We start from the raw sequence: 136693 nt of genomic DNA on the forward strand, positions 1-136693 counted from the left end.
TTAAAATCCTCAATGATTAGCATCCTCAATGCTTAGAAACCTCAATGCTTAGAATCCACAATGCCTAGCTTAGAATCCTCAATGCTGAGAATCCTCAATGCACAGAGTCCTTAATGCTTAGAAACCTCAATACTTAGCAACCTCAGTGCTTAGCGTAGAATCCTCACTGCTTAGAAACCTGAATGCTTAGAATCCTCAATGCTTAGATTCCTCGATGCTTAGAATCCTCAATGCTTAGCTTAGAAACCTCAATGCTTAGAATCCTCAATGCTTAACATCCTCAATGCTTAGAATCCTCACTGCTTAGAATCCTCAGTGCTTAGAATCCTCAATGCTTAGCATCCTCAATGCATAGCTTAGAATCTCCAAAGCTCAGGATCCTCAATGCTTAGAAACCTCAATGCACAGAGTCCTTAATGCTTAGAAACCTCAATACTTAGCATTCTCAGTGCTTAGCATAGAATCCTCACTGCTTAGAAACCTCAATGCTTATAATCCTCAGTGCTTAGCATCCTCAATGCGTAGAATCCCCAATGCTTAGAAACCTCAATGCTTAGCATCCTCAATCCTTAGTAAGCTCTATGCTTATCTTAGAATCCTCAGTGCTTAGAATCCTCAATGCTTAGCATCCTCAATGCTTTGTATCCCCATTACATAGCTTAGAATCCTCAATGCTTAGCATCCTCAATGCTTAGCATCCTCATTGCTTAGCTTCGAATCCTCAAAGCTCAGAATCCTCACTGCTTAGGAACCTCAATGCATAGCATCCTCCATGCATTGCTTAGAAAACTCAATGCGTAGAATCCTCATTGCTTAGAAATTTTATTGCTCTGAAACCTCAATGCTTAGCATCCCTAATGCTTACAAACCTCAGTGCATAGAGGCCTTAATGTTTAGAAACAGCAAAGATTAGAAAACTCAGTGCTTGGCTTAGAATCCTCAATGTTTAGAATCCTCAATGCATAGAATCCTCAATGCTTAGCACCCTCAATGCTTAGCATCCTCATTACATAGCTGAGAATCCTCAATGCTTAGAATCCTCAATGCTTAGCATCCTCAATGCTTGGAATCCTCAATGCTTAGAATCCTCAATGCTTAGTATCCTCAATGCTTAGAAACCTCAATTCTTAGCATCCTCAATGCTTAGAAACCTCAATGCACAGAGTCCTTAATTCTTAGAAACCTCAATACTTAGCATGCTCAGTGCTTAGCTTAGAATCCTCAATGCTTAACATCCTCAATGTTTAGAATCCTCAATGCATAGCTTAGAATCCTCAATGCTTAGAATCCTCAATGCTTAGCATTCTCAATGCTTAGCATCCTCAATGCTTAGCATCCTCAATGCTTAGCATCCTCAATGCATATCTTAGAATCCTCAAAGCTCAGTATCCTCAATGCTTAGAAACCTCAATGCACAGAGTTCTTAATGCTTAGAAACCTCAATACTTAGCATCCTCATTGCTTAGCTTAGAATCCTCACTGCTTAGAAACCTCAATGCTTAGAATCCTCAGTGCTTAGCATCCTCAACGCGTAGAATCCTCAATGCTTAGCATCCTCCATGCATAGCTTAGAATCCTCAATGCTTAGAGTCCTCAATGCTTAGCATCTTCATTGCTTAGCATCCTCATAGCTGAGCTTCGAATCCTCAAAGCTCAGAATCCTCACTGCTTAGGAACCTCAATGCTCAGCATCCTCCATGCATTGTTTAGAAACCTCAATGCGTAGAATCCTCATTGCTTAGAAATTTTATTGCTCTGAAACCTCAATTCTTAGCATCCCTAATGCGTACAAACCTCAGTGCATAGAGGCCTTAATGTTTAGAAACCTCAAAGATTAGAAAACTCAATGCTTGGCATAGAATCCTCAATGCTTAGAATCCTCAATGCTTAGAATCCTCAATGCTTAGCATCCTCAATGCTTAGCATCCTCAATGCTTAGAATCCTCAATGCTTAGAATCCTCAATGCTTAGAATCCTCAATGCCTAGCTTAGAATCCTCAATGCCTAGCTTAGAATCCTCAATGCTTAGAATCCTCAATGCTTAGAATCCTCAATGCTTAGAAACCTCAATGCACAGAGTCCTTAATGCTTAGAAATCTCAATACTTAGCATCCTCAGTGCTTAGCGTAGAATCCTCACTGCTTAGAAACCTGAATGCTTAGAATCCTCAATGCTTAGATTCCTCGATGCTTAGAATCCTCAATGCTTAGAATCCTCAATGCTTAACATCCTCAATGCTTAACATCCTCAATGCTTAGAATCCTCAATGCTTAGCATCCTCAATGCTTAGCATCCTCAATGCATAGCTTAGAATCCTCAAAGCTCAGGATCCTCAATGCTTAGAAACCTCAATGCACAGAGTCCTTAATGCTTAGAAACCTCAATACTTCGCATCCTCAGTGCTTAGCTTAGAATCCTCACTGCTTAGAAACCTCAATACTTAGAATCCTCAGTGCTTAGCATCCTCAATGCGTAGAATACCCAATCCTTAGAAACCTCAATGCTTAGCATCCTCAATCCTTAGTATGCTCTATGCTTAGCTTAGAATCCTCAATGCTTAGAATCCTCAATGCTTACAAACCTCAGTGCTGAGAAATTTTATTGTTTGAAACCTCATTGCTTAGCATCCAAATGCTTAGCATCCTCAATGCTTGGAATCCACAATGCCTAGCTTAGAATCCTGAATGCTGAGAATCCTCAATGCTTAGAATCCTCAATGCTTAGCATCCTCAATGCTTAGGATCCTCAATGCTTAGAATCCTCAATGCTTAGAAACCTCAATGCAGAGAGTCCTTAATGCTTAGAAACCTCAATACTTAGCATCCTCAGTGCTTAGCGTCGAATCCTCACTGCTTAGAAACCTGAATGCTTAGAATCCTCAATGCTTAGATTACTCGATGCTTAGAATCCTCAATGCTTAGCTTAGATACCTCAATGCTTAGAATCCTCAATGCTTAACATCCTCAATGCATAGAATCCTCAATGCTTAGAATCCTCAATGCTTAGAATCCTCAATACTTAGAATCCTCAATGCACAGAGTCCTTAATGCTTAGAAACCTCAATACTTAGCATACTCAGTGCTTAGCTTAGAATCCTCACTGCTTAGAAACCTGAATGCTTAGAATCCTCAATGCTTAGAATCCTCGATGCTTAGAATACTCAATGCTTAGCTTAGAAACCTCAGTGCTTAGAATCCTCAATGCTTAACATCCTCAATGCTTAGAAACCTCAATGCACAGAGTCCTTAATGCTTAGGAACCTCAATACTTAGCATCCTCAGTGCTTAGCTTAGAATCCTCACTGCTTAGAAAAGTGAGTGCTTAGAATACTCAATTCTTAGAATCCTCAATGCTTAGAATCTTCAATGCTTAGCATCCTTAATGCTTAGCATCCTCAATGCTTAGCATCCTCAATGCACAGAGTCCTTAATGCTTAGAAACCTCAATACTTAGCATCCTCAGTGCTTAGCTTAGAATCCTCACTGCTTAGAAACCTGAATGCTTAGAATCCTCAATGCTTAGAATCCTCAATGCACAGAGTCCTTAATGCTTAGAAAACTCAATACTTAGCATCCTCAGTGCTTAGCTTAGAATCCTCACTGCTTAGAAACCTCAATGCTTAGAATCCTCAGTGCTTAGCATCCTCAATGCGTAGAATCCCCAATACTTAGAAACCTCAATCCTTAGTATGCTCTATGCTTAGATTAAAATCCTCAATGCTTAGAATCCTCAATGCTTACCATCCTTAATGCTTAGCATCCTCAATGCTTAGCATCCTCAATGCTTAGCATCCTCAATGCTTAGCATCCACAATGCCTAGGTTAGAATCCTCAATGCTTAGAATCCTCAATGCTTAGAATCCTCAATGCTTAGAATCCTCAATGCTTAGGAACCTCAATGCACAGAGTACTTAATGCTTAGAAACCTCAATACTTAGCATCCTCAGTGCTGAGCTTAGAATCCTCACTGCTTAGAAACTTCAATGCTTAGAATCCTCACTGCTTAGAAACCTCAATGCTTATAATCCTCAGTGCTTAGCATCCTCAATGCGTAGAATCCCCAATGCTTAGAAACCTCAATGCTTAGCATCCTCAATCCTTAGTATGCTCTATGCTTAGCTTAGAATCCTCAATGCTTAGAATCCTCAATGCTTAGGATCCTCAATGCTTAGCATCCCCATTACATAGCTTAGAATCCTCAGTGCTTAGCATCCTCATTGCTTAGAATCCTCATTGCTTAGCTTCGAATCCTCAAAGCTGAGAATCCTCACTGCTTTGGAACCTCAATGCTTAGCATACTCAATGCATTGCTTAGAAACCTCAATGCGTAGAATCCTCATTGCTTCGAAATTTTATTGCTCTGTAACCTAAATGCTTAGCATCCCTAATGCTTACAAACCTCAGAGCATAGAGGCCTTAATGTTTAGAAACCTCAAAAATAAGAAAACTCTATGCTTGGCTTAGAATCCTCAATGCTTAGAAACCTGAATGCTTAGAATCCTCAATGCTAAGCTTAGAAACCTCAATGCTTAGCATCCTCAATGCTTAGCATCCTCAATCCTTAGCATCCTCAATGCATATCTTAGAATCCTCAAAGCTCAGGATCCTCAATGCTTAGAAACCTCAATGCACAGAGTCCGTAATGCTTACAAACCTCAATACTTAGAATCCTCAGTGCTTAGCATCCTCAACGCGTAGAATCCCCAATGCTTAGAAACCTCAATGCTTAGCATCCTCAATCCTTAGTATGCTCTATGCTTATGTCAGAATCCTCAGTGCTTAGAATCCTCAATGCTTACAAACCTCGATGCTGAGAAATTTTATTGTTTGAAACCTCATTGCTTAGCATCCCAAATGCTTACAAACCTCAATGCATAGAGGCCTTAATGCTTAGAAACCTCAAAGATTAGAAAACTCAATGCTTGGCTTAGAATCCTCAATGCTTAGAATCCTCAATGCTTAGAATCTTCAATGCTTAGAATCCTCAATGCACAGAGTCCTTAATGCTTAGAAACCTCAATGCTTAGCATCCTCAGTGCTTAGCTTAGAATCCTCACTGCTTAGAAACCTGAATGCTTAGAATCCTCAATGATTAGAATCCTCAATGCTAAGCTTAGAAACCTCAATGCTTAGAATCCTCAATGCTTAGAATCCTCAATGCTTAGCGTTCTCAATGCTTAGCATCCTCAATGCTTGGCATCCTCAATGCTTGGCATCCTCAATGCTTTGAACCCTGAATGTTTAGAAACCTCAATACTTAGAATCCTCAATGCTTAGAATCCTCAATGCTTAGAATCCTCAATGCTTAGAATCCTCAATGCTTAGCTTAGAATCCTCAAAGCTACAGATCCCCAATGCTTAGAAACCTCAATGCACAGAGTCCTTAATGCTTAGAAACCTCAATACTTAGCATCCTCAGTGCTTAGCTTAGAATCCTCACTGCTTAGAAACCTCAATGCTTAGAATCCTCAGTGCTTAGCATCCTCAACGCATAGAATCCCCAATGCTTAGAAACCTCAATGCTTAGCATCCTCAATCCTTAGTATGCTCTATGCTTAGCTTAGAATCCTCAATGCTTAGAATCCTCAATGCTTACAAACCTCAATGCTGAAAATTTTATTGTTTGAAACCTCATTGCTTAGCATCCCAAATGCTTACAAACCTCAATGCATAGAGGCCTTAATGCTTAGAAACCTCAAAGATTAGAAAACTCATTGCTTGGCTTAAAATCCTCAATGCTTATAATCCTCAATGCTTAGAATCCTCCATGCATAGCTTAGAATCCTCAATGCTTAGAATCCTCAATGCTTAGAATCCTTAATGCTTAGCAATCTCCATGCATTGCTTAGAATCCTCAATATTTAGAATCCTCAATGCTTCGCATCCTCAATGCTTAGCTTAGAAAACTCAATGCTTAGAATCCTCAATGCTTAGCATCCTCAATGCTTAGCATCCTCATTGCTTAGCATCCTCATTGCTTAGCATCCTCTTTGATTAGCTTAGAATCCTCAAAGCTTAGAATCCTCACTGCTTAGGAACCTCAATGCTTAGCATCCTCCATGCATTGCTTAGAAACCTCAATGCGCAGAATCCTCATTGCTTAGAAATTTTATTGCTCGGAAACCTCAATGCTTAGCAACCCTAGAAACCTCAATGCACAGAGTCCGTAATGCTTAGAAACCTCAATACATAGAATCCTCAGTGCTTAGCATCCTCAACGCGTAGAATGCCCAATGCTTAGAAACCTCAATGCTTAGCATCCTCAATCCTTAGTATGCTCTATGCTTAGCTTAGAATCATCAATGCATAGAATCCTCAATGCTGAGAAATTTTATTGTTTGAAACCTCATTGCTTAGCATCCCAAATGTTTACAAACCTCAATGCATAGAGGCCTTAATGCTTAGAAACCTCAAAGATTAGAAAACTCAATGCTTGGCTTAGAATCCTCAATGCTTAGAATCCTCAGTGCTTAGAATCTTCAATGCTTAGCATCCTCATTACATAGCTTAGAATCCTCAATGCTTAGAATCCTCAATGCTTAGCATCCTCAATGCTTAGCATCCTCAATGCTTAGCATCCTCAAAGCATAGAATCCTCAATGCTTACCATCATCAATGCTTAGCATCCTCAAAGCATAGAATCCTCAATGCTTACCATCCTCAATGCTTAGCATCCTCAATGCTTAGCATCCTCAATGCTTAGAATCCTCAATGCTTAGCATCCTCAATGCTTAGCATCCTCAATGCTTAGCATCCTCAATGCTTAGAAACCTCAATGCTTTGCTTAGAAACCTCAATGCTTAGAATCCTCAATGCTTAGAATCCTCAATGCCTAGCTTAGAATCCTCAATGCTTAGAATCCTCAATGCTTAGAATCCTCAATGCTTATCATCCTCAATGCTTAGCATCCTCAATACTTAGCATCCTCAATGCTTAGAATCCTCCATGCTTAGCTTAGAAACCTCAATGCTTAGAATCCTCAATGCTTAGAATCCTCAATGCTTAGAATCCTCAATGCCTAGATTAGAATCCCCAATGCTTAGAATCCTCAATGCTTAGAATCCTCAATGCTTAGAAACCTCAATGCATAGCTTAGAATCCTCAATGCTTAGAATCCTCAATGCTTAGAATCCTCAATGCTTAGAATCCTCAATGCTTAGCTTAGAAAACTCAATGCTTAGAATCCTCAATGCTTAACATCCTCAATGTTTAGAATCCTCAATGCATAGCTTAGAATCCTCAATGCTTAGAATCCCCAATGCTTAGCATCCTCAATCCTTAGTATGCTCTATGCTTAGCTTAGAATCCTCAATGCTTAGAATCCTCAATGCTTACAAACCTCAATGCTGAGATATTTTATTCTTTGAAACCTCATTGCTTAGCATCCCAAATGCTTTCAAACCTCAATGCATAGAGGCCTTAATGCTTAGAAACCTCAAAGATTAGAAAACTCAATGCTTGGCTTAGAATCCTCAATGCTTAGAATCCTCAATGCTTAGCATCCTCCATGCATTGCTTAGAATCCTCAATAGTTAGAATCCTCAATGCTTCGCATCCTCAATGCTTAGCTTAGAAACCTCAATGCTTAGAATCCTCAATGATTAGAATCCTCAATGCTAAGCTTAGAAACCTCAATGCTTAGAATCCTCAATGCTTAGAATCCTCAATGCTTAGAATCCTCAATGCTTAGAATCCTCAATGCTTATCTTAGAATCCTCAAAGCTACAGATCCCCAATGCATAGAAACCTCAATGAACAGAGTCCTTAATGCTTAGAAACCTCAATACTTAGCATCCTCAGTGCTTAGCTTAGAATTCTCACTGCTTAGAAACCTCAATGCTTAGAATCCTCAGTGCTTAGCATCCTCAACGCGTAGAATCCCCAATGCTTAGAAACCTCAATGCTTAGCATCCTCAATCCTTAGTATGCTCTATGCTTAGCTTAGAATCCTCAATGATTAGAATCCTCAATGCTTACAAACCTCAATGCTGAGAAATTTTATTGTCTGAAACCTCATTGCTTAGCATCCCAAATGCTTACAAACCTCAATGCATAGAGGCCTTAATGCTTAGAAACCTCAAAGATTAGAAAACTCAATGCTTGGCTTAGAATCCTCAATGCTTAGAATCCTCAATGCTTAGCATCCTCCATGCATTGCTTAGAATCCTCAATAGTTAGAATCCTCAATGCTTCGCATCCTCAATGCTTAGCTTAGAAACCTCAATGCTTAGAATCCTCAATGATTAGAATCCTCAATGCTAAGCTTAGAAACCTCAATGCTTAGAATCCTCAATGCTTAGAATCCTCAATGCTTAGAATCCTCAATGCTTAGAATCCTCAATGCTTATCTTAGAATCCTCAAAGCTACAGATCCCCAATGCATAGAAACCTCAATGAACAGAGTCCTTAATGCTTAGAAACCTCAATACTTAGCATCCTCAGTGCTTAGCTTAGAATTCTCACTGCTTAGAAACCTCAATGCTTAGAATCCTCAGTGCTTAGCATCCTCAACGCGTAGAATCCCCAATGCTTAGAAACCTCAATGCTTAGCATCCTCAATCCTTAGTATGCTCTATGCTTAGCTTAGAATCCTCAATGATTAGAATCCTCAATGCTTACAAACCTCAATGCTGAGAAATTTTATTGTCTGAAACCTCATTGCTTAGCATCCCAAATGCTTACAAACCTCAATGCATAGAGGCCTTAATGCTTAGAAACCTCAAAGATTAGAAAACTCAATGCTTGGCTTAGAATACTCAATGCATAGAATCCTCAATGCTTAGAATCCTCCATGCATAGCTTAGAATCCTCAATGCTTAGAATCCTCAATGCTTAGAATCCTCAATGCTTAGCAATCTCCATGCATTGCTTAGAATCCTCAATAGTTAGAATCCTCAATGCTTCGCATCCTCAATGCTTAGCATCCTCAATGCTTAGCATCCTCAATGCCTAGAATCCTCAATGCTTAGAATCCTCAATGCTTTGCATCCTCAATGCTTAGCATCCTCAATGCTTAGCATCCTCAATGCTTAGAAACCTCAATGCTTTGCTTAGAAACCTCAATTCTTAGAATCCTGAATGCTTAGAATCCTCAATGCCTAGCTTAGAATCCTCAATGCTTAGAATCCTCAATGCTTAGAATCCCCAATGCTTAGCATCCTCAATGCTTAGCATCCTCAATGCTCAGCATCCTCAATGCTTAGCATCCTCAATACTTAGCATCCTCAATGCTGAGAATCCTCCATGCTTAGCTTAGAAACCTCAATGCTTAGAATCCTCAATGCTTAGAATCCTCAATGCGTAGAATCCTCAATGCCTAGATTAGAATCCTCAGTGCTTAGAATCCTCAATGCTTAGAATCCTCAGTGCTTAGAATCCTCAATGCTTAGAATCCTCAATGCTTAGAATCCTCAATGCTTAGCTTAGAAAACTCAATGCTTAGAATCCTCAATGCTTAGCATCCTCAATCCTTAGTATGCTCTATGCTTAGCTTAGAATCCTCAATGCTTAGAATCCTCAATGCTTACAGACCTCAATGCTGAGAAATTTTATTGTTTGAAACCTCATTGCTTAGCATCCCAAATGCTTACAAACCTCAATGCATAGAGGCCTTAATGCTTAGAAACCTCAAAGATTAGTAAACTCAATGCTTGGCTTAGAATCCTCAATGCTTAGAATCCTCAATGCTTAGAATCCACCATGCATAGCTTAGAATCCTCAATGCTTAGAATCCTCAATGCTTAGAATCCTCAATGCTTAGAATCCTCCTTGCATTGCTTAGAATCCTCAATACTTAGAATCCTCAATGCTTCGCATCCTCAATGCTTAGCATAGAAACCTCAATACTTACAATCCTCAATGCTTAGCATCCTCAAATCTTAGAATCCTCAATGCTTAGCATCCTCAAATCTTAGAATCCTCAATGCTTAGCATCCTCAATGCTTAGCATCCTCAATGCTTAGCAACCTCAATGCTTAGTATGCTCTATGCTTAGAATCCTCAATGCTTACCATCCTCAATGCTTAGCATCCTCAATGCTTAGCATCCTCAATGCTTAGAATCCTCAATGCTTAGAATCCTCAATGCTTAGAATCCTCAATGCTTAGAATCCTCCATGCATTGCTTAGAATCCTCAATAGTTAGAATCCTCAATGCTTCGCATCCTCAATGCTTAGCATAGAAACCTCAATACTTAGAATCCTCAATGTTTAGCATCCTCATTACATAGCTTAGAATCCTCAATGCTTAGCATCCTCAATGCTTAGCATCCTCAATGCTTAGCATCCTCAAAGCTTAGAATACTCAATGCTTACCATCCTCAATGCTTAGCATCCTCAATGATTAGCATCATCAATGCTTAGAATCCTCAATGCTTAGCATCCTCAATGCTTAGCATCCTCAATGCTTAGCATCCTCAATGCTTAGAAACCTCAATGCTTTGCTTAGAAACCTGCATGCTTAGAATCCTGAATGCTTAGAATCCTCAATGCCTAGCTTAGAATCCTCAATGCTTAGAATCCTCAATGCTTAGAATCCCCAATGCTTAGCATCCTCAATGCTTAGCATCCTCAATGCTCAGCATCCTCAATGCTTAGCATCCTCAATACTTAGCATCCTCAATGCTGAGAATCCTCCATGCTTAGCTTAGAAACCTCAATGCTTAGAATCCTCAATGCTTAGAATCCTCAATGCGTAGAATCCTCAATGCCTAGATTAGAATCCTCAATGCTTAGAATCCTCAATGCTTAGAATCCTCAGTGCTTAGAATCCTCAATGCTTAGAATCCTCAATGCTTAGAATCCTCAATGCTTAGCTTAGAAAACTCAATGCTTAGAATCCTCAATGCTTAGCATCCTCAATCCTTAGTATGCTCTATGCTTAGCTTAGAATCCTCAATGCTTAGAATCCTCAATGCTTACAGACCTCAATGCTGAGAAATTTTATTGTTTGAAACCTCATTGCTTAGCATCCCAAATGCTTACAAACCTCAATGCATAGAGGCCTTAATGCTTAGAAACCTCAAAGATTAGTAAACTCAATGCTTGGCTTAGATTCCTCAATGCTTAGAATCCTCAATGCTTAGAATCCACCATGCATAGCTTAGAATCCTCAATGCTTAGAATCCTCAATGCTTAGAATCCTCAATGCTTAGAATCCTCCTTGCATTGCTTAGAATCCTCAATACTTAGAATCCTCAATGCTTCGCATCCTCAATGCTTAGCATAGAAACCTCAATACTTACAATCCTCAATGCTTAGCATCCTCAAATCTTAGAATCCTCAATGCTTAGCATCCTCAAATCTTAGAATCCTCAATGCTTAGCATCCTCAATGCTTAGCATCCTCAATGCTTAGCAACCTCAATGCTTAGTATGCTCTATGCTTAGAATCCTCAATGCTTACCATCCTCAATGCTTAGCATCCTCAATGCTTAGAATCCTCAATGCTTAGAATCCTCAATGCTTTGCTTAGAAACCTCAATGCTTAGAATCCTCAATGCTTAGAATCCTCAATGCCTAGCTTAGAATCCTCAATGCTTAGAATCCTCAATGCTTAGAATCCTCAATGCTTATCATCCTCAATGCTTAGCATCCTCAATACTTAGCATCCTCAATGCTTAGAATCCTCCATGCTTAGCTTAGAAACCTCAATGCTTAGAATCCTCAATGCTTAGAATCCTCAATGCTTAGAATCCTCAATGCCTAGATTAGAATCCTCAATGCTTAGAATCCTCAATGCTTAGAATCCTCAATGCTTAGAAACCTCAATGCATAGCTTAGAATCCTCAATGCTTAGAATCCTCAATGCTTAGAATCCTCAATGCTTAGAATCCTCAATGCTTAGCTTAGAAAACTCAATGCTTAGAATCCTCAATGCTTAACATCCTCAATGTTTAGAATCCTCAATGCATAGCTTAGAATCCTCAATGCTTAGAATCCCCAATGCTTAGCATCCTCAATCCTTAGTATGCTCTATGCTTAGCTTAGAATCCTCAATGCTTAGAATCCTCAATGCTTACAAACCTCAATGCTGAGATATTTTATTGTTTGAAACCTCATTGCTTAGCATCCCAAATGCTTTCAAACCTCAATGCATAGAGGCCTTAATGCTTAGAAACCTCAAAGATTAGAAAACTCAATGCTTGGCTTAGAATCCTCAATGCTTAGAATCCTCAATGCTTAGCATCCTCCATGCATTGCTTAGAATCCTCAATAGTTAGAATCCTCAATGCTTCGCATCCTCAATGCTTAGCTTAGAAACCTCAATGCTTAGAATCCTCAATGATTAGAATCCTCAATGCTAAGCTTAGAAACCTCAATGCTTAGAATCCTCAATGCTTAGAATCCTCAATGCTTAGAATCCTCAATGCTTAGAATCCTCAATGCTTATCTTAGAATCCTCAAAGCTACAGATCCCCAATGCATAGAAACCTCAATGAACAGAGTCCTTAATGCTTAGAAACCTCAATACTTAGCATCCTCAGTGCTTAGCTTAGAATTCTCACTGCTTAGAAACCTCAATGCTTAGAATCCTCAGTGCTTAGCATCCTCAACGCGTAGAATCCCCAATGCTTAGAAACCTCAATGCTTAGCATCCTCAATCCTTAGTATGCTCTATGCTTAGCTTAGAATCCTCAATGATTAGAATCCTCAATGCTTACAAACCTCAATGCTGAGAAATTTTATTGTCTGAAACCTCATTGCTTAGCATCCCAAATGCTTACAAACCTCAATGCATAGAGGCCTTAATGCTTAGAAACCTCAAAGTTTAGAAAACTCAATGCTTGTCTTAGAATACTCAATGCATAGAATCCTCAATGCTTAGAATCCTCCATGCATAGCTTAGAATCCTCAATGCTTAGAATCCTCAATGCTTAGAATCCTCAATGCTTAGCAATCTCCATGCATTGCTTAGAATCCTCAATAGTTAGAATCCTCAATGCTTCGCATCCTCAATGCTTAGCATCCTCAATGCTTAGCATCCTCAATGCCTAGAATCCTCAATGCTTAGAATCCTCAATGCTTTGCATCCTCAATGCTTAGCATCCTCAATGCTTAGCATCCTCAATGCTTAGAAACCTCAATGCTTTGCTTAGAAACCTCAATTCTTAGAATCCTGAATGCTTAGAATCCTCAATGCCTAGCTTAGAATCCTCAATGCTTAGAATCCTCAATGCTTAGAATCCCCAATGCTTAGCATCCTCAATGCTTAGCATCCTCAATGCTCAGCATCCTCAATGCTTAGCATCCTCAATACTTAGCATCCTCAATGCTGAGAATCCTCCATGCTTAGCTTAGAAACCTCAATGCTTAGAATCCTCAATGCTTAGAATCCTCAATGCGTAGAATCCTCAATGCCTAGATTAGAATCCTCAATGCTTAGAATCCTCAATGCTTAGAATCCTCAGTGCTTAGAATCCTCAATGCTTAGAATCCTCAATGCTTAGAATCCTCAATGCTTAGCTTAGAAAACTCAATGCTTAGAATCCTCAATGCTTAGCATCCTCAATCCTTAGTATGCTCTATGCTTAGCTTAGAATCCTCAATGCTTAGAATCCTCAATGCTTACAGACCTCAATGCTGAGAAATTTTATTGTTTGAAACCTCATTGCTTAGCATCCCAAATGCTTACAAACCTCAATGCATAGAGGCCTTAATGCTTAGAAACCTCAAAGATTAGTAAACTCAATGCTTGGCTTAGAATCCTCAATGCTTAGAATCCTCAATGCTTAGAATCCACCATGCATAGCTTAGAATCCTCAATGCTTAGAATCCTCAATGCTTAGAATCCTCAATGCTTAGAATCCTCCTTGCATTGCTTAGAATCCTCAATACTTAGAATCCTCAATGCTTCGCATCCTCAATGCTTAGCATAGAAACCTCAATACTTACAATCCTCAATGCTTAGCATCCTCAAATCTTAGAATCCTCAATGCTTAGCATCCTCAAATCTTAGAATCCTCAATGCTTAGCATCCTCAATGCTTAGCATCCTCAATGCTTAGCAACCTCAATGCTTAGTATGCTCTATGCTTAGAATCCTCAATGCTTATCATCCTCAATGCTTAGCATCCTCAATGCTTAGCATCCTCAATGCTTAGAATCCTCAATGCTTACCATCCTCAATGCTTAGAATCCTCAATGCTTAGAATCCTCCATGCATTGCTTAGAATCCTCAATAGTTAGAATCCTCAATGCTTCGCATCCTCAATGCTTAGCATAGAAACCTCAATACTTAGAATCCTCAATGTTTAGCATCCTCATTACATAGCTTAGAATCCTCAATGCTTAGCATCCTCAATGCTTAGCATCCTCAATGCTTAGCATCCTCAATGCTTAGCATCCTCAAAGCTTAGAATACTCAATGCTTACCATCCTCAATGCTTAGCATCCTCAATGATTAGCATCATCAATGCTTAGAATCCTCAATGCTTAGCATCCTCAATGCTTAGCATCCTCAATGCTTAGCATCCTCAATGCTTAGAAACCTCAATGCTTTGCTTAGAAACCTGCATGCTTAGAATCCTGAATGCTTAGAATCCTCAATGCCTAGCTTAGAATCCTCAATGCTTAGAATCCTCAATGCTTAGAATCCCCAATGCTTAGCATCCTCAATGCTTAGCATCCTCAATGCTCAGCATCCTCAATGCTTAGCATCCTCAATACTTAGCATCCTCAATGCTGAGAATCCTCCATGCTTAGCTTAGAAACCTCAATGCTTAGAATCCTCAATGCTTAGAATCCTCAATGCGTAGAATCCTCAATGCCTAGATTAGAATCCTCAATGCTTAGAATCCTCAATGCTTAGAATCCTCAGTGCTTAGAATCCTCAATGCTTAGAATCCTCAATGCTTAGAATCCTCAATGCTTAGCTTAGAAAACTCAATGCTTAGAATCCTCAATGCTTAGCATCCTCAATCCTTAGTATGCTCTATGCTTAGCTTAGAATCCTCAATGCTTAGAATCCTCAATGCTTACAGACCTCAATGCTGAGAAATTTTATTGTTTGAAACCTCATTGCTTAGCATCCCAAATGCTTACAAACCTCAATGCATAGAGGCCTTAATGCTTAGAAACCTCAAAGATTAGTAAACTCAATGCTTGGCTTAGATTCCTCAATGCTTAGAATCCTCAATGCTTAGAATCCACCATGCATAGCTTAGAATCCTCAATGCTTAGAATCCTCAATGCTTAGAATCCTCAATGCTTAGAATCCTCCTTGCATTGCTTAGAATCCTCAATACTTAGAATCCTCAATGCTTCGCATCCTCAATGCTTAGCATAGAAACCTCAATACTTACAATCCTCAATGCTTAGCATCCTCAAATCTTAGAATCCTCAATGCTTAGCATCCTCAAATCTTAGAATCCTCAATGCTTAGCATCCTCAATGCTTAGCATCCTCAATGCTTAGCAACCTCAATGCTTAGTATGCTCTATGCTTAGAATCCTCAATGCTTACCATCCTCAATGCTTAGCATCCTCAATGCTTAGAATCCTCAATGCTTAGAATCCTCAATGCTTAGAATCCTCAATGCTTAGAATCCTCCATGCATTGCTTAGAATCCTCAATAGTTAGAATCCTCAATGCTTCGCATCCTCAATGCTTAGCATAGAAACCTCAATACTTAGAATCCTCAATGCTTAGCATCCTCATTACATAGCTTAGAATTTTCAATGCTTAGCATCCTCAATGCTTAGCATCCTCAATGCTTAGCATCCTCAAAGCTTAGAATACTCAATGCTTACCATCCTCAATGCTTAGCATCCTCAATGATTAGCATCATCAATGCTTAGAATCCTCAATGCTTAGCATCCTCAATGCTTAGCATCCTCAATGCTTAGAAACCTCAATGCTTTGCTTAGAAACCTGCATGCTTAGAATCCTCAATTCTTAGAATCCTCAATGCCTAGCTTAGAATCCTCAATGCTTAGAATCCTCAATGCTTAGAATCCTCAATGCTTAGCATCCTCAATGCTTAGCATCCTCAATGCTTAGCATCCTCAATGATTAGCATCCTCAATGCTTAGCATCCTCAATACTTAGCATCCTCAATGCTTAGAATCCTCCATGCTTAGCTTAGAAACCTCAATGCTTAGAATCCTCAATGCTTAGCATCCTCATTGCTTAGCATCCTCATTGCTTAGCATCCTCATTGCTTAGCTTAGAATCCTCAAAGCTCAGAATCCTCACTGCTTAGGAACCTCAATGCTTAGCATCCTCCATGCATTGCTTAGAAACCTCAATGCGCAGAATCCTCATTGCTTTGAAATTTTATTGCTCTGAAACCTCAATGCTTAGCAACCCTAATGCTTACAAACCTCATTGCATAGAGGCCTTAATGTTTAGAAACAACAAATATTAGAAAACTCAATGCTTGTCTTAGAATCCTCAATGCTTAGCATCCTCAATGCTTAGCATCCTCAACGCTTAGCATCCTCAATGCTTAGCATCTTCAATGCCTAGAATCCTCAATGCTTAGAATCCTCAATGCTTAGCATCCTCAATGCTTAGCATCCTCAATGCTTAGTATCCTCAATGCTTAGAATCCTCAATGCTTTGCTTAGAAACCTCAATGCTTAGAATCCTCAATGCTTAGCATCCTCAATGCTTAGAATCCTCAATGCTTAGCATCCTCAAATCATAGAATCCTCAATGCTTAGCATCCTCAATGCTTAGCATCCTCAATGCTTAGCATCCTCAATGCTTAGTATGCTCTATGCTTAGAATCCTCAATGCTTAGCATCCTCAATGCTTACCATCCTCAATGCTTAGCATCCTCAATGCTTAGAATCCTCAATGCTTAGAATCCTCAATGCTTAGAATCCTCCATGCATTGCTTAGAATCCTCAATAGTTAGAATCCTCAATGCTTCGCATCCTCAATGCTTAGCATAGACACCTCAATACTTAGAATCCTCAATGCTTAGCATCCTCATTACATAGCTTAGAATCCTCAATGCTTAGAATCCTCAATGCTTAGAATCCTCAATGCTTAGCATCCTCAATGCTTACCATCCTCAATGCTTAGCATCCTCAATGCTTAGAATCCTCAATGCTTAGAATCCTCAATGCTTAGAATCCTCCATGCATTGCTTAGAATCCTCAATAGTTAGAATCCTCAATGCTTCGCATCCTCAATGCTTAGCATAGACACCTCAATACTTAGAATCCTCAATGCTTAGCATCCTCATTACATAGCTTAGAATCCTCAATGCTTAGAATCCTCAATGCTTAGCATCCTCAATGCTTAGCATCCTCAAAGCTTAGAATACTCAATGCTTACCATCCTCAATGCTTAGCATCCTCAATGATTAGCATCATCAATGCTTAGAATCCTCAATGCTTAGCATCCTCAATGCTTAGCATCCTCAATGCTTAGCATCCTCAATGCTTAGAAACCTCAATGCTTTGCTTAGAAACCTGCATGCTTAGAATCCTGAATGCTTAGAATCCTCAATGCCTAGCTTAGAATCCTCAATGCTTAGAATCCTCAATGCTTAGAATCCCCAATGCTTAGCATCCTCAATGCTTAGCATCCTCAATGCTCAGCATCCTCAATGCTTAGCATCCTCAATACTTAGCATCCTCAATGCTGAGAATCCTCCATGCTTAGCTTAGAAACCTCAATGCTTAGAATCCTCAATGCTTAGAATCCTCAATGCGTAGAATCCTCAATGCCTAGATTAGAATCCTCAATGCTTAGAATCCTCAATGCTTAGAATCCTCAGTGCTTAGAATCCTCAATGCTTAGAATCCTCAATGCTTAGAATCCTCAATGCTTAGCTTAGAAAACTCAATGCTTAGAATCCTCAATGCTTAGCATCCTCAATCCTTAGTATGCTCTATGCTTAGCTTAGAATCCTCAATGCTTAGAATCCTCAATGCTTACAGACCTCAATGCTGAGAAATTTTATTGTTTGAAACCTCATTGCTTAGCATCCCAAATGCTTACAAACCTCAATGCATAGAGGCCTTAATGCTTAGAAACCTCAAAGATTAGTAAACTCAATGCTTGGCTTAGATTCCTCAATGCTTAGAATCCTCAATGCTTAGAATCCACCATGCATAGCTTAGAATCCTCAATGCTTAGAATCCTCAATGCTTAGAATCCTCAATGCTTAGAATCCTCCTTGCATTGCTTAGAATCCTCAATACTTAGAATCCTCAATGCTTCGCATCCTCAATGCTTAGCATAGAAACCTCAATACTTACAATCCTCAATGCTTAGCATCCTCAAATCTTAGAATCCTCAATGCTTAGCATCCTCAAATCTTAGAATCCTCAATGCTTAGCATCCTCAATGCTTAGCATCCTCAATGCTTAGCAACCTCAATGCTTAGTATGCTCTATGCTTAGAATCCTCAATGCTTACCATCCTCAATGCTTAGCATCCTCAATGCTTAGAATCCTCAATGCTTAGAATCCTCAATGCTTAGAATCCTCAATGCTTAGAATCCTCCATGCATTGCTTAGAATCCTCAATAGTTAGAATCCTCAATGCTTCGCATCCTCAATGCTTAGCATAGAAACCTCAATACTTAGAATCCTCAATGCTTAGCATCCTCATTACATAGCTTAGAATTTTCAATGCTTAGCATCCTCAATGCTTAGCATCCTCAATGCTTAGCATCCTCAAAGCTTAGAATACTCAATGCTTACCATCCTCAATGCTTAGCATCCTCAATGATTAGCATCATCAATGCTTAGAATCCTCAATGCTTAGCATCCTCAATGCTTAGCATCCTCAATGCTTAGCATCCTCAATGATTAGCATCCTCAATGCTTAGCATCCTCAATACTTAGCATCCTCAATGCTTAGAATCCTCCATGCTTAGCTTAGAAACCTCAATGCTTAGAATCCTCAATGCTTAGCATCCTCATTGCTTAGCATCCTCATTGCTTAGCATCCTCATTGCTTAGCTTAGAATCCTCAAAGCTCAGAATCCTCACTGCTTAGGAACCTCAATGCTTAGCATCCTCCATGCATTGCTTAGAAACCTCAATGCGCAGAATCCTCATTGCTTTGAAATTTTATTGCTCTGAAACCTCAATGCTTAGCAACCCTAATGCTTACAAACCTCATTGCATAGAGGCCTTAATGTTTAGAAACAACAAATATTAGAAAACTCAATGCTTGTCTTAGAATCCTCAATGCTTAGCATCCTCAATGCTTAGCATCCTCAACGCTTAGCATCCTCAATGCTTAGCATCTTCAATGCCTAGAATCCTCAATGCTTAGAATCCTCAATGCTTAGCATCCTCAATGCTTAGCATCCTCAATGCTTAGTATCCTCAATGCTTAGAATCCTCAATGCTTTGCTTAGAAACCTCAATGCTTAGAATCCTCAATGCTTAGCATCCTCAATGCTTAGAATCCTCAATGCTTAGCATCCTCAAATCATAGAATCCTCAATGCTTAGCATCCTCAATGCTTAGCATCCTCAATGCTTAGCATCCTCAATGCTTAGTATGCTCTATGCTTAGAATCCTCAATGCTTAGCATCCTCAATGCTTACCATCCTCAATGCTTAGCATCCTCAATGCTTAGAATCCTCAATGCTTAGAATCCTCAATGCTTAGAATCCTCCATGCATTGCTTAGAATCCTCAATAGTTAGAATCCTCAATGCTTCGCATCCTCAATGCTTAGCATAGACACCTCAATACTTAGAATCCTCAATGCTTAGCATCCTCATTACATAGCTTAGAATCCTCAATGCTTAGAATCCTCAATGCTTAGCATCCTCAATGCTTAGCATCCTCAATGATTAGCATCCTGAATGATTAGCATCCTCAAATCTTAGAATCCTCAATGCTTACCATCCTCAATGCTTAGCATCCTCAATTCTTAGAATCCTCAATGGTTAGCATCCTCAATGCTTAGCATCCTCAATGCTTAGCATCCTCAATGCTTTGCTTAGAAACCTCAATGCTTAGAATCCGCAATGCTTAGAATCCTCAATGCCTAGCTTAGAATCCTCAATGCTTAGAATCCTCAATGCTTAGAATCCTCAATGCTTAGAACCCTCAATGCTTAGAATCCTCAATGCTTAGCATCCTCAATGCTTAGCATCCTCAATGCTTAGAATCCTCCATGCTTAGCTTAGAAACAACAATGCTTAGAATCCTCAATGCTTAGCATCCTCAATGCTTAGAATCCTCAATGCTTAGAATCCTCAATGCTTAGAATCCTCCATGCATTGCTTAGAATCCTCAATAGTTAGAATCCTCAATGCTTCGCATCCTCAATGCTTAGCATAGAAACCTCAATACTTAGAATCCTCAATGCTTAGCATCCTCATTACATAGCTTAGAATCCTCAATGCTTAGAATCCTCAATGCTTAGCATCCTCAATGCTTAGCATCCTCAATGCTTAGCATCCTGAATGCTTAGCATCCTCAAAGCATAGAATCCTCAATGCTTACCATCCTCAATGCTTAGCATCCTCAATGCTTAGCATCCTCAATGCTTAGAATCCTCAATGCTTAGCATCCTCAATGTTTAGCATCCTCAATGCTTAGCATCCTCAATGCTTAGCATCCTCAATGCTTTGCTTAGAAACCTCAATGCTTAGAATCCACAATGCTTAGAATCCTCAATGCCTAGCTTAGAATCCTCAATGCTTAGAATCCTCAATGCTTAGAATCCTCAATGCTTAGAATCCTCAATGCTTAGCATCCTCAATGCTTAGCATCCTCAATGCTTAGCATCCTCAATACTTAGCATCCTCAATGCTTAGAATCCTCCATGCTTAGCTTAGAAACCACAATGCTTAGAATCCTCAATGCTTAGAATCCTCAATGCTTAGAATCCTCAATGCTTAGAATCCTCCTTGCATTGCTTAGAATCCTCAATAGTTAGAATCCTCAATGCTTCGCATCCTCAATGCTTAGCATAGAAACCTCAATACTTACAATCCTCAATGCTTAGCATTCTCAAATCTTAGAATCCTCAATGCTTAGCATCCTCAAATCTTAGAATCCTCAATGCTTAGCATCCTCAATGCTTAGCATCCTCAATGCTTAGCATCCTCAATGCTTAGTATGCTCTATGCTTAGAATCCTCAATGCTTACCATCCTCAATACTTAGCATCCTCAATGCTTAGCATCCTCAATGCTTAGAATCCTCAATGCTTAGCATCCTCAATGCTTAGCATCCTCAATGCTTAGCATCCTCAATACTTAGCATCCTCAATGCTTAGAATCCTCCATGCTTAGCTTAGAAACAACAATGCTTAGAATCCTCAATGCTTAGAATCCTCAATGCTTAGAATCCTCAATGCTTAGAATCCTCCATGCTTAGCTTAGAAACAACAATGCTTAGAATCCTCAATGCTTAGCATCCTCAATGCTTAGAATCCTCAATGCTTAGAATCCTCAATGCTTAGAATCCTCAATGCTTAGAATCCTCCATGCATTGCTTAGAATCCTCAATAGTTAGAATCCTCAATGCTTCGCATCCTCAATGCTTAGCATAGAAACCTCAATACTTAGAATCCTCAATGCTTAGCATCCTCATTACATAGCTTAGAATCCTCAATGCTTAGAATCCTCAATGCTTAGCATCCTCAATGCTTAGCATCCTCAATGCTTAGCATCCTGAATGCTTAGCATCCTCAAAGCATAGAATCCTCAATGCTTACCATCCTCAATGCTTAGCATCCTCAATGCTTAGCATCCTCAATGCTTAGAATCCTCAATGCTTAGCATCCTCAATGTTTAGCATCCTCAATGCTTACCATCCTCAATGCTTAGCATCCTCAATGCTTTGCTTAGAAACCTCAATGCTTAGAATCCACAATGCTTAGAATCCTCAATGCCTAGCTTAGAATCCTCAATGCTTAGAATCCTCAATGCTTAGAATCCTCAATGCTTAGAATCCTCAATGCTTAGCATCCTCAATGCTTAGCATCCTCAATGCTTAGCATCCTCAATACTTAGCATCCTCAATGCTTAGAATCCTCCATGCTTAGCTTAGAAACCACAATGCTTAGAATCCTCAATGCTTAGAATCCTCAATGCTTAGAATCCTCAATGCTTAGAATCCTCCTTGCATTGCTTAGAATCCTCAATAGTTAGAATCCTCAATGCTTCGCATCCTCAATGCTTAGCATAGAAACCTCAATACTTACAATCCTCAATGCTTAGCATTCTCAAATCTTAGAATCCTCAATGCTTAGCATCCTCAAATCTTAGAATCCTCAATGCTTAGCATCCTCAATGCTTAGCATCCTCAATGCTTAGCATCCTCAATGCTTAGTATGCTCTATGCTTAGAATCCTCAATGCTTACCATCCTCAATACTTAGCATCCTCAATGCTTAGCATCCTCAATGCTTAGAATCCTCAATGCTTAGAATCCTCAATGCTTAGAATCCTCCATGCATTGCTTAGAATCCTCAATAGTTAGAATCCTCAATGCTTCGCATCCTCAATGCTTAGCATAGAAACCTCAATACTTAGAATCCTCAATGCTTAGCATCCTCAATGCTTAGCATCCTCAATGCTTAGCATCCTCAATGCTTAGAATCCTCAATGCTTAGCATCCTCAATGTTTAGCATCCTCAATGCTTAGCATCCTCAATGCTTAGCATCCTCAATGCTTTGCTTAGAAACCTCAATGCTTAGAATCCACAATGCTTAGAATCCTCAATGCCTAGCTTAGAATCCTCAATGCTTAGAATCCTCAATGCTTAGAATCCTCAATGCTTAGAATCCTCAATGCTTAGCATCCTCAATGCTTAGCATCCTCAATGCTTAGCATCCTCAATACTTAGCATCCTCAATGCTTCGAATCCTCCATGCTTAGCTTAGAAACCACAATGCTTAGAATCCTCAATGCTTAGAATCCTCAATGCTTAGAATCCTCAATGCCTAGATTAGAATCCTCAGTGCTTAGAATCCTCAATGCTTAGAATCCTCAATGCTTAGAATCCTCAATGCTTAGCATCCTCAATGCTTAGCTTAGAAAACTCAATGCTTAGAATCCTCACTGCTTAACATCCTCAATGTTTAGAATCCTCAATGATAGCTTAGAATCCTCAATGCTTAGAATCCTCAATGCTTAGCATCCTCAATCCTTAGTATGCTCTATGCTTAGCTTAGAATCCTCAATGCTTACAAACCTCAATGCTGAGAAATTTTATTGTTGTAAACGTCATTGCTTAGCATCCCAAATGCTTACAAACCTCAATACATAGAGGCCTTAATGCTTAGAAACCTCAAAGATTAGAAAACTCAATGCTTGGCTTAGAATCCTCAATGCTTAGAATCCTCAATGCTTAGAATCCTCAATGCTTAGCATCCTCCATGCATTGCTTAGAATCCTCAATAGTTAGAATCCTCAATGCCTCGCATCGTCAATGCTTAGCTTAGAAACCTCAATGCTTAGAATCCTCAATGCTTAGCATCCTCAATGCTTAGCATCCTGAATGCTTAGCATCCTCAAAGCTTAGAATCCTCAATGCTTACCATCCTCAATGCTTAGCATCCTCAATGCTTAGCATCCTCAATGCTTAGAATCCTCAATGCTTAGCATCCTCAATGCTTAGCATCCTCAATGCTTAGCATCCTCAATGCTTTGCTTAGAAACCTCAATGCTTAGAATCCACAATGCTTAGAATCCTCAATGCCTAGCTTAGAATCCTCAATGCTTAGAATCCTCAATGCTTAGAATCCTCAATGCTTAGAATCCTCAATGCTTAGCATCCTCAATGCTTAGCATCCTCAATGCTTAGCATCCTCAATACTTAGCATCCTCAATGCTTAGAATCCTCCATGCTTAGCTTAGAAACCACAATGCTTAGAATCCTCAATGCTTAGAATCCTCAATGCTAAGAATCCTCAATGCCTAGATTACAATCCTCAATGCTTAGAATCCTCAATGCTTAGAATCCTCAATGCTTAGCATCCTCAATGCTTAGCTTCGAAAACTCAATGCTTAGAATCCTCAATGCTTAGCATCCTCAATGTTAAGAATCCTCAATGCTTAGAATCCTCAATGCTTAGCATCCTCAATGCTTAGCATCCTCAATGCTTAGTATGCTCTATGCTTAGCTTAGAATCCTCAATGCTTAGAATCCTCAATGCTTACAAACCTCAATGCTGAGAAATTTTATTGTTTGAAACGTCATTGCTTAGCATCCCAAATGCCTACAAACCTCAATACATAGAGGCCTTAATGCTTAGAAACCTCAAAGATTAGAAAACTCAATGGTTGGCTTAGAATCCTCTATGCTTAGAATCCTCAATGCTTAGAATCTTCCATGCATAGCTTAGAATCCTCAGTGCTTAGAATCCTCAATGCTTAGCATCCTCCATGCATTGCTTAGAATCCTCAATTGTTAGAATCCTCAATGCCTCGCATCGTCAATGCTTTGCTTAGAAACCTCAATGCTTAGAATCCTCAATGCTTAGCATCCTCAGTGCTTAGCATCCTCATTGCTTAGCATCCTCAATGCTTAGCATCCTCAATGCTTAGAAACCTGAATGCTTTGCTTAGAAACCTCAATGCTTAGAATCCTCAATGTCTAGCTTAGAATCCTCAATACTTAGAATCCTCAATGCTTAGAATCCTCAATGCTTAGAATCCTCAATGCTTTGCATCCTCAATGCTTAGCATCCTCAATACTTAGAATCCTCCATGCTCAGCTTAGAAACCTCAATGCTTAGAATCCTCAAGGCTTAGAATCCTCAATGATTAGAATCCTCAATGCCTAGATTAGAATCCTAAATGCTTAGAATCCTCAATGCTGAGAATCCTCAATGCTTAGAATCCTCAATGCTTAGCATCCTCAATGCTTAGCATCCTCAATGCTTAGCTTAGAAAACTCAATGCTTAGAATCCTCAATGCTTATCATCCTCAATGTTTAGAATCCTCAATGCATAGCTGAGAATCCTCAATGCTTAGAATCCTCAATGCTTAGCATCCTCAATCCTTAGTATGCTCTATGCTTAGCTTAGAATCCTCAATGCTTAGAATCCTCAATGCTTACAGACCTCAATGCTGAGAAATTTTATTGTTTGGAACGTCATTGCTTAGCATCCCAAATGCTTACAAACCTCAATGCATAGAGGCCTTAATGCTTAGAAACCTCAAAGATTAGTAAACTCAATGCTTGGCTTAGAATCCTCAATGCTTAGAATCCTCAATGCTTAGAATCCACCATGCATAGCTTAGAATCCTCAATGCTTAGAATCCTCAATGCTTAGAATCCTCAATGCTTAGAATCCTCCTTGCATTGCTTAGAATCCTCAATAGTAAGAATCCTCAATGCTTCGCATCCTCAATGCTTAGCATAGAAACCTCAATACTTACAATCCTCAATGCTTAGCATTCTCAAATCTTAGAATCCTCAATGCTTAGCATCCTCAAATCTTAGAATCCTCAATGCTTAGCATCCTCAATGCTTAGCATCCTCAATGCTTAGCATCCTCAATGCTTAGTATGCTCTATGCTTAGAATCCTCAATGCTTACCATCCTCAATGCTTAGCATCCTCAATGCTTAGCATCCTCAATGCTTAGAATCCTCAATGCTTAGAATCCTCAATGCTTAGAATCCTCCATGCATTGCTTAGAATCCTCAATAGTTAGAATCCTCAATGCTTCGCATCCTCAATGCTTAGCATAGAAACCTCAATACTTAGAATCCTCAATGCTTAGCATCCTCATTACATAGCTTAGAATCCTCAATGCTTAGCATCCTCAATTCTTAGCATCCTCAATGCTTAGCATCCTCAAAGCTTAGAATACTCAATGCTTACCATCCTCAATGCTTAGCATCCTCAATGATTAGCATCATCAATGCTTAGAATCCTCAATGCTTAGCATCCTCAATGCTTAGCATCCTCAATGCTTAGCATCCTCAATGCTTAGAAACCTCAATGCTTTGCTTAGAAACCTCCATGCTTAGAATCCTCAATTCTTAGAATCCTCAATGCCTAGCTTAGAATCCTCAATGCTTAGAATCCTCAATGCTTAGAATCCTCAATGCTTAGCATCCTCAATGCTTAGCATCCTCAATGCTTAGCATCCTCAATGATTAGCATCCTCAATGCTTAGCATCCTCAATGCTTAGCATTTCAATACTTAGCATCCTCAATGCTTAGAATCCTCCATGCTTAGCTTAGAAACCTCAATGCTTAGAATCCTCAATGCTTAGCATCCTCATTGCTTAGCTTAGAATCCTCAAAGCTCAGAATCCTCACTGCTTAGGAACCTCAATGCTTAGCATCCTCCATGCATTGCTTAGAAACCTCAATGCGCAGAATCCTCATTGCTTTGAAATTTTATTGCTCTGAAACCTCAATGCTTAGCAACCCTAATGCTTACAAACCTCATTGCATAGAGGCCTTAATGTTTAGAAACAACAAAGATTAGAAAACTCAATGCTTGTCTTAGAATCCTCAATGCTTAGCATCCTCAATGCTTAGCATCCTCAATGCTTAGCATCTTCAATGCCTAGAATCCTCAATGCTTAGAATCCTCAATGCTTAGCATCCTCAATGCTTAGCATCCTCAATGCTTAGTATCCTCAATGCTTTGAATCCTCAATGCTTTGCTTAGAAACCTCAATGCTTAGAATCCTCAATGCTTAGAATCCTCAATGCTTAGCATCCTCAATGCTTAGCATCCTCAATGCTTAGCATCCTCAATGCTTAGCATCCTCAATACTTAGCATCCTCAATGCTTAGAATCCTCCATGCTTAGCTTAGAAACCTCAATGCTTAGAATCCTCAATGCCTAGAATCCTCAATGCTTAGAATCCTTTAAGCCTACATTAGAATCCTCAATGCTTAGAATCCTCAATGCTTAGAATCCTCAATGCTTAGAATCCTCAATGCTTAGCATCCTCAATGCTTAGCTTAGAAAACTCAATGATAAGAATCCTCAATGCTTAACATCCTCAATGTTTAGAATCCTCAATGCATAGCTTAGAATCCTCAATGCTTAGAATCCTCAATGCTTAGCATCCTCTATCCCTAGTATGCTCTATGCTTATCTTAGAATCCTCAATGCTTAGAATCCTCAATGCTTACAAACCTCAATGCTGAGAAATTTTATTGTTTGAAACCTCATTGCTTAGCATCCCAAATGCTTACAAACCTCAATGCATAGAGGCCTTAATGCTTAGAAACCTCAAAGATTAGAAAACTCAATGATTGGCTTAGAATCCTCATAGCTTAGAATCCTCAATGCTTAGAATCCTCCATGCTTAGAATCCTCAATGCTTAGCATCCTCAATGCTTAGCTTAGAAAACTCAATGTTTAGAATCCTCAATGCTTAGAAATCATCAATGCACAGAATCCTTAATGCTTAGAAACCTCAATACTTAGCATCCTAAGTGCTTAGCTTAGAATCCTCACTGCTTAGAAACCTGAATGCTTTGCTTAGAAACCTCCATGCTTAGAATCCTCAATTCTTAGAATCCTCAATGCCTAGCTTAGAATCCTCAATGCTTAGAATCCTCAATGCTTAGAATCCTCAATGCTTAGCATCCTCAATGCTTAGCATCCTCAATGCTTAGCATCCTCAATGATTAGCATCCTCAATGCTTAGCATCCTCAATGCTTAGCATCCTCAATGCTTAGCATCCTCAATGCTTAGAAACCTCAATGCTTTGCTTAGAAACCTCCATGCTTAGAATCCTCAATTCTTAGAATCCTCAATGCCTAGCTTAGAATCCTCAATGCTTAGAATCCTCAATGCTTAGAATCCTCAATGCTTAGCATCCTCAATGCTTAGCATCCTCAATGCTTAGCATCCTCAATGCTTAGAAACCTCAATGCTTTGCTTAGAAACCTCCATGCTTAGAATCCTCAATTCTTAGAATCCTCAATGCCTAGCTTAGAATCCTCAATGCTTAGAATCCTCAATGCTTAGAATCCTCAATGCTTAGCATCCTCAATGCTTAGCATCCTCAATGCTTAGCATCCTCAATGATTAGCATCCTCAATGCTTAGCATCCTCAATGCTTAGCATTTCAATACTTAGCATCCTCAATGCTTAGAATCCTCCATGCTTAGCTTAGAAACCTCAATGCTTAGAATCCTCAATGCTTAGCATCCTCATTGCTTAGCTTAGAATCCTCAAAGCTCAGAATCCTCACTGCTTAGGAACCTCAATGCTTAGCATCCTCCATGCATTGCTTAGAAACCTCAATGCGCAGAATCCTCATTGCTTTGAAATTTTATTGCTCTGAAACCTCAATGCTTAGCAACCCTAATGCTTACAAACCTCATTGCATAGAGGCCTTAATGTTTAGAAACAACAAAGATTAGAAAACTCAATGCTTGTCTTAGAATCCTCAATGCTTAGCATCCTCAATGCTTAGCATCCTCAATGCTTAGCATCTTCAATGCCTAGAATCCTCAATGCTTAGAATCCTCAATGCTTAGCATCCTCAATGCTTAGCATCCTCAATGCTTAGTATCCTCAATGCTTTGAATCCTCAATGCTTTGCTTAGAAACCTCAATGCTTAGAATCCTCAATGCTTAGAATCCTCAATGCTTAGCATCCTCAATGCTTAGCATCCTCAATGCTTAGCATCCTCAATGCTTAGCATCCTCAATACTTAGCATCCTCAATGCTTAGAATCCTCCATGCTTAGCTTAGAAACCTCAATGCTTAGAATCCTCAATGCCTAGAATCCTCAATGCTTAGAATCCTTTAAGCCTACATTAGAATCCTCAATGCTTAGAATCCTCAATGCTTAGAATCCTCAATGCTTAGAATCCTCAATGCTTAGCATCCTCAATGCTTAGCTTAGAAAACTCAATGATAAGAATCCTCAATGCTTAACATCCTCAATGTTTAGAATCCTCAATGCATAGCTTAGAATCCTCAATGCTTAGAATCCTCAATGCTTAGCATCCTCTATCCCTAGTATGCTCTATGCTTATCTTAGAATCCTCAATGCTTAGAATCCTCAATGCTTACAAACCTCAATGCTGAGAAATTTTATTGTTTGAAACCTCATTGCTTAGCATCCCAAATGCTTACAAACCTCAATGCATAGAGGCCTTAATGCTTAGAAACCTCAAAGATTAGAAAACTCAATGATTGGCTTAGAATCCTCATAGCTTAGAATCCTCAATGCTTAGAATCCTCCATGCTTAGAATCCTCAATGCTTAGCATCCTCAATGCTTAGCTTAGAAAACTCAATGTTTAGAATCCTCAATGCTTAGAAATCATCAATGCACAGAATCCTTAATGCTTAGAAACCTCAATACTTAGCATCCTAAGTGCTTAGCTTAGAATCCTCACTGCTTAGAAACCTGAATGCTTTGCTTAGAAACCTCCATGCTTAGAATCCTCAATTCTTAGAATCCTCAATGCCTAGCTTAGAATCCTCAATGCTTAGAATCCTCAATGCTTAGAATCCTCAATGCTTAGCATCCTCAATGCTTAGCATCCTCAATGCTTAGCATCCTCAATGATTAGCATCCTCAATGCTTAGCATCCTCAATGCTTAGCATCCTCAATGCTTAGCATCCTCAATGCTTAGAAACCTCAATGCTTTGCTTAGAAACCTCCATGCTTAGAATCCTCAATTCTTAGAATCCTCAATGCCTAGCTTAGAATCCTCAATGCTTAGAATCCTCAATGCTTAGAATCCTCAATGCTTAGCATCCTCAATGCTTAGCATCCTCAATGCTTAGCATCCTCAATGCTTAGCATCCTCAATGCTTAGAAACCTCAATGCTTTGCTTAGAAACCTCCATGCTTAGAATCCTCAATTCTTAGAATCCTCAATGCCTAGCTTAGAATCCTCAATGCTTAGAATCCTCAATGCTTAGAATCCTCAATGCTTAGCATCCTCAATGCTTAGCATCCTCAATGCTTAGCATCCTCAATGATTAGCATCCTCAATGCTTAGCATCCTCAATGCTTAGCATTTCAATACTTAGCATCCTCAATGCTTAGAATCCTCCATGCTTAGCTTAGAAACCTCAATGCTTAGAATCCTCAATGCTTAGCATCCTCATTGCTTAGCTTAGAATCCTCAAAGCTCAGAATCCTCACTGCTTAGGAACCTCAATGCTTAGCATCCTCCATGCATTGCTTAGAAACCTCAATGCGCAGAATCCTCATTGCTTTGAAATTTTATTGCTCTGAAACCTCAATGCTTAGCAACCCTAATGCTTACAAACCTCATTGCATAGAGGCCTTAATGTTTAGAAACAACAAAGATTAGAAAACTCAATGCTTGTCTTAGAATCCTCAATGCTTAGCATCCTCAATGCTTAGCATCCTCAATGCTTAGCATCTTCAATGCCTAGAATCCTCAATGCTTAGAATCCTCAATGCTTAGCATCCTCAATGCTTAGCATCCTCAATGCTTAGTATCCTCAATGCTTTGAATCCTCAATGCTTTGCTTAGAAACCTCAATGCTTAGAATCCTCAATGCTTAGAATCCTCAATGCTTAGCATCCTCAATGCTTAGCATCCTCAATGCTTAGCATCCTCAATGCTTAGCATCCTCAATACTTAGCATCCTCAATGCTTAGAATCCTCCATGCTTAGCTTAGAAACCTCAATGCTTAGAATCCTCAATGCCTAGAATCCTCAATGCTTAGAATCCTCAAAGCCTACATTAGAATCCTCAATGCTTAGAATCCTCAATGCTTAGAATCCTCAATGCTTAGAATCCTCAATGCTTAGCATCCTCAATGCTTAGCTTAGAAAACTCAATGATAAGAATCCTCAATGCTTAACATCCTCAATGTTTAGAATCCTCAATGCATAGCTTAGAATCCTCAATGCTTAGAATCCTCAATGCTTAGCATCCTCTATCCCTAGTATGCTCTATGCTTATCTTAGAATCCTCAATGCTTAGAATCCTCAATGCTTACAAACCTCAATGCTGAGAAATTTTATTGTTTGAAACCTCATTGCTTAGCATCCCAAATGCTTACAAACCTCAATGCATAGAGGCCTTAATGCTTAGAAACCTCAAAGATTAGAAAACTCAATGATTGGCTTAGAATCCTCATAGCTTAGAATCCTCAATGCTTAGAATCCTCCATGCTTAGAATCCTCAATGCTTAGCATCCTCAATGCTTAGCTTAGAAAACTCAATGTTTAGAATCCTCAATGCTTAGAAATCATCAATGCACAGAATCCTTAATGCTTAGAAACCTCAATACTTAGCATCCTAAGTGCTTAGCTTAGAATCCTCACTGCTTAGAAACCTGAATGCTTAGAATCCTCAATGCTTAGAATCCTCAATGCTTAGCTTAGAAACCTCAATACTTAGAATTCTCAATGCTTAACATCCTCAATGTTTAGAATCCTCAATGCATAGCTTAGAATCCTCAATGATTAGAATCCTCAATGCTTAGAATCCTCAATGCTTAGCATCCGCAATGCTTAGAATCCGCAATGCTTAGAATCCTCAAATCTTAGAATCCTCAATGCTTTGCATCCTCAATGCTTAGCATCCTCAATGCTTAGCATCCTCAATGCTTAGCATCCTCAATGCTTAGTATGCTCTATGCTTAGAATCCTCAATGCTTACCATCCTCAATGCTTACCATCCTCAATGCTTAGCATCCTCAATGCTTAGCATCCTCAATGCTTAGAATCCTCAATGCTTAGAATCCTCAATGCTTAGAATCCTGAATGCTTAGAATCCTCCATGCATTGCTTAGAATCCTCAATAGTTAGAATCCTCAATGCTTCGCATTCTCAATGCTTAGCATAGAAACCTCAATACTTAGAATCCTCAATGCTTAGCATCCTCATTACATATCTTAGAATCCTCAATGCTTAGAATCCTCAATGCTTAGCATCCTCAATGCTTAGCATCCTGAATGCTTATCATCCTCAAAGCTTAGAAACCCCAATGCTTACCATCCTCAATGTTTAGCATCCTCAATGCTTAGCATCCTCAATGCTTAGAATCCTCAATTCTTAGCATCCTCAATGCTTAGCATCCTCAATGCTTAGCATCCTCAATACTTTGCTTAGAAACCTCAATGCTTAGAATCCACAATGCTTAGAATCCTCAATGCTTAGAATCCTCAATGCTTAGAATCCTCAATGCTTAGCATCCTCAATGCTTAGCATCCTCAATGCTTAGCATCCGCAATACTTAGCATCCTCAATGCTTAGAATCCTCTATGCTTAGCTTAGAAACCTCAATGCTTAGAATCCTCAATGCTTAGAATCCTCAATGCTTAGAATCCTCAATGCCTAGATTAGAATCCTCAATGCTTAGAATCCTCAATGCTTAGAATCCTCAATGCTTAGAATCCTCAATGCTTAGCATCCTCAATGCTTAGCATCCTCAATGCTTAGCTTAGAAAACTCAATGCTTAGAATCCTCAATGCTTAACATCCTCAATGTTTAGAATCCTCAATGCATAGCTTAGAATCCTCAATGCTTAGAATCCTCAATGCTTAGCATCCTCAATGCTTAGCATCCTCAATGCTTAGCATCCTCAATGCTTAGAAACCTGAATGCTTTGCTTAGAAACCTCAATGCTTAGAATCCTCAATGCCTAGCTTAGAATCCTCAATACTTAGAATCCTCAATGCTTAGAATCCTCAATGCTTAGCATCCTCAATGCTTAGCATCCTCAATGCTTAGCATCCTCAATACTTAGAATCCTCCATGCTCAGCTTAGAAACCTCAATGCTTAGAATCCTCAAGGCTTAGAATCCTCAATGCTTAGAATCCTCAATGCCTAGATTAGAATCCTAAATGCTTAGAATCCTCAATGCTTAGAATCCTCAATGCTTAGAATCCTCAATGCTTAGCATCCTCAATGCTTAGCATCCTCAATGCTTAGCTTAGAAAACTCAATGCTTAGAATCCTCAATGCTTAGCATCCTCAATACTTAGCATCCTCAATGCTTAGAATCCTCCATGCTTAGCTTAGAAACCTCAATGCTTAGAATCCTCAATGCCTAGAATCCTCAATGCTTAGAATCCTTTAAGCCTACATTAGAATCCTCAATGCTTAGAATCCTCAATGCTTAGAATCCTCAATGCTTAGAATCCTCAATGCTTAGCATCCTCAATGCTTAGCTTAGAAAACTCAATGATAAGAATCCTCAATGCTTAACATCCTCAATGTTTAGAATCCTCAATGCATAGCTTAGAATCCTCAATGCTTAGAATCCTCAATGCTTAGCATCCTCTATCCCTAGTATGCTCTATGCTTATCTTAGAATCCTCAATGCTTAGAATCCTCAATGCTTACAAACCTCAATGCTGAGAAATTTTATTGTTTGAAACCTCATTGCTTAGCATCCCAAATGCTTACAAACCTCAATGCATAGAGGCCTTAATGCTTAGAAACCTCAAAGATTAGAAAACTCAATGATTGGCTTAGAATCCTCATAGCTTAGAATCCTCAATGCTTAGAATCCTCCATGCTTAGAATCCTCAATGCTTAGCATCCTCAATGCTTAGCTTAGAAAACTCAATGTTTAGAATCCTCAATGCTTAGAAATCATCAATGCACAGAATCCTTAATGCTTAGAAACCTCAATACTTAGCATCCTAAGTGCTTAGCTTAGAATCCTCACTGCTTAGAAACCTGAATGCTTTGCTTAGAAACCTCCATGCTTAGAATCCTCAATTCTTAGAATCCTCAATGCCTAGCTTAGAATCCTCAATGCTTAGAATCCTCAATGCTTAGAATCCTCAATGCTTAGCATCCTCAATGCTTAGCATCCTCAATGCTTAGCATCCTCAATGATTAGCATCCTCAATGCTTAGCATCCTCAATGCTTAGCATCCTCAATGCTTAGCATCCTCAATGCTTAGAAACCTCAATGCTTTGCTTAGAAACCTCCATGCTTAGAATCCTCAATTCTTAGAATCCTCAATGCCTAGCTTAGAATCCTCAATGCTTAGAATCCTCAATGCTTAGAATCCTCAATGCTTAGCATCCTCAATGCTTAGCATCCTCAATGCTTAGCATCCTCAATGCTTAGCATCCTCAATGCTTAGAAACCTCAATGCTTTGCTTAGAAACCTCCATGCTTAGAATCCTCAATTCTTAGAATCCTCAATGCCTAGCTTAGAATCCTCAATGCTTAGAATCCTCAATGCTTAGAATCCTCAATGCTTAGCATCCTCAATGCTTAGCATCCTCAATGCTTAGCATCCTCAATGATTAGCATCCTCAATGCTTAGCATCCTCAATGCTTAGCATTTCAATACTTAGCATCCTCAATGCTTAGAATCCTCCATGCTTAGCTTAGAAACCTCAATGCTTAGAATCCTCAATGCTTAGCATCCTCATTGCTTAGCTTAGAATCCTCAAAGCTCAGAATCCTCACTGCTTAGGAACCTCAATGCTTAGCATCCTCCATGCATTGCTTAGAAACCTCAATGCGCAGAATCCTCATTGCTTTGAAATTTTATTGCTCTGAAACCTCAATGCTTAGCAACCCTAATGCTTACAAACCTCATTGCATAGAGGCCTTAATGTTTAGAAACAACAAAGATTAGAAAACTCAATGCTTGTCTTAGAATCCTCAATGCTTAGCATCCTCAATGCTTAGCATCCTCAATGCTTAGCATCTTCAATGCCTAGAATCCTCAATGCTTAGAATCCTCAATGCTTAGCATCCTCAATGCTTAGCATCCTCAATGCTTAGTATCCTCAATGCTTTGAATCCTCAATGCTTTGCTTAGAAACCTCAATGCTTAGAATCCTCAATGCTTAGAATCCTCAATGCTTAGCATCCTCAATGCTTAGCATCCTCAATGCTTAGCATCCTCAATGCTTAGCATCCTCAATACTTAGCATCCTCAATGCTTAGAATCCTCCATGCTTAGCTTAGAAACCTCAATGCTTAGAATCCTCAATGCCTAGAATCCTCAATGCTTAGAATCCTTTAAGCCTACATTAGAATCCTCAATGCTTAGAATCCTCAATGCTTAGAATCCTCAATGCTTAGAATCCTCAATGCTTAGCATCCTCAATGCTTAGCTTAGAAAACTCAATGATAAGAATCCTCAATGCTTAACATCCTCAATGTTTAGAATCCTCAATGCATAGCTTAGAATCCTCAATGCTTAGAATCCTCAATGCTTAGCATCCTCTATCCCTAGTATGCTCTATGCTTATCTTAGAATCCTCAATGCTTAGAATCCTCAATGCTTACAAACCTCAATGCTGAGAAATTTTATTGTTTGAAACCTCATTGCTTAGCATCCCAAATGCTTACAAACCTCAATGCATAGAGGCCTTAATGCTTAGAAACCTCAAAGATTAGAAAACTCAATGATTGGCTTAGAATCCTCATAGCTTAGAATCCTCAATGCTTAGAATCCTCCATGCTTAGAATCCTCAATGCTTAGCATCCTCAATGCTTAGCTTAGAAAACTCAATGTTTAGAATCCTCAATGCTTAGAAATCATCAATGCACAGAATCCTTAATGCTTAGAAACCTCAATACTTAGCATCCTAAGTGCTTAGCTTAGAATCCTCACTGCTTAGAAACCTGAATGCTTTGCTTAGAAACCTCCATGCTTAGAATCCTCAATTCTTAGAATCCTCAATGCCTAGCTTAGAATCCTCAATGCTTAGAATCCTCAATGCTTAGAATCCTCAATGCTTAGCATCCTCAATGCTTAGCATCCTCAATGCTTAGCATCCTCAATGATTAGCATCCTCAATGCTTAGCATCCTCAATGCTTAGCATCCTCAATGCTTAGCATCCTCAATGCTTAGAAACCTCAATGCTTTGCTTAGAAACCTCCATGCTTAGAATCCTCAATTCTTAGAATCCTCAATGCCTAGCTTAGAATCCTCAATGCTTAGAATCCTCAATGCTTAGAATCCTCAATGCTTAGCATCCTCAATGCTTAGCATCCTCAATGCTTAGCATCCTCAATGCTTAGCATCCTCAATGCTTAGAAACCTCAATGCTTTGCTTAGAAACCTCCATGCTTAGAATCCTCAATTCTTAGAATCCTCAATGCCTAGCTTAGAATCCTCAATGCTTAGAATCCTCAATGCTTAGAATCCTCAATGCTTAGCATCCTCAATGCTTAGCATCCTCAATGCTTAGCATCCTCAATGATTAGCATCCTCAATGCTTAGCATCCTCAATGCTTAGCATTTCAATACTTAGCATCCTCAATGCTTAGAATCCTCCATGCTTAGCTTAGAAACCTCAATGCTTAGAATCCTCAATGCTTAGCATCCTCATTGCTTAGCTTAGAATCCTCAAAGCTCAGAATCCTCACTGCTTAGGAACCTCAATGCTTAGCATCCTCCATGCATTGCTTAGAAACCTCAATGCGCAGAATCCTCATTGCTTTGAAATTTTATTGCTCTGAAACCTCAATGCTTAGCAACCCTAATGCTTACAAACCTCATTGCATAGAGGCCTTAATGTTTAGAAACAACAAAGATTAGAAAACTCAATGCTTGTCTTAGAATCCTCAATGCTTAGCATCCTCAATGCTTAGCATCCTCAATGCTTAGCATCTTCAATGCCTAGAATCCTCAATGCTTAGAATCCTCAATGCTTAGCATCCTCAATGCTTAGCATCCTCAATGCTTAGTATCCTCAATGCTTTGAATCCTCAATGCTTTGCTTAGAAACCTCAATGCTTAGAATCCTCAATGCTTAGAATCCTCAATGCTTAGCATCCTCAATGCTTAGCATCCTCAATGCTTAGCATCCTCAATGCTTAGCATCCTCAATACTTAGCATCCTCAATGCTTAGAATCCTCCATGCTTAGCTTAGAAACCTCAATGCTTAGAATCCTCAATGCCTAGAATCCTCAATGCTTAGAATCCTCAAAGCCTACATTAGAATCCTCAATGCTTAGAATCCTCAATGCTTAGAATCCTCAATGCTTAGAATCCTCAATGCTTAGCATCCTCAATGCTTAGCTTAGAAAACTCAATGATAAGAATCCTCAATGCTTAACATCCTCAATGTTTAGAATCCTCAATGCATAGCTTAGAATCCTCAATGCTTAGAATCCTCAATGCTTAGCATCCTCTATCCCTAGTATGCTCTATGCTTATCTTAGAATCCTCAATGCTTAGAATCCTCAATGCTTACAAACCTCAATGCTGAGAAATTTTATTGTTTGAAACCTCATTGCTTAGCATCCCAAATGCTTACAAACCTCAATGCATAGAGGCCTTAATGCTTAGAAACCTCAAAGATTAGAAAACTCAATGATTGGCTTAGAATCCTCATAGCTTAGAATCCTCAATGCTTAGAATCCTCCATGCTTAGAATCCTCAATGCTTAGCATCCTCAATGCTTAGCTTAGAAAACTCAATGTTTAGAATCCTCAATGCTTAGAAATCATCAATGCACAGAATCCTTAATGCTTAGAAACCTCAATACTTAGCATCCTAAGTGCCTAGCTTAGAATCCTCACTGCTTAGAAACCTGAATGCTTAGAATCCTCAATGCTTAGAATCCTCAATGCTTAGCTTAGAAACCTCAATACTTAGAATTCTCAATGCTTAACATCCTCAATGTTTAGAATCCTCAATGCATAGCTTAGAATCCTCAATGATTAGAATCCTCAATGCTTAGAATCCTCAATGCTTAGCATCCGCAATGCTTAGAATCCGCAATGCTTAGAATCCTCAAATCTTAGAATCCTCAATGCTTTGCATCCTCAATGCTTAGCATCCTCAATGCTTAGCATCCTCAATGCTTAGCATCCTCAATGCTTAGTATGCTCTATGCTTAGAATCCTCAATGCTTACCATCCTCAATGCTTACCATCCTCAATGCTTAGCATCCTCAATGCTTAGCATCCTCAATGCTTAGAATCCTCAATGCTTAGAATCCTCAATGCTTAGAATCCTGAATGCTTAGAATCCTCCATGCATTGCTTAGAATCCTCAATAGTTAGAATCCTCAATGCTTCGCATTCTCAATGCTTAGCATAGAAACCTCAATACTTAGAATCCTCAATGCTTAGCATCCTCATTACATATCTTAGAATCCTCAATGCTTAGAATCCTCAATGCTTAGCATCCTCAATGCTTAGCATCCTGAATGCTTATCATCCTCAAAGCTTAGAAACCCCAATGCTTACCATCCTCAATGTTTAGCATCCTCAATGCTTAGCATCCTCAATGCTTAGAATCCTCAATTCTTAGCATCCTCAATGCTTAGCATCCTCAATGCTTAGCATCCTCAATACTTTGCTTAGAAACCTCAATGCTTAGAATCCACAATGCTTAGAATCCTCAATGCTTAGAATCCTCAATGCTTAGAATCCTCAATGCTTAGCATCCTCAATGCTTAGCATCCTCAATGCTTAGCATCCGCAATACTTAGCATCCTCAATGCTTAGAATCCTCTATGCTTAGCTTAGAAACCTCAATGCTTAGAATCCTCAATGCTTAGAATCCTCAATGCTTAGAATCCTCAATGCCTAGATTAGAATCCTCAATGCTTAGAATCCTCAATGCTTAGAATCCTCAATGCTTAGAATCCTCAATGCTTAGCATCCTCAATGCTTAGCATCCTCAATGCTTAGCTTAGAAAACTCAATGCTTAGAATCCTCAATGCTTAACATCCTCAATGTTTAGAATCCTCAATGCATAGCTTAGAATCCTCAATGCTTAGAATCCTCAATGCTTAGCATCCTCAATGCTTAGCATCCTCAATGCTTAGCATCCTCAATGCTTAGAAACCTGAATGCTTTGCTTAGAAACCTCAATGCTTAGAATCCTCAATGCCTAGCTTAGAATCCTCAATACTTAGAATCCTCAATGCTTAGAATCCTCAATGCTTAGCATCCTCAATGCTTAGCATCCTCAATGCTTAGCATCCTCAATACTTAGAATCCTCCATGCTCAGCTTAGAAACCTCAATGCTTAGAATCCTCAAGGCTTAGAATCCTCAATGCTTAGAATCCTCAATGCCTAGATTAGAATCCTAAATGCTTAGAATCCTCAATGCTTAGAATCCTCAATGCTTAGAATCCTCAATGCTTAGCATCCTCAATGCTTAGCATCCTCAATGCTTAGCTTAGAAAACTCAATGCTTAGAATCCTCAATGCTTAACATCCTCAATGTTTAGAATCCTCAATGCATAGCTTAGAATCCTCAATGCTTAGAATCCTCAATGCTTAGCATCCTAAATCCTTAGTATGCTCTATGCTTTGCTTAGAATCCTCAATGCTTTGAATCCTCAATGCCTAGCTTACAATCCTCAATGCTTAGAATCCTCAATGCCTAGATTAGAATCCTCAGTGCTTAGAATCCTCAATGCTTAGAATCCTCAATGCTTCGAATCCTCAATGCTTAGCATCCTCAATGCTTAGCTTACAAAACTCAATGCTTAGCATCCTCAATGCTTAACAGCCTCAATGCTTAGCATCCTCAATGCATATCTTAGAATCCTCAAAGCTCAGGATCCTCAATGCTTAGAAACCTCAATGCACACAGTCCTTAATGCTTAGAAACCTCAATACTTAGCATCCTCAGTGCTTAGCTTAGAATCCTAACTGCTTAGAAACCTCAATGCTTATAATCCTCAGTGCTTAGCATCCTCAATGCGTAGAATCGCCAATCCTTAGAAACCTCAATGCTTAGCATCCTCAATCCTTAGTATGCTCTATGCTTAGCTTAGAATCCTCAATGCTTAGAATCCTCAATGCTTACAAACCTCAATGCTGAGAAATTTTATTGTTTGAAACCTCATTGCTTAGCATCCCAAATGCTTGCAAACCTCAATGCATAGAGGCCTTAATGCTTAGAAACCTCAATGATTAGAAAACTCAATGCTTGGCTTAGAATCCTCTATGCTTAGAATCCTCAATGCTTAGAATCTTCCATGCATAGCTTAGAATCCTCAATGCTTAGAATCCTCAATGCTTAGCATCCTCCATGCATTGCTTAGAATCCTCAATAGTTAGAATCCTCAATGCTTCGCATCCTCAATGCTTAGCTTAGAAACCTCAATGCTTAGAATCCTTAATGCTTAGCATCCTCAATGCTTAGCATCCTCATTGCTTAGCATCCTCAATGCTTAGCATCCTCAATGCTTAGCATCCTCAATGCTTAGAAACCTGAATGCTTTGCTTAGAAACCTCAATGCTTAGAATCCTCAATGCCTAGCTTAGAATCCTCAATACTTAGAATCCTCAATGCTTAGAATCCTCAATGCTTAGCATCCTCAATGCTTAGCATCCTCAATGCGTAGCATCCTCAATGCTTAGCATCCTCAATGCTTAGCATCCTCAATACTTAGAATCCTCCATGCTCAGCTTAGAAACCTCAATGCTTAGATTCCTCAAGGCTTAGAATCCTCAATGCTTAGAATCCTCAATGCCTAGATTAGAATCCTAAATGCTTAGAATCCTCAATGCTTAGAATCCTCAATGCTTAGAATCCTCAATGCTTAGCATCCTCAATGCTTAGCTTAGAAAACTCAATGCTTAGAATCCTCAATGCTTAGAAACCTCAATGCCTAGAATCGTCATTGCTTAGCTCAGAATCCACAATGCTCAGATTCCTCCATGCTTAGCATCCTAAATCCTTAGTATGCTCAATGCTTAGCATCCTAATTCCTTAGTATGCTCTATGCTTAGCTTAGAATCCTCAATGCTTAGAATCCTCAATGCTTACAAACCTCAATGCTGAGAAATTTTATTGTTTGAATCCTCAATGCTTAGCATCCCTAATGCTTACAAACCTCAATGCATAGAGGCCTTAATGTTTAGAAACCTCAAAGATTAGAAAACTCAATGCTTGGCTTAGAATCCTCAATGCTTAGAATCCTCAATGCTTAGAATCCTCCATGCATAGCTTAGAATCCTCAATAGTTAGAATCCTCAATGCTTCGCATCCTCAATGCTTAGCTTAGAAACCTCAATGCTTAGAATCCTCAATGCTTAGCATCCTCAATGCTTAGCATCCTCATTGCTTAGCTTAGAATCCTCAAAGCTCAGAATCCTCACTGCATAGGAACCTCTATGCTTAGCATCCTCCATGCATTGCTTAGAAACCTCAATGCACAGAATCCTCATTGCTTATAAATTTTATTGCTCTGAAACCTCAATGCTTAGCAACCCTAATGCTTACAAACCTCACTGCATAGAGGCCTTAATGTTTAGAAACAACAAAGATTAGAAAACTCAATGCTTGGCTTAGAATCCTCAATGCTTAGCATCCTCAATGCTTAGCATCCTCAATGCCTAGAATCCTCAATGCTTAGAATCCTCAATGCTTAGCATCCTCAATGCTTAGCATCCTCAATGCTTAGCATCCTCAATGCTTTGCTTAGAAACCTCAATGCTTAGAATCCTCAATGCTTAGAATCCTCAATGCCTAGATTAGAATCCTCAATGCTTAGAATCCTCAATGCTTAGCATCCACAATGCTTAGAATCCTCAATGCTTAGAATCCTCAATGCTTAGCATCCTCAATGCTTAGCATCCTCAATGCTTAGAATCCTCAATGCTTAGAATCCTCAAAGCTTTGCTTAGAAACCTCAATGCTTAGAATCCTCAATGCTTAGAATCCTCAATGCCTAGCTTACAATCCTCAATGCTTAGAATCCTCAATGCCTAGATTAGAATCCGCAATGCTTAGAATCCTCAATGCTAAGTATCCTCAATGCTTAGAATCCTCAATGCTTAGCATCCTCAATGCTTAGCTTACAAAACTCAATGCTTAGCATCCTCAATGCTTAACAGCCTCAATGCTTAGCATCCTCAATGCATATCTTAGAATCCTCAAAGCTCAGGATCCTCAATGCTTAGAAACCTCAATGCACAGAATCCTTAATGCTTAGAAACCTCAATACTTAGCATCCTCAATGCTTAGCTTAGAATCCTAACTGCTTAGAAACCTCAATGCTTATAATCCTCAGTGCTTAGCATCCTCAATGCGTAGAATCGCCAATCCTTAGAAACCTCAATGCTTAGCATCCTCAATCCTTAGTATGCTCTGTGCTTAGCTTAGAATCCTCAATGCTTAGAATCCTCAATGCTTACAAACCTCAATGCTGAGAAAATTTATTGTTTGAAACCTCATGGATTAGCATCCCAAATGCTTACAAACCTCAATGCTTAGAATCCTCAATGCTTAGAATCCTCAATGCTTAGAATCCTCAATGCTTAGCATCCTCAATCCTTAGTATGCTCTATGCTTAGCTTAGAATCCTCAATGCTTAGCATCCTCAATTCTTAGAATCCTCAAAGCTCAGGATCCTCAATGCTTGGAAACCTCAATGCACAGAGTCCTTAATGCTTAGAAACCTCAATACTTAGCATCCTCAGTGCTTACCATAGAATCCTCACTGCTTACAAACCAGAAAGCTTATAATCCTCAGTGCTTAGCATCCTCAATGAGTAGAATCCCCAATGCTTAGAAACCTCAATGCTTAGCATCCACAATCCTTAGTATGCTCTATGCTTAGATTAGAATCCTCAATGCTTAGAATCCTCAATGCTTAGCATCCCCATTACATAGCTTAGAATCCTCAATGCTTAGTATCCTCATTGCTTAGCATCCTCATTGCTTAGCTTCGAATCCTCAAAGCTCAGAATCCTCACAGCTTAGGAACCTCAATGCTTAGCATCCTCCATGCATTGCTTAGAAACCTCAATGCGTAGAATCCTCATTGCTTAGAAATTTTATTGCTTTGAATCCTCAATGCTTAGCATCCCTAATGCTTACAAACCTCAATGCATAGAGGCCTTAATGTTTAGAAACCTCAAAGATTAGAAAACTCAATGCTTGGCTTAGAATCCTCAATGCTTAGCATCCTCAATGCTTAGCATCCTCAATGCTTAAAATCCTCAATGCTTAGAATCCTCAATGCTTAGAATCCTCAATGTCTAGCTTAGAATCCTCAATGCTTAGAATCCTCAATGCCTAGAATCCTCAATGCTTAGAAACCTCAATGCTTAGAAACCTCAATGCTTAGAAACCTCAATGCACAGAGTCCTTAATGCTTAGAAACCTCAATACTTAGCTTCCTCAGTGCTTAGCTTAGAATCCTCACTGCTTAAAAACCTCAATGCTTATAATCCTCAATGCTTAGAATCCTCAATGCTTAGAATCCTCAATGTCTGGCTTAGAATCCTCAATGCTTAGAATCCTCAATGCCTAGAATCCTCAATGCCTAGAATCCTCAATGCTTAGAAACCTCAATGCACACAGTCCTTAATGCTTAGAAACCTCAATACTTAGCATCCTCAGTGCTTAGCTTAGAATCCTCACTGCTTAAAAACCTCAATGCTTATAATCCTCAGTGCTTAGCATCCTCAATGCGTAGAATCCCCAATACTTAGAAACCTCAATGCTTAGCATCCTCAATCCTTAGTATGCTCTATGCTTAGCTTAGAATCCTCAATGCTTAGAATCCTCAATGGTTACAAACGGCAATGCTGAGAAATTTTATTGTTTGAAACCTCATTGCTTAGCATCCCAAATGCTTACACACCTCAATGCATAGAGGCCTTAATGCTTAGAAACCTCAAAGATTAGAAAACTCAATGCTTGGCTTAGAATCCTCTATGCTTAGAATCCTCAATGCTTAGAATCCTCCATGCATAGCTTAGAATCCTCAATGCTTAGAATCCTCAAAGCTTAGAATCCTCAATGCTTAGAATCCTCAATGCTTAGCATCCTCATTGCTTAGCATCCTCAATGCTTAGCATCCTCAATGCTTAGCATCCTCATTACATAGCTTAGAATCCTCAATGCTTAGAATCCTCATTGCTTCGCATCCTCAATGCTTAGCATCCTCATTGCTTTGCTTAGAATACTCAAAGCTCAGAATCCCTACTGCTTAGGAACCTCAATGCTTAGCATCCTCCATGCATTGCTTAGAAACCTCAATGCGCAGAATCCTCATTGCTTAGAAATTTTATTGCTCTGAAACCTCAATGCTTAGCATCCCTAATGCTTACAAACCTCATTGCATAGAGGCCTTATTGTAAAGAAACCTCAAAGATTAGAAAACTCAATGCTTTGCTTAGAATCCTCAATGCTTAGAATCCTCAATGCTTAGAATCGTCAATGCACAGAGTCCTTCATGCTTAGAAACCTCAATACTTAGCATCCTCAGTGCTTAGCTTAGAATCCTCACTGCTTCGAAACCTGAATGCTTACAATCCTCAATGCTTAGAATCCTCAATGCATAGCTTAGAAACCTGAATGCTTAGAATCCTCAATGCTTAACATCCTCAATGTTTAGAATTCTCAATGCATAGCTTACAATCCTCAATGCTTAGAATACTCAATGCTTAGCATCCTCAATGCTTAGCGTCCTCAATGCTTAGCATCCTCAATGCTTAGCTTAGAATCCTCAAAGCTCAGGATCCTCAATGCTTAGAATCCTCAATGCACAGAGTCCTTAATGCTTAGAAACCTCAATACTTAGCATCCTCAGTGCTTAGCTTAGAATCCTCACTGCTTAGAAACCTCAATGCTTAGAATCCTCAGTGCTTAGCATCCTCAATGCGTAGAATTCCCAATGCTTAGAAACCTCAATGCTTAGCATCCTCAATCCTTAGTATGCTCTATGCTTAGCTTAGAATCCTCAATGCTTAGAATCCTCAATGCTTAGAATCCTCAATGCACAGAGTCCTTAATGCTTAGAAACCTCAATACTTAGCATCCTCAATCCTTAGTATGCTCTATGCTTAGCTTAGAATCCTCAATGCTTTGAATCCTCAGTGCTTAGCATCCTCCATGCATTGCTTAGAAATCTCAATGCGTAGAATCCTCATACCTTAGAATCCTCTACGCTGAGAAATTTTATTGCTTGGAAACCTCAATGCTTAGCATCCCTAATGCTTACAAACCTCAATGCGTACAGTCCTTAATGCTTAGAAACCTCAATGCATAGCATCCTCAATTCATACCTTAGAATCCTCAATGCATAGAATCCTCAATGCTTTGAATCCTTAATCTTCGAATCCTCAGTGCTTAGAATCCTCAACGCTTAGCATCCTCAATGCTCAACTTAGAACCTTCAATGCCTAGAATCCTCAATGCTTAGAATCCCCCCAATGATTAGAGCCCTTAAAGCTTAGAAACCTCAATACTTAGCATCGTCACTGCATAGCTTAGAATCCTCAATGCTTAGAAACCGTAATGCTTAGCATCCTCAATCCTTAGTATGCTCAATGCTTAGCTTAGAATACTCAATGATTAGAAACCTCATTGCTTAGCATCCTCCATTCTTTGCTTTGAAACCTCATTCCATAGAATCCTCAATGCGTAGAATCCTCAACGCTGAGAAAACTTATTGCTTTGAAACCTCAATGCTTAGCATCCCTAATGCTTAGAAACCTCAGTGCATAGCTTAGAATCCTCAATGCTTAGAATCCTCAATGCACAGCATCCTCAATGCTTAGCTTATAAACCTCAATGCATAGAATTCTCAATGCGTAGAATCCGCATTCCTTAGAATCCTCAACGCTGAGAAACTTTCTTGCTTTGAAACCTCAATCCTTAGCATCCTTAATGCTAAGAAACCTCACTGCATAGCGTCCTTAATGCTTAGAATCCTCAATGCTTAGAAAGCTCAGTACTTAGACTTCTTAAGGCTTAGAAACCTCAAAGCTTAGAATCCTCATTGCTTAGCATCCTCATTGCTCAGCACCCTCAATGCTTTGAAACCTCAATGCATTGAGTCGTTAATGCTTAGAATCCTCAATACTTGGAATCCACAATGCTATGCTCAGAATCCTCAATGCCTAAAATCCTCAATGCTTAGAATCCCCAAAGATTAGAGTCCTTAATGCTTAGAAACCTCAATGCTTAGAATCCTCAGTGCTTAGCATTCTCAAACCTTGCAATCCTCAATGCATAGAATCTTTATGTCTTAGAATCCGTAATGCTTAGCATCCTCAATGCTTAGCATCCTTAATGATTAGAAACTTCAATGCACAGAGTCCTTAATGCTTGAAACATTTATGCTTAGAAACCTCAATTCATAGAACCCACAATGCTTAACCTAGTATCCTCAGTGCTTAGAATCGTCAATGCTTAGAACCCTCAATGTTTACATTAGAATCCTCAATGCTTAACATCTTGAATGCTTAGTATCCTCAATGCATAGAATCCCCAATGCTTAGAATCCTCAATGAAAAGAGTCCTTAATACTTAGAAAGCTCAATGCTTAGAAACGTCAATGCATAGAGTCCTCAATGCTTAGAACCCTCAATGCTTAGAACCCTCAATGCTTAGAAAACTCAATGCTTAGAAACTTCAGTGCATAGAGTCCTCAGTGCTTAGCTTAGAATCCTCAATGTGTACCATCCTCAATGCTTACAAACCTCAAAGCTTAGAAACCTCAATGCTTAGAAACCTCATTGCTTAGAATCCTCAACGATGAGAAACCTTATTGCATAGAAACCACAAAGCTTAGAAACCACAATGCATAGAGTCCTTAATGCTTAGCAACCTCAATGCATAGAAAACTTAAAGCATAGAAACGTCAATGTTTAGAATCCTCAATGCTTAGAAACCTCACTGCTTAGAAAGCTCAATGCATAGAGTCGTTAATGCATAGAAACCTCAATGCTTAGAATCCTCAATGCTCAGCTTAGAAACCTCAATGCTTAGAAACCTCATGGCATAGCATGCTCAATGCATAGCATAGAATCATCAATGCTTAGAACCCTCAATGCTTAGAATCTTCATTGCTTTCCATTCTCAAAGCTCAGCAGCCCCAATACTTAGCATCCTCAATGCTTAGAATCCGCAATGCTTAGCATCCTCAATGCTTAGCATCCACAATGCTTAGATTAGAATCCTCAATGCTTAGAAACCTCAATGCTTAGAATCCTTAATCCTTTGCATCCTCAATGTTTAGCATCCTCAATGCTTTGGGTAGAATCCTCAATGCTTAGAAACCTTAAAGCTTTGAATCCTCAATGCTTTGCTTACAATCCTCAATGCTTAAACAACTCAATCCTTAGCATCCTCAATGCTTAGCATCCTCAATGCTTAGCTTAGAATACTCAATGCTTAGAATCCTCGGTGCTTAGCAACCTCAATGCACAGAGTCCTTAAAACTTAGAAACCTCAAAACTTAGCATCCTCAGTGCTTAGCTTAGAATCCTCACTGCTTAGAAACCTGAGTGCTTAGAATACTCAATGCTTAGAATCCTCAATGCTTAGAATCCTCAATGCTTAGCATCCTTAATGCTTAGCATCCTCAATGCTTAGATTAGAATCATCAATGCTTAGAATCCTCATGGCTTAGATACCTCAATGCTTAGTATCCTTAATGATTGGAAACGTCAATGCTTAGAGTCCTCAATGCTTAGCGTAGAATCCTCAAGGCGTAGAATCCTCAGGGCGTAGAATCCTCAGGGCGTAGAATCCCCAAGGCGTAGAATCCCCAAGGCGTAGAATCCCCAAGGCGTAGAATCCTCAAGGCGTAGAATCCCCAAGGCGTAGAATCTCCAAGGCGTAGAATCCCAAAGGCGTAGAATCCTCAAGGCGTAGAATCCCCAAGGCGTAGAATCCTCAAGGCGTAGAATCCCCAAGGCGTAGAATCCCCAAGGCGTAGAATCCCCAAGGCGAAGAATCCTCAGGGCGTAGAATCCTCAGGGCTTAGAATCCTCAGGGCGTAGAATCCCCAAGGCGTAGAATCCTCAGGGCTTAGAATCCTCAAGGCGTAGAGCCCTTAAAGCATAGAAACCTCAATGCTTATAGTCCTTTATTTTTAGAAACCTCAATGCTTAGAAACCTGAACGCTTAGAATCCTCAATGCATAGAGTCCTTATTGCTTATCATCCTCAATGCTTAGCATCCTCAATGCTTAGATTAGAATCATCAATGCTTAGAATCCTCATGACTTTGATACCTCAATGCTTAGTATCCTTAATGATTGGAAACGTCAATGCTTAGAGTCCTCAATGCTTAGCGTAGAATCCTCAAGGCGTAGAATCCTCAGGGCGTAGAATCCTCAGGGCGTAGAATCCTCAGGGCGTAGAATCCCCAAGGCGTAGAATCCTCAGGGCGTAGAATCCTCAAGGCGTAGAATCCCCAAGGCGTAGAATCCCCAAGGCGTAGAAACCTCAGGGCGTAGATTCCTCAAGGCGTAGAATCCCCAAGGCGTAGAATCCCCAAGGCGTAGAATCCTCAGGGCGTAGAATCCTCAGGGCGTAGAATCCTCAAGGCGTAGAGCCCTTAAAGCATAGAAACCTCAATGCTTATAGTCCTTTATTTTTAGAAACCTCAATGCTTAGAAACCTGAACGCTTAGAATCCTCAATGCATAGAGTCCTTATTGCTTATCATCCTCAATGCTTAGCATCCTCTATGCTTAGATTAGAATCATCAATGCTTAGAATCCTCATGGCTTAGATACCTCAATGCTTAGTATCCTTAATGATTGGAAACGTCAATGCTTAGAGTCCTCAATGCTTAGCGTAGAATCCTCAAGGCGTAGAATCCTCAGGGCGTAGAATCCTCAGGGCGTAGAATCCTCAGGGCGTAGAATCCCCAAGGCGTAGAATCCTCAGGGCGTAGAATCCTCAAGGCGTAGAATCCCCAAGGCGTAGAATCCCCAAGGCATAGAATCCTCAGGGCGTAGAATCCTCAAGGCGTAGAATCCCCAAGGCGTAGAATCCCCAAGGCGTAGAATCCTCAGGGCGTAGAATCCTCAGGGCATAGAATCCTCAAGGCGTAGAGCCCTTAAAGCATAGAAACCTCAATGCTTATAGTCCTTTATTTTTAGAAACCTCAATGCTTAGAAACCTGAACGCTTAGAATCCTCAATGCATAGAGTCCTTATTGCTTATCATCCTCAATGCTTAGAATCCTCAATGCTTAGCATCCTCAATGCTTAGAAACATCAATGCTTAGAAACCTTTGATGATTAGAATCCTCAATGCTTAGCGTCCTTAATGTTTAGAAATCTCAATGCATAAAGTACTTAAAGCTTAGAAACCTCAATGCTTAGAAACCTGAATGCTTAGATTCCTCAATGCTTAGAAACCTCAATGCCTAGAATCGTCATTGCTTAGCTCAGAATCCACAATGCTCAGATTCCTCCATGCTTAGAAATCTCCTTGCTTACTCAGTGCTTAGAATCCTCAATGCTTAGAATCCTTAATGCTTAGAAAGCTCAATGCATTGCATCCTGTTTTCTTAGCTAAAAAACCTCAATGCTTAGAAACTTCCCTGCTTAGAAACCGCAATGCTTTGCATCCTCAATGCTTAGCATCCTTAATGCTTAGAAACCTCAATGCTTAAAGGCCTTAATGCTTAGCATCCTCAATGCTTAGCATCCTCAATGCACAGAGTCCTTAATGCTTAGAAACCTCAATACTTAGCATCCTCAGTGCTTAGCTTAGAATCCTCACTGCTTAAAAACCTCAATGCTTATAATCCTCAATGCTTAGAATCCTCAATGCTTAGAATCCTCAATGTCTGGCTTAGAATCCTCAATGCTTAGAATCCTCAATGCCTAGAATCCTCAATGCCTAGAATCCTCAATGCTTAGAAACCTCAATGCACACAGTCCTTAATGCTTAGAAACCTCAATACTTAGCATCCTCAGTGCTTAGCTTAGAATCCTCACTGCTTAAAAACCTCAATGCTTATAATCCTCAGTGCTTAGCATCCTCAATGCGTAGAATCCCCAATACTTAGAAACCTCAATGCTTAGCATCCTCAATCCTTAGTATGCTCTATGCTTAGCTTAGAATCCTCAATGCTTAGAATCCTCAATGGTTACAAACGGCAATGCTGAGAAATTTTATTGTTTGAAACCTCATTGCTTAGCATCCCAAATGCTTACAAACCTCAATGCATAGAGGCCTTAATGCTTAGAAACCTCAAAGATTAGAAAACTCAATGCTTGGCTTAGAATCCTCAATGCTTAGAATCCTCAATGCTTAGAATCCTCCATGCATAGCTTAGAATCCTCAATGCTTAGAATCCTCAATGCTTAGAATCCTCAATGCTTAGCATCCTCATTGCTTAGCATCCTCAATGCTTAGCATCCTCAATGCTTAGCATCCTCATTACATAGCTTAGAATCCTCAATGCTTAGAATCCTCATTGCTTCGCATCCTCAATGCTTAGCATCCTCATTGCTTTGCTTAGAATACTCAAAGCTCAGAATCCTCACTGCTTAGGAACCTCAATGCTTAGCATCCTCCATGCATTGCTTAGAAACCTCAATGCGCAGAATCCTCATTGCTTAGAAATTTTATTGCTCTGAAACCTCAATGCTTAGCATCCCTAATGCTTACAAACCTCAATGCATAGAGGCCTTAATGTTTAGAAACCTCAAAGATTAGAAAACTCAATGCTTGGCTTAGAATCCTCAATGCTTAGAATTCTCAATGCTTAGCATCCTCAATGCTTAGCATCCTCAATGCCTAGCTTAGAATCCTCAATGCTTAGAATCCTCAATGCTTAGCGTCCTTAATGTTTAGAAATCTCAATGCATAAAGTCCTTAAAGCTTAGAAACCTCAATGCTTAGAAACCTGAATGCTTAGATTCCTCAATGCTTAGAAACCTCAATGCCTAGAATCGTCATTGCTTAGCTCAGAATCCACAATGCTCAGATTCCTCCATGCTTAGAAATCTCCTTGCTTACTCAGTGCTTAGAATCCTCAATGCTTACAATCCTTAATGCTTAGAAAGCTCAATGCATTGCATCCTGTTTTCTTAGCTAAAAAACCTCAATGCTTAGAAACTTCCCTGCTTAGAAACCGCAATGCTTTGCATCCTCAATGCTTAGCATCCTTAATGCTTAGAAACCTCAATGCTTAAAGGCCTTAATGCTTAGCATCCTCAATGCTTAGCATCCTCAATGCACAGAGTCCTTAATGCTTAGAAACCTCAATACTTAGCATCCTCAGTGCTTAGCTTAGAATCCTCACTGCTTAAAAACCTCAATGCTTATAATCCTCAATGCTTAGAATCCTCAATGCTTAGAATCCTCAATGTCTGGCTTAGAATCCTCAATGCTTAGAATCCTCAATGCCTAGAATCCTCAATGCCTAGAATCCTCAATGCTTAGAAACCTCAATGCACACAGTCCTTAATGCTTAGAAACCTCAATACTTAGCATCCTCAGTGCTTAGCTTAGAATCCTCACTGCTTAAAAACCTCAATGCTTATAATCCTCAGTGCTTAGCATCCTCAATGCGTAGAATCCCCAATACTTAGAAACCTCAATGCTTAGCATCCTCAATCCTTAGTATGCTCTATGCTTAGCTTAGAATCCTCAATGCTTAGAATCCTCAATGGTTACAAACGGCAATGCTGAGAAATTTTATTGTTTGAAACCTCATTGCTTAGCATCCCAAATGCTTACAAACCTCAATGCATAGAGGCCTTAATGCTTAGAAACCTCAAAGATTAGAAAACTCAATGCTTGGCTTAGAATCCTCAATGCTTAGAATCCTCAATGCTTAGAATCCTCCATGCATAGCTTAGAATCCTCAATGCTTAGAATCCTCAATGCTTAGAATCCTCAATGCTTAGCATCCTCATTGCTTAGCATCCTCAATGCTTAGCATCCTCAATGCTTAGCATCCTCATTACATAGCTTAGAATCCTCAATGCTTAGAATCCTCATTGCTTCGCATCCTCAATGCTTAGCATCCTCATTGCTTTGCTTAGAATACTCAAAGCTCAGAATCCTCACTGCTTAGGAACCTCAATGCTTAGCATCCTCCATGCATTGCTTAGAAACCTCAATGCGCAGAATCCTCATTGCTTAGAAATTTTATTGCTCTGAAACCTCAATGCTTAGCATCCCTAATGCTTACAAACCTCAATGCATAGAGGCCTTAATGTTTAGAAACCTCAAAGATTAGAAAACTCAATGCTTGGCTTAGAATCCTCAATGCTTAGAATCCTCAATGCTTAGCATCCTCAATGCTTAGCATCCTCAATGCCTAGCTTAGAATCCTCAATGCTTAGAATCCTCAATGCTTAGAATCCTCAATGCTTAGAATCGTCAATGCACAGAGTCCTTCATGCTTAGAAACCTCAATACTTAGCATCCTCAGTGCTTAGCTTAGAATCCTCACTGCTTAGAAACCTCAATGCTTAGAATCCTCAGTGCTTAGCATCCTCAATGCGTAGAATTCCCAATGCTTAGAAACCTCAATGCTTAGCATCCTCAATCCTTAGTATGCTCTATGCTTAGCTTAGAATCCTCAATGCTTAGAATCCTCAATGCTTAGAATCCTCAATGCACAGAGTCCTTAATGCTTAGAAACCTCAATACTTAGCATCCTCAATCCTTAGTATGCTCTATGCTTAGCTTAGAATCCTCAATGCTTAGAATCCTCAGTGCTTAGCATCCTCCATGCATTGCTTAGAAATCTCAATGCGTAGAATCCTCATACCTTAGAATCCTCTACGCTGAGAAATTTTATTGCTTGGAAACCTCAATGCTTAGCATCCCTAATGCTTACAAACCTCAATGCGTACAGTCCTTAATGCTTAGAAACCTCAATGCATAGCATCCTCAATTCATACCTTAGAATCCTCAATGCATAGAATCCTCAATGCTTTGAATCCTTAATCTTCGAATCCTCAGTGCTTAGAATCCTCAACGCTTAGCATCCTCAATGCTCAACTTAGAACCTTCAATGCCTAGAATCCTCAATGCTTAGAATCCCCCCAATGATTAGAGCCCTTAAAGCTTAGAAACCTCAATACTTAGCATCGTCACTGCATAGCTTAGAATCCTCAATGCTTAGAAACCGTAATGCTTAGCATCCTCAATCCTTAGTATGCTCAATGCTTAGCTTAGAATACTCAATGATTAGAAACCTCATTGCTTAGCATCCTCCATTCTTTGCTTTGAAACCTCATTCCATAGAATCCTCAATGCGTAGAATCCTCAACGCTGAGAAAACTTATTGCTTTGAAACCTCAATGCTTAGCATCCCTAATGCTTAGAAACCTCAGTGCATAGCTTAGAATCCTCAATGCTTAGAATCCTCAATGCACAGCATCCTCAATGCTTAGCTTATAAACCTCAATGCATAGAATTCTCAATGCGTAGAATCCGCATTCCTTAGAATCCTCAACGCTGAGAAACTTTCTTGCTTTGAAACCTCAATCCTTAGCATCCTTAATGCTAAGAAACCTCACTGCATAGCGTCCTTAATGCTTAGAATCCTCAATGCTTAGAAAGCTCAGTACTTAGACTTCTTAAGGCTTAGAAACCTCAAAGCTTAGAATCCTCAGTGCTTAGCATCCTCATTGCTCAGCACCCTCAATGCTTTGAAACCTCAATGCATTGAGTCGTTAATGCTTAGAATCCTCAATACTTGGAATCCACAATGCTATGCTCAGAATCCTCAATGCCTAAAATCCTCAATGCTTAGAATTCCCAAAGATTAGAGTCCTTAATGCTTAGAAACCTCAATGCTTAGAATCCTCAGTGCTTAGCATTCTCAAACCTTGCAATCCTCAATGCATAGAATCTTTATGTCTTAGAATCCGTAATGCTTAGCATCCTCAATGCTTAGCATCCTTAATGATTAGAAACCTCAATGCACAGAGTCCTTAATGCTTGAAACATTTATGCTTAGAAACCTCAATTCATAGAACCCACAATGCTTAACCTAGTATCCTCAGTGCTTAGAATCGTCAATGCTTAGAACCCTCAATGTTTACCATAGAATCCTCAATGCTTAGCATCTTGAATGCTTAGTATCCTCAATGCATAGAATTCCCAATGCTTAGAATCCTCAATGAAAAGAGTCCTTAATGCTTAGAAAGCTCAATGCTTAGAAACGTCAATGCATAGAGTCCTCAATGCTTAGAACCCTCAATGCTTAGAACCCTCAATGCTTAGAATCCTCAATGCTTAGAAAACTCAATGCTTAGAAACTTCAATGCATAGAGTCCTCAGTGCTTAGCTTAGAATCCTCAATGTGTACCATCCTCAATGCTTACAAACCTCAAAGCTTAGAAACCTCAATGCTTAGAAACCTCATTGCTTAGAATCCTCAACGATGAGAAACCTTATTGCATAGAAACCACAAAGCTTAGAAACCACAATGCATAGAGTCCTTAATGCTTAGCAACCTCAATGCATAGAAAACTTAAAGCATAGAAACGTCAATGTTTAGAATCCTCAATGCTTAGTAACCTCACTGCTTAGAAAGCTCAATGCATAGAGTCGTTAATGCATAGAAACCTCAATGCTTAAAATCCTCAATGCTCAGCTTAGAAACCTCAATGCTTAGAAACCTCATGGCATAGCATGCTCAATGCATAGCATAGAATCATCAATGCTTAGAACCCTCAATGCTTAGAATCTTCATTGCTTTCCATTCTCAAAGCTCAGCAGCCTCAATACTTAGCATCCTCAATGCTTAGAATCCGCAATGCTTAGCATCCTCAATGCTTAGCATCCACAATGCTTAGATTAGAATCCTCAATGCTTAGAAACCTCAATGCTTAGAATCCTTAATCCTTAGCATCCTCAATGTTTAGCATCCTCAATGCTTTGGGTAGAATCCTCAATGCTTAGAAACCTTAAAGCTTTGAATCCTCAATGCTTTGCTTACAATCCTCAATGCTTAAACAACTCAATCCTTAGCATCCTCAATGCTTAGCATCCTCAATGCTTAGCTTAGAATACTCAATGCTTAGAATCCTCGGTGCTTAGCAACCTCAATGCACAGAGTCCTTAAAACTTAGAAACCTCAAAACTTAGCATCCTCAATGCTTAGATTAGAATCATCAATGCTTAGAATCCTCATGGCTTAGATACCTCAATGCTTAGTATCCTTAATGATTGGAAACGTCAATGCTTAGAGTCCTCAATGCTTAGCGTAGAATCCTCAAGGCGTAGAATCCTCAGGGCGTAGAATCCTCAGGGCGTAGAATCCTCAGGGCGTAGAATCCCCAAGGCGTAGAATCCTCAGGGCGTAGAATCCTCAAGGCGTAGAATCCCCAAGGCGTAGAATCCCCAAGGCGTAGAATCCTCAGGGCGTAGAATCCTCAAGGCGTAGAATCCCCAAGGCGTAGAATCCCCAAGGCGTAGAATCCTCAGGGCGTAGAATCCTCAGGGCATAGAATCCTCAAGGCGTAGAGCCCTTAAAGCATAGAAACCTCAATGCTTATAGTCCTTTATTTTTAGAAACCTCAATGCTTAGAAACCTGAACGCTTAGAATCCTCAATGCATAGAGTCCTTATTGCTTATCATCCTCAATGCTTAGAATCCTCAATGCTTAGCATCCTCAATGCTTAGAAACATCAATGCTTAGAAACCTTTGATGATTAGAATCCTCAATGCTTAGCGTCCTTAATGTTTAGAAATCTCAATGCATAAAGTCCTTAAAGCTTAGAAACCTCAATGCTTAGAAACCTGAATGCTTAGATTCCTCAATGCTTAGAAACCTCAATGCCTAGAATCGTCATTGCTTAGCTCAGAATCCACAATGCTCAGATTCCTCCATGCTTAGAAATCTCCTTGCTTACTCAGTGCTTAGAATCCTCAATGCTTAGCATACTCAAAGTTTAGAAACCTCAATGCTTAACATCCTCAATGCTTAGCTTAGAATCCTCAATGCTTAGAATCCTTAATGCTTAGAAAGCTCAATGCTTAGCATCCTGTTTTCTTAGCTAAAAAACCTCAATGCTTAGAAACTTCCCTGCTTAGAAACCGCAATGCTTTGCATCCTCAATGATTTGCATCCTCAATGCTTACAAACATTAATGCTTAGCATCCTCCTTGCTTAGAAACCTTAATTCTTAGAAACCTCAATGCTTAGAATCCTCATTGCTTAGAAACCTCAATGCTTAAAATCTTCAATGCTTTGCTTAGAATTCTCAACGCTTAGGAACCTCATTGCTTAGAAACCTATGTGGTTAAAATCCTCAATGGTTAGAAACCTTAATGATTAGAATACAGAATACTTAGAATCCTCAATGCTTAGCTTAGAATCTTCAGTGCTTTGCATCCTCAATGCTTAGCATCCTCAATGCTTAGCTTCAAATCCTCAATGCTTAGAAACCTCAACGCTTAGCATTCTCTATGCTTAGCTTAGAATCCTCAATGTTTAGAATCCTTAATGATTAGAATACTCAGTACTTAGATTCCTCAATGTTTAGCTTAGAATCCTCAACACTTAGAAACCTCAATACTTAGAATCCTCAATGCTTAGCATACTCAATGCTCAGCATACTCAATGCTTAACTTAGAATCCTCAATGCTTAGAAACCACAATGTGTAGAATCCTCAATGCTTAGCTTAGAATCCTCATTGGTTAGAAACCTCAATGCTTAGGAACCTCATTGCTGAGAAACCACAGTGCTTAAAGTCCTCAATGCTTTGAATACTGTTTAAGTTTTTAACTAACATCTCCATCTAAGCAGTTGCATCTGCATTAGTATAGCATGATATTACAACCACTGCATTTTGAACCAGATATGCAACTCAACATTCATTGGCATTCTTTATCTCACTCTGCCAGTCCTCTGAGCTATGCATATACAACTGAGTTTCAAAATTTAAACTGCATACCTATTATATTGCTGCTAATGTTAGCTTCACAGGTACTCATCACAAACTAACCTTGCATTTACTGTAGGGTAAGAACGTTCCCATCCACGATTGTATGCCACACATTCTCAGTCTAGCCTGGCGGCAATATCCAGAGACAGAGTATTGAGACAAATTCCATCGGAATCAAATTAAGACGGAGGACAGCTGGCTAGCAAGGATTACTGCCAAAAACAACTGGGGATTATACTGGATGAGCTGATGATGTAAATAAATTCCCAAAAATGACATTTCTCCTTCTGGGACACACTAACATCAATGTCTCAGCTAACACAAGTAATGCTGTTCTATTGGTCTTTTTTTCCCCACCTTGTTCAACCCAATGAACAAAAACAACTTGCTTAAGTATGGTGTCTACTGCTGGCCACCAAAGTTTAAAAATTTAAACTGGTGAAAAAGCCATTAAGGAACGATAACATGTTTGGTGTTAACAATGTATTAAGAAAATTAGGGAAAATGGATTTTAAGCTAGAAAAGGAAAGATGAACAGAGAAGAAACAACAGTGTTATTGTCTATCTGCTAAACCTATCTACAGTAACTTGACTGCATTCATGTGTGCCTCCATATTTACACTACCCTCCCGCTAGTCTTTGTCTATAAAAGTTCTGTATGAAGATACTCCACCACAGAGCTCAGAGTAGAATCAGTCCTAAGTCTATTATCACATAGGTCATCCTAGCTACAGGTTTAGAAATTAGGTCCAAGAATGCCCTCTATACCACTGAAACCAACTCTTGGATTCTGAGATTGGCTTGAGATTATTTTTTTTCCTGCAGCACCAGGTAATTTCAGGTATCCAAGTATTTCCTACTAGCATGTATTTTCTACTACTAATCATCAGTCCATATGTTTTTCAGTCTATGTGAGAAAAACATAGATTGCCTTGTAGAAACAGTAGAAGATGCAGTCAGCAGATGCAGAAGACACTGGAGATCCATAAAACAGACTGCAACAATATGCTCATTCAGGATGAGCAAAGCAGTGGAACCATTGCCCTAAACTGTCCCATACGTAAAATGAAGTATAGGCAGGACACGAGAGCAGCAGAGACCTGCAGGATAAGTGCTGCAAAGGCAAAGCAAAGAAATCCACAGAGCTATGAAATCCACTGGCTATTTTCTGAGAGAAGGATTTCATCTGAAATGAAATCAGGCAGGAGAAGCAGACTGAGAAAGTTTCCATTGTCATAAAAATATCTCCCTGGGTAATCCACGCTGATGGGAAAAGGAAACTCTGATAATTTATGTGACAGTTTAATGGGATTTTGGTGACACATGATACTTTAGAAAGAATTTGCCCAAATCGGACAGACAGGACTTTAATAAGGTTTCAGCCTCAAAACAGCAATATTTTCACCCTTTATTTTGCATTTTATCCTACACATACACTGCTCACTCATAGCCCATCTATCTCATTTGCAGGGCATATTTCTATATTGTGAGAACAACAACTCCTCTGCACTTTCTGGTGACATTCTCAGCTAGAGAAACCTCTGCCTATCTGAGATCCCTAAAGGGATCAAGCTGACTTTGCATCTTCAGGGCAGAGCAGCAGAGCTTTGAATTCTGAGCCATAAGCTGCCCATGGGCCACATCCCCAGCTCTGTGGATGTCATTAATAGCTTCTCTGTAGAAATCAAGGGTAGCAGATGGACAGTCTGCAGTAGCGATCACAAACAATAGGATGCACCCAGGGCACACTCCAGGAGTAAACGTCTCTCACGCTGACTTACACCTCAACCCATTTCTTCTCCTTATGAGAGACAGCCTTCACCCCAGTGCAGCATTCCCCTGCCCTTCATTGCCATCACTCAGAGAACAGGCACAGTACCAAAAGTAGTTGCTTAGAACACTCAACTATGGCGAAGCCAGGGTTAACAGGACGAAACTTTGCAGAAGTTGAATATCAGTGAATTATATGGAAGAGTTTCCCCCGTGGAGAAGTAGAAGTTAACATTAAATATACATTGCCCTGAGCACTAGAAGCCATTCTGTACATAACAGCCTCACAGAGGCTGGAGACAGAGATAACCCGACAGGCATTTGTTTTCTTACTCATTCCTATGGATCTACCCCTGAAGCCCTTATTTTTTCTGGAAAAGCACCTTGTGGGAATCTGGGCAGGTGAGGAACGGTGTGCAAATGATTCAATGTTTTGCCCAGTGTTTCTTTACTCCATGAAGCTAAGATCAGCGTGGGACATGAAATGATACCTGTTGGCCCTACGATGGGCGTGGAAAACAGAGCACCTGTCACTATTTCTTTCACCATTGGGACTACCAGCCAAATTTAACAGGGAAACAAGCTGTGTTGTGTAGTCCCTCGAGCTCTTCTGCTCTACGTGAGACACATTCTGTAGTAAAGAGAAGAATTTAAACCCACCTAATCCCACCAGCAGCATAAAGCAGTGCTCATTCTTAAACATGGGTTGTGTCTTTAAGAGGTACAGATCCATCTCTGCCTCTGACTTGAGGTCTTCCTCAGGGAATGGCTCATAAGAAATGAGATATATTAAAAGGAAGTGAAATCAGAGCCTCCCATTATCAAAGGGATAAAATATCAATTTTTTGTCAAGATAAAAAGCATCGTAGATTGGCTCAGATGGGAAAAATTAAATTCTTGGTCTTCAGTTGATTTGATATTTATCACTCCACCGCTCTAGAAATATTCTGACAGGGAATGTTTCTTAAAATATTATCCTGCATTTCTCCTCAGTTAGCAAGCTGGGAGAGTATGAACTTGTGTGTCTTGTTACACCTAAAAAACTCATAGGAAAAGAGAAAAAGGAAAGAAAACAAAGTCTAGAAAATACACCTTCTAACACTTCATTTCACCAAGAGCTTCTCAATAAAGGACCTCAATTGGGGAATCACTGCTGTCCAAGTCTACCTACCCCATTGTTCTGGTAACCTGGAGAGTCAAGTCCCTTTGTGAATGTGTATCGACGGCCCCGACCAAGTCACAGCTGTTTGTTACACCATTATGGTGAGCGGTAAAATGGCGTTTATTGGAATGTGAGGGTCCCTTATATAGGTATCCAGTTTCATCCTTACCTTTTTTACATATGCATGACCCAGCAGGGGAGGGCCTATCACGTTACATCCCGAGGGTCCGATTTCGCCTAATACAACATCTCCCTCTCCCCATGCTTAACAAAACCATGCCCCGTTACAACGCAAGCTCCAATCCTAATCCTAGTATATAAAAGTGTTAGTACTTATATAAATTTTTTGTGGTGAGTTATTTAAAAAGTGACGTAAACATGCAGAGGTATGTGGTGCAGTGTGTAATAATGTTAGTGCTTCTTTAGTTAGTATTTTCAAGGCATCTTGGGCTATATTATACAGTTCATCCTTCCACGCAAAGCTTCTTGTATATCTGCTGGAACTCCATTTTCTCATTCAAAGTCCTTGCACCTGTGCCTCTTGAGCCAGCAGCGGGAAATCCATTGCAGCTTTATTCTGTAAAACAGTATGCCTGAAAGAAAAGTACTCAGCTTTCGATTAGTTCTCTGTTTTTCCCAGACCGCCCTTTTGGGTGATCACTGCATCAGGTTTTATTCTTCTTGACGGGACCCATAAAATTTTTCCTGATTCTCTGTCCTTTACTGTGGCATAACCTCTTCGTTCAAAATGATTGATTGCATAATGTGCTGTGCCAATACTTCTGCCTGTTGGGCTACCAGGATCCTACCTCTGTGACCCTCCCCCTCCCCAAGGACACGTATCTTGTCATTCAGGAGACGGTTGGCCCTTTCCACAATGCTTGTCCCTGGGAATTCCCAGGGATGCCTGTCGAGTGAGATATTCCCCAATGCTCCTTGAGTAGATCTCGAGATGAAGCACGTGCCATTGTCTGTCTCGATGTGTCGCAGCACACCAAGGACCACGATGGCAGTGGCCCAGTGTCGCTGAGCTGCAGGGGACTTAAATGTTAACATAACCATCACTCAATCAAAACCTTCACTGATAATACACTAAACAGAAGATTACATGTAACATCATAATTTTTGAGTTGACATATACACACTCATTCCAGCATTCATTTTAGACTATTCTATAAATGGAAATTTCTAAGCTAATGTATTATTACTTATCGATAACTATGAGGTGGCAAACCACCAAAAGGAGAGAGAAGGAACACAGTAGTGGTGGATGCGATAGGCAGTGCCTGCAGGGCGTCCCCTGCTTCAAAGTGCACTTTGCCTTTCTCACCCATCACAGATTCTCTCCTGTGCAGGCTTTTTCACATGTACTCCATATATGCATGGCCAGTGCATGATACAGAGCCCAGGTGGAACACCTGCTCTTAAAAGATAACAAACCACTATATTAGATCTCTCTACAATACAAACTACTCAGAAAAGTTATTAATAGCTATAGTCACTTATTTCTATTGTTACTTGCTTCACCCTTAGCTCCCCCTTTTTTCTTTTAATTGGTAAGCTTTTTCTTGTTGACCTACTCCTACTATAGTTACAAAAATCATCTATGGGTAGTATAGTAATTCTTGATGCAGTATAGAGTGAGATGCACCTGTAACTGTCAGAAAACAAATATCTTTGCACTGCTGTGTGCACATTGCATTCAGCCCACTACGGGCAAAACTCATCCTGGGATCTTCAGGACCTGCTCTAGTACGGCTGCCACCGTTCCATCCAACTCCACCACTACAATTCCCCCTCCATACAATTTCAAGCTCCATCAACAAATTTGTCCAAGTCCCTACCCTAGTCCCCTAAATGTGTATATTATTGGGAGAAAATGAAGGCATTCTTGCTCCGACTAGCAAGAGATACTTCTAATGTCTTGCTTTTGTCCCCATTCGGAAGTAACGATTTGTTTACTTTCGCAAGCGGCGGAGCCGAGGGCGGGGGGTAAGCAGTGAGGGGGGGGGCAGCGCGGGGGTTTGCATTCTCTTGCTGGCACTTAAACTTCTCTGGCTAGAGCAGGTCACATTCAATATTTTAACTCACTGTTCTTCTGTAACCTTTTTCCCGTTTTTGTTTTTGTTTTTTTTTTTTTTTTTTTTTTTTTTTTTCACAATTCCACTACTCGAACCCTCAATTACACTTCCATGTAACATTAATAATTCCACTTTCATATAGCATTCATGTTTACACATCCCTATAACATTAACAGTTCCATACACCATTTGCATTTATACTTTCACATACCATAAACATTTAACAATCACAAAGACAGTGACAATAATCAATACAGTTTATCCTAAGCATTCTTCCTCTCCTCCAAGTTGTCAGCAGGAGTTTAACCGACTCCAACTCGGGCTGCCGTGGCTCGCTCGTCAGCTGGTCTTGTTTCTGCTTCAGAGGCTCCACTCGAGCCCGGGGCCCCCTGACCGGGCCCCCAATTAACGATAAAAAGGAATGCCTCCCTTATCTTTGACCAATCCGAGATTTGGTCGCTCTTGTTCTCCCCTCTCCCTCCCCCCAGGTAGAGCTGGACCAGCAGGGTTATGATGACTAGGAACGCCTCCGCCTCCGCCCCCGCTGATGAGGATTGGCTTCCATCTTGGTTAGTCCTATCCACCCCGCCCCACGGGGCGGAGCCACACCCACAACCCATCCCATCTCGAGGAAAGGACCCATCCTCCCGCCCCTGCTCACTCCCCTTCCCCACCCCCAAGGATGGGCGAAGGAGTGCAGAAGATACCGGTTGCTTTGGATACCGATATGGGGCCTCAGAGGAAGGCTTCTCCTGGTCAAGAGATAAGGATGTGGAATGTGTGGAATGCTGCTGGACGGGGCCGTCTGCTTGTTGTTCAGCCGGAGTGATGGGTGCGGTCTGGATGGCTCCCGCCACCTTGTCTTTGTCTTTCAAATCCTCACATCTGCAAGAGAAAAAGCCTCCCGACCCAATTCCCAAAGCAGCCCCAAGCCGAGTCTTCCCTTTCCGAGCCGCTTTCAGCGCCCCAAGCACCAACCCCCACGTTTTGAACTCATTCATTGCGCGTTCACAGAGCGAAAAAGTTAAAGAGTCCCGCTTATTGTGATCCAAAATCACCCGAGGAGAGGAAAGCTCCCTCTCCTTTTCAAGACAACTAATGACGGCCGCAATGTCCTTCTTAGAAGGCGTAGCTTTCCTACCATAGTAGGTTTTACAAAGTTGCAATACTACTCTAATGACGGAATACATTTACCCAGAGACCTGAAGTCTTCCTGGTCTTCTACGAACTATCGGCCGTAGGATAGGCGCAGCGCTGCATTCCCCTTTGCACCCCACCGAGAGTGCTTCCACGGGCTCGAACCGTGGATACCGCGTCCGTCAGCGCGGTTTTAGCCGTCGCACACTCACCTCCAGGACTTTTCCTCACACGGGGCACCATTTGTTCTGGTAACCTGGAGAGTCAAGTCCCTTTGTGAATGTGTATCGACGGCCCCGACCAAGTCACAGCTGTTTGTTACACCATTATGGTGAGCGGTAAAATGGCGTTTATTGGAATGTGAGGGTCCCTTATATAGGTATCCAGTTTCATCCTTACCTTTTTTACATATGCATGACCCAGCAGGGGAGGGCCTATCACGTTACATCCCGAGGGTCCGATTTCGCCTAATACAACACCCCATATTGTAGAATATCCCAAAAGCAATTCTCTCTTCCCATATAAAGAGACTAATAAGCAAGAACTGTCTCCCAGTTCATAACAATTAATCTTATCTTGACAGCAAGAGCTCAGATGAACTCAGAGAATTGAGTAAGAAATTGAAAGTAGGGGAATAACGTAGAAGGTCTTTCAGGGAGTCCTGCTGCCCACCCTCCAATGGTGAGGACTGATGTATCCTTCAGCCTGGACAAGCTTACTTCTAGATATACAGTGTTGTCTTGATAAAGAATTAAGTGGAATGAGCCAGTGTTTGTGTCTAAAACATGATTAATGGAACTTGATCACGCACGTAAAAAAAAAAAGTGTTTAGGAGAACTGTCAATTCAATGTTAGTGGCTGCTCCTAATCTGTATTCCCCTGGCTAAAGAGCGACTTGGAAACACTGCAGTGTTTTAACAGCTTGTGTTCAAACCCTCAAATCAAAGGCTCCTCAGTAGCTGTTTAGATCATGGACAGAACATCAGTTTTCCAAGAGAACACGGATGAACCTTGGAGCTCACAGGCAAGCTCAGAACTAAGCAATACTTACATATCATCAAGATGATCAGGCAACTGAGATCCTATGGCATAATCAGAATCTCAGCATACTTGGCAGAAAGATAGATAAAGCAAGATTCGCCATTGCAATAAAGTAGATAGCATGAGGAAATTTCAACCAGTGTGTGTATGCCAAGACACTGTGCAGCCACCATGAGATCAGGAAGATCTTCCATTCAGTGAAGAGATTTCTGATGAATCACACCTTTCTACATCAATCACTATTGGGAGTGGAACATCAAGCCAGGAAGACTACTGGGCAGAGGAAAACTGTCTCCTCTTAGGTCTACTAGTAGGAAGGTTGGACAAATGAAATATATATATATATATATATAATTTTTTGCCCCAGAAGTTGCTACAAAGCATGGAATAAAGGTATACCTGAATAAAGGAGTCAGGTTGTGAAACAGTCTTATCAGCTCCAGAAGGAAAACTAACAGAAGTGAACACAATGTCCAGCACCCAATTGCTTTTCCTTAATAACACGCTATGTATCATTAAAGTGGGAGTTTTCACACAAGAGATCAGTTTGTTCTTTAATTCCTATCTTCATAAGTGATATTCTGTTTTGAATACAATCTCCAGAAGGTTCTTTTTTGTCAAATAATTTAACAGCATGAATGATGGCTGCTGATCAGTTTGAATTTCTGATGCCTACTACAAACAATGCAGACTTACACTATATGTTTGTGAAGCTGATACTGCCTGATATGTTTCTCCAATTCTGGTGCCTCCTTGTATATTCAACCCAACATTTTCCTAGCAGAACTCTTCCAATTTATGTTGCCAAGGAATCCTTCCACTGCAGCTCAGCCATTCTTCACAGTCTGAACAAATCCTTACTTGAAATGAAGCACTTGCAATGAAACAGTTCTATTTCAGAGCATTCGCTGCCACTTCATCTTCCGCTCTGTAAACTATCGGAATGCTTTTAAAGGAAACACTTATTTAAATAAAAGAAAATCCCTGTAAATCACAGTCGTGACAAGCTAACAGCAAGCACTGCAAAGATGATTTATCTTCCTGCTACATCTAACAAAGCTTCGCACATCAACACATTGTTTGTAAAGACTTCTAACTCACGATTTCTAACTACAAGAATATACTAGTAACAAAAACCTTCTTATATCAGTAATCTCTCCCTGTCATCTAATATCCCATCAACCTCAAAATCTGAGAGTCTCCTTCAATTATTTCTGTTTACTGTCTTATCCAGCATGCCTTCTTCATGGATGAAGAAACCAACTATTTAGTCTCACTGCCTGCTTGTAATCCAAATTCATTTCAGAGCTTGCATGCATTAGCTGCATGCTTTAATTTGATTTATTTTATTTGACTTCTATTAAATTACATTTGAGACAGGTTAGCAGATGGCCTCATGGGGAGCATCTCGCCAGCATCACCCCCTGTGCAAACAGCAATTATTGTATCTTAGCTGAGCCCAATTTCAAGTTATATCTTGACAAGCTAACAAATAAGGTCACAGTATCTGCATTGCAAGTAATATCCCAACTGGTGGGAAAGACACTTGACAAGCTTGAAGGTGGGCCCAGAGAGCGTTCTGATTGCAAGGGGAAGATGTAAAGGAAATTAAGCAGCAAGTCACCACTTAAGAGCAGGGATGCTGTTTCAAGTCTATCCACATTCTGCATTGCTTGCAGGCCCGCCACCTATGTTAGTACAGAGACTCCACGTCACTACGTGGATTGCTCATTCACAGTCTGTTAGTGCTAAACACGGGAGATGATGGATAGTGAGGGCACCACAGCCACCGAGGCCCCCTCTTTCTTCATATTTCTCACTCTTCTTTTGCCCCTGGCCAGTCGCTCTTTGTGAAAAACAATTCCTGCACGTTGCATTACCCTCCACGGTGACCCTCGAGCTGTTGTTTTTTTTTTTGCCCTTTCAAAACACTTGACAAAGCTGTCACAGAAGGAGTTCGGCATCTGGAAGCTGTGACAGACACGATATGACCTGATTCATAAAACATAACTAAACAGCTTGGGCTGCCAGAGGCCAGGATTTACAGGACTGCGTTTCAAGAACGGCCTTCAACGCCTGCTCTACCAAACACACTCCTACTCTGCCGCAATACAAATTCCCCAGCTCCGATGGGGTGACCTGCAACACTACAAAATGACAGAGCAGCTGAGACACTAATCTTGTTACAGTCTACCCTGTCTCCTGCTGGTCAAGAAGGGGAAGGGATGACCTTGGTGTTGGCTGCACCTTTTACACCAGGCTACAAGGGAAGGGAATGCTATAAAAATAAAAGACATCATTTTTTTTTTTTCAGAAATGACTCCAGCACAGCAAGTACAAAGGAAACAAATCAAGGCACTGATAGTTTCTGTTATATTATCCCTACAGCCTCACTTTTACAATAAAAGCCTCTCTGCATTTTTATTTCCTGAAGGTGCAACCTGACCGACAGTGTATTTAAGGACTTTCTGCCATCCTATCCATCAACCCTTTTTCCTTCATTTTCCCTTCAATCACTAGTTATAGTCTGTTAGGTGATTGCCATGGTACCAAAAGGCAAACATCATTAACAATTACACTTTCTTATACCATCAAAACAGTTTGTCAAACAGTACAGTTCTTCAGTTCACATAAACTCCCTTAATACAGTCTGTATTCTTCAGTTATAAACACTGTGCCACAGAACCAGCACTGATTGAACCACCTCCCTCACACACTTCCTCACAAGAAGTACATAGTATTACATAAATGGGTTGACATTCATTGGTCAGGTGGAATGTACACCTCTCCTCAGGACAATCTTACTATGTTGTTAAAGAGCACCGGTCCCAAGACAGACCCTTGAGGGACGCCGCTCGTTACCGGCCTCCACCTGGACATAGAGCCATTGACCACCACCCTCTGTCTGCGGCCTTTCAACCAATTGCTTATCCATCTAGTTGTCCACCCATCAAATCCACCTCCCTCCAATTTGGAGATGAGGATGTGATGGGGGACCATGTCAAAGGCCTTGCTCAGGTCCAGGTAAATGACATCGGTCGCCTTCCCTTCATCCACCAACGCCGTCACTCCATCATAGAAGGCCACAAGATTAGTTAAGCATGACCTTCCCCTGGTGAAGCCGTGCTGGCTGTCAACGTGTCAACGTGACCGTTGACACACGGTACCAAACACTTAAAGCAGATGATAATATTGAACATACAACCTATAAGCCCCGTGATTACAACTTGGAGAACCCAGGCTACCATTTGACAGGCTATCCACTATATCCCATACCTGTAGGAGAGACCAACCTAGGCCCCTCCTATTGTCAACTACCTGGGAGAGAGTATTTGTTCTTGTTTCCATTCATATGACATACAGTTCCCTTTCATAGGAACTCACCCAAGGAGTCTTCCTACCCCAGCTGGCAACCAAAGCCATGAGCTCACCTCCCTGGGAGCAGCACGTATGGCTGTAAACTGTGTAGGATGTCTCCTCAAGACATATGGGCTCCACTTACCATACACATACCTGGTCCACCTATGGGTGGTCCTTGTCTGTCCCTGCAGTGATCAGGTGAGGAAGGGAGTCCTTCAGAGAAATCTCAGGGTGCGCCAAAAGTGTCTCCCTCTCAGCTGGTCCTGCAGCGAACAGAGCTGGTCCCACCTGGGCCGCCAAATTGACTACAGGAATTGAACTCTATAACCTCTATAACTGATACAGTCTCCCATGACATACTTATACCAGAGTTGAGGAAGTATGGGATAGGTGAGTGGACAGTGAAGTGGGTCGAGAATTGGCTGACTGGCAGAGTGCAGAGGGTTGTCGTTGGCAGTGCAGTGTCTGGCTGCAGGGCTGTAACTAGCGGCGTCCCCCAGGGGTCTGTGCTGGGTCCGGTCTTGTTCAACATCTTCATCAATGACCACCCTCAGCAAGTTTGCTGATGACACGAAGTTGGGAGGATTGGCTGACACACCTGAAGGCTGTGCTGCCATTCAGCGAGACCTGGACAGGCTGGAGAGCTGGGCAGTAAGAAACCGGATGAGGTTTAACAAAAGCAAGTGCAGAGTCTTGCACCTGGGTAGAAATAATTGCATGCACCAGTACAGGCTGGGGGAAGAGCTGCTGGAGAGGAGCTCTGCTGAGAGGGACCTGGGCGTCCTGGTGGACGACAGATTAACCATGAGCCAGCAGTGTGCCCGTGTAGCCAAAAAAGCCAATGGCATACTGGGGTGCATTAAAAAGAGCGTGTCCAGCAGGTCGAAGGAGGTGATACTCCCCCTCTACTCTGCCCTGGTGAGGCCTCATCTGGAATATTGTGTCCAGTTCTGGGCTCCCCAGTACAAAAAAGACAGGGATCTCTTGGAAAGAGTCCAGCGGAGGGCCACAAAGATGGTGAAGGGCCTGGAGCATCTCCCCTATGAGGAGAGACTGAGGGAACTGGGTCTGTTTAGCCTTGAGAAAAGAAGGCTGAGAGGGGACCTGATCCAGGTCTATAAATATTTGAGGTGTGAGGGGCAAAGTGGTGAGGCCAGACTCTTGTCAGCAGTGTGTGGAGGAGTGACAAGGGGAAACAGACAGAAACTGGACCATAGGAAATTCTGCACTAATGTGTGCAATAACTTCTTTATGGTGAGAGTGACAGAGCACTGGAACAGGCTGCCCAGGGTGGTTGTGGAATCTCCTTCTCTGGAGATATTCAAGACCTGCCTGGATGCCGAGCTGTGCGACGTGGTGTAGGGAACCTGCTTTGGCAGGGGGGTTGGACTCAATGGTCTCTGGAGGTCCCTTCCAACCCCTACAATTCTGTGATTCTGTGAATATCATGGGGTGGTTTGGATGAGGAAAGACGACCCCTTTGAATGACCTTTTGTCAGGGCATGTCCTGGGATTCCTAGGATCCTCAAAATGCAGCACTGCTTCTGTCACTGAAAAATGGGGCCCTGTGTGGGACGGAGGGAGGGTCCATGAGTCCCTGGCCCACCTGACTGAGTATTTCCATGGTCTTAGCAAAGACATACGTACAACTTGAGAATGACAGTTAGCTGCGTTCATGGTGGCATGGCCACTGCTGATGGCCTTGAACTGTCTGAACATAACTGAAGAGGCTCAGGCTGATGCAAATCAGCTATTGAATGACAGTGTTGAAAAACTGGAAAGACAGGTGGCAGTTTTGATGGGGAAAAAACCTAATTCAATCATTCTCCTATGGAAGATCAGGAACATCTTTCTGGAAGACCATGGGGAACCTGTACAAGGGAATCTGTATAAAATGGACTCTGTAAATGAAGGCACTAAAAGGTCAGATTTTGAGGTTCCATTTGGACTAGATCTATTTGAGATCTGACTGATTGTAACCCTAAAATGAAAAAAAAAAAATGCAGGATAGGCTGGTGGGAGTGCCCTGACCAGTGTCCAACCCCCCAAACCCTGCTGCCCATAATACAGCAGCTGAACTGATGGATATAGTACAGTGGTTTAGACAGAAACCAAGAGAGCATGCCAGCATAGCTGCTCTGGTTATGGGACATGGAGGCAGAAAGCGCTGTGGTGAACGGACTGGAAATTTCAAAACTGACATCCATTACTACTCACCCTGCCCTCAGGCAAAGACTGTATGTTCTGTCCAACATAATGAGGATAGCCATTTGATCAGTGAATGATTTATGGCTGTGTGTCATATAACATGGCCAAATAAGAATGACATACCATTAAATATCAGCCTGTGGTCCTCTATGGAGGACTAACAAAATTATATTAGAGAATTAGGCATGAAAGAGGCAATCTATGAAGATGATTTTGAGAGCCCAGTCAATAAATTTTTCATCAGGAACGAGGGATCTCATCCTACAGCCATCACCTTTACATCAGGATGGGTCTATGTTATCCATACTGAACCCCCCAGTGGCCCTCAGGTGCTGTAATACAACAGGCTGCCCAATTGATGGGGAGACAAGAGTGCCTATGGCCAGATGCAGGCTCTGAATGGTGGTGAAAAGGTCAGAGAACCATCTGCTGCCATGACTTAGGCGTCCAGCCCCTAAGGTAATCCAGTCTGGACCCATTAGGGTCTTGAGACAACTAATGTTTAAAGACCAGATTAGAGCAGGAGTTCAGTTTAAAAAGATTGATGGACAGCATAATCAGGAAAAAATATCTGTTAAACAGGCCCAAGCACTGAGTATTTATAGTCCAACCTTTTCAGCCAAACTAGATATGAATGTAACTCAAGAAGGGTCTGGATGGGGGCTCTGGCAGAGCCAGAGTTCTTTGTGAACCCCTATGAGGTTTTGGTCACAGGTTTGGCATGGAGCAGAATAAAGATACATCACAGTTGAAAAGCATTTATTGGCTACCTATTATACACTACAGGTGGTAGAACCAGTAACTCAGATTTCAGAGGTTATCGTTAAACAACAAGGCCAGTCCAGGGGTGGGTAAAAGATCTAACACACATCTCTATGATGGGGGTGGCCCAATCACAAGCAGTGGTGCGCTCAGTTGTTCTGCTTGCCTGCTCCTCACGGAGTTAGGAGAAATCTATGCCTGTTGCGTGTTCGAGTGCATGCGCAATGCCATGTGGAGGGCTTATCGCAATAAAGATTGGCGGATTTGCTGCGTAGACCGGTCAGAACTCAGATCTGCGTTGTGCTTCCTCCGGCACCAAACGCCCAACAGTGGCAGTTCCGTGTATTGGCCAGCAGGTGGCAGCAGAGACCACGGAAAGAACCTCTGCGGGACAGACCCTGGGGATCCGTTCTCTTTTGATTATAGGGGAAGAACACAAAGATGGAAGAGGAGGGAAGGGGGAAAAAAAAAAAGAAAAAAAGAAAAAAACAAACTACAGCAAACAAATAAAAACTTCTCCAAACGTAGCAAACGTGAATGTCTGTCAATAAATAAATGAGTAATTGAATTGATTTCTGTTTCCACTCTCCCCCGCCCCCCTCAACTTCCGAGATGAAGAAACACCTGGTATTAATTGGACAGATGCACACAGTGAAGCCAGGGATGGTCTGAAACGCAAAGCAGCTGAGCAGCTTTTAGAAGAAAACAGAGTAGTAACAACTTCTGTACCTACATTCACCACTCTGAGATCCTGTCTGGGTCACCCAAGGCTTGTAAATAACCACTGGGTCGGTTCTGATGTCGAGTGATTTGTTGTCAGTTCTCTCATGGTTCTCCGGTCAGTTCTCCGGTGCCAGGATCTGCCACAGGGCATTCTGACCACGGGCATCATGTTTCTACGCTGCCGCCTGCATTTAACAGGCAATGGGACTGCCCAGCATGTGCAAGGCAGCACCTCTTTCACACCACCAGAATGTTTAAGGCTGTTGGGATTGTTGTTAGCGTCCCATTAACACTGAGGCTAGAGATACCCTTAGGATTGACATTACTATTAGCATTACTTTAATGGTGCCCTATCTGGGTCATTTCCAGGGGATGTCAGGAGTAAGGCATAGTGTCAGGAGAAAAAGAACAGACTCTGTTACTTTATAAAAGTGATAATAGAGAGAGTTCATTGGAAAAAATACAACTCTTAAATAATACAAAGCATGCTTCTGATTGGATGCAGGCATCATCTGGGCTCTGATTAATATTACTTTTAAGGTAAAGATTATTGTTACCTTAATGATTGTTTTTTGGATTATGATCAGGTTAAAGGTTCCTTTTGCTACAAACTTCTAGCATCATTTTTGTTGTTACACTTGGAGTTAGGGACGATTTTAGAATCAGGGTAAGGGTTAGGATTAGAGTTACATTGTGGGTTATTGCTGTTATCTTTACAGCTCCTGTGAGGGTTGGGGTCTGGGTCAGGTGTTTAAAAAATGAAATGAGAAAAGACTAAAAAAAATATATTGAAAGCTTCAGATTTCCTTAATCTTTGTGGGAATCATATAATGTGCAACTCAGATCTACCTCTTTGTGCAGTGACTGCCTGTAAATTTGCTAGAGCCTAATATAATATGGCCTTGTGCTTTCCGCTAACTCACCTTCATTTCATTTTCATTACATTTGCTTGGTAGTCAGATTTTGGTGTGTGGATATTTTAAAACAATCTAACTGACATTGGCAAAAAATTAAAAATAAATTAAAAAATGCACGACAGCATCGTATCAATTTTTATAGATAAGATACAGAAGAGCAGTTTCCCTTAGTTTTCTGTGCCTCTTTACTTTCTTACCCCCTCCCCTTGTGTGAGAAACTCTCAAAGTCAAAGATTTCTAGTTAGGCAAAGATGGCAGCGATAGCAGCAGTGCTTATTCATTATTGCAATACTGCGCGCACATCCCCTGTTGGCAAGGGAGAAACTGCACACCAGTCAGTGAAATCAATTCTGTTCTGTGCCCTAAACCCAATGCAGGTGATGCTCTCATGGCTGACATTGGTTGAGCATCACAGGCTCACAGACTCCTCAAGACTGTTGCTAGGATTCATTTCCATATAAGGTCAATTACCAACCTCTTGTTTTTAGGTCTGCCTTGTACTTTTCTGCAGAGAGAGAAGGGCAATGTTTCCAAAAGTCAGTACATTCATTCTGTGCTGTGCTGGGCTCTACCCACCCTGTGTATTTATCTTGTGCTTGTCTCAATTCTACCCATGTCAGAATGCCCCCAGTCTGAACTTAACTCTGTTCAGCAACTTTCTTGGTGGAAAAACTACTTATACAGCTGTTTTACAAGAGGGTTATACATTCAGTTAGGGCCTACACTATGTACTGAAAATACTGGAAACTTCCACTGCAAAAACACAATCTACCTCTCCCATCTGTGCAGCCTTGCAGACCCAGAGCATGCCAGGTTATTTCTGCTTTCATAGCATTTGCATGCTGTAGGGTGAGCACAAGGTTCTGCTGCTTGATTCTTCTGCAAGAGCTGCCTACCGGCAAATGGTTGCAGGGATGGAGGATGTGACAGAAAGCATTTGTCTCCACAAGAGCAGAGTTACATTCAGTGCAGAGTGTGAGAGTCAGGTTGGTGTGGAAAAGCACTGACACGCTGGGGATGATGCAGTGCTCACATGTCTAACACTCACAGACATTACTGTCAGAAGGATGGTGCTGTGTTGTGCTTCTACCTTTGGCAGCCCCTGGAGAAATGCTATGGCACACAGAACACCTTTGTATTGCACTGACTGCTGCCATGCAGCATGGATTTAACACACCAAATCCAGAGGAGCATGACTGCATCTAACTGCCCTGAGAAAAACTACTGTAGCTGAAGAGATGAGGAGGCAGCTGCTCATCTGCAGAACAAGCAGTACTGCCAGACATTGGGCCAGGTGAGCACCTCCTGCTGCAGCGTGATGATGACAGGGCTGGAGATGATCTGCAAAGCCAGCTTAAAAGTGGGAGACGTGAGTCAACATGGCAGGAGGACAGAGGTGTTAGGGAGCAGCCAAGGCATCAAAGAGTATCAGAAGGCTTTGAAAAGTATCACAAAGTGACAGCCAGGAAGACTGGGATATATCATGAGCAGCAACCTGGATGCTAGAGATTATTTGCTCCCATACAAAATGGTAGAGATCTTGCTGCAGACATCCCAAAGCCAGGCAAAATGGGAACCCAGAGCTCTGCCTGCACGAACCCCACAGCCATAGCATTGCAAGCTGAGCTGCCTTGCTGTTTGTTGCATTCATCCCAATCCCTGTGATTGAAGACTCAGAATGCAGTCGAGGCGATGACTGAGCATGAGAGTGACTTTATTCAATAAAAGACAGGAGGGCATGAGAGGTCAAGGGTGAAGATGGGACTCCTCTTGTCAAGATGAGAGTGGCTCAGAGCTGGTGCTGCTGCCTGGTGCCTGGGACTGGCAGCCTGACTCTAAGTCCCCATCTAAGATGCTCAGCTTCACCTCACTGATGCTGCCCTGCTCCTGCATGGTGGTGCTGCTGCTGGGGCACTCGGGCTGTGCTTGGGATGGGCAGCACTGCAAAGGCGCTGGGTCACAATCCAGGCAGGTGACTGCTGTGTCTGGCAGGCTCAGGTCACGAGCTTCAGCAGAGCCAGGAGATATGAGAGCATGAACGTGGATGAGCCCCTTGTGTCCATCACTGTTACCATGTGGAAGGCTGTCATCCGAATTGCAGCGATTCATGCTTAATAAGAACTCTCCATTGATGGAAAGACACTGCTTGGTTTGGATCTTTGGGGTTGACAAGGGCTCGAATCACCTAGGAAGGCATAGAAACACAAGGGTTAGTTTCAAACATTTGCAAGTTGAATCATGAAAGGTTGTTGATACTTGGTAATAGAGTGGCGGCAGGAAGAAGCAAGTAGGCTTGAAGCAGCATAGCCACTGTCTTGAAAGTGATCCTCATTCAGGTCCAGCTCGTGTGTTGTTTCACTGTAATCTGCTTCTTTGGGTCTACCTAGTGGGCAGCAACACTCGAGCTGTTACTGATATCATTGAAAAGAACTGGAGACAATTGTTCTATTCCTAAGAGCTTCAAGGTGCCTAGAAGCACAAATAGAAACCAGCGGTATTTCATCACTTCACCAAAAGGAAGGTCAAACACCTGAGCTGTGAAGAGCAGTTACAGAACCTATGCATAAGATCACACCAGACATACTTTGTTCTAACAACAGTTATGGCACATAGTCCATTTCCTTCAATATTCCCAAAATGAAATGATGTGGAGCATTACAGGGAAAGAAACACTGCACACAGACACTATGACCCTGATTATACTCAAGCAGCAGACTTAAAACAAGTCAGAGTTTTTGATTCCAGGATATTTCAGGACCTATCGTGTGAAAGTCAGTTACACAACAGTGCCTAGGTGCCTGCGTTTCAAGCAACTTTCAGATCACAGCCATGTAAAAAAAAAAGAAATTCAGTGCAGAAATAGCAAGCCTGTACCTTAATACTCATGAGATTATCCATTTTTTACTGCATTCTGACTAAGTTCTAAAACTTGCTCATCCCAGTTCACTTCAACAAGTTCCACCAATTCAAGCAATGCAGTTCTGAGATCCTGTGTATGTCAGGCAGATAGAATTGAACAGTACAGGAATAATCTCTGACAGCTTTAAGAGCTCCGTTCTGCTTACAAACTCTCAGTCCAAAACTATTCACAGTTTTAAGGAAATGAACACCTGAAGCAGTTGGATCATCTGCCGCATTCTGCTTCTTGGCATCATGATTAGCACAAAGGGTTTTCTGCTGTCCTGCAGAGATGGAAAAAGTCCTGCTTACAAATGGACCAAGTTTCAGTGTACAGCAGAGTTTGTACCAGACTAATAAGCCACGTCATTCAATTCATGTGCTCAGGTTGTTATGCACTCCGAAAGGAAACAGAACTAACTGTTGGATTCTGAAGGCAATCTGTGGGGTCCTACATTACCTCCTGATTCTGGAAGAGGAAATTCTAATAGCAAATGCAGAACTTTGATCTTTGTAGACATGAGAAGAGCTGGCATTTAGGAACATTCATTTCAGGGAAATCAAATGATGTGTCTGTATTTTTTACTACAGATAGTATAGGGAGCAGCCAGTTGAAGAACCAGAAACAAAAAATCCAGACCATTGGCAAGAAAATACTTCTCCTTAAATTCTGTATGCTATCATGGTACAGAATTAGGCTACAGTGCCACATAGGCCAACCAAGTGTAGAACCAAATCCACAAAATACTGGTAGACAAAGCAGCAAAAACAGGGACAATATTCAGCAGACAGGCCTTTCTACCCACAGCTCAGCATGTTCTGCCATCCGAAAAGCAAGGCCTCTTGTCAAGCTCAGCTATTTCCCTTCTCAGTGTATTCTAGCACCACTGATACCCACTGGTATCCTCCTGTAGAGTGCCATCATATTGTCATCATCCAAAGGAAAAACCCACACAGCAGAGCATACAGCACTACACCCATGCTCCAAATATCCGCCTGAAAAACAAAAAGACAAGCTTACAAACCTGAAGCACCTCAAATGGCTTCCTGACAGACTGGATTGTCTGCCCTTGCCAAAGCCCACATATAGCCCATGAAAAGCTGGCTCTTTCCCTCAGGAAATAAAACCTTATCGTCCCAGAGAAAGCATATAACCCTCATTCAATTGCCCTTCCACTCAGCTTAGAGCACTACTAAAACCAGCATCTTCACCTTAGCTCATCACACTGCTGCAGTTCCTTTTACAAGGATTTCACTGGCAAAAATGAAATCAAAGCCGTCACAAGGGATTTAGCACAGTTACATGTTACTGGCTACGAGAGCTGTCAGCACAGTCACCTGTCAGGCTTTGCTGCTGTTCTATTTATGTAGAGGCACAACAAGGTTCAGACACCTCACAGTGCAGTTCTCACTTTGACTGTAAAGAAAAAGGAGGCTTGAAAAGCAGTGTGTGGAAAACAAAGAAACAAGAATTAGAACAACACTGGGGCCATGGCACTTGTAGGAATTGCTCCGCCTTTAACAGCGATTCAAGAAGGATGAGGGCATTCCAAACCAGACCAGTTTGGACAGATTAACAACTGCAAGTAGTGGGTTCCAAAATTCCAGACATGAAATCAAAGCTGGAAAAACTCTTCACATTTTCATCTCTCAATTTTTAGTTCATTGTGCATTACAACGGAAACAATTCTTCACATACAACTTGGAAGCTAAAGACAAGTCTGACAAAACAGACTGCACAGAAATGATGGATAATTAACAGAGCAAATTGCTCTTTCAAACACTTAGTAATAGAAAGAGATCTCTGAAGTTGCTGTTCTGTAGAGCACCAAAGCAGTCGCTTGAGGCAGTTCAGGATTAGCCTGAGACGAACCAGCCAGCTGTGAACTGAGACCAATTGCACTTCTTCTATTTTACTTTCATTCTATGTGACCTCACTAAGCAAATATTGTCTAAGACCATGAGTATCGCATAAATGTGCAGATCTCAAGCTGCTCACTTATCTAGTACCCTTGGCATGATGCTTTATTTTCCTCAGCTATTCATCTAGATTGTGTCTGTTGATTGTGCAACAACAGCCTGTTGGTCTCGATTACCTGTGAGAGGCTCTAACTTTGGCCAGGAAAAATCATTTGAGGATAAGTAATTATCTGGGACTCAGTAAGGCAGTCTTCCCATGCTTTCATAACAGCAGAGATACACACACACACAAACTCATGGAACCCCACTGCTTTGCACAATCCTGTGCACACTCACATGTGTCATGCACTGATTTCCCAGCCAGTGCTCATGGGGTCTATTACTTAGGACAGGAGTGTAGGGGAGCAGCCAGAAGCTGTTTGCATTCCCTGCTGTCTGCTGGGCAGCTTTGCTGGAGATGCTTGGGTTGCTTTGCTTTTCCTTGGGAGGTGGGAAGGAGCTTTGGGTTGGAGGCACATCCCGTGCCAGAGCATCTCGATGGCACGTGTGTGGCACTGATCTGCAGCAGATGAAGGGGAGGAGGTCCCAGCACAGCCCTGCACCATGCTCTGCCACACTGGGCAGCTTGTTCCTGGCTCAGCAGCGCCATCAGACAAGGAGCAGGGAAGGAAATCAAGGATGGGGGGTACCATCAAACGCAGTTAGTGCATGCCTGTGCAAGACAAACAGACCCAGAGCTTGCGGGTTATTCCTGCTTTTGTAGCATTTGTGTGCTGTAGCTGAGCAAAAGGTTCTGCTGCTTGAATCTTCTTCTGCAAGAGCCACCTACCGGTAAATGTCTGCAGGGATGGAGGATGTGACAGAAGCATTTGTCTCCATGACAGCGTAGTTACACTTGGTCTAGAGAGTGAGAGAGGCAGGCAGCACTGCCTGATGTTGGTCAGGGCGAGTTCCTCCTGCCGCAGCACGATGATGGCAGGGCTGGAGATGATCTGCAGGGACAGCTCACAGGTGAGAGCCAGGAATGGACACGGCGGGAGGACAGAGGTGTTAGGGAGCAGCCACGGCATCAAAGAGCATCAAAAGGCCCTGAAAAGCATCACAGCCACAGCCAGGAAGCTTGGGGTTTTCATGAGCAGCATCCAGGATGCTAGAGACTATTTGCTGCCATACACAACGGCAGCAGAGCTCTCGCTGCAGGCATCCCAAAGTCAGGCAAAATGGGAACACACCCAGAGCTCGGCCGCACAAACCCCACAGCCAGAGTGTTGTAAGCTGAGCTGCCTTGCAGTTTCTTGCACTCATCCCAATCTCTGCGAATGAAAACTCGGAATTCAGTCAAGGCGTTGATTGAGCACGAGCGTGCCTTTATTCAATAGGAGAAAGGAGGGGGTGTAAGGTCTGGAGGAAAGATGGGACTGCTGTATTAGGCGAAATCGGACCCTCGGGATGTAACGTGATAGGCCCTCCCCTGCTGGGTCATGCATATGTATAAAAGATAAGGATGAAACTGGATACCTATATAAGGGACCCTCACATTCCAATAAACGCCATTTTACAGCTCACCATAATGGTGTAACAAACAGCTGTGACTTGGTCGGGGCCGTCGATACACATTCGCAAAGGGACTTGACTTTCCAGGTTACCAGATCGAGGTAACAAATGGTGCCCCGTGTGAGGCAAAGTCCTGGAGGTGAGTGTGCGACGGCTAAAACCGCGCTGACGGACGCGGTATCCACGGTTCGAGCCCGTGGAAGCACTCTCGGTGGGGTGCAAAGGGGAATGCAGCGCTGCGCCTATCCTACGGCCGATAGTTCGTAGAAGACCAGGAAGACTTCAGGTCTCTGGGTAAATGTATTCCGTCATTAGAGTAGTATTGCAACTTTGTAAAACCTACTATGGTAGGAAAGCTACGCCTTCTAAGAAGGACATTGCAGTCGTCATTAGTTGTCTTGAAAAGGAGAGGGAGCTTTCCTCTCCTCGGGTGATTTTGGATCACAATAAGCGGGACTCTTTAACTTTTTCGCTCTGTGAGCGCGCAATGAATGAGCAGAAAGATGCTGAGTTCAAAACGTGGGGGTTGGTGCTTGGGGCGCTGAAAGCGGCTCGGAAAGGGAAGACTCGGCTTGGGGCTGCTTTGGGAATTGGGTCGGGAGGCTTTTTCTCTTGCAGATGTGAGGATTTGAAAGACAAAGACAAGGTGGCGGGAGCCATCCAGACCGCACCCATCACTCCGGCTGAACAACGAGCAGATGGCCCCGTCCAGCAGCATTCCACACATTCCACATCCTTATCTCTTGACCCGCAGAAGCCTTCCTCTGAGGCCCCATATTGGTATCCAAAGCAACCGGTATCTTCTGCACTCCTTCGCCCATCCTTGGGGGTGGGGAAGGGGAGTGAGCAGGGGCGGGAGGATGGGTCCTTTCCTCGAGATGGGATGGGTTGTGGGTGTGGTTCCGCCCCGGGGGGCGGGGTGGATAAGACTAACCAAGATGGAAGCCAATCCGCATCAGCGGGGCCGGAGGCAGAGGCGTTCCTAATCATCATAACCCTTCCCCAAGAGGGTGGGCTACTGGTCCAGCTCTACCTGGGGGGAGGGAGAGGGGAGAACAAGAGCGACCAAGTCTCGGATTGGTCAAAGATAAGGGAGGCATTCCTTTTTATCGTTAATTGGGGGCCCGGTCAGGGGGCCCCGGGCTCGAGTGGAGCCTCTGAAGCAGAAACAAGTCCAGCTGACGAGCGAGCTACTTTAGCCCGAGTTGGAGTCGGTTAAACTCCTGCTGACAACTTGGAGGAGAGGAAGAATGCTTAGGATAAACTGTATTGATTATTGTCACTGTCTTTGTGATTGTTAAATGTTTATGGTATGTGAAAGTATAAATGCAAATGGTGTATGGAACTGTTAATGTTATAGGGATGTGTAAACATGAATGCTATATGGAAGTGGAATTATTAATGTTACATGGAAGTGTAATTGAGGGTTCGAGTAGTGGAATTATGAAAAACAAAAAAACAGGAAAAAGGCTACAGAAGAACAGTGAGTTAAAATATTGAATGTGATCTGCTCTAGCCAGAGAAGTTTAAGTGCCAGCAAGAGAACGCAAACCCCCGCGCTGCCCCCCCTCACTGCTTACCCCCCGCCCCTCGGCTCCGCCGCTTGCGAAAGTAAACAAATCGTTACTTCTGAATGGGGACAAAAGCAAGACATTAGAAGTATCTCTTGCTAGTCGGAGCAAGAATGCCTTCATTTTCTCCCAATAATATACACATTTAGGGGACTAGGGTAGGGACTTGGACAAATTTGTTGATGGAGCTTGAAATTGTATGGAGGGGGAATTGTGGTGGAGTTGGATGGAACGGTGGCAGCTTTACTAGAGCAGGTCCTGAAGATCCCAGGATGAGTTTTGCCCGTAGTGGGCTGAATGCAATGTGCTCACAGCAGTGCAAAGATATTTGTTTTCTGACAGTTTCAGGTGCATCTCACTCTGTACTGCATCAAGAATTACTACCCATAGATGATTTTTGTAACTATAGTAGGAGTAGGTCAACAAGAAAAAGCTTACCAATTAAAAGAAAAAAGAAGGGAGCTAAGGGTGAAGCAAGTAACAATAGAAATAAGTGACTATAGCTGTTAATAACTTTTCTGAGTAGTTTGTATTGTAGAGAGATCTAATATAGTGGTTTGTTATCTTTTAAGAGCAGGTGTTCCACCTGGGCTCTGTATCATGCACTGGCCATGCATATATGGAGCACATGTGAAAAAAACCTGCACAGGAGAGAATCTGTGATGGGTGAGAAAGGCAAAGTGCATTTTGAAGCAGGGGACGCCCTGCAGGCACTGCCTATCGCATCCATCACTATTGTGTTCCTTCTCTCTCCTTTTGGTGGTTTGCCACCTCATAGTTATCGATAAGTAATAATACATTAGCTTAGAAATTTCCATTTATAGAATTGTCTAAAATGAATGCTTGAATGAGTGTGTATATGTCAACTCAAAAATTATGACGTTACATGTAATCTTCTGTTTAGTGTATTATCAGTGAAGGTTTTGATTGAGTGATGGTTATGTTAACATTTAAGTCCCCTGCAGCTCAGCGACACTGGGCCACTGCCATCGTGGTCCTTGGTGTGCTGCGACACATCAAGACAGACAATGGCTCGTGCTTCATCTCGAGATCTACTCAAGGAGCATTGGGGAATATCTCATTCAACAGGCATCCCTGGGAATTCCCAGGGACAAGCATTGTGGAAAGGGCCAACCGTCTCCTGAAGGACAAGATACGTGTCCTTGGGGAGTGGGAAGGTCACAGTGGTAGGATCCCAATAGCCCAGCAGGCAGAAGTATTGGCACAGCACATTATGCAATCAATCATTTTGAACGAAGAGGTTATGCCACAGTAAAGGAAAGAGAATCGGAAAAATTTTATGGGTCCTGTCAAGAAGAATAAAACCTGATGCAGTGATCACCCAAAAGGGCGGTCTGGGAAAAACAGAAAACTAATCGAAATCTGAGTACTTTTCTTTCAGGCGTGCTGTTTTACAGAAAAAAGCTGCAATAGATTTCCTGCTGCTGGCTCAAGAGGCACAGGTGCAAGGACTTTGAATGAGAAAATGGAGTTCCAGCAGATATATGAGAAGCTTTGAGCAGAAGGATGAACTGTATAATATAACCAAAGATGCCTTGGACATATTGATTAGAACACCACTAACATTATTACACACTGCACCACATACCTCTGCATGTTTACGTCACCTTTTAAATAACTCACCACAAAAATTTATATAAGTACTAACACTTTTATATATTAGGATTAGGATCGGCGCTTGCGTTGTAACGGGGCATGGTTTTGTTAAGCATGGGGAGAGGGAGATGCTGTATTAGGCGAAATCGGACCCTCGGGATGTAACGTGATAGGCCCTCCCCTGCTGGGTCATGCATATGTATAAAAGATAAGGATGAAACTGGATACCTATATAAGGGACCCTCACATTCCAATAAACGCCATTTTACAGCTCACCATAATGGTGTAACAAACAGCTGTGACTTGGTCGGGGCCGTCGATACACATTCGCAAAGGGACTTGACTTTCCAGGTTACCAGATCGAGGTAACATGGGACTCATCCTCTCTTGTAATCATGAGAGCTGCTCAGAGACCGTGCTGTTGCCCGGAGCCTGGGACTCGTGTCCTGATTCTGTGCCCCCCTGCGAGATGCTCAGCTTCTCCTCGGTGATGCTGACCTGAGCCTGCATGGTGGTGCTGCTGTCGGGGCACTCGGGCTGTGCTTGGGCTGGGCTGCACTGCAGAGACATTGAGTCCAGGCTGGTGCCTGAGGTGTCTGGTGGGCTCAGGTCAGCAGCTTCAGTAGGGATGGGATGAATGAAGGCTTCAACGATGATGACCTTCTTCTCTTGATAGCTGATGTTATACGGAAGGCTTTCATCTGAACTGCAGCATTCTGTGCTTAGTAACAACTCTTCATTGATGGAAGATGCGTCATCGTAACATGCCCTGCGTCTTGGGGATATACAAGGGCTCGGGTCACCTAGGAAGGAGCAGATGTACAGCAGTTAGTGTCGAACGTTCACAAGATGAACCATGGAGATTCTTGACATTTGGCTATGTAGTGGTGGTGGGCAGAAGCAAATAGGCTTCTAGCAACAGTGTCACTGTCTTGAAAGTGATCCACGTGCAGGTCCAGCTCTTGTGTTGACAAGAGACTCATTTGGGAAAGACAGGGATCAAGACGGGCTTGAACGCCAGAAGGAGGTACAAGCCCACTGAAAGCATGAATTCTACCTGTGTTGCTGACAAGCAGTGTTTTGTAAGCTGGACTTGCACCCTTACCTGCCAGGACCAAGACTTCTGCTTCAGAGGGCTCCCTGGCACTGCTCTGCAGTTGGCGTTTGGCCACAGGGGATGGTTTGCCCAGGCAGAAGCAGGAACACCAACTGCCAGCTGCTGACTCTGCCCTCTTACTGGGAGAACTCATTCTGCAGAGCAAACAGAGCATGCTGTCAGACGTGGTGCAGGGTGATGGAAGAGCTGCACCGAGCCCTGGCCGAAAGTTGCCTGTTCTGGGCACTGCCTGCTTTCTGCTGAAACACAGCTTAGAAACGCCCTCTGTTTCAAACAGCAGAGGATGCTTCCATTCCTACAGCTCAGCCCTCAAGTCCTGAAGGCTAAATACCTCCCAACGATGTCAAGCAAGGACATGGATCCGGAGAATGTCGGAGGCTCAGGCTGCTTTGCTCTCCCGGGGCTGGCCTTCACCAGGGAACAAAGGCCGTTGATGAGCTTGCCCCATTTCTTTGGCTCTGCGCAACAAAACAAAGAAACCAGTTCATTTCAGGCCTGGCTCGGTTGGACGAAGCTGAGCGCAATGCATTCGACAGAGCATGTAACAACGGGAAGAACATTCCCAACAAGGACACGCAAGAATGGATTTTCCCCATCCCTGGAGGTGCCCAAGGAGATTACTGTAGTTCTCTTTCTAAGCTTGCTGAACTTGGGCATAAACAAACCCCCTGAAAGTAACGTTCTGACCCTATTTGACTAACTCGCGTTGTCAAATGTAAATTATGCACCTGGCTTTGGCAATGAATTGAGGAGGGAATCGGGAACTTTTCCGCTGATGAGTTCCATGCACTCACCAGGGAAAAGCCCAACCTGTAATTAGAACAAAAAGACAGGTGAGCATTAGCCCGAGCCCAGAGCCAAAGGGAAGGTCCACTGACAGTGACACAGGGCAACTGTTTGCATCCAGCAGCCATCCGTTGCAGGCAGAGCAGCTCCAAGCTGAGATTCCCAACTCTACTGAAGTTGTGCTCTCTAGTCAAAAACGTGTGCCTACCTCAAAGCCACGCTTGCCTCTCCACCAGGGGCTCAGCCTGTTGATATGTCCTCATATCAACAATGCTCACCAGATCTCTGACCTGAAAGAGATTGAAACATCAATCCCAGATTCAGCAAATCTGGTAGGAAAACAAAGCAGAAAGGACTGCCCTCTTCTATGCACGACAACACGGAATGCCTGGAACTGCTTACCTCCAGAGAGAGCTCATCTGGCCCCTGGGTGACGTGGCTCTTAATAACATGGGCTGCCGCAAATGCTGGTACGTTTAAAGATGACATAGCACGCACCAGCTGCGGCTTCTGCATGTTATCAGCCTGCAAAACAGAGAACAGGCCGTGGTCAGGAGCTGAGGACAAACCACGAGGATTTCAAGGTGAGGAGCACATCTGCAGAGAAAGCTGCAGCAAATGCGCTCCGTCCTTCTCAGGAGCACTTCAGAAGGAGCTGCACGTCTCATAGCTCTGGAGCAGCACTTCTTCCCCACCCTTCACTACTCCAAGCAGCTCCAACAAACTTCTCAGAAGAAATCCAGGCCAGCACAGACCTGGCAGACCAGAACCAAGTGCAGCTTGTGTGACGGCAGTGCCCACTCCTTGCTTCCACCCTGCTCCAGCAGGTTAAGGAGTCTGAGCATCACTGGCCTTTGACAACTCAAGACTTTCAGCACCTCATGCCAACATTTCTCACTAAGATACACCTAAGGCATTGAATTCTCTTCTCACTACCTCCTCTCAGTCCTCCCCTAGGAACAGAAACCATTTAGATTCTACAGCAAACTACAGCATCTACCCTGCAAGAGCACACTGAACCACCTGCAACAATGAAACATGGATTTGGAGAGTGGGTCTGAAAACACACCTTTAGACAGCTGTCTCCCTGTAGCCAAAAGGAAACCAAGTAGCAAAAGAAGAGTCCAGCCTGAAACATGCCCATGCTACTAGCCCAAGTTTCTCACAGTGAATGCAGAATCCATCCTGTTCTTGAGGTAACAAATGACCAGTGGGTCTCCTCTTGCTCCACCCCTTCTCCTTCAAAGCCAGAAAAAGAAAAACAGGTAGAAGAAAACCCAGACGTACCTTTCCACACAAAGAGCAGAAAGTGGAACAGCAGTTGTCTCCTTCCTGAGACATGGTGGGGAGCATCCCAGAGGAAGCCCAAGTTCTTTGCTTCTCTCCACAGGGACTTCAAGCATTCTTGGCAAGAGCTGCTTTGGTTCTTTCTTCAATTGCTTCCATCACCAGAATCTCCTTTGGAAAAGGAACCCGAATGAAAGAATCAGCAAATGAAAAAGAATGAGCAATAGCCACTTTACCAGCTTTCTCCTAACATGCAATTTAGACCCCCAATTCGGGCAAGGTCTTAAAATCAGCTGGTTACAAGAACTATCCCAAAATATATCCAGCTTCTGTACAGCTGCCGTTATTTCTGACAGCGAGTGTAATCACAGAATCATAGAATGGCCCGGGTTGGAAGGGACCTCAAGGATCATGAAGATCAATCACCTCCCTGTCCCTGCTGGCCATCCCCTCTTCTGATGGAGCCCAGGGGACCATTTGCTCTCTGAGCTGCAAGAGCACGCTGATGGCTCACGTTCTGTTTTTCATCCACCAGGACCCCCAGGTCCTTCTCTGCGGGGCTTCTCTTAAGGACTGCTCCTCCCAGTCTGTAGAAATGCCTGGGATTCCTCCAGCCCAAGTGCAAAACCTTGCACTTTGCTGTGTTCAACCTCATTAGATTCACGTAGGCCAACCTCTCGGTTGAGCTCCCTCTGAATGGCATCCCTTCCTTCCACTGCGTCAGCCGCACCACTCAGCAAACAGCAGAGGGTGCACTCCATTGCATCATTGGTGTCTCTGATAACCATGTAAAAAAGCACTGGTCCCAAGACAGACTCCTGGATGACACCACTTGTTATCGGCCTCCACCTGGACATCAAACCATGAATCACCACCCTCTGTCCTCTACAAAACCTCTTTGTCTTCTACTCCTGCTGCAGCTGCAATGGCTGCACCAGCATGACTCACGTTTGACAATCCTCCAGCTCTGGCCTAGCCATGCACAGCAGCAGTCCGTCTCCCTCCCAGCTCACTCACCAGTGTGCTGCTGTGCCCCAAATTCAGTGCAGCAGCATTGAGAGCAGGCAGCACCCATCACCCTCCTCTAACTCTCTCTGCCAGCTGCGATGAGGACTGACATAGCACGCCCACCCCAGCCCAGCTTTTCTGCTGAGACACCTCCCAGCAACCACCCAGCACCAATCCCAGTTGCTGCAAGCTGTCTGAGAGCCTGCTGGAGTGCACTGACAATAACTTTGTGGGTCAAGTATTAAGCACACCAAGCAGAAGGGAAGCATTACTGGACATGGTGCACAGCAGGGGTTAAGACTGGAGGTGGTCAGGGCTGTAGTGACCATGCCCTCCTAGAGTTCCTTATCTCAAGGAATGCAGGCCTGGCAAAAAGCAAAGTCAGGATCCTGAGCTTCAGGAGAGTCAGCTGCAGGCTGTTCAAAGAATTCTTGCATGAGAGACACTGGAAAACTGTTTTTAGGGGTAAAGGAATGGAAAAGAGATGGTAACTTTCTCAGAAAACCTTACTCAGAGCTGGAGCTCTGAGCTCCATCCCGACCACACGAAACACAGTAGAGGAGGCAGGAAAGCAGCATGGCTGAACCTGCTGGTTACAGGGAGCAACAAGAAGGAAATGGAGAAACAGCGGAAACAGAGACATGCAGCCTGGTCGCTTTGGTGGCCTTCTACAGTGGAGTGACAGCATCAGTAGGGAAAGGAAAAGCAACTGACATCACTCAGCCAGACTTTTGCAAGGCCTTCGATGTTGAGCAAGTTTCCTGTTAGAACTCAGTGTGAACAAATCTACCACTGAGCAACACCCTGAGCCCCCACTCACCTCAGCAGAGGTCAGCCTGCACCCCAGCCTTCCGCCTATTCTGTTTCATTGATGGAAGCACACCGGGCATCATTGCTACTCACCCGACCAATGATGATAGGGGCAGAAAAGGGAATTCCTCTTTACCTTTCAGATGAAAAATTGATGACTGTGTGGAATCTTCCCAGTACAGCTGTGGGGCCTTCCTTTACTTGTATCCTGCTGCTCCGTGTCACAGTGGGAGAGCTGCTCTGGCCTCTCCTCTCAGCCTGTGCCTCCTGCAGTGTGAGCAGCTTTGTGGATAGAGGAGACACCCACACAGACTTGGGCCTGGATAGAGAACTGTGCCCTACAACATAGGTACATTTACATCACGCTCTTTTCCTTGTGTGTGAGCAATCCTTGCTCTTTTCAGATGGTACTATGAGCGTGTGACACCCCAAACACATATTTAGCATCTGTCCATATCATTAAGGCTCTCGTCAAGGCAGTTATTTCAGCCTTCTGAGGGGTAGTCCCCACGGCTGATGGTTGTGCTTCCATTCCCTGCTCAGTAGCAGTTACTGCATGTCCTGCCTTAAAGCCTCCTTGTCTCACAAAACTGCAGCTGCTGGTAAACCAGGCGTCTTCTGCATCTTCTAAGGGTTCGTCCTTCAGCTCCAACCGACTGGATGTAATGTGCAGCATCAGTTGTTTCAAAGCAGTGATGTCATCCTGGTTCTCCACCAGGGGAGTTCCGCTAAGGAAAGATACTGGGTTGGCAATATTAGTTACAATTATTTCTATATCACCCTGCTCTACCAGGATGGCCTGGTATTTCGGGAATCTTTGGGGTGAACAGATGCCATTCAGAGGGACCTTGACAGGCTGGAAAGCTGGGCTCGGGTGAACCTAATGAGGTTCAACACAGCAAAGTGCAAGGTTTTGCACTTGGGCCGGAAGAACCCCAGGCACCTGTACAGGCTGGGAGGAGTTGTCCTTGAGAGCAGCTCGGCTGAAAAAGACCTAGGGGTCCTGATAGATGAGAAACTTAACATGAGCCAGCAGTGCGCTCTGGCAGCCCGGAAAGCAAATGGGATCCTGGGCTCCATCAGGAGAGGGGTGGTCAGCAGGGATAGGGAGGTGATCGTCCCTCTCTACTCTGCTCTTGTGAGGCCCCATCTGGAGTACTGTGTCCAGGTGCGGAGCCCTCAGTACAAAAAAGATATGGAGATTTTGGAAAGGGTCCAGAGGAGGGACAGGAAGATGATCAGGGGGCTGGAGCACCTCCCCTATGAGGACAGGCTGAGGGAGTTGGGTTTGTTCAGCCTGGAGAAGAGAAGGTTGCGGGGTGACCTCATTGCAGCCTTTCAGTACCTGAAGGGAACTTACTCCCAGGAGGGGAGTAAACTCTTCGAAAGGGCTGATAATAGCAGGACTAGGGGAAATGATTTTAAGTTGAAGGAGGGAAAATTTAGGTTGGATGTTAGGGGAAAGTTCTTTACTAGAAGGGTGGTTAGGTCCTGGAACAGGCTGCCCAGTGAGGTTGTGGATGCCCCGTCCTTGGTGGTGTTCAAGACCAGGTTGGACGGGGCCCTGGGCAACCTGATCTAGTAAAGGCGTATGTTTGGTGGCCCTGCTAGGCAGGGGGGTTGGAACTACATGATCCTTGAGGTCCCTTCCAACCCGGGTAATTCTGTGATTCTGTGATTCTGTGGGGTGAAAGCCAATGTCCCCCTTTTGCCTCCAATACAGTAAACACTGCATGAGATATTAAAACTGGTATCCTTTGGCCCAGTGTAGATTGATGGGCTTCTTGAATATTGAGCACCAGTGCACCCTGGATATCCCTTACTCACTTCAAGCTGTTTCAAGTTTACCATCAGTCCGTAGCTGTGTATCCATGGTCGGCACCCTCCTGTCATTCCTGGCAACGTATGGAGTTCCTTGGCAGTTTGCAGCTCAGGGGTTGAGCAGATGGCTTCTTTCTTGGCAGTCCTTAAGGTTCAAAGTCCAGCTGTCATCTCCTATCCCAAATACGTCACTTGCTGCTGAGTTAGTTGTGCTTTCTGTAAACCAAGAAACTCAGCAAACTCTCAGTCTATTGTACACAGTCCTTTTGTTGCTGTGGCACCCACGTGCTCCAGTAAAGTTCCACCCTAGGATGGAGGATCCCAGGTCTCAGGCTCACGAGTTGACCAGTTCTCAACAATCATTTAGCTGTTCTCACAACCCTGGGTAACACTGTCCAGGTTCACTGAGTCTCTTCTCCCTCTATTAGGGAGAACAGATACACGCAAGTACTCGTATGCTATCATGAGGAATTCAGTAGGTTACATTTAATTTAGAAGCATGATGCAATCAAAAGCTCGCTTAAATAAAAGCATACCCTTTTCTTTCACTCAAAATAATAGCCCAGAAAAAAATAAAAACAAAACAAAACTCTCATCATAATTGTTAAAGAAATTATCTACTAAATCTCGATGGAGAGTGGAGACACATGCTAGTTTTAGGAACACAGCACTTATCTCATTATCTGAATGCATCTCAAGGCATGCTCCTTGTGAAACTGTGAGAACTTCTATCATTAACAGACGTGTACCATGCCCTGATATATGGTTAAACCGCTTGCAGTGCACTGTCAGATGTACAGGATGGCAGCTGTATGTGCTGTGACCAAATAAACCCCACACTGAAACCTTTCAGAATTTTAGGACCTACAAGTACTGCATTCATATTAAAAGTAAAAAATTCCTAAGCTACACATGTTCTAGGTTTCCATTTGTTAGATACAACATACCTTTGGAAGTAGGCGCCTAAAAAGATATGCCTTCTACTTGCTTCTCTGTCTGGCTCTTCGAAAAGAAGGCCTTTGGAGCAGGAAATGCAAAGGGCAGCTCATTTCTTAACACTGACTCTGCATCAACATTCTCTGTGTTTGCACGCTTCTTAGATGCCACTTTTCTTGTCACTGGAGTTGACAGTGTGAATTCCATATCACCCAGTTGAGTATCATGCCTTGAATGGTGCCAGAGACGGAACAAAAGGTTTTCTGATCACAGCCGGAGAAGTTACTGTCAAAGAAATTCTAACAGCTGAGAAGGTCAGACACAATGCTTATAAAAATATCATACATTATTTGGCTATTGAACAAAACAGTTGAAAACTCTGATTCTCTCCTAGAATAAGTTCGTTTCTTATAGACTGTCAAACACCATTTTTTTATTTGTTCATCTCAATTCTCCATTGAGGATTAACCCTCACCAGCTTATCTAAACATAAATATGAATTATCACTTGGTTTAGTTAAAAATTTGAATAATATCACAGTGGATTTTGTTGTCCAACACAGTAAGATTGAATTTCTTTCGGTACCTTTCAACCTCTGCCTACCTCCAGCCTAACTCCAGAATCTTATTAACTGTGCCTTATCGCTTCCCATTGTGTTTTAAAATCCTCACTGACTCCTTTACTTGTTCCCTTGCTTGCTGTTTCTGTGCAAACCAAACACTGGAGTTAGGGATCACGTCAAACCAACCATGGCCTACAGGTAGAAGGCAACAAAATTTATGCTTAACATACTTCTTTGCTCTATCTTTATCTTCCTTTGGTCAAGGTCCACTAGATACTTAAATATGGAGTAAGCACTAGATACAATGAGAAGCAGATTTCTAGATTAAGAGCTGTATTTTTTCTGTAAGAAACTAGCTGTACATCTTCACACACCTGCTTTGTTTTCTGAGTATTTAGATCGAGTGGAGATTCTTCAAACACTGAAGCTACATCAGAAAATTCCATGGATCCAAACGCATCTGGCACATGGCTGCAGTCTGGCACATCTTCATATGCCAGAGCCTTTTCAGACAGAAATGTTCCACCGAGATTCTTTTGCAGAATTAGAAGGAAGATTTCATCAGAAGATTTCACCACTAAAGTCTAAATAAGATTGGTTTGCAAGTTCCAAACTATGGCTAACAGCTAATGGAAGTCCACAGGCCAGCAGCAACAACTTTTATATTATGTTCTTAATATTCTAATTGTTGATATGACGTTCATATAAAGAGCAGAAGGGAAATTACTCTTAGAGCTCAAGTCATCTTTCACAGCCTGCGTCAACAAGAGCAGCACCTCATAGCCTTTGGTTTCAAGACCTGGACCACAAGCTAGCTAATGATTTTACACAGAATTCCAGAGTTCAAGTCACTGTTTACATTAGGGCTGAAATTGTACTGAAAGCCTTCAAGTTCATCACACTTAATTATCACTGGCACCACACATAACTCCACGTTACATATGTGATCACACGCAACCTGGCAACTTCAGACAATTCCCAAAGCACTCCACTTGCACTTGGCTACTAAAGTACAGAAAAAGGAATGAACATCAGAAATAGCTGCAGTCAAAACCATCTAAGAATCCAAGTCTCCAGGAAACAAGGAAAGCAAATCCTCTCCAGGACTGTGTTCTAAAAGGAAACAGATCAGAAAGGTGAGTTCTTCCCCCCTTTGACCACCCACTCATGTAACGTCCATGTCATTTCTAAGTATGCTGCCCAGACCAAGACTGAGGATGCTTCAGAAGAAGACCTTCCCTGCTAAGCCAAACAGAACAAGTAAGGTACCAAAATATGTAGAGCCAAACGAGGAAAGGTGCTCTAAGAAGGTAAGCATCACAAGAGACCAACAGGAATACTTACACAATCCAAACAATGCACAGTTTCTGTTCCACAAGCTGCCAAGAGGAATGTGTGCAGTACTCACAGTGCACCATGTACACTGCTTACTGCAGTCATACTGCTTCGTAGGACCAGCCCAACTTACTAAAACACTTTAATGAGCAATCCGAACTGTCTGGATCAGCACGGTTCACTTGGAAGGGACCTTCACAGATAAACCTGAAGAGGTGAGGCGACTGCACTATCTAAACCTTAAAGCATATAGGACCTTAAAGCATAAGCTTAAAGCACAGAAGCATGACCAGCAGGTCGAGGGAGGTGGTGCTGCCCCTCCACACTCCTCTCATTGAAACCCCATCTGGAGCACTGCACGCAGTTCTGGAGCCCTCAACACAAGAAGGACTTGGAGATGTTCAGGCAGGTCCAGAGGAGGGCCATGAAGGTGATCAGAGAGGGCTGAAAGCACCTCTACTATGTGCACAGGCTGAGAGAGATGGGGCTCTTCAGCCTGGAGAAGACTCCAAGGAGACCTTAGAGTGGCCTTCCAGTATCTGAAGAGGGCCTACAGGGAAGGCTGGGGAGGGACTTTTCATAAGGGCAGGTAGCAACAGAATGAGGGGAAATGGCTTTACATGGGAAGAAGGTAGATTAGGATTGGATATTAGGAAGAAATGCTTTACTGTGGGTGTGGTGAGACACTGGAGCAGGTTGCCCAGCAAGGCTCCAATATGATTGCTTTGCAAGTTCCAAACTATGGCTAACAGCTAATGGAAGTCCTCAGTCCAGCAGCACAAAATTTTATATTATCTTCTTAATATTCTAATTGTGGATTTGACGTTCATATAAAGAGCAGAAGGGAAATTACTCTTAGAGCTCAAGTCATCTTTCACAGCCTGCGTCAACAAGAGCAGCACCTCACAGCCTTTGGTTTGAAGACCCGGACCACAAGCTAGCTAATGATTTTACACAGAATTCCAGAGTTCAAGTCATTGTTTATGTTAGGGCTGCAATTCTACTGAAAGCCTTCCAGTTCATCACACTTCATTATCAATGGCACCACAGATACCTCACAAAGAAGCATTATGACACCACAAAGGGGCATTATGACGTCAGAAAGGGCATTATGACATCACAAAGGGCATTATGAATCACAAAGGAGCATTATGACATCACAAAGGAGCATTATGACGTCTCAAAGGGCATTATGACGTCACAAAGGGCGTTATGACACCACAAAGAAGCATTATGACATCACAAAGGGGAATTATGACGTCAAAAAGGGTCATTATGACGTCTGAAAGGGGCATTATGATGTCACAAAGGGGTGTTATGACATCACAAAGGGGTATTGTGACATCACAAAAGAGCATTAAGACATCACAAAGGGGAATTAAGACGTCACAAAGGGCATTATGACGTCACAAAGAGGCATTATCACGTCACAAAGAGGCATTATGAAAACAAAGGAGCCTTATGACATCTCAAATGGCATTATGACATCACAAAGGGCATTATGACGTCACAAAGGGGCATTAAGACATCACAATGGGTCATTATGACGTCAGAAAGGGGCATTATGGCATCAGAAAGGTGCATTATGATGTCACAAAGGGTGTTATGATGTCACAAAGGGGCATTATGATGTCACAAAGGGGCGCTGGGAAAAGATCTCTGTGTGGAGATTGCTTCTACTAGAGGTAGTTCTATAAGACTGTTATATAGAGCTGTGCAGGGGCTGTAAATCTGTCTGCAGAGGGTGATGATCAGTTCCAAGTGTCTGCAGTCAATGCTCATGGACAGAGCCCATCCAACCTGGCCTTGAATGCCTGCAGGCCTTGAATGGGGCATCCACAGCCTCCTTGGGCAACCTGTTCCAGTGTGTCACCACCCTCTGAGCAAAAAACATCTACCTAAGATCCAACCTATACCTCCCCAGTCTCAGTTTTAAACCATTCCCCCTTGTCCTATCATTATCCACCCTCATAAACAGCCATTCCCCCTCCTGTTTATACGCTCCCTTCAAGTACTCAAAGGCCACAATGAGGTCTCCCCACAGCCTTCCATTCTCCAGGCTAAACAAGCCCAGATCCCTCCACCTTTCCTCATAGGAGAGCTGCTCCAGCCCTCTGATCATCACAGTGGCCCTCCTCTGGACCCCCCCCAACAGCTCCACATCCTTCCCAGGCCTGGACACAGTGCTGCAAATATGGCCTCACAAGAGCTGAGCAGGAGTGGACAATCACCTCCCTCTCCTGCTGGCCACCCCTTTTTCAGTGCAGCCCAGAACACACATGGATCTATCTTTTCCATACGGATATTCCCATCTGTGTACATATATATACCACACCTACACCCCCACAATCTGCTACAACTCCATAGAATTTTCAAGGTTGGAAAAGACCTGGATGATCTTATGATCTTATGATCTCAGATCTTATGATCTGGATGATCTTATGATCATCCAGTCCAACCATCACCAATACTTCCCAGTTAAATCACATCCCTCAACACAACACCCAAACTTTTTGTGAACTTCCCAGGGTTGGTGACTCTACATGAGAGAAAAGGGCACTCAGATAAGGGATTCTGCATTTGCTATTAGCAGAGGTGGGATGAGACCGAGCACTGCCCCAGTTCCTGGGATAATGCAGAAGGGCTGAGACCTTCCAGCTGCTTCCACCCAGGGTCACACAGCAAAGCCGACCCTGCAGGAGTCTGCATCATTCTTTGCATGGCATTGCTAAGAGGAAGATCCCCCCCCTACCCTTGGCTCTACACTCCAGCTGCTGTCTGCCATCTGTAAAGCCACCACAGCTCTCCTACTGGAGTTCCCATCTGCACAGTGACAGCTTGGTTTCTTCTTACTGTCAAAGCAGCCACAGCCTCAGTGCTTCTCAAATCTCCCCTTTTCAGCTGATTTCCTTTTTCTTGTGGCTGGGCAATTCCTCCCTCTCACAGTCATCCCTCTGCCCCACTCTGTGCCCACAGACCCAGAGAGGGCACACAGAGCCAGCCCTGTCCCAGCTGCTGCTGCTTCACATCTGACAGTCTCAGGAGCTGAGATCCAGGCCGAGACAGCAATGCCCAGACATGGTTTGTAGGACGTTTGTGATAGGAAATAGGGAGGCTTGTGATTAAACCTGCCCCCTAAGGAGGAAGGCAATGCTGCCTGCAGCCCCAGCAGGCATTACAAAACATCCCCATTTACAGGAGGGTTTTAAATAGCACAATTCAGGAACTACAACTGCACAAATTCCCGCATGCCCTGGAATAAGTTTGGGAATGGACATGGTTCTACCACCTGTGCAATGCCATAGAAATAACAACCATCCACCTGTAAACCTCCATCCTCTCCCCTGCTGCACAAAGGGAAGCTCAACAGCAGTGCACAAATGTCCCAGCAATGTCTGAGCACTGCTCTGTGCATCCCAACCTGCTCATCCCATCCACTCCTGGCTGGGCAGCAGGATTGGGGTGGCACATTGCAATGGGCACAGAGGAACATGGAAGCCCCACACATGTGAGGAAGGGGCTGGCTGTGCTCCACACTCACGTTATCAGACGTGATTTGCCCTTCTGTGGGGAGCCTCTGCTCTTTCCCAGCTCATCCTCCAGCGTCTGGGACTCCAGGATCTCATTCAGGCTGTTGTTGGCTGCGGGGCAGCTCCATGAAGAGCCGCCCCTCCACCGACCGGCACACAACAGCCGCTCCCGCGCACTGCGGCTCAGCCAATCGGAGCCGGCGGAGCTGCCGCTGCCCGATGGGACCCCCCCCCCACATATTGACCCCCCAGACGAGGAAGAGGAGGAGGAGAGCGACGAGGAGCTGCCGCAGGAGCTGACGTTGGGGCGGGGGGGCAACGCGGGGGGGGGGGTCGGCAGTGGGGGGTGGGGGAGGGGGTGGGGCAGCATTACCCCCGGACCCCGTGGACCCTCCCCAGCCAAAGTGCTGCTCTCCGACCCCCGCGGGCTCTTTGTGCAGCCGCTGCCCTCCAGTTATAGGACCCCCCCCCCCATATTGCGCTTTGCTCACCCCCACCTCCGGAACCCCCCCCCCACTCACCACATCGCCCCCTCCCCCCCCGGGTGGGGTTATGGGGGGTGGGGTGGGGTCGACGATGTGCCGTAAGCCGCGCCGGGGTCGTGTGACAAACCCCCCCCCCCCATCAAGATGAATGGGGCGCTGTCGGGGGGGGGCTCAGCCGTAAGGATAAAGCGGGGGGGTTAATGACGGGGGGGGGCAGTGCTATAGGGAACGCAACTAATCTAAGCCCCCCCCCCCCACATTAACACCCCATTGTGTGTGGGGGTGGTGGGGGTGGGGCACACAATAACCCCCCCAAAGGCCAAACAGCCCCAACACCCCCCCTCAAAGCCGCTGACTTACGCTGTGCCCCCCCTGCATGAAGGGCCCCCCCCCATCGATTGAGCCCCCCCCAATCCCATCTATAGTTGAGAGCTATGCTTTTTGTAACCCCCCCCTTTTAAAGCCCCCCCCCCCCACAATGTTGTGCACGATGTGCTGCCCCCCATGAGCCCCTGACCCCCCCCCTTAAAAGATGGGGTGGGGGGGGGTGGTCTCGGACCCCCCCTCCTTTAAACGATGGGGTGGGGGGGCGGATTGTCACTGCCCCCCAACACCAAAATGGACACCCCCCTTTTAAAGGATGGGGTGGGGATGGGGGGGTGGGGGGTGAAGGTGATCTCGCCCCCCCCCCCCATTAAAACGGACCCCCCACCCCTTTAAAGGATGGGTGGGGGTCGGTTACGGGCCCCCCCGGCGCTGTGTGTGTATGTGCCCCCCCCCGTTTTGCTCCCCCCGTGGCGCAGTGTGCTGGGAAAGGATCTCTGTGTGGAGATTGCTTCTACTAGAGGTAGTTCTATAAGACTGTTATATAGAGCTGTGCAGGGCCTGTAAAGAGAGTTGAGGGGGACTCTAGTGGGCATATGGGGCTGTGGTGGGCAATAGGAGGACTAGGGGCTCTAGGGGGCTCTGAGGGTGTGTAGGGGTTGTGGATCAGGTTGGATCTTAGGAAGATGTTTTTCACTCAGAGGGTGGTGACGCACTGGAACAGGTTGCCCAAGGAGGCTGTGGATGCCCCATCCCTGCAGGCATTCAAGGCCAGGCTGGATGTGGCTCTGGGCAGCCTGGTCTGGTGGATGGCGTCCCTGCACATAGCAGGGGGTTGGAACTGGATGATTTTTGGGATCCTTTTCAACCCAGGCCATTCTATGACTGTACAGTTCCATAGTGGAACAAATATAATATGCTAACTATGTAAAACATGGAGTCAGACCTGTGTGATTTGTCCACACCAGGAGGTGATTAGAAAACAATTTGTAAGCTACAAAGCTGCTTGCTGGAAAGGAAAAGAAAATAAAACTACAAGAAAAAGGGAAATCATTTCTTCCTGAAAATAGGAAGAATTATAGATCTGACATGAAATTTGAGTGAAGCTCCTGATTTTATGAAGCTATTCCCATTATTTTCTTGGTGCTGTGTTTCCCAAATGAGTGGTTTCTGGCTCTGCTGCAGCACCAGTCTGCATGTGAACATCAACTCTATTCACCATCTGGGAAGATTAGGACTTCCCTTCTCCTACCAGCACCACTGAATTACAGTTACTCAGTGGTTAAACAAAGGAATCCTTAAAGAAGGGTTTACAGCTGTCCTGTTGTCTGAAGTGCTTGGGGCATTCTGATGCTATTAAGCTCTATGTATTAACAAGTTAAAAAAGAAAAGGTAGGCATCTGATTGTTGTGACAGTTTCTAAGCGATTTGGAAAGCTGTACCACCCAACCACTCCTTCTATTTGATGGAGGTGACAAAGCTCAGTTTAATTTCTGACTGCTGTTTAAATTCTGAAGCTGGAGCTGGTTCCTGGAGCAGAAAAAGCTCGGAAGCTGTCCCTCCTACAAGCAGGCACCTCTGAGCAAAATATGACATCTCAGTTTCTGATGGTAAGGTCAGGAGATCTGATTCCAGCGTCTAGCTTTCGGCTTCATGCTGTGTTAGTGGGACCTTTGGCATCTAGCACTGACCAACAGCAACTGACAGGCTGGTAACAGTGCACCCCAAAACAGTTATGTGTCTGTTTATGTTATGAGGGAAAATGGTATCGCATTGAGATTTCATGTTTTTACACTTCGCAGATCTAACTAGCTGCTGGAAGAATCCTGTACGCCATGTTCACACCATTTTCAATGAGCTGGATGAGTCTGTTGTTGGCATTTTAATACCATTGACCAGGCAGGCAATATGTATGGAGTATTTGGCTCTCTCTACAGTCATGAATATTTGAGTATCTTCAACATGTGGCTCATTGCTTCCATTTCAGGCTGCCCAGAGAAGCTGTGGGTGCCTGTCCTTGGTGTTGAAGGCGAGGTTGGATGGGTGATGGGCAGCCTGAGCTGGTTAGTGGGCAGCCAGCCCATGGCAGGGTGTTTAGAACTGAATGATCTTGATGTTTTCTTCCAACCCAAGCCCTCCTGTGATCCTATGATTCTATGATTTCATTCAGGTTTTTTGAGATGAGTTCTCCTAAATGCGCTGTTCTCCATATGATTATAATTGGAGTCTAGATGAATGACTTAAACCAGACACCAAACTTTCTGATGGCCAAAATGAAATGAAATCAATCCTTTACTGTGTCAGTAGTCTGTAACTAGAGCCCATCAGGTAATTCCCAGCCTCCTGCCTGTATCAGTGGCTGCACACAGTGAAAAAGTCTGATGGGATTTTAACCTCTAAAATGTTCCAAAGCAACCAGAGGGTGAATATATTCACTATGTAAATACCTGCAGGAATAAGCTTGTCATGTATGTCCTCAGGTACCACAGTAGTTAATGGTGGGACTCAGTAGGTCATGCTGAAAGTTGAGTCTGCTGATCTTGAAGGTCTTTTCCAGCCTACATGACCTTATGCTAATATTTCTGAAATTTATTTCTGTTCAGCTCCCAGAAAACCTCCCACCCAGCCCCCAACTGACCCCGTGGTGAAAAATAAAACAGAAACCTCAGTGACGCTGGCATGGTCCCCTCCGAAGATGCACCGCCCCATTCCAGTCGATGGCTACATTGTGGAATGCAAGAAACTAACTGGCTTCACCTGGGTGAGGTGCCACGAGTCTCATGTCCCCGTCCCAGAGTTCACGGTGAGCAATCTGTCTGAAGAGGCTGATGATCAGTTCCGAGTGTCTGCAGTCAATGCGCATGGACAGAGCCCGTCTCTGGAATTCCCAGGGAGCGTGCACCTTGGTAAGCACAAAAACCCCAATGGAAATGGGTCAGTGTGTGCTGAGCAGCTGTGTTGGTTCCCTAAAGATGCTTCCTTTGACTTTAAGGTTAGCAGTGCATTAACACACCAAAGGCTTTCCTGTATTCCTAGTTCTCCTATCTCCTATCAACCTCCAGCTACCACTAAAGTGATACGAGTTGTTTCTGTGACAGAGACATGAATATCCTTATCTTTTGATATCTCACATGTGCAAGAGGCAGAACTTTCTGTAACAGATCTTAAGCACAGAAGTGCTTCTTCTAGCACTCATGCAAAGGGAGAAGTAGAAATGTACCTATGATTTAATCTTCCATCTCTAAATGAGATACCAGACTTGCATCTAAAGAGCATTAAGACATACATGTTCTTCCTCAGACCCAGTCCTGGCTGTGAAATCCCCCCTAACAACTGGTGAAGCTGTACCTGGAGGGGATGCCATGTTTACTATTGACCTTACAACAACGTGCAAGCATGCCAGCTGATGAATGTCTGCAGTTCACAGCTATTGGCCAGTGCATTCAGTCACCAGGTTTACCACTGCATGACCATAGAGCAGTACTTTCAGCTGCAGGTTCAGACAGCCTTTCTGATTGCACTGGAATAGTTTAGAAGTAGGGGAGCAATCATTCCAATAATATCTCTATCAATCAGCTTTGCATGACAAAGTAGAACAAATAAACATTCATGATGGGAGGACCTGTTTGTCATTGGGTGGAAACCTCTGCAGAAGCATGTTTAGAGCATTATTAATCAGTAGAAGGAGATGTTTGGTTGATTTTTACTTAGTAAATCCAGCAAGAAGACCAAATGAAATATCGTGAATTGCTCAGCACTGACACAATGATGAGTGCAGGAACAGAAGGTGATACTTTTTCAGAGATGTTGCAGCAAACATTGACCACGTTAGCCTGATATAAATTGAAATAACGAGGCCTTTGCTCCTGACAGGTGCTGCAGTGAGATTTACCAAGAAGAGCAAAGATGTAGAAAAGATCTGCGCTTGGCTGCGTGAGGAAGCCAAACTGCAGGCTGAGCTTTCAGACACAGGCGCTACTGTGGAGTGGATGAAGGATGGGAAGGAGCTCAAGGCCAGTGAAAATTATGAACTGCAAATTGTGGGGAAGAAACACACCCTGAAAATTCACAACGACTCAATGGATGATGCTGCAAGTTATCAGTGCATCTGTGAGGGGGATAAAATGCTCTATCAGCTTTCAGTGAAAGGTATGTGATAGTCTGGGCTGTCCTCTTCCTGCCCAGGGCCAGCAGACTGCATTCACCTGACTCCCCGACAGTCCAGCTGTTGTCAGACAGCATCTGGGGTGTTTTCAGTGGCTGTTTTGACTTGAACTGGCCAATCTGCTTTGTAGAGCCATTTGATTTCTGTGTTCTGTCCTGTGATTCGTCCCTAAGATATAGAGGAAATCAAGGGAAAGACAGGAAAAAGAGCATCCCAGCCTTCCTGCTCTTCTGTCAGGGTGGCCACAAGAGATGATGTCAACATCTCTTTTTGTAGCAGTGATCCCAAATGTAGAAAACACCTGTGAAGAGTCACAGGGACTAAATTGATGGAGAGCAGAACTTCCTGCCAAGGCTTGTCAGCTAGTCTTAATTTTGCTTTTCTTCTCTCTCTTTGTCATGTTAGCATAATATTTCATACTGGCAGGTCTGCCCATAGAATTAACTGGCACAGGCTGCCCAGGTAGGTGGTGGGATCCCTGGAGGTGTTCAGGAGCTGTCGAGATGTGGCCCTGATGGATGTTATCAGGGGGCATGGTGGGGTGGGTTGGGGTTGGAATCAAAGGAGGACCCCCATGTATTTCATCGGGAAGCACTACTGGTAATAAGACCTTTGGAGCAAATCCTGGTAGGGCCACGCTCAGCTGGTCCAGTCTGGAGGCTGTTTCTCCTTACTGCAGTATCTGCAGTGAAAACCAGCAGCTGCTTTTGTGTGGTTGGGCTCACATCCAGCAGTGGTGACGGGACTACAATGATAAGAGACAGTTCCTGAAAAAATGAATGAAATTTGACTGTATGATAGGATGGAGTTAAATGTATTGACAGGATCTCAGTCATCCCAGTGTCCATCAGCTGGCTCTCGAGCTCCTAAATACAGGCATTCTGTAGAACGTTGTTGAATTTGTATTATACATGCGTGTTCTTGGAACTGCAGAACAAATGCATGCATAATCCAGACTTTGATTTTAGCAGCTCTGACTGCGCTGTCTCAACAGACCCAACTCAGTTGTGTGCGCTGTTTTAAAATGATATGTTAACAAGAAGTTGGAAAACAAGCTCAATTACCCTCAGTAAAATAGGACCATGGCCTTAGGCTTAAACTTTTGGCTAAGACAGTGGTGAGATTTTGAATCTTTGAAGTCAATTATTCCACTGTGTGTTAATAGGGGCCAGTTTTATCATCTAACTTTTGCACTCCAATTAATTTCCATAAAGGAATTCTGTTTTTCTTTTCAGTCCTAAGTGATATCTCTATCTTTTAGGCTCGATTTGTTTGCCAGGGGGTTACAGTGCAGTAATAGATACCCCCTCCATTGATTTCCTTCTAGTTTGCTTGTTCCAATTCTTTCCTCAGTTTTCCTATTTTAGACATTTTCTTGAAGCCTTGGGCTTCTTCCTTTGGCTCTGTCCCCTGTCCAGTGTATGTCCTTCAACTTGTGGAGATAAGGTAATCTGGCACGTGGTTTATAAAAGCTGCCAATTTGCCAGCTTCTGAATTAGAATCTAGCAATTAGAACTAGGACTAAACGTGCACGTTTGATCTTATGATAAATGAATGCCTCATGGTCACCAATGTCCCTGCAGTTCTTTACCATCATATGTATTTTGTGTCTTCATATTTTGTTTCAGCACTGGCAAACTTCGTAATCAAAGAGACAAGTGGAGGAGTAATCAGGGCCGTTGCTGGAAAACAAGCTGAATTTGTTTCTGAGACCTCTGAAGCCAATGTCATGGTGAAGTGCTACAAAAATGGCAAAGAAATCAAGACCAGTAAGAAATTCACAATGGAAGATAAAGGGAAACTGCATAAGCTTGTGGCTTCAGCTGTAACGAAAGAAGACGAGGGAACATACATCTACACAATTGGAGATGACACTCTGATTTTTGATTGGAAAGTCTCAGGTAAGTTTGTGAGGCAAACATAGGATCACAATCCATGTAAAGCACTTCAGACTTAATTCATTTTATTTGTCCAACGCTGTGGGTTTCCAGTATTTAGGACAAAGATTGCATAGCTCTATTGAAGCAATTCTGACCTTCCTGTTGTCCCTATGCAAATCCACAGTATGAGCAAATAATGTAACTGTGTTGTGATGAATTCAAGACAGCCTTAGCTCCAGCTGGGGCTGGAGTCACGACTTGAGCCCTGACATCTGGGCTTCATTCATCTAGTTCATGTATTGCCTCAGCACTTACATCATCTTTAAACCTATGACTGAAATGGTCCTAAGTTATTAGCATGGGAATCCTGTCTCCTCTTTGGACAAATTAAACTCCACATTTGGAGAGTTGAGTGTCTCCTGCTGTACCCGAAGGACATTGTGATCTCTGAGGTGTCTCCCTGAGGTGCTGTAAGCACAGCCATTAGCTCATAGTGCAAGTAAAGCACTGTTAGGTCAAGCCTGGAGGAGTAATGCTTGTCACTGACATGTTCCTGTTCAGGGTGGAGCTGGAGGGTAAAATAACACAAGAAATTGTCATTGAAATTCAATATCTGTGAAATTCAGCTGGTTGCATTCACAGAACCTGGCGTTAAAATCTGTTTTCTGTTTTATATCTTGAGCCTATTTTCCATAACCCAGTCCTCATTTATGAACTGAAGCTCTACTGAAAGCCTTTCGCTGTGTATGCTCATGCTGCAGTGCAGCGCTTGTGACCTTTAACAGCACATTCACGTTCCTCTGATCACAGGATCCTTACGGTTGATTAAGACCCTCTAGTCTGACTGCTCACCCATCACCACCGTGATGCTCACCATCAGCTTAGCTAAAAACTCAGCAGAGATGATAGATCAAGCACAACACTGGATTTGGGGTGGCTAGAGATTCCTAAGATATTGAAGGATTGCTTGCAGGTGGTGTTGGTTCAGGTATTCACCCTGCATCCCACCTGCTGTTCTGTTTGGTTGAGAATCATGCATTCTGCAATTTCACTTTGTAATTCAAAGACCCTGGCTTTATCTGTTGAAAAACTGATCTAAAACAAGCCAAGAAGACTCCGTTGGAACTGGTTGATGCAGAACAAAGGCATCCCCAAAGGACAAGTTGCACTGTTTGATGAACATTATTGGATGAGAGCTAAGCTAAGATTTAAAAAGTTCTGGGGCTGTCTCTGAGCATCAAATACAGAGGAAGCCTGCATGATTCCCTGAGAATGGATACCTCCTACTTTGGTGTAGGTTTAAGGGAACACTAGCAGTAACTCCTATCACAAAATGTCGCATGGCTCAGACAAAATGCCATCAAGAGGGCTTAATTAGGAGCACCAAATGGTCGCAAGATGGTCTTAGGGCAGGGAAGTAATCTATCTATGTGATATTGATTGATGCTATTAGTTCTTAACAGCTTGACTCTAGAAGGACTGTTGTTCTTTGGTCACCTAGTTATAAAAGAATAAATGGCTCCTGTCTATTACAATTTTTAACGCATTTTTTGTTCACTGATGCCATAAATGTTCCTGGCATAGTAATTGGCCTTGGTATATTCAGTGACTGAAAGCAACAGTTGTTGCTCTAAGAAATGCAGTACAAAGCTAGGTCTGCCTGTAGCTGACAGCCATCAGCTTGCTCCTCAGGCAGGTTCTGTCTGTGTATGGGAGATCACAATGTGAACCACTGATTGATCAGCTGAGGCAAGTGTGGGGTCAGCTGTGGGAGCACAGGTGAAAGTTATGTAGCTGTGCTCCCTGGAGGGGTGGAGTTCGACTCCACCTCCTCTGAGACCTCATTTAAGGGGTGACCCTCACTGAGGCAGCATCTCTTGGAGATTGCTCACCAGGGAGGATCACCTCAGCTCTGGTGAGTTCCCTTTTCCTTATATCTTCTGTATTTCTACCATTTTGCTTGTAATTGCTATCCTTGTTAATACCAGCATAGTTATTGCCAATACATTTGGCAAGCCAGGCAGGAGCCACTGACTTGGCATCTAGAAATATAAGGAAAAAAAAAAAATGTCCTTTGTGTGGAAAATCTTTAATTGGTACAAGGGGGAGAAGACCACCCCCTTAGGGACATGCCTTCCTGGACAAATTCCAGGTTTTGAGGCGTCCCCATATTACCAATTAGCAACAATTATTGAACAATGGGGCCCTTTAAGAGTACCAAATAACATGGACGCCTATTGTCTAACTGATTACTTTCTAGGACTACAAAAAGATATCTTAATTACAAAAGAAAAGCGAATGGCTGCATCTATGGCAGCCTGGCCATTATTAAATGCTTTAAATCGGGCAGAGATAAAATCAAACAACATTGCACATGAAAATGAATTGTTAAAGGCCCGTATTGAAAAATTGGAGGGTGAGATCAATCTATTGACAGGAAAAAAACCGTCATTTTCTTCCTCCAACCCTCAAATTAGATACATTTCATTTAATGACGATCAAGATCCTGAAGAAATGAATCAAAATAAGATCACTAAATCTGATCTAGAAAAACCATCTGAGACGGACTCACTAGAAGTCCGTCCAGTAATAACTCAAAAAACAAAGAAAATTCAAGATCGACCAGCAGGAGTGCCTCCTGATCAATGGCCCCCTGCCAAATCTGTTTTACATGTAACAGCCCGTCCATATACGCCTACTGAACTCATGGACCTAGTGCAACGATTTAGGCAAAGGCCAAGGGAAAGTGTTCCGGCTTGGTTATTACGGTTATGGGATTCAGGGGCAGATAGTGTACTGGTTAGTGGCCCCGAAGTATCTAAGTTGGCCACAATAACAGTACATCCTGCCCTTCGGCAGAGACTGTATGCTGGGACTCAGTTCCCTGAAGAAAACCATTCAATTGTAGAATGGATAATGGCTGCTTGCCGCATGGTGTGGACAAATAAAACTGACATGCCAGTAAACACAGGGATGTGGTCTTCTATGGAAGACCTTCAAAATTATATACGCGAATTAGGTATGAGAGAGGCTATCTACGAAGACACATTCGATAGCCCTGATATGGTTAAATTTTCTGCGGGAATGAGGGACCTAATTTTACAGTAAGCACCCTCTCATATGTATGGAACCTTGGTTTCCATACTTAATCCAGTAGTATCCGCAGAGGCAGTAGTCCAACAAGCCACCCAATTGGTAGCAGACCTCGGAGAAACTGAGCGTTTACGAGCTAAGCGCAATATCAGGGTGATTGAGGATGCCGAGGCTTTTCCAATAGTGCGAGCCAGAAGATCGGCCCCGCGAACTTCTCGGGCAGGACCTGTTAGGGTATCCCGGAAACAAATGTTTAATGATCTGCTCCGGGCAGGCGTTCAGTTTTCAAAAATTGATGGGCAGCCCAATCAGGTTCTCCTTCAGTTGTGGAAGCAACTGAAGGATGAACAAAAATTTCAGAATAAACCCAAAAGGCCAGGGATAAGATTTATAGAGCGGCGACCAACAACAACATGGAATTTAGAAGATTTTATAGTTCCAAATAGGAAAAAGAAGCCACCTCAGGTGCCTCGGGTTATGACACCAGAGGTATCGGAGGTAAAAGACTTGAATCTGGCTCAGTTCATGGCTTGACGAGGGATGTCAGTCCTCCTAGGGCCTCTAGACGGGACCGGAGGCCCTATGTGGAACTGACGATATACTGGTCCCGAAAGAATATACAGAAGGTTATGGCCCTAGTTGATACCAGGGCAGAGACATCTATAATATATGGAGACCCAACTAAATTTAAAGGTAATAGAGTGATGATTGGAGGTTTTGGGGGACAAACCATTCCGGTCACCCAAACCTGGGTAAAACTGGGGGTCGGGCGTCTTCCACCACGGGAGTACAAGGTATCCATTGCCCCAATTCCAGAGTATATATTAGGAATTGATATCCTGTGGGGTCTGGCTCTCCATACAACAGTGGGAGAGTTCCGATTGCGGCAGAGATGCATTAGTATCCGGGCAATCCAGACAATATTGAGAGGCCATGCAAAACATGAGCCTATTTGTTTGCCGAAGCCACGCCGGATTACTAATGTGAAACAGTACAGACTCCCGGGTGGGCAGGATGAAATAACAAAGACGGTGCAGGAATTAGAAAGAGTGGGTATTATAAGGCCTGCACATAGCCCATATAACTCCCCAATATGGCCAGTGCGAAAACTGGATGGAACATGGAGGATGACAGTAGACTATAGGGAATTAAATAAGGTCACGCCACCTGTTCATGCGGCTGTACCCAATATTGCCTCCCTAATGGACACACTAAGCAGGGAAATCAAAACATATCACTGTGTCTTGGATTTGGCGAATGCATTCTTCAGTATTCCAATCAGTGAAGAATCGCAAGATCAGTTTGCATTTACATGGGAAGGGAGGCAATGGACTTTCCAGGTCCTACCCCAAGGGTACGTACATTCGCCCACTTTTTGTCATAATTTAGTGGCACGTGATCTGGCTAAGTGGGAAAAGCCAAATAATGTCAATTTATATCATTATATTGATGACCTCCTGTTAACATCCGATTCGTTAGAGGCGGTGAGACAAGCAGCAGATTTGTTGATAGCTTACCTGCAGAAAAGAGGGTGGGCTATAAAGCCACAGAAGGTGCAAGGTCCGGGGCTATCTGTAAAATTCCTGGGAGTAATTTGGTCCGGGAAAACCAAAGTACTACCCAGTGCGGTAGTAGATAAAGTCCAAGCGTTTCCAGTCCCTACAACATCAAAACAATTGCAAGAATGTTTGGGTATATTGGGGTATTGGCGCTCCTTTATACCTCATTTAGCTCAGCTATTAAGGCCATTATACAAGCTTACAAAGAAGGGTCAATCATGGAATTGGGGAAAGATAGAACAGGATGCTTTCCAACAGGCAAAACTGGCAGTTAAACAAGCTCAGGCGTTGGGTATATTTGATCCGACCCTCCCAGCTGAACTAGATGTTCATGTTACTCAAGATGGTTTTGGCTGGGGCCTGTGGCAACGCCAGAGTTCTGTTCGAACCCCCATTGGATTCTGGTCTCAGGTTTGGCACGGAGCAGAAGAACGATATAGCATGATTGAGAAACAGTTATTGGCTGCCTATTCGGCATTACAAGCAGTAGAGCCGATAACGCAAACAGCAGAGGTCATAGTTAAGACTTCATTACCAATCCAGGGGTGGGTGAGAGATTTGACTCACCTTCCTAAGACGGGGGTGGCCCAAGCACAAACGGTGGCACGATGGGTCGCCTATCTAAGCCAGAGAAGCAGTCTGTCTTCATCTCCACTTAAAGAAGAACTACAGAAGATCCTAGGCCCAGTGACGTATCACAGTGATACATCAAAAGAACCGATGGTTGCTCCACCAGAGAAGAGTCCCGTTCAGGAAGGAAGATATCCTATTCCTGAAGATGCCTGGTATACGGATGGGTCCAGCAGAGGCAACCCGAGCAAGTGGCGAGCAATAGCATACCATCCCTCTACTGAGACCATCTGGTTTGATGAGGGGGATGGTCAAAGCAGCCAATGGGCAGAATTGCGAGCCGTGTGGATGGTTATAACTAAAGAACCTGGTGACGGCGTCCTGAACATCTGTACAGATAGTTGGGCTGTGTACCGGGGGCTCACTCTGTGGATTACGCAATGGGCTACCCAGGAATGGACTATCCACGCCCGACCGATTTGGGGTAAAGACATGTGGGTAGACATTTGGAATACGGTCAAACACAGGACAGTATGTGTCTACCATGTCTCTGGTCATCAACCCTTGCAGTCACCAGGAAATGATGAAGCTGACACACTGGCCCGAATCCGATGGATTGAGAATTCACAATCTGAAAATATTGCCCGTTGGTTACATCAGAAGCTACGGCATGCTGGACAGAAGATAATGTGGGCAGCTGCTAAAGCATGGGGGCTGCCTGTACAACTATCTGATATCGTTCAAGCATGTCAGGATTGCGATGCTTGCTCAAAGATGAGACCGAGACCGTTGCCTGAAACAACATCCCACATTGCTAGAGGATATAGTCCTCTTCAGAGATGGCAGGTCGACTACATTGGGCCCCTCCCTCGGTCTGAGGGGGCGAGATATGCCCTGACCTGCGTTGACACTGTAAGTGGACTGCTGCAAGCCTATCCTGTACCAAAGGCAAATCAAGCATACACAATTAAGGCACTTACTAAACTGATGTCTGCATACGGGACACCTCAAGTTATCGAGAGTGACCAAGGGACTCACTTCACTGGAGCGATGATACAGCGCTGGGCAGAAGAAAACAACATTGAATGGCGATTCCACCTGCCATATAACCCAACAGGGGCAGGCCTTATTGAACGTTATAATGGTATCCTTAAGGCTGCCCTGAAAACAGACTCTCAGTCCCTGCAGGGGTGGACAAAAAGATTATATGAAACCGTGCGGGACCTGAATGAAAGACCTCGGGATGGCAGACCCAGTGCCCTGAAAATGTTACAAACTATATGGGCCTCCCCTCTTAGGATCCAAATTACAGGCACCGATAATAAGGTAAAACCGCAGGTTGGTACTGAAAATAATCTTCTGCTCCCTGCCCCTGAGAATTTAGAACCGGGAATCCATAAGATAAATTGGCCTTGGAAGGTGCAGGTAGGACCCAAATGGTGTGGCCTACTTGCACCTTGGGGGAGATTATTGGAGGTGGGAGGTTCAGTCACCCCCTTGGTGATAGGTACATGGCCTACTGACATCGTGGTCAATACTCCGGCCTTTATTGCTAAAGGAACACCTATTATGTCCCTATGGCAGATCAAGACTCCTCCTCTGGTGCCAGATATAGTTATACAGCCACAGATATCTGGCCAGAGGGTATGGTATCGGAGGCCGGGACATAATCCAGTACAAGCAGAAGTATTGACCCAAGATAAGAATACGGCCTGTATCTTGCCCTGGAGGGCGGATCTTCCCCTCCTAGTACCCTTGAAACATCTATATTACTCCCCTTAAGATTGATTCTAAGCCTCTAGGACCATTACTCTGGACTGATGAAACGCAGACGGACCTGCACTTCAAGATGATTTGTCTCCGGTAACATCTATCAAGCACTGGCCCATGGAAGATCATAAACACCCATCCAATCATCATCATTTGAATAATATCAACATCTAATGCGACGGGAGATTGTATCAGCGTCGTGATTGGGTCTCTGTAATAAGGGGAACTCACCTAATCATTGGTTCACGTTGTGAAGGGGTGGAGTGTATGGGAGATCACAATGTGAACCACTGATGGATCAGCTGAGGCAAGTGTGGGGTCAGCTGTGGGAGCACAGGTGAAAGTTATGTAGCTGTGCTCCCTGGAGGGGTGGAGTTCGACTCCACCTCCTCTGAGACCTCATTTAAGGGCTGACCCTCACTGAGGCAGCATCTCTTGGAGATCGCTCACCAGGGAGGATCGCCTCAGCTCTGGTGAGTTCCCTTTTCCTTATATCTTCTGTATTTCTACCATTTTGCTTGTAATTGCTATCCTTGTTAATACCAGCATAGTTATTGCCAATACAGTCTGGATGGAATGAAGGGCATGAAATACTGATGTGCTCATCAAACGCTGCTTGTTAGCTTAGAGACAAGGTGTTGAATTGGTTTGTTCATGTATTGCAAACAGGTTACTTAGCTGCCTTCATTTTAGCTTCAGAAGAACATGTGCAGAATACAGAATTGATTAGAAGAAATAAGAACTGTCTGCATAGAACTTACTCTTTCCTTACACAGGAGAATCAAGCACACGTTTGTATGTGAGTACCTCCAGAGGTGAAACTTGATCCCCCAGATGTAATGAGCAGAGACATTACAATCAGTTCTAACTGTATCTTAATGCTGTGCTGAATAAGCCTGAGTCAGGATGTAAACCACTTTCTCTTTTTTTCTTCAGATGAAGCCATTAATTTTGTCAGCAAGTCCAAAACGACTCCAGAAATATCAGTCAGTCCTTCTGAAGACCTGGAGCTGGTGTGTGAGGTGTCAGCTGCAAGCGGAGCTGTCGTATAGAAGAAAGATCAAATAGAGGTGAAGCAGGACCAGAGGACAACCATCATCTCCCAGGGGACGCACCGCAAGCTCATGGTCAAAAATGTGACCCTGAAAGACCAAGGGAGCTACAGCTGTGAAACAAAAGATGACAAAGCAACATTCCAAGTGAAAGTCAGAGGTGAGAAAATGCTTGGAATCCCAGAGATAAAGGAACACTTCATTTTGTGTGTCTTGCATTTGGAGGATCAACTTACAGCCTCTCTGGTGCAAAACATTTTGGCTATAGGACTTTCTTTGTCATCTAGTGTCATAGCAACACTTTTCTACATGTGCTTTTCCATCGAGGAATGAATTACTGCAACAAACAATAGGCAAGGAGGGTAACTTGTGCAGCTCTTGTAGTCAGCTGGTGTCTGCAGGGTTACAGTGCAAGAGCACACCAGGCATGCAAGGAGTGAGAAAAGGGGAGGTGTTTGATGAGATCTGGTTACAAAATTTGAATGACACAATGAGGTGGAAAATGCCACTAATCAGACTCATAAATGGCCTGGGTTGCAAAGGCCCACAGTGCTCATCCAGTTCCAACCCCCTTCTTCCTATGTGCAGGGTTGCCAACCAGCAGCCCAGGCTGCCCAGAACCACATCCAGCCTGGCCTTGAATGCCTGCAGGGATGGAGCATCCACAGTCTCCTTGGGCAACCTGTTCTAGAGGGCCATTCCCTTCTGATTTACTGGAAATGTAGAGAGACATCAGAAGAAACAAAGAGAAGGGAAGAGGTTCAGCAGTGCATGCAGGTGTTCTAAATCTCATGTCCAAATCTGCTATCAGACTGCGAAATGTTTAGATTTATGATATGATATGAAATGATATGCCTATTCATTTCCCAAGGCAAAATAGAGGGGAAAGTATTTTCCTGTCTTAATGAGGCATCATGATGGTCCCTGTGAAGGGCAAGTATAATGAAAATGGGGAACTGGAGTAAGCTCTGCAGCAGACTACAGCAAAATGGTGTTACTGTTGTGATGTCCCTGCAGAGAAAGAAGACGTGTTTACAAACAAGGACAAGGTACAAAAGGAGGTGAAGGCTGCACTGACTCAAAATGCCACGCTGAGCTGCGAGGTGGCCCAGGAGAAGATGGAGGTGAAGTGGTACAAGGAGGGGAAACTGATCACCTCGAGCAAGAAGTTCAAGGTGGAGTCAGAGGGCAAACAGTGTCGGCTGGTGGTGATCCAGGTAGAGAAGAAAGATGCAGGGGAGTACAGCTGCGAGGCTGCTGGCCAGAAACTCACCTTCAAGATTCATGTCACAGGTGAGAGAGAACACATTTTGGCCTTTCATTCTAGAATGTTTTAGAAAACGGTCATTAGTTTGTAAGTTTTCCCTGCTATGCTTAAAATTTTTGGAGCTGAACTTTGGGGTGGTTAATTTCTGATGAGGAAATTGAACAAATTATTCTAAATACAGTTGTGAGGCAGCTCCATCTTTTAAAATCTTCAGGAATTTCCTTTTGCTGTGGGAATGAGGCCATAGACAAGAAAGTTCTGATTGCACTTCTCCATTCCCACGTGCCTGTACCACTAGAACAACTCTGCAATGCAGCTGCGTCTCAGGAAGTTTCAGAACAGGGGCTTTGTGTCAAGCACTAGGGGGTGTGCTCTATGTAACATGTTTTTGTCTTGGAAGGGCTCATTTAGCATGGGAGAGAATACTACAGGAATGTTTTGTATAAGTTGATGTTTTGAAGACATAAGTAAATGGCAGCTAGGGGACGAAAGAGTCATGAGAGTCATACAAGAAGCATCACAGAATGCCTTTTGTTGGAAGGGACCTGGAGGATCATCCAGTTCCAGTCTCTGTCCTGGAGAGGAACACATTCTTTGAGACTAGGTTGCTCTAACACCCATCCAGCCTAGACTTGAATGTTTTCAGGGATGGGGCATCCATAAATTGCACAACTTCTCTCCACATCATTCTCTTGGGGCATCAGACTGGGAGAACTGATTCATTTTTCTGACTCCTTCCCCAAAACCTGCTCTTCTTTCAAGAGGCCAAACTAATGTATCTCTCTCTTTTCAGAGCCAGAATTTGTATTTACAAACAAGGAGAAGGTACAGAAGGTGGTGAAGGCTGCAACAACAGAAAAATGCCACGCTGAGCTGCGAGGTGGCCCAGGAGAAGATGGAGGTTGTCATCAATTTATAAGCAATGAGCCAATAATGTTCCAATTATAAACTTTTATTAATTGTAGCGGGTAAAACTAAAAGGCAATTCAGCGCTGGGCGACAGGGGGATTATTGTTCCTCCAACTGCCGCGCCGTCCCGTCCCTTGCAACTTCTTTTGTAAGGTCCATCCCGAGCGTATTGTCCTTTAATTGGTCGGTTGTGATCGTGCCACTTGGTGTGTCGTTCCTCGGTTGGTCCTTCCGTGGAACTTTGTATCCATCGGGGCGCGCTTTGCCTGTAACTACGCAGAGTACACAATCTACCCATAAAATTAGAGTGTTCTGCAACCTTTGTGGCCTCCATATTCCACCATTATATCCCGGTCCTAATGAACAAGCACTCCACCACAATGCTACCACATCCCGGTCTTAATGAGCAAACATTTTATCACAGAGGTCAAGTGATAAAAGGAGGGGAGACTGATCACCTCGAGCAAGAAGTTCAAGGTAGAGTCAGAGGGCAAACAGCGTCGGCTGGTGGTGAGCCAGGTGGAGAAGAAAGATGCAGCGGAGTACAGCTGCGAGGCTGCTGGCCAGAAACTCACCTTCAAAATTCATGTCACAGGTAAGACAGGTGTTGTATGAAATACAGCAGAGAACAGTAAAGTAAAATCTAGTTTCTATTATACTGCACCTGGATCACTGTAGTCTGTGCTGAGGTTTTTTCCCTAGACTTGATTGCCTGGGTTTGTAGAAAGTATTTGGTTTCAGTATGACACAAAGACCTGTTTCAGTCTGTCTGTAGAGCAATAATTAGTAATATATGTACAGTGGAAGCAATATTCAAGATATTATTCAAATCTCTCCTGTGCCTGAGATCCCAAACTGTAATTCTTGTTCACCTAAACATTTGACTAAGATAAGTATGTGCAGTGAGGCTGGAGTGCATGTTCTACGTGCAGCCTTTCATGGCAGGAGAAGCAGGAACTTCTCCTAGTAGTACACTGCCTTTTTACTATGCCTTTATGTTGGAGGCTGCATCTGGATAGGTGAGTCTGCTACTCACAGTAAGAGACCTGGTAGAGCTGACTATTGCCAGAGCTCAAAGTAAGATAGATATCTGCAAATCACACACAAAGAACAAAGGACTGCGTTGGTGAGCATATTTCCTTTGTGCCTTTGACAGTCACAGTTGTGGCAATGGTAGAGGCCATGAGGAGTCTGTTCAGGAAGCCGGGAGTACTGTTCTGGGTCATGAAAAGGCAGCCAGTGGTTTGACTATCACATGTTTATGTGTTTTGATGTTTCACAGTGGGTCTTAAGTAAAAGGAACTCAGGTTTTGGTTGCCTGCAGGACAGATGTTCTTTTGGGTTCAATATGTTTGCATAGTGACTTGCAACCATGGGACTGGTGTTCAAGGACCCTCTTGGTTCCTTCAGTTCCTAGGTTCTTTCTTGCCTAGATTTGACGCTTTGTTTCAACAGAAGAGCTGATATTCTCTAGTGAAGGCTATTAGTTTGGGCACAAGTGGTAACCTAAACCTGTTCCAACCTGTACATACAAACCTGCAAGTTGGTCTCATTTCGGTCCCTCAGTCAATACTTTTTCTTTTCTTCCCTCAGAGCCAAAACCTGTGTTTATAAACCAAGAGAAGGTGCAGAAAGAGGTGAGTGCTGCCCTGGCAGCAAGTGCCTCCCTCAGCTGTGAAGTAGCACAGGATCCAACAGAAGTAAAATGGTACAAGGATGGAAGACTGCTTGCCTCCTCCAGAAAGTTCAGAATGGAATCTGTGGGCAAAACACGGCGTCTGGTTGTGGAGCAGCTCGAGAAGAAAGATGCTGGAGAATACATCTGCGAGGCTGCTGGCCAGAAGATGACCTTCAAGTTGGAAACAACTGGTGAGCATTCGCTTTGGGAGCACTAAGCAGCTTTTTATGTGGCTTAGAGGAAGACTGGCTGTCTTCTACCCTGTGGGCATGGAACAGCCACAATTCCCCCCGGAACAACATCAATGACCCACACCACAAGTTGGATTCTCCTTTTTAATGTAGTGGTAGCGAGGTGAAAATCTGGCTGTGGAATATTTTTGACTAAGGAACTTCTACTTTAATTTCTAGATGCGCTGAATTACCCTCTGGAGTGTCTTTCTGAATATATAAGCAACCATGGGTGACTATGATCCTGATTTATATCTAGGTTCAGGCTTACTTTTTCAGTTAGGTTAGATCAATAGCTCCAGAGAAGATAGGGAAATACAGCAGTTCACTGATACCATGTGTCAGAAGAATGCAGCTCAGTGCTGGGCAGTTTGCTGCTTCATTCCCTCTTACAAGTTGCACCCAAGGCTGGAAAAGACCACTGAGATAGCTGAGTCCAACCCAGCCCACCCTCACTGGACTTACTAACCACGTCCCCAGTGCCACATACCCGTGGCTCTTGAGCACCTCCAGTGACTGCGGTATATCAGCGTGGTTGCTTCAGTTGTGGGAGTTTTCAGACACTGGCTGTTGTTCTAGCGAGACAAAAAACCAAAACTGATGGAACAGTGTCTATACAGGAAGCAACTGGCTGTCCTGATGGCTGCCAACAGTTTTACACAAGGTGTGTCATGCAAGCTTGCATGAGTCTGGTTTAAAAACTTGCTGTTCTGATGGAAGGAGAGGATGTTGGTACAGGATAACTGCGGGATTTGTGCTCTCCCGACATCCAGTTGCTATCACAGCTTATTGTTGCTATAGAAAACAGCTTCTCTGTAGACAAATTGAGTTAGTTCCAATAAGTGGCTGAAGCCCTAAGTGATCCAAGGTGAAGCATGATCCAAACTGGAATTTAACTAATTGTAGTAGGGAATCCAAGCCTTAATGAGATGAGTTATTTAAAATATGAGTCCTCCATCTAAAACAGCATTGAACTCTTACTCTGGTTTATGATAGAAGTGAGAGTTTAACAGCAGAAGTCTGAAGTTATGCTCCATATTTCTCATCACTCAAGAGAATATTTGAATATATGAATTCCTTTGGCTATGTTAGAGCTCATAATGAGGTCAGCTGATGTTCTTTAAATGCTCGGAGTCTAGCAATGTGGGGAAGTGGACTGCTATTTGCTGTTGAGCTTTAGGCTAAGAAGCCTGATTTTAGAGGACTGTGGACTTCCCCTTTCCCTTCCCCTCTCCTCCCCTTCTCCCTGGACTGATCCCACATGGTTTGAGAATGATTTCAGATCAAGGTAAATGAGGAATCGCCGTGTGAAAACCTGTTGTTTTACTGCACTATAAGAGACACTTAGTCAAAAGACAAGTGTGTGTTCCAAGCTTGAGATTGCAGGAGATCCTAGAAACAACTCAGCTGCTCAAACCTGTAGTCTGGCTGAATCTTTTATTGTCAGTTTTGGTCAGGAGGAGATGCTTGAGTAAGACAAATAAAAGGTCACGGGTAAGTTGGTCCTTCTTGTGATATACTTCTAGGCTTTCATCAGGGAGAAGCTTAATTAGTCCAAATAATCATAGCAGAAACCACACCAAGAGCATGAGAGTGAAATTTATACTTTCTTGACGTGAAGGAAAAATTTACCTGGTTCTTCCATTCCCCAAATATTTGTTTCCTTATGACAAGAAGAACTTTGCAGAAGTAATTTTTTTTTTCAGTCTTGCGTGCAACACAAAAAGGGGTAAAATCTAGGAGGCCACCTGAAATGTTTTTTCCATCTGGAAGGATCCATTTAACAGCACCCATGGACCTGGTTATGAACAAAACTAAGTTCCCAACTAAATCCACATTCTTCTTTCTCCTTCTCAGAATTGCCTGTGAAAATCAGCAAACCATTGGCAGACAGTAGCGTCATTGAGAAGGACAAGGTCACATTTGAGTGTGAGCTGTCCAGGCCCAACATGGACGTCAAGTGGTTCAAGGTATGGCATGTAATGGTATTTTCCTTTCTGACTTCTCTGGAAATGAATGAGAGCCTTTAATTTCACTTCCAAGGGATGCGAGTCTGAGCTTTTCCTTGATAGCTTTTTCACTGCTCTCTTTTCTTTATGCTCTTTTATTTGCCCAGATCAGCACTCTTTGTTATTATGTCCTGAGTTCATTTATCAAGTTGAAATTGAAGTTTGTTTTGGTTTTATTGTGAACTTTTTAGGTCATGCTGCACAAAATATTGTTGGTTGAACTACAGTACAGTCTTGAGCTTCAAGTCTAACACAGAAATTCTCAGCCGGGATTTTGTAGCCTTGTTGTGAACTGGGTTTTTGGGGTGAAATCTCAGTTTTCTTTGCACCTGACAGTGTGAGAATTTGCTCTGGCACTTTGTGTACCTCCCTGGTGCTCAGCTGTTCCTTCCCTTACTTGGGGATAACGTCATTTATTCAAGGTGATGTCCAAACAGGCTTGTTAACAGTCCTCCGCAGTGCTTTAAGCTGTCATAGGTCAGCCAGAATTTATGCATGTTCTATAGCCATTCCTTCATGTTGAAAACACTGCACTGTGCTTAAGCTTCAGCATATGTTCCAGTAAGCACAGTTCCATTAATTCTAGGGGAGTGGGTGAATTAAGCATAGATCTGAAGGCTCCCTTTGCTCAGCGCAGAGATGGAAGGACTAATGGAGATCTGACTTGATATTTTCCCTTCTAGGATGGGAAGGAGCTCTGTCAAAGTAAAAAAGTGGGCATTACTTCCCAGGGAAATAAGAGAAGTCTCATTATTCACAAGTGTGAATATGAAGATCAGGGAACATCCACATGCTGAGCAGCCTAAGACAAGACATCAGCTACCCTAAAGGTTCATTTTATGTTTAACTGAAAGAGCAAATAAATCCTCTTGTGGTATTTTGCACCACGGGAAGAAATGCTTCATGGGCAGTTTGGGCATTTCTTGGTTAGTCCTTTTGGATACCTTTCTCTTTCTTCTTTATGCTCAAGACAGATTTTCCCTCCATGTGTTGCATTGGTTAAACCCCAGTTTGTAGCTCATCATTGGGCTCTGAAGCATCAGACTTGTTACTGAACACATGGGTCTGCTGTGCCCTGGTAGATGCCACCTTCCCAAGGGACGTATGAAAGGATGCTTTTTTCTGATTTCCTACTAGATGCTGTCCTCATGTGGCCACTTGGGTTCAGTGTTAGCATGAACATGAACATGTGTCCTGTCCCATGACTTTGGTGAACTCTCATTTTCTCTCTCATTCTGCAACCAGGTTGGGTTGCTGTTTCAGTACTGGCTGTTTTATGTAGCCATTCCATTTGTTCTGGTTTACGTTCTTTTTTATTTTCTTCTTTTCAGGCATCATTTCTATACAGTAGACAAAGCCAGCCTATTACATTTGATTTACAGTTTTTAGCTTTTGCTGGTAAGCATTTCAGCTCTCAGGCAGTTTTACCAACAGCTTTGAAGAGCTGAAATGAACCAGCCTGGACACGATGGTCTGTTTTTGTTGGTGTAATGAATTTATGAAGTTAAACTGATTGACCCCATAAGGTTTTACAGTGTATGACTCACGTCTGGCAGAGTTATCACAGCAATGAGTTTATATACTTAGCATTTCAGGAGGCAAATGGTTGGGGATACTCTTTCATTTGCTTGCGTCTCAGAGTGAATCACTAGTATGTGAACCATCCTTCATCTCCTTTGTATTGCTTTTGTGTGTGTCTGTGTGTGGTTGCCCCTGTGAATTTGATTCTTTCCAGTTATATGGAAGTTCTCTTTTGAGCAGTGAAATTAGATGTTCCATCATCAGTCATAATGGTAAAGCTGAGTTGCCACGTTATCTGTGTCCTTTCTGTCTGGCGTCTCAATAACTGCTGCCCCACCACAATATCTGCCTAATACTTCAGCTCCATGGATGCCTCCTTGTGCAAACTGAGAGCCTGTATTTGGTGTGCATAGATCTGGGCTTACATCTGTGCTGGTAAATGCACTAGTGCATGGGCTAAGCAGTCCTGCCTCCTGTGCTGTGGGCATTGAGATGGGGCTCCTACAAGCTGCCCATTGCAAGATATTTAGAAACTAATTGCTGCGGAGGTTTCCATCCTCTTTTCAGACTAACTAAAATTTGGTTAGTGGGATCAAAACAGAAGGGGCAGGGAGGGAGAGCTGACCAAGGACTACTGATGGAACAACTATGAATCCTTGGTTCCTCAGGATTCCCTGCATCAGCAGTTGGCAACAGGAGTAAGGGGGCTCAGGAGGACACTGTGGAGTAGTGTGAAAAATGAGCGAAGAGAGTTACTAATTGATGCCTCTTGGAAAGTAGTCCAAGAGTGGTCCTCTTCCTAAACTCTCCTCTTGTGTGTGGTTTTATCTTTATGAGGTGTTCATAACAAGTGATGTGTAGATCTCCCTTATCTCATAATGTCTTTTCCTGCCTGCAGTGAATATGCAGGATACTGGATCATATACCAGCTTCTTTGAATTACTGCTCATGTCAGGAGATAAAATCTGCCTATTCTTTGAACTAACACTGGCGAGGGTTAGTTATTCTGGCTACCGAGAGAATGACACAGCAGATTAAACTCTTTCATTTCCTTCTTTGTCAAATGCCTTTTCATCTAACTGTGTGTCCCATAGAAATTCAGAGCAGTGTTGGCTGAGGGAAGTGGAAATATTTATCTCCTGTGTGTATCTGCCACCCTATTTAGACATGCTGGCAGAGCGCAGAGATTGGAGGAGTTGGATTAGGCAGTAGTTTCCCTATTGCTCACAGAACCACTTTTTCTGTGGTCTCCCAGCTACCCTGTGCCCAGTGGCCTATGCAAGATGGAGCGGAAAAGGCTCATTTTATGAACAAACAGGAACCTTTCTGGTCAGATTAATACCTGTGCTCTTTTAGAGAGATTTAGATACTAGAGATTTTAGGTACTGGAATAGGCTCCCCAGAAAGGTGGTTGAATCACCATCCCTGGTTGTGTTTAAGAGCCTTTTGGATGTGGTACTCAGGGATATGATTTAGTGTAGGGTTTTTAGAGTTAGGGTACTGGTTAGGCTGCGGTTGGACTTGATGATCTTCAATGTCTTTTCCAACCTGGGTAAATCTATGATTCTATGCAGGAACTCTTCTCCTGAGGTTAATCCAAGTTGTATCCAGGCCCTTCAGAAGGAAAGGGATATAGCAGCACAGAAATATGGCCTGATTCTGACATAACTAAATGCAGACCTGGAGAGTTAAAAGGGATTGTGTGATGTTCAAAGGATTTTGAAGCAAAGATGTCCCCTAGGTAAGATTTGTGGCTGACATTCCCCATACATTGTTTGTAGGCACACAAGCTAAGGAGAGACTAGTGATGAGCATGCAGAGAAGCCAATGGTTCAGACAGGTTTGTAGTGACACAACACTGTAGAGTTCTGTCTAGTTCTCCTTGGCATAGTTTGGAAAATAAAGATGAGGTAATTGGTGGTAACCAATATGGCTTCATCAAGGTCAAGCCATGTCTGACAAACTTGGTGGCCTTTCATGATAGAGTAACAGCATCAGTGGATAATGGGAGAGCAACTGACATCATCTACTTGGACTTGTGCAGAGCATTTGATCCCGTCCTGCATGACATCCTGGTCACCAAACTGGAGAAAAATGATTTTGATGGATGGACCAGTTGCAGGATAGGGAACTGTCTGGATGGTCACACTCAGAGAGCTGCAGTCAATAGCTCAGTGTCCAGGTGGAGGGTGGTGTTGGGACCAGTGTTATTTAACATTTTTGTAGGCAACATGGAGAGTGGAATCAAATGCAGCCTCAGCAAGTTTGCAGATGACACCAAGCTGAGCGGTGCTGTTGATGTGCTAGAGGGAAGGGATGCTACTCAGAGGGACCTGGACAGGCTGGAGAGGTGGGCCCTTGGCAGCCTCATGAACTTGAGTGTGGCCAAGTACAAGGCCCTGCACCTGGCTCAGGGCAATCCCAAGCACAGGCACAGGCTTAGAGGAGAATGATTTGAGAGAAGCCTTGACCCTGAGGAGAAGAGTTGGTGTGGAGGGAGGTGTCCCTGCCTATAGCAGGGGGACTGGAACTAAATGACCTTAAAGATTCAGTCAGTTCTATTGTTTTTCTACCCTTAATTTTGCTTGAAAGGTTTTAGAATAAATGAGATTCTGGTTTCCATGGAAACTGTTTGCAGGGAGCTCCATTGTAGCTAGTAGGTCTGTCTTTAAGTTCAAGGGCAATAATGCATTTACCGTGTTGAAGAGAGAAATGACTCAGGAATGGATGATGGTTTAGAATAAAACATAATCTGTTACCTCGATCTGGTAACCTGGAAAGTCAAGTCCCTTTGTGAATGTGTATCGACGGCCCCGACCAAGTCACAGCTGTTTGTTACACCATTATGGTGAGCGGTAAAATGGCGTTTATTGGAATGTGAGGGTCCCTTATATAGGTATCCAGTTTCATCCTTATCTTTTATACATATGCATGACCCAGCAGGGGAGGGCCTATCACGTTACATCCCGAGGGTCCGATTTCGCCTAATACAACATCTCCCTCTCCCCATGCTTAACAAAACCATGCCCCGTTACAACGCAAGCTCCAATCCTAATCCTAGTATATAAAAGTGTTAGTACTTATATAAATTTTTGTGGTGAGTTATTTAAAAAGTGACGTAAACATGCAGAGGTATGTGGTGCAGTGTGTAATAATGTTAGTGGTGTTCTAATCAATATGTCCAAGGCATCTTTGGTTATATTATACAGTTCATCCTTCTGCTCAAAGCTTCTCATATATCTGCTGGAACTCCATTTTCTCATTCAAAGTCCTTGCACCTGTGCCTCTTGAGCCAGCAGCAGGAAATCCATTGCAGCTCTATTCTGTAAAACAGCATGCCTGAAAGAAAAGTACTCAGCATTCGATTAGTTTTCTGTTTCTCCCAGACCGCCCTTTTGGGTGATCACTGCATCAGATTTTACTTTCCTCGATGGGATCCATAAAATTTTTCCCGATTCTCTGTCCTTTACTGTGGCATAACCTCTTTGTTCAAAATGATTGATTGCATAATGTGCTGTGCCAATACATCCGCCTGCTGGGCTACCAAGATCCTACTTCTGTGACCTTCCCGCTCCCCAAGGACACCTATCTTGTCCTTCAGGAGACAGTTGGCCCTTTCCACAATGCTTGCCCCTGGGAATTCCCAGCGATGCCTGTTGAATGAGATATTCCCCAATGCTCTTTAAGTAGATCTTGAGATGAAGCACGAGCCATTGTCTGTCTTGATGTGTCGCAGCACACCAAGGACCATGATGGCAGTGGCCCAGTGTCGCTGAGCTGCAGGGGACTTAAATGTTAACATAACCATCACTCAATCAAAACCTTCACTGATAATACACTAAACAGAAGATTACATGTAACATCATAATTTTTGAGTTGACATATACACACTCATTCCAGCATTCATTTTAGACAATTCTATAAATGAAAATTTCTAAGCTAATGTATTATTACTTATCGATAACTATGAGGTGGCAAACCACCAAAAGGAGAGAGAAGGAATACAATAGTAGTGAATGTGATAGGCAGTGCCTGCAGGGCGTCCCCTGCTTCAAAGTGCACTTTGCCTTTCTCACCCATCACAGATTCTCTCCTGTGCAGGTTTTTTTCACATGTACTCCATATATGCATGGCCAGTGCATGATACAGAGCCCAGGTGAAACACCTGCTCTTAAAACATAACAAACCACTATATTAGATCTCTCTACAATACGAACTACTCACAGAAAGTTATTTACAGCTATAGTTACTTATTTCTATTGTTACTTGCTTCACCCTTAGCTCCCTTCTTTTTTCTTTTAATTGGTAAGCTTTTTCTTGTTGACCTACTCCTACTATAGTTACAAAAATCATCAATGGGTAATAATTCTTGATGCAGTACAGAGTGAGATGCACCTGAAACTGTCAGAAAACAAATACCTTTGCACTGCTGTGTGCACATTGCATTCAGCCCACTACGGGCAAAACTCATCCTGGGATCTTCAGGACCTGCTCTAGTAAAGCTGCCACCGTTCCATCCAACTCCACCACCAGAATTCCCCCTCCATACAATTTCAAGCTCCATCAACAAATTTGTCCAAGAACCCTACCCTAGTTCCCTCAATATGTATATTATTGGGAGAAAATGAAGACATTCTTGCTCTGACTAGCAAGAGATACTTCTAATGTCTTGCTTTTGTCCCCATTCGGAAGTAACGATTTGTTTACTTTCACAAGCGGCGGAGGAGAGGGGCGGGGGGGGGGGGGGGGGGGGGCAGCGCAGGGGTTTGCGTTCTCTTGCTGGCACTTAAACTTCTCTGGCTAGAGCAGGTCACATTCAGTATTTTAACTCACTGTTCTTCTGTAACCTTTTGCTGTTTTTTGTTTTTCATAATTCCACTACTCGAACCCTCAATTACACTTCCATGTAACATTAATAATTCCACTTCCATATAGCATTCATGTTTACACATCCCTATAACATTAACAGTTCCATACACCATTTGCATTTATACTTTCATATACCATAAACATTTAACAATCACAAAGACAGTGACAATATGACAATAATCAATACAGTTTATCCTAAGTATTCTTCCTCTCCTCCAAGTTGTCAGCAGGAGTTTAACCGACACCAACTCGGGCTGCCGTGGCTCGCTCGTCAGCTGGACTTGTTCCAGCTTCAGAGACTCCACTCGAGCCCGGGGCCCCCTGACCGGGCCCCCAATTAACGATAAAAAGGAATGCCTCCCTTATCTTTGACCAATCCGAGACTTGGTCGCTCTTGTTCTCCCCTCTCCCTCCCCCCAGGTAGAGCTGGACCAGTAGCCCACCCTCTTGGGGAAGGGTTATGATGATTAGGAACGCCTCTGCCTCCGCCCCTGCTGATGCGGATTGGCTTCCATCTTGGTTAGTCCTATCCACCCCGCCCCCCGGGGCGGAACCACACCCACAACACATCCCATCTCGAGGAAGGGACCCATCCTCCCGCCCCTGCTCACTCCCCTTCCCCACCCCCAAGGATGGGCGAAGGAGTGCAGAAGATACCGGTTGCTTTGGATACCGATATGGGGCCTCAGAGGAAGGCTTCTCCTGGTCAAGAGATAAGGATGTGGAATGTGTGGAATGCTGCTGGACGGGGCCGTCTGCTCGTTGTTCAGCCGGAGTGATGGGTGCGGTCGGGATGGCTCGCGTCACCTTGTCTTTGTCTTTCAAATCCTCGCATCTGCAAGAGAAAAAGCTTCCCGACCCACATTCCGCCGTCCCAACCTGAGTTTCAGTCTTCCCCTCTTTCCGAGCCGCTTTCAATGCCCGTAGCACCAATGCCCACGTTTTGAACTCAGAAGCTTTTTGCTCATTCATTGCGTGCTCAAAGAGCGAAAAAGTTAAAGAGTCCCACTTATTGTGATCCAAAATCACCCGAGGAGAGGAAAGCTCCCTCTCCTTTTCAAGACAACTAATGACGACTGCAGTGTCCTTCTTAGAAGGCGTAGCTTTCCTACCATAGTAGGTTTTACAAAGTTGCAATACTACTCTAATGACGGAATACATTTACCCAGAGACCTGAAGTCTTCCTGGTCTTCTACGAACTATCGGCCGTAGGATAGGCGCAGCGCTGCATTCCCCTTTGCACCCCACCGAGAGTGCTTCCACGGGCTCGAACCGTGGATACCGCGTCCGTCAGCGCGGTTTTAGCCGTCGCACACTCACCTCCAGGACTTTGCCTCACACGGGGCACCATTTGCTACCTCGATCTGGTAACCTGGAAAGTCAAGTCCCTTTGTGAATGTGTATCGACGGCCCCGACCAAGTCACAGCTGTTTGTTACACCATTATGGTGAGCGGTAAAATGGCGTTTATTGGAATGTGAGGGTCCCTTATATAGGTATCCAGTTTCATCCTTATCTTTTATACATATGCATGACCCAGCAGGGGAGGGCCTATCACGTTACATCCCGAGGGTCCGATTTCGCCTAATACAACAATAATCCTACTTATTTTCTATGCAAATATGTGTAAGGAAAAGATGCTGCACTCAGTTCTGGAAATACCCTGACAAATATATCTCTAGTGTTTCACAGCTGGAGATATCAAGATTGTTAAACCACTGGAAGATGTGGAAGTGAATGAATATGGGAGTGAATCTTTTGTCTGTGAGATTTCACACGATGAGGTTCAGAGCCAGTGGTACAAAGATGACGACAAGCTGAAGGCTGATGACAACATCAGAATGCGGCAAGATGGTAGGGTGTAAGAGGGAGATCTTTCTCCTGAGTGGGGGGTGGGTTGGAGATCAAGCAGAAAGGACATCTGAAATGAAGCGAAGAAAGTTCAGAAGGGAGTTCCCCTTTTGTTTTGGGACTGAGGTTAGGGTGGAACAAGTGACATGGTGGGAAGCTTAGTGTGGGAAGTGTGATGCTATCCCACCATCCCACACTGCCAGGAGCAGGTAGGAAATGAGTGCAGTTCTTTCCAAAGTGGGGGTGACCAGGGCAGTCAGTTCACCTCTCCAAAGAGGTTTTGTCTGACAGTGAGTGTGATCCTTCTGTCTCAGGTACTTTAATGGTGACGGTGGCCGCATTCGGTCAGTCCTTGTAGAAGCCATGTTTAGATTCCACTTTGGTGGGGATGTGGATGTGGGGGAATGGGTGGTTTCATTGACATGAGAGAACAGGCAGTGATGCTGTGAAACCAGATGGGTGATGCTCAGCCTGGCCATGTGCCTCAGAACTCTTTGCTCAAGGAAGCCAAGTATAGTTGTGGGTTTGCTCTCAAGAGCACAGTTTGGTAGGGATGAGTTGGAGGTTGGACTAGATGACCTTAGTGGTCTTTTCCAGCCTTAGTGACTCTGTGGTTCTCTGCTTCAGTAAAGACCTACTTGCTGACTTACACACGTGTCCAAGTCAATGATGCAGCAGAAATCGAATTTGTAGCATAAAGGGCAGAATCTCGTGCCCATCTTACAGTTAAAGGTAACTATGCTTCTGATGATGATTTCGCTTAAATTATGTTATAAACCAGCTAACATCCTTTGCTTTAATGTCAAGGAAGTTAAACACCACCAGGACCTTTGACAAAAATAAAAACTCCTACCTACCTACCTTTGTGCCCACAAAATCTCCAGCTTGTCTTTTGGGATTTACTTTTGCTAAGTAGAACAGATTATTTTCTTAGGAGGTTGATTTTCTACCTTTAGTCTTCAGATTTGTGTTTGAATGTTGAGGGATAAAAAACATAGCTTGACTTTTTCTTCATTTTCTCTGTCTGTTTCAGAAGAGCACAGGTTTTGGGTTTTTTTTAATATATACAATGTTAGGGTATATATATGATGTTAAGTGTGATAAAGAAAATGGAGACATTTGAGTTAGCACACTACTCAAGAGTTCAGTCCCCAGCTTTGCCACTGTTAGAATGGTAAGGGCAAGAACATCCTGGAAAAGGAATTTCTCCTAAGTTGAGTCATTACATTTGAGCTACAGAGACCTTTACTAGGAGAAAACTTGTTGTTCAGAGCTAAGTTGCTGTATTTAACCAAAGTATTTATCAGTGTTCGTGTTTCATTGAACCTCTTTTCCATTTTGTAATGCGAGGAGTTTGATATTGGGATGGGAAGGTCATGGTTTGATTTGGATGTTGAACTGGGAATCAGAAGATCTGGGCTCTCTTCAGGTTGTCAGTCTTATTGTCTGACTTCTTAACAATATTCCTTTCTTTCTATTATTTTTTAATGATTTTTTAAGGCATTTTGAGGTGATAGGTGTAGTGTTCATGTGCAATAATGCTGACGTGAGTAAGTAGGGTGATAATGTAAGAGTTTTTTACATTCTTTCTAAATATCTGCTTTCTCTTGTTCCATCCTTCTTAAAGAGCAATCCATTAATCTAGTAAAGGAGCTGTGTGATGAGGATGTGACTGAGCCTGAAGAAGCCAAATTTGAATGCGAGATATCCATTCCTTCTGTGAAACCTCCCAAGTGGTTTCTACGTGGGGAAGTCTTACAGGCTGGCAGAAACTTGATTATGCAGCAAGAAGGACAGCCCTCCCGCCCACGTGACCGCTACTGTCCAATCACCGTCTCCGCCACCCCCGCCCCTCGTGGTGCTGTGCTGTCCTGTGGTGCATTGTGCGGTGTCGGTAAGATGGCGGCCGTGAGTCTGAGGCTCGGAGACCTGGTGTGGTGAGTTCAGTGCGCTGCGCTGCGGGCGGAGTGCGGTCCGATCCCATCCGATGGAGTAGAAGGACGCTAAAGCCAAACATGGGGCAAAGCAATGGCAATGGCACCTGCAGCACGGACACCCTGCAGCTCTGCCCGGCCCTGCACCTTCATAGATGATCCCTCATCCTCCCCGCTGGGTGGGCGGGGAGGAACGAAAAGGGACGGGATGGGGATGGGATGGGATGGGATGGGATGGGATGGGATGGGATGGGATGGGATGGGATGGGATGGGATGGGATGGGATGGATGGGGTGGGATGGGATGGGATGGATGGGGTGGGATGGGATGGGGATGGGATGGGATGGGATAGAGATGGGATGGGGATGGGATGGGGTGGGATGGGATGGGATGGGGAACGGGAGGGAATGGAAAGGAACGTAAGGGCTGTGCCAGCAATGCCGCCGCCAGAGGCCGCCCAGGCCCCGACCACCGGGGTACCACGAAGCCACGGCGGCTGCTGGGGCCGCTCCCTGCACAGCGGCTTTGCCCCCAGCTCCTGAATCCCCCGTCGTTGTGTTCCCCCATGAGCCCCTGCCCTGAGTGCTGTGCTTCAGCCTCAGTTATTGAGCCCACTGTTACTGCCTTCTCAAAGGGTTGCCCAAGGAATCAGAACAGCAGAGCTCCCATTGGGCCCAAGGCAGAGTTTTGCTGAGGGTGAAGGAAGGAGGAAGTTTCAGCCCTGGATGGACGCCATTCTGTGCCCACAGAGGAGCTTTGTGCCCTCGATGCTGAAGCAGCACCCAGAGCTGGCGGCGGGTGCAGGACCTGAACTCAGAGCCACAAGGAAATCAGAACAGGATGCAGTCAGTGCTGATTGTCACTGCTTTGACTCGGCTTTAAGACTGTGCAGAGTCTCAGAAATACCCACAGAGTAACAACAAAAAGGAGCAGGGCTGGAAAGGAACAGGGCTGGTTTTAATTGTTGTTGTTTTAAACTGTCCAATCAGGCGATGGTGTTAAGCCGTCATGTCAGACAGGTCCAGAAGGAGCTCATCCACATCCTCAACGTCACATCAGTTTCTCCTTCCAGTTCTTCTGTGAGCTCCATCATAAGCTCCTCAAGGTTGTTGTCTTCAGTGATGGCTGTTTCCCCCGCCCCTGTGCAGCTCAGCTGCTAATTTTCTGCCCCTTGTGAGGAACATGATGTAGTGTTGGATTCCTCTGGCTGTGCCATGGGGTCTGCATGGCTTCCTGGGAGCAGCTCCAGACTTGTGGGAAGGAAAAGAACAATCTACGTGACATTTCTGAGATGTGCTTTCAGCTCTGAGGTCTGTAGTTGACCCTCCCGCCCCTCACACCCACATAGGGATGGTGATTCGATTAACCTGCGGCTGCCTTTGGAGTTAAGGAAACCAGCAGGTGCCTTTTTCATCTGTTCAAGTAGAGCAGTTTGAGTCTGGCAATCAGGGGCTAGGCTTTGTAGCAGAAACACATTGCCACCCTCAATGCTTTGTCTGTAAACATGTCAAGAAATCTTCCTCTGCAAAATCCTGCTTGCTGGCTGAGGTACTTTTCCCCATGAACTCAGCAGAGGTTTTGACAAAGCAGTTTCAATGATCTCAGATGACCTCTTCCTTTGTTGCATTATGCCATGACACATCTCAAACACCCCATTTTCCCCCAGTGTGAAAGAACTTCTGTCTGATGGGAAAAGGGCATTAAGGAAGAACAAGTTGTGGTCATCACCTGCTTGGAAGCTTTATGACTTCGGTGCTGAGCACGGTGTATTCGGGCGGGACTGAAGCAAGAGTCTCCTAGGAAGAAACAAGACAGAGTATGAAGCACAGGTCAGAGTTTCCACAAGTACCTTGTGAGACATCTGCTGCCTTCAAGGGAAACAGAAGAGCTGTAGAACACTTGGAATTTCTTCCTTTTCTTCAAGGGCAATGTAAACCTTTCATATCCACTACTGCTTTTTCCACTGCTCTTACCATTGGTAGTTTTTTAGCTGGGGGCTCATCCGCGTCCTCAGCAGCAGATGGATGAATTTCTGCTGCTTTTCGTTTCTGTCTCCGCGTTGGGGGAAAGGTGTTTTTCCAATCAATGGGCCTCACAGAGACCCTGCGCCCACCTAAAGTAAAAGGAAGAGAGAGCTGGTACTGTCTTGCTGCGCCTCAAGAGAGATCAAGTTCTCTTATCAGTCCCACCACCCTTCCACAAAGTTAAATACATTTGGCCAGTGGAATTGCAATGCCCTGTCCGGGATTCTCAGCCATGTTTTGCACACGGTCATCTCTGTGTACCAACAACGCGTACAAAGGAACAAAGAAACCCAATAGCTGCACTCAGTAATAATCCAGGGCAAGGAAAAGTCTGACAGAGAGCAATGCAAAATGACAGCACTGCTTTTCTGAGGCACCGTAATGAGTTCCTCGTGCTCACCTTTAACTCTTTTCTTGCAGGGCGATTCCCCCGCTTTTCCCTTCTCCTCCTCCGACCGTTTGCGTTTAAGTCCAGCCGGGCCATGGGAGGAAACTGGGATGTCAACTGCAAAGAGTCCCGGGAAAGAACAGTCAGATCTCAGTAGAAAAACAGAGCATCAAACCCAGGAGCCTGTTGAGTATCTGTACCTCTCTCTGGTGCCTTGTCAACCTCTGTCTGGTTCCCCAGACTTTTTGCAAGGCCGCTCTTTGGAGGAAGGCCACTGGTGTCAACTTCTGGCAGAAAAGAAACAAGGAATGATTGATGAGCGTCTCTTTGGGGGCAGGTTTGAGCACAGTCAACCACAAGCTTCACATTTTCAAGCACTGTTTGTTACATTTGCCTTCCGCTGCCCAAATGCTGTGCAGTCAGCACAGACCTGCAGTGCATCTTCCTCACTCCAGAAAAAGCCCAGCGCTGCTCTGACAGCCAAAGCACAGACGGATATTTCACTATCACGACTCTCCCCTGCCACCCCAATGAATGGTGACATGCATCCCGCACCCGCTCAGAACTGACATTCAGAATTGAGCCTTTCATGCTTCACGCCATCGGACACTCACTGTGGCTCAGCAGTGCAGTTGGTCTGTTCCCACCGCGTTCCTTCAGGTGACGAAAGGCGCAGTGTGGTTTCTGGCAGCCTCCGGGCTGGTTCTCCCAGAAGCAGGGAATCAAACTGCGCTGCTTCTGCAGAGAGAAGGAAAGAAAGGGCCATGGAAACGGGCACATCAGGTCTGCAGGGAGATGCCGCGCTCCAACAGCCATCAGAAACCATTGTGTGGAGCCTTAGCTCTGTACCCTCATTTCCTGCCCCTCCTTTCACTACTCCAAGCAGCCAGAATGAACTGCTCTGGAGAAATCCAGGATGGAGAAGGCCCGATAGGGCACAACCGAGCCCTGCTGGCAGGAGGGCAGTGCCACTCTCTCCTACCACCCAGCTCCAGCAGCTTTAGGAGGCTGAGCAATGCGAGCTTTTTGCATCTGGGGAGAAAATGCTTTTGGCTCCTAATGCAAACATCTCCCGCTGTGATATACCTAAGGCACTGAATTCTCTGCCTTCTTTACCTCCTCCCAGTCCCCTCTAGAAACAGAAACCAGTAAGATTTTCACAGCAAACATATCCAGCCTGCAGAAGTGCATTCAGCCCAACCACAGCCATGAAAAGTGGTGTTGTAGACTAAGCTGGAAAGCACATCTTTAGGCAAACACTCACATCAATCCTCATGTGACGGAACTTGCAGTTACTCCTCGAGCAGCCGCCCTCCATCCACAGTCTGCAGACTCGTTCGCTCCCCAGAGCCGCTTCACAGTGGCGGAAGGGGCAGCTGTCTCCCTGCAAGCACAAGGAAACCACAGGAAAATAAGAGCACAGCCTGAAACATGTCCATGCCATTAGCCCAGGCTGTTAGCAGCGCTATGAGGGTAACATCACCAGCAGGTCTCCCCTGCTCCACCACTTTCTCTTCAACATGAGGAAATGGAAGAAAACCCAGGCAGAAGAAAGTCAACCGTACCTTAGTGCAGGTGGAGTAGAAGTAGAAGTAGCAGTCGCCTCTTTGCTGAGACATGGTGAAATTCTTAGAGCCCGTCTGGGTTATCTCCAGAGGAATTCCCTGCTCTTGCAAAGAGACGGTTGTGCTCGAACTGCTTGGATCCCCAAAGAGTCCTCTCGGACCGGAACCCTACAGGAAGTGCCTACAAGGGAAGAATCATGAGGAATAAGCATTTTCCCAGCTTTCTTTTGATGCAGTTTGGGCTCTCGAGGAGGGCAATGCCTTGGAAGCAGCTGATTGCAAGAACTGTGCCAGCTCTGGAACCAATGTGTGTCTAAGTGCCATGACTTCCCCAGCAAGTGCTGTTCTCCATCCCACCAGCAGTTATATACCTTGCAGCATACATTTTGTGTTCCTGCCATGAGAAGGACTCCATCATCTACCCTTGCTGCAGCTGCAGTGGATGCAGCGCTACCACTCACACGTTTGAGAAACCTCCAGTTCTGGCTTACCCGGGCACAGCTGCAGTTCTCCTCCCTTCCAGCTAACACACCAGTGCAATGGCTGGGCAACACCGTCAGTGAGAGCAGGTAGCACCAGCAGCCACCACCACCGTCACTGCCAGCCGGGACAAGGGCTGACACAGCGTGTCCACACTCTGCGCAGCACTCACGGCTCTGGCACTCACTGGTGGCAGCCGTGGCCCCAGGCAGCGCTTGTGAGCTCACTGTGCTTGTGATGTCACTGCACAGCCCACGGCACAGCTCAGCACCTGGATCTCACCAGGACTTCAGGGGGTTCTGTTAAAAATGTGCTGGATCCGGGGGTCAATAAAGCACAAGTTGCACTCCATGAAGTCTGTGCTCTCCTTCCCTTCTAATGTCTAAAACAAAGGCTGGGGACCAGCAGCAGTTCTGCAGGGCTGTAGCAGCGATGCTCAGTCACGGCTTGAAGCAGAGATTGAGCACCTGGTGGGATGGCAGGGCCAACCCAGGGCAGCTCAGGCACATGCAAACCCCTCCCAGACATCACTGAAAGGTTGGCAGTGCAGGTGAGGGTGTCTGACTGGAGATCACTGCCTGCCTGAGCCCTTCCAATGGTCAGCAGTTTTTTCCTTCCTTTCTGTGCCCCACAGCTGCTGCACTCGGGCTTATCCTCACCTGCTGCAGCCCAGGACTTTGATACCCCATTATCACTGCTGTGCTTTCCATTGCACTGCAGCATCACACAGGGCAGTAATGGCAGTTCATCATCCTCACCAAAACGTGTGACAGAATCTCACAAGGAATCAATTTCCCCTGCAAACAGCCACTCGGAAGGGCCTCCATTGAGCTGGGAGCTCCTCCCCAGCCCAGCTGTTCTGCTCAGACTCCTTCCAGCAGCCGCCCAGCACCAAACCCAGCTCACCTTATTGGCCTGGTCAGTCCGGGCTGTGCCCAGCTCACACACACGCCGCAGCGGTGCCTGCAGTGGGCTCCCAAAGGATGATCTCCAACAAGGAATGCTCACAGCTCAGTGTCTGTGTGCAGTACGCTCACCAGAGCACCAGCTCTGCTCGACAGCTGGGGGCCAAACCCTCCCAACCCAGCAATGACTGTGACCTCACACAGACCCACATCACTGCTGCTCTTTCATCATAAACACAGGCAGCCAGCACCTCCTAGATCCAATTGTAAGAGACCAACACAAGGGTCACCCAGTGGGGTTATCTGAAGTAAAGTAACAGAGAACTGAGGTGACTCTTGTCACAACACTGGGAATGGGGACCAAACCTTCAGGCCAGGTTTCTTGCAGTTAAGATTCCTCAGAGGGAGGTTTGCAGTCCCAGAGAAGCCCATGAGCTCCTCTGCACGATGCTCGGAGCAGAGCTGCCTCGTGATTCATCAGTGCTCCATTCCATAACTAAGTACATCTCAGATGAAATAATAATATTTCATGGTCACTTCTTCCTTTCTGTGAGACAAGCCTTAAATGTGTCTTTTTAAAGTCGTCGTGCACCGAATCTACAGCATGCTAGCAATATAGGTATAATGACATCACATAGAATGGAGTGTTTGCAGGGCTTAAGGCCGTGAATCACGGGTGAGATGTGATATTCCCACTGCAATGATGCTTTTGGGGCAGGTTTAAGTGCCTTCCGCTTTGTGTAACGTGGAGTCTGTAGGATGACAATAATGATTGTGGAATCACACTCATCTTTGAGCTCTAACTCACATCCACGTCAGGAGCCTTCCCAAAGATCAGGCCCTGGTTTGCCTGCCCTGCTGGGCCCAGCTCAGTGCAGGACAGGAGATGGATTTCTGCTGTCCCTGTGCTCAGACTCCAAAGCCCAAGATAAGCTGCAGCTGAGATCTCACAGAGCACTCTGAGGTTTCTCTGCAGCTGTTTTCTGCTGCTGTTACACAGCACGGAATAGCTGGGATCCCCCAGGCACTGCCCTCGCACCAATAACTCCATTGTGCTCAGGATGTGCCAATGTGCTGAAGTCAAACTGTGCCATGTGGGTTTCACACAGATCGAACGCAGGCTGCAGATCTGCTGGCAGCCCTCAGGAGCTCCCCTGCCCTAATCCCACTCTTGCACTCCTTCCCTTCGTGCTCTTGTGGCCTTTAATAACACCGTGACACCTGACAGCCTCCTCCTGTCTGTAAGCTGTCATTTTATGCAGCCGTTTCTCTTCCGTTTACCCCCCAAACTGAAGATGTTTCCCTGCAGTGAATAAGCGATGAGGTTCTTTTCACCTCTCCTTGGACAACTTCCTTTATTGTTTTTTCGGAGCATTAGGGACTCTGAGACCCTGGAGTGTGTCCAGAGAGGAGCAATGGAGCTGAGAAGGGCCTGGAGCTCAGTGGGGTCCTATGGGGGTGACCAAGGGGACGGCAGGCAGCCAGTTTTCCCTGTTTTTCTCTCTGGATCCATCCCCGCCTCAATGGGGCCATCAAACCCTTTTGCTGCAGAACCCGCAGGCACTTCACCTTGAAGGATCATTACCTACATTGAAACTACTGTTACATGCAGGCGCACAGGAGTGCCCTGGTTTTCACAGGCTCTGGGCAGAGACGTTCAGGTCTGGAGGCGTTTGGGGCATCACTAATTGAGCTGCAAAATGAGCTTATAGCTCCTGACTCCTCCCATCCAGAAATATCGCTCCTATATCGGCCCGCGCTGCCGGAGCTCACGGGACTCGGCTCCCCGCCGCCGGGATTGGGTGGTGCGTGCAGGGCTGGGGGTCGGGCTGTATTGTGCTGTTGTGTTGTGTTGTTGTGTTGTGTTATGTTGTGTGTTCCCGGTGTTCCCCTGCCGCTCTCCAGCTCGGCTCGTTCCGGCCCCGCATCGTTCTGTGACTCCCCCCCCCCCGCCCCTTGGCGGCTCCATACATGCACACGGCGGCAGCGCGGCCCGCACGGCGCACACGGGGATGCCGCAGCTCCGCCCCACCCCACCCGGCTGCAGCTCCGTCCGCTCAGCGCCGCGTCTCGGTGTCGGGGCGGCGCCGCGCGGCTCATTGGGTCCCGTTGGCGGGCAGAGCGCGGTGGGTCTCGGCAGCGGCGGATTGGAACGGAGCGGATCGGAACAGAACGGAGCGGATCGACGCGGGGCGCAGCGCATCGCTGTGGGGCTGGCACGATGCTGGAGATCCAGCTGGATGATGGCGGCGTGGGGGGGTACCCGGGCAACGACTATTGCTCGGGGTCGGTGATGTCGGAGCGGGTGTCGGGCCTGGCCAACAGCATCTACCGCGAGTTCGAGCGGCTCATCCACTGCTACAACGAGGAGGTGGTGAAGGAGCTGATGCCGCTGGTGGTGACGGTGCTGGAGAACCTGGACTCGGTGCTGACCGATAACCAGGAGCACGAGGTGGAGCTGGAGCTGCTGCAGGAGGACAATGAGCAGCTGCTCACACAGTACGAGTGGGAGAAGGTGCTGCGCAAACAGGCCGAGGAGGTGAGTGAGAGCGGCCCAGCGCCAACGGGGCCCGGCATCCATCTTGTGCGCGGCGCCAAAGGCCGGGGATGTGATGCAATGTGATGCGATGATATGATGCGATGCGATGTGATGATGTGATACGATGTGATGTGATGTGCTGCGGCGGTACCCGCATCGCAGGCCGCGCTCCCGGCCCCGCTCCATCTGCTCCGCACAGCCCGTGCGGAGGGGAAGGGGAATGGCTGGGAATGGCTGGGAATAGCTGGGAATGGCTGGGAATGGCTGGGAATAGCTGGGAATGGCTCCGCGTTGCTGCGCTGCCCCGAGCTCGAACACCGGCTGCACGGGGATGACTGGAGGATTCCTGCCGGTTTCGGGTTTAAACGCGGCCCTCAGATGGTTGATGTCTTCCCTGTACTTCCCCTGCCCTGGAGATGGTTCCCTGTCTGATCTCAGCGGCCTTTCCCCGGGTGCTGCGGGTCCCGGATCCCCGGGGCTGCGGCAGGTGCTGGGAGCGGGCGGCATCGGGGCACAGCGCCTCATGCGGGGACAAAGGAGCCGAGCTGAGCGCGCTGCTCCGCACTGAGCGCTCGAGTCCGCCGACACCACCGGCATCTTTCTGGCCATAGGCGCGGCCGGGCGGCTCCGGCCTCCAGCAGGGCCGGTCTGCGACGTGCCAGACACATTGGTACCGCTAGAAGTGTAATGCTGTCGTGTCATCAGCATGTCTTTGCAAAGCTGCTGGGAAAGGAATGTATGCGTCTGTATTGGCTGTGTTTTAACACTGGGAGAGTAGAGGGTTTTTTCCGTCCCAGGAGTCTTGCTCAGAGTCGGGTTTTGATTTGCTTAGATGTGGTAAATGAAATCCCTTCATGACTCCAGAGTAAAGCGCCGTGCAGTATTTCAATGGAGGTGCTCTGGGTGCTGGATGGTGAGGACGTGAGCCCAGGACATTTATCGCCCTGTACTAATGCTGGTCAATTTGGGTTGTAGCCTTAAGTTTTAAGTATGTGTTAATAAAACTTACAGCTGATCTTTTCAAATTCATATGAAGGCAGGGAGGGATTGAAAAGCAATTCCAAGTGTGGGACTTCATTCCACAAGCCGGTATTTTGTAGCTTCTGAGAATTAAATACTTGGAAATGTGCTGCTGCTGGGGAGGAGTGGGGCTCGGGGCGTGGGGTGGAACAGCCCCATGGATGGATCCTGCATCTTTGGACTCGTATCTTTCTGCTCTCAGTTTACCAGGTACAGGGGGTGCTGCTTCCTGCTGTGCCTGCTCCTGGAAGCAGATGTGGTGACAACATTTACGTCCTGCAGGGACGCTCAGACCCACAGCATGGTGCTGTTGGCAGATGTAAAAGCACTCTGTCATCCTCAGGTGCATCTGAGCTGAATGGGCAAAAAAGTATCTGCATAGGGCCTTGTTAGCAGAAAGGAATAGATAATGTGCTTCTATGAGAACAAATGGGTTTTGCCCCCTGTGTAGCCTCTGCTATCAGCTCACGTGTGTGAGATACAGCTGTCATTCCCTTTGTGTGTGACCAAAGCACACCATTACCTGCAGCAGTTTCCTGTGTGCCTCTTCCTGTGCAGTGGATTACGTGTTATGGAAGTGAAAATCTCTTATGCTACAGAGAATTCTGCTGTTCATCAGCTCATTGTAAGCAGAGAAATGCACCCCCCACCAGAGCACGCCTTGCACTTCTGTAGCAGGGGAAGCCCATCTCCGTCCCTGAGCAGCACTCGGCGCTGTGTGCTTTGCCTGTCCTGGGTCTGCAGCTTCCAGCCCCACCTTCAGTGGGGGTTCCACCTCCAGGAGCGATGTTCAATCCCTTGCTGTTGAGTTCTTTGCGTGTATCAATGATCATTTCAACAGCTGCAGCAATGCTGGGGAGCTGGGAGTCGGTGATCACAAAGTAATTTGTTCCTGTATTGCAATATCATGTCATGGGCGTCTGATTACATCGTTAGTTTATTGATGTTAAGTGAACTGAAACCAGCAGTGGATGTTATTCTCTGGCATAAAAGTTGTGTCGTATCCTCCTGTTCCCGCTACTGCAGAACCACCAGATCTTGTTTTACATAAGCGTGCACCCAGCCATGTCCTGCTCCATTGGGGCAGCTTGCACAGCCTTCATTTCCCTTCCTCTGAAGCAGAGGTTTCTGTCTCCATGTTCTGCCACTCATTTCCCCAGGATGGTTGCATTCAGTATCTTTCAAAATACTCTCAGCCAAAAGCGAAGCTTTTCTGGACACTTTGACTGCAGAGTGACTCAATATTTTCCACTTGCTCTAAAATAGGGCAGCAGAAGCACCCGGACAAGAGCACTGAAGTCAGAAGTCCCTTGAAATGAAGCAGTGCAGACAGTCTGTGATTGCAGGGCTCAGAATGTCACATTTCTTTTCCTTGACCTCCAAAACACTGAAGCTGTGGAACAGCGTCAGCTTTTCAGTATTGCCGTGTTCTTCCACCTGCTTTGCATTGTGTGAGCGCAGGGTAATGGCTGCACCTCTCCTAGAGCCCATTTAAGGGCTGACTGCTGCTGGCAAGGGTCTCTTTCTGGAGATCCCCCCTTGGTGCAGCTTTCCCATGTGAATCCGAGATCTTCTGCTCCAGGTGAGCGATCTTCTTCCCTTCCTTTATAGCACCTCTGTTGTGCCGCTCCTGTCATTGCACAGAGCTGGGGCTGCCCTGTCCCAGTGCAGAGTACAGCACTTCCCTTGTTAATCCTCATGTGGAGCCTAATGCACATCCCACTAACTCGTCAAGCTCTCACTGCAAGGCCTCTCTACACTCCAGGGAGCCAGCAGCTCCCACTATTTAGTGACATCTGCAGCTTATGCATAGGACCTTGCATAGGAATTTTCTTCCTGCTCTGTAGCGGGTGTTAGGATGGCACCCACTTGTAGGAGCACAGAACTGGGAGGGACCTGCTGACTCAGCAGCCCATTCCTCAGCACTGCAGGCAGTTGCATTACAGAAGCTGCTTCATAAATGTATCAGGCTTTGTCTTAAAGCCATTACTTAAACCTCTTGCGTCTGCTCTTCTAAAAGTGTCCTCCTCCTGAATTCCACTTTCTTTTTTTTAACTTGCAGCCTGTTTTTACTGGTTTGTTCTTGTGCCAGCATTGACTTTTACTCCAAGTAACTTCTGCCTCCATGAGATATCTGTGCCTTTGAAGTATTAATAGAAACCAGTTCTGCCTTTGGTCTCCATTGTGTTGGTGGCACGAGCCGAGCTCTGCTCGCTGCCTGCTGGAGGAGGGTCAGGTTGGAGTGCC

General features: G+C 43.9%; 1 protein-coding gene and 1 long non-coding RNA gene across 2 annotated transcripts; both read right to left on the minus strand.

Moving 5' to 3' along the window:
* Positions 1-59475: 59475 nt before the first annotated feature.
* On the minus strand, positions 59476-121607 carry LOC146759774 (uncharacterized). The gene is made up of 2 exons (XR_014932053.1): positions 121198-121607; positions 59476-60955 (listed from the first exon to the last, which is right to left on the minus strand). It is a non-coding gene; the product is annotated as an uncharacterized LOC146759774 (long non-coding RNA).
* Positions 121608-126423: 4816 nt separating this feature from the next.
* LOC146759775 (uncharacterized) lies at positions 126424-129597 on the minus strand. The gene is made up of 8 exons (XM_085509655.1): positions 129503-129597; positions 129202-129321; positions 128552-128675; positions 128138-128224; positions 127950-128054; positions 127499-127638; positions 127254-127321; positions 126424-126775 (listed from the first exon to the last, which is right to left on the minus strand). The coding sequence occupies exons 1-8, from the start codon at positions 129554-129556 to the stop codon at positions 126682-126684; spliced, it is 792 nt and encodes a 263-aa protein (XP_085365781.1). The 5' UTR covers positions 129557-129597; the 3' UTR covers positions 126424-126681.
* Between the last annotated feature and the right edge of the window lie 7096 nt (positions 129598-136693).

Source organism: Coturnix japonica, chromosome 9, assembly GCF_054131305.1.
Source record: "Coturnix japonica strain WE chromosome 9, WE-NBRP24, whole genome shotgun sequence".
Classification (NCBI taxonomy): Eukaryota; Metazoa; Chordata; class Aves; order Galliformes; family Phasianidae; genus Coturnix; species Coturnix japonica.

What these genes read in the sequence shown, in the direction of transcription:
- LOC146759775 (XM_085509655.1), bottom strand. Translation starts at nt 129,556, where the DNA reads ATGTCTCAGCAAAGAGGCGACTGCTACTTCTACTTCTACTCCACCTGC. An exon ending in CTGCAAGAAAAGAGTTAAAG is followed by an intron (nt 127,639 to 127,949) that starts GTGAGCACGAGG and finishes CTTTTACTTTAG; the next exon opens with GTGGGCGCAGGGTCTCTGTG. An exon ending in CAGCTAAAAAACTACCAATG is followed by an intron (nt 127,322 to 127,498) that starts GTAAGAGCAGTG and finishes GTTTCTTCCTAG; the next exon opens with GAGACTCTTGCTTCAGTCCC.